This window comes from Orcinus orca, chromosome 4 (genome assembly GCF_937001465.1).
Source record: "Orcinus orca chromosome 4, mOrcOrc1.1, whole genome shotgun sequence".
NCBI classification, from domain to species: domain Eukaryota; kingdom Metazoa; phylum Chordata; class Mammalia; order Artiodactyla; family Delphinidae; genus Orcinus; species Orcinus orca.
The window spans coordinates 93,478,448-93,600,343 of NC_064562.1; the positions used below are offsets into that span (position 1 = coordinate 93,478,448).

Genomic DNA, 121,896 nt, shown 5'->3' on the forward strand with positions numbered 1-121,896 from the left:
CTATGTTGAATAAGAGTGGTGAGAGTGGACAACCTTGTCTTTTTCCTGATCTTAGAGGAAATGATTTCAGCTTCTCACCATTGCGAATGATGTTGGCTGTGGGTTTGTCATATATGGCCTTTATTATGCTGAGGTAAGTTCCCTCTACACCTACTTCCTAGAGGGTTTTTATCATAAATTGGTGCTGAATTTGTCAAAAGATTTTTCTGCATCTATTGAGATGATAATTTGGTTTTTATCCTTCAGTTTTTTAATATGGTGTATCACATTGATTGATTTGCATATATTGAATAATCCTTGCATTCCTGGGATAAACCCCACTTGATCATGGTGTATGATTCTTTTAATGTGCTGTTGGATTCTGTTTGCTAGTATTTTGTTGAGGATTTTTGCATCTATGTTCATCAGTGATATTGGCCTGTAGTTTTCTTTTCTGTGACATCTTTGTCTGCTTTTGGCATCAGGGTGATGGTGGCCTCGTAGAATGAGTTGGGAAGTGTTCCTCCCTCTGCTATATATTGGAAGAGTTTGAGAAAGATAGGTGTTAGCTCTTCTCTAAATGTTTGATAGAATTCACCTGCGAAGCCCAATCTGGTCCTGGGCTTTTGTTTGTTGGAAGATTTTTAATCACAGTTTCAATATCAGTGCTTGTGATTGGTCTGTTCATATTTTCTATTTCTTCCTGGTTCAGTCTCAGAAGGTTGTACTTTTCTAAGCATTTGTCCATTTCTTCCAGGTCATCCATTTTATTGGCATATAGTTGCTTTTAATAATCTCTCATGATCTTTTGTATTTCTGCAGTGTCAGTTGTTACTTCTCCTTTTTCATTTCTAATTCTATTGATTTGAGTCTTCTCCCTCTTTTTTTTGATGAGTCTGGCTAATGGTTTATCAATTTTGTTTATCTTCTCAAAGAACCAGCTTTTAGTTTTATTGAACTTTGCTATCATTTCCTTCATTTATTTTTCATTTATTTCTGATCTGATCTTTATGATTTCTTTCCTTCTGCTAACTTTGGGCTTTTTTAGTTCTTTCTCTAATTGCTTTAGGTGTAAAGTTAGGTTGTTTATTTGAGTTGTTTCTTATCTTGAGGTAGGATTGTATTGCTATGAACTTCCCTCTTAGAACTGCTTTTGCTGCATTCTATAGGTTTTGGGTCGTCGTGTTTTCATTGTTTTCATTTGTTTCTAGGTATTTTTTATTTGCCCTTTGATTTCTTCAGTCATCTCTTGGTTATTTATTAGTGTATTGCTTAGCCTCCATGTGTTTGTATTTTTACAGATTTTTTTCCTATAATTGATACCTAGTCTCATAGTGTTGTGGTTGGAAAAGATACTTGATATGGTTTGAATTTTCTTAAATTTACCAAGGCTTGATTTGTGACCCAAGATGTGATCTATCCTGGAGAATGTTCCTTGAGCACCTGAGAAGAAAGTGTATTCTGTTGCTTTTGGATGGAATGTCCTATCAGTATCAGTTAAGTCCATCTTGTTTAATGTGTCATTTAAAGCTTGTGTTTCATTTTGGATGATCTGTCCATTGGTGAAAATGGGGTGTTAAAATCCCCTGCTATGATTGTGTTATGGTCGATTTCCCCTTTTATGGGTGTTAGCATTTGCCTTATGTATTGAGTTGTTCCTATGTTGGGTGCATAAATATTTATTTACAATTGTTATATGTTCTTCTTGAATTGATCCCTTGACCATTATGTAGTGTCCTTCTTTGTCTCTTGTAGTAGTCTTTATTTTAAAGTCTATTTTATCTGATATGAGAATTGCTACTCCAGCTTTCTTTTGATTTCCATTTTCATGGAATGGAAATCATTCTTTTTCCATTCTTTTTCCACCTTTTTCCATCCTGCCCTCACTTTCAGTCTGTATGTGTCCCTAGGTCTAAAGTGGGTCTCTTGTAGACAGCATATATATGGGTCTTCTTTTTGTATCCATTCAGCCAGTCTATGTCTTTTGGTTTTAGCATTAATCCATTTACATTTAAGGTCATTATCGATATGTATGTTCCTGTTACCATTTTCTTAATTGTTTTCAATTTTTATTGTAGGTCTTTTCCTTCTCTTGTGTTTCCTGCCTAGAGTAGTACCTTTAGCATTTGTTGTAAAGCTGGTTTGGTGATGCTGAATTCTCTTAGTTTTTGCTTGTCTGTAAGGTTTTAATTTCTCCGTTGAATCTGAATGAGATCCTTGCTGGGTAGTATAATCTTGGTTGTAGGTTTTTCCCTTTCATCACCTTAAATATGTCCTGCCACTTCCTTCTGGCTTGCAGCGTTTCTGCTGAAGGATCAGCTGTTAACCTTATGGGGATACCCTTGTATGTTATTTGTTGTTTTTCCCTTGCTGCTTTTAATATTTTTTCTTTGTATTTAATTTTTGAAAGCTTGATTAATATGTGTCTTGGCATGTTTCTCCCTGGATTTATCCTGTATGGGCCTATGCACTTCCTGGACTTGACTATTTCCTTTCCCATATTAGGGATGTTTTCAACTATAATCAATTCAAATATTTTCTCAGTCCCTTTCTTTTTCTCTTCTTGTTCTGGGACCCCTATAATTCGAATGTTGGTGCATTTAGTGTTGTCCCAGAGTTGTCTGAGCCTGTCCTCCATTCTTTTCATTCTTTTTTCTTTGTTCTGCTCTGTGGTAGATTTTTCCACTATTTTATCATCCAGTTCACTTATGTGTTCTTCTGCCTCAGTTATTCTGCTATTGATTCCTTTTAGAGAATTTTAAATTTCATTTATTGTGTTGTTCATCATTGTTTGTTTGCTCTTTAGCTCTTCTAGGTCCTTGTTAAATGTTTCTTGTATTTTCTCCATTTTATTTCCAAGATTTTGGATCATCTTCACTATAATTACTCTGAATTTTTCTTCAGGTAGACTGCCTATTTCCTCTTCATTTGTTTGGTCTGGTGGGTTTTTACCTTGCTCCTTCATCTGCTTTGTGTTTCTCTGTCTTCTTATTTTGCTTAACTTACTGTTTTTGGGTCTTCTTGTCGTAGGCTGCTTGTTCGTAGTTTCCATTGTTTTTGGTGTCTTCCCCAAGTGGCTAAGTTTGGTTCAGTGGGTTGTGTAGGCTTCCTGGTGGAGGGGAATGGTCCCTCTCTTCTGGTGGATGAGGCTGGATTTTTTCTTTCTGCTGGGCAGGACCACATCCGGTGGTGTGTTTTGGGGTGTCTGTGAACTTATTATGATTTTAGGCAGCCTTTCTGATAATGTGTGGGGTTGTGTTCCTGTCTTGCTAGTTGTTTGGCATAGGGTGTCTAGCACTGTAGCTTGCTGCTCGTTGAGTGGAGCTGGGTCTTAACATTAAGATGGAGATCTCTGGGTGATATTTCGTTGTTTAACAGTACATGGGGGTGGGAGGTCTCTGATGGACCAATGTCCAGAACTCAGCTCTCCCACCTCAGAGGCACAGGCCTGATACCTGGCCAGAGCAATAAGACCCTGTCAGCCACAGGGCTCAGAAGAAAAGTGAGAAAAAAAGAAATAAATAAGAAAAAATAAAATTTAATAAATTTATTGAAATAATTTTTTAATTATTAAAAATAAAATATTTAAAAGTACTAAAAAAAAAGAAAGAAGGAAATAAGAGAGCATCCAAAGCAAAAAATAAATCTACCAATGATAACAAGTACTAAAAACTATACAAAAAATAAATAAATAAAATAACAGACAGACAGAACCCTAGGACAAATGGTGAAAGCAAAGCTATAGAGACAAAATCACACAAAGAAGCATACACATACACACTCACAAAAAGAAAGAAAGGCGAAAAAACATATATATCTTTTGGGACATCTGAGGTCTTCTGCCAGTGTTCAGTAGGTGTTCTGTAGGAGTTGTTCCAAATGTATATGTATTTCTGATGTATTTGTGGGGAGGAAGGTGATCTCCACGTCTTACACCTTCACTATCTTGAAGTTGTCTCAGGATATCTAATTCTAACTTCCTGCCCTGATATTTAGGGATGCCAAATGTCAAAGAACAAGACTGTCTGCTAGAGGGAAGTTTCCATGACAAGAAGTCCAGCTGTGTCACATTTCTATTCCTTTTAGGCTCTTTTTGTACTGTTTCAGTCATTTCAATGTGAAAAACAAAGTGTCCTGAAAACAATATACTGATAAAAAGGGACATATTTGTTACTGTTTCTCCACATTTTTATCAGTTTTATATCTATAACTCTACTTTTCAAAATTTATTTTGCAATGAACCTAATATACGTTTCAGCATAATATACTGATATGGTAAATATATATAAGATTAATCAGTTTATTTAACATCCTTCATTTCCAGTACTCCTCCATGTAGGAAACAAGCTTCTTCCTTCTTTGTCTCCCTGATTCTTTAGTTCTGAAAGAATAGGTTGCCCTGCTGGGAGCATTTAGCCTACAGCTCCACCTACAAGCCACAGAGAATCCATTAGATTTTATTAGTATTCTCGGCAAAGTATTAAAAGGAAAAGTCCAAAATAATGATGGCAGACACCTGGCCATGTCTGGTTTTGTTAACTTTTATTTATTTATTTATTTATTTATTTATTTTTGTGGTATGCGGGCCTCTCACTGTTGTGGCCTCTCCCGTTGCGGAGCACAGCCTCCGGACGCGCAGGCTCAGCGGCCATGGCTCACGGGCCCAGCCGCTCCGCGGCATGTGAGATCCTCCCGGACCGGGGCACGAACCCGTGTCCCCTGCATTGGCAGGCGGATTCTCAACCACTGTGCCACCAGGGAAGCCCTTGTTTACTTTTATATCCTCAGAACCTAGCATAGCATATGGCACATAGTAGACATTCAAATAATATATGCTGTATGAAAGAATTACTGAATGAAATCTTCTCTAGAAAAAAAAATGTTTTCAAGTTGTTGAAGTCACAGCATCTAACACTCTACCCAACTCTAGCTGATTGGTATTCAGTAATTAATTTGATGAGAAAACAATCATGAATGAATGAATGCAAGAAATGATCTTCTTTGAAAAATGCACAGGTGTTCAATAGGGGTGGATACTACCTCACATTTGCTTTTCTCTATTAGGAGAGATATTCAAAAATTGTAATCTGTCTGCTGACTCTATCATCCTAATATAGTCAAACGAATACAGTCCCTGTTTGTCTGGTGAGCAGAGTACTATGGAAGCCCCAAGACTGCAAACTGATTAATGGGGAAGTACTTTCGCATTGATCCTTCCAAGCTGTGCAGGGCAGCTTTGGCTCTGCATCTGTTTCTATTGCTCATGGTGCCAGTGTCACCACAGGTGTACTTGCTGACTTCTCAGCTGCCAAGAAAAGTATCTTTGCAGAGTCCAAGGAAAGATGGATGTGTTTTCAAGGATATTTCTGGTGTTCAGTTGTCAGATTAATGAATGGAATAGATATTTCTACTAAGGAAAAAAAAATGATAGAGTGGGTGTTTTCCTCCAAAGCAAGGACCACATCCATCAGTCTCATGCTTCTGCCAGAGCTCAGGAGTGAGATGCACTCCTATTCTTACCTACTTGGCCTCAGTGTTGATCCAGGTGCTTGCTATTCAATTGTAGAGCCCTTTATAGTCAGCCAGAAGTTCCCTCTACTTTGACTCCCAATTTACAGGAAAAACCATCCCAGAAGTAATGTTTCTTTTAAAAGGATGGACATTTAGGTATTTTATTATTCAAAAAAAAATTTCCTGAATGATGAGCAGACACTAATTGCACTTCTGATCTATCTACAGAAAATTGAAGTAGAGGTATTATATTATAATTCTTCCACACTAGAGTGGGATCTTCTTGAGGAAAAAAAACTGATGTATTCATCTCTGTATGCCGGATAGTATAGATGCTCAATAAATGTTTGCTGGTTAGTTTGATGAATGGATGGAGAGACAGATGGACAGATGGGACGGACCTGCATATACCAAAACCAAGCAGCCCTCAACATGGAAAGAGTGTGAGGAGGAATCATCTCATTTATTTGCCCTTGGTCCCAGACATGTAATGCTAAATAAAACATCTTCCCAGTGCTCAAAGAGCTTACAATCTATCTGATAAGTGATGCAAGTGATGGAGAGTTTGCTCACTAACTAGTCTTTTGCAAACAGTTCCTTTAAATGGAAATTCTAAAACACTTTTGGAGAAGTGGTATCAGGTAGGTGATCACAGCAGTATCTTTCTCAGTCAAGAATGAGCGGGGTGGCAGGTGAGGTACTCTAGGGAGGTAATTGACTGCCTTTGGCCTCAGTTGGGATGAATCATACTTAAATTAGAATATATGGTAAGTGAGAGGTGATTCAGAGCCTTCCCAGAAACCAGGGCTGAGATCATTGCCAGGCTAACTGGGAAACATTTTTTAAATTTGAGAGCATGCCATTTGGTCTCTCTTCTTCCAGTAGAAAATATTCTGTACTATTACATGGAACTTTTTACCTCTTTATGTTCGTGTGAATTTATTGTCTTTTTTCGTCAGTAATGATAATGATGGTAATATTTTTTACTTAAAATTTTTGTCTAAAAATTAAGTTTCATGTGTGTTTCATAAAAGATTTTGGTGGAAATGTATGAAAAATAATACCCCAAAAGAGCAGCCTCACAATTAGGCAAATTTAGTAACCTTCTTTGTGGCAAGAACTGAAGGAGGCCAAGAAAGCTCTCACCCACTCTACCACTGGCTGAAATGTCTGAATTTGCCCATTGAAATCTATATATATTACTATTTAAGTGTTTCAGGCTTTCAGAGGCCCCTTATGAGAGTGATAGCAGTTATTAGTATCAAATAGTCTTTAAGTTGAATTTGCCAGTTATGTGATACATGAGCCTTCATGACATAATCACTCTCTCCTTCACTTTTAAATTGGTCACAGCATTCATGGTGGTAGAATCCTCAGAACAGACTTCTAGTCAGCCATGCCAAGGGATTAGAACTGAACTACAAAATGATACATATTTGCTCTCCCAGCTCTAAACAGATCTACCGAGAGCTGGCAGAGATTAAGAGATTCACCTGCCTTGATCTCAGTATAAAGCACACAAGTGATCACAGAAAAAAATCCCTGTGACAATTTTGTGATTATCAATTATCAAAATGTTAGTCACTCCAAAGGAAAATATAGCAATAATCTGGGCTTCTCAACACTTGAGATAAATTAGCGATGTAAAATTAAAGAAAAGCACAAGGAAGCATTCATCTTCGTACAAATTGATTGTATGAATAAATGCTCCATATCCATTTTGAACATTGTCATAGAGGACCCCAAGGGAATTGAATAAGCATATATGTTTTGCCCTAATGAAGTTTCCAATCAGAAGGAAAGTTATATTGTTGAGCTGTGAAACCATAAAACACCATTAAGGAACTGAGTAAAAATATAAACCCAGGACTGAGAAATTCAGAATTTTAAAAAATAACTTGAAAAAGCAATCTACAGATTCAAAGCAATCCCTGTCAAACTACCAATGGCATTTTTCACAGAAGTAGAACAAAAAATTTCACAATTTGTATGGAAACACAAAAGACCCCGAATAGCCAGAGCAATCTTGAGAAAGAAAAACAGAGCTGGAGGAATCAGGCTCCCTGACTTCAGACTATACTACAAAGCTACAATAATCAAGAAAATATGGTACTGTCACAAAAACAGAAATATGGATCAATGGAATAGGATAGAAAGCCCAGAGATAAACCCACGTACAGATGGTCACCTTATTTTTGATAAAGGAGGCAAGAATATACAATGGAGAAAAGACAGCCTCTTCAATAAGTGGTGCTGGGAAAACTGGACAGCTACATGTAAAAGAATGAAATTAGAACAGTCCCTAACACCATACAGAAAAATAAATTCCAAATGGATTAAAGACCTAAATGTAAGGCTAGACACTATCAAACTCTTAGAGGAAAACATAGGCAGAACACTGTATGACATAAATCACAGCAAGATCTTTTTGACCCACCTCCTAGAGAAATGGGAATAAAAACAAACAAACAAAAAAAAACAAATGGGACCTAATGTAACTTAAAAGGTTTTGCACAGCAAAGGAAACCATAAACAAGACGAAAAGACAACCCTCAGAATGGGAGAAAATATTTGCAAATGAAGCAACGGACAAAGGATTAATCTCCAAAATATATAAGCAGCTCATGCAGCTCAATATCAAAAAAACAAACAACCCAATCCAATAATGGGCAGAAGACCTAAATAGACATTTGTCCAAAGAAGATATACAGATTGCCAACAAACACATGAAAGGATGCTCAACATCACTAATTATTGGAGAAATGCAAATCAAAACTACAATGAGGTATAACCTCACAGCAGTCAGAATGGCCATCATCAAAAAATCTACAAACAGTAAATGCTGGAGAGGGTGTGGAGAAATGGGAACCCTCTTGCACTGTTGGTGGGAATGTAAGTTGATACAGCCACTATAGAGAACATTATGGAGGTTCCTTAAAAAACTAAAAGTAAAACTACCATACAACCCAGCAATCCCACTATGGGGCATGTACCCTGAGAGAACCATAATTCAGAAAGAGTCATGTACCACAATGTTCATTGCAGCACTATTTTCAATAGCCAGGACTTGGAAGCAACCTAAGTGTCCATTGACAGATGAATGTATATATGTGTGGCACATATATACAATGGAATATTACTCAGCCATAAGAAGGAACAAAACTGAGTTATTTGTAGTGAGGTGGATGGACCTAGAGTCTGTCATACAGAGTGAAGTAAGTCATAAAGAGAAAACCAAATGCTGTATGCTAACACATATATGGAATCTAAAAAAAAAAAAAATTTGGTTCTGAAGAACCTAGGGGCAGAACAGGAATAAATACATAGATGTAGAGAATGTACTTGAGGACACGGGGAGGGGGAAGGGTAAGCTGGGATGAAGTGAGAGAATAGCACTGACATATATATACTACCAAATGTAAAATAAATAGCTAGTGGGAAGCAGCCGCATAGAACAGGGAGATCAGCTCGTGGTTTGTGACCACCTGCCACCTAGAGGGGTGGGGTAGGGAGGATGGGAAGGAGATGCAAGAGGGAGGGTATATGGGGATATATGTATACGTATAGCTGATTCACTTTGTTATACAGCAGCAACTAACACAACAATGTAAAACAATTATACCCCAGTAAAGATGTTAAAAAAAGCGAAAAAATAAAAATTAAGTAAATAAATAAATAAATTGACAAATAACATGGCATAGTATAGTCACTTAACTGTTTTAAATGCAGCATTTCCCAAACCTGTTATTTCCGTATGATCTTCAATTATTTTTAATCATTTCTGCATACTACTTGTATAATTATTTAAATGAGATTTAAAATTAAAATGTTTAAATATACATTTTATTTTAGAAGAGTTTTATATTTATAAGAAAATTGTGAAGATAGTACAAAGAGTTCCCATATAACCCACATCCAATTTCCCCTGTTTTTAACATCATACATTAGTATGATGTATTTGTTCCAATTAATGAACCAATACTGTTACATTAATATTAACTAAAGGCCATGGTTTATTTGGAATTCCTTAGTTTTAACTTAATTTCTCCTTCATGTTCCAGGATCCCATCCAGGTTACCACATTATGTTTAGTCATCATATCCCCTTAACTTCCACTGTTTTGATAACAGTGACATTTCAGAGGAATGTGGGTCAGATATTTTGTAGAGTGTATCTCAACTTAGATTCGTCTGATGTTTCTCTTATGAGAAGGAGTTATAGATTTTTGTGAGGAAGACCACAGTGGTAAAGTACCCATTCTGCTTGTTACTACATTGTTGCTAGTCTGATGGTAGAAGGAAGCAGGGTCCACCATTGCCTTGATTCAGATTCAGTCTTAGGTAGGCTCCGTATCACTGCATCTCAGGTCTTTTAGTGATCCTTCCCCTCCCTCAGTGGTAAAAGATATCTTATGGCCTGGGCCCTGGATATTTCCTGCCCCTACCAAGATGTAGAGAGTTTTTTCCTTTTCCATTTTCCAAGCCACAGTGGGTCTTGACCTGTGACCTGGATGTGGCAGGATTTGCTGCCTATCCCTCAGTAGCTCAAGGCTTTTTTTTTTTCCCATGGGGAGAAGCATCCAGGTGGACTTTCTGTCTTTCCCCTGGTCGTGGCCCTTCCCCTTTTCCACACCTGGACCATGAGGGAAGCTTCCTCTCTGTTTTTACCTCTTCCCAATCTTTCTGTGGGCATCCAGTGGAGAGCTGTGGAGAAGAGCCTCTGGGTGGGTGCAAATTGCCCTTGCATCTTCAGCTCGGAGAGGTTCTATACTCTCATACTTGCCCATACTACACTTTTAGCAGCTTTTCACTAAAATTTTTAGCTGAATTTCTCCTACCAACATGCATGGAAGCCCCACCTTCCACATGTGATCTTTCCTATGAGTCAGTGCATAAGGCCTGTATCTCCTTGAAAGTACCTGTCTTTCCTTTGCATTCAGGCTAGTTGGTGGACTTGCAACTTCGTCTCTGATGGATTCAAGAAAATGTAGTTAATCTTTCTGTTTCTGGTTGTTAGGGTATAAGCAATGCCTTTCTCAGACTTTTATGTCCTGAGCAGAAGCCAGAAGTTCCCAATGCATTTTAAAATGAATGCATAATAATTTTTAGTGTTCATCCAAATCCACCTGGAATCATCTAGTTTACTGCCAGCATTGTTAAGTATCAGAATTTGAAATATGCTACTATACTGATAGGTAAATGGACTGGATATCAAGAAACTTGGATTCTACTCCTGCTTTGCCAATAATTAGGTACATAGCCTATGGAAAGTTATTTCAATACCCTAAACTTTAATCTTGTCATTTGCAAAATGAAGGTGTCACGTAGATCCCTAAGAGCCTTTCCAATTCCAGCTTCTGTTATATTTCATATTTTTGTAAGTAAACTTATATTTTTCACTTGTTTTTAATTGTTGCACATTGTTTATTGAATAGAGAACTGAAATTAGAACTCAGAGAGACAAATTTTCCCTAGGAGCAAACTACTTCCTGGCAGCAAGTTGGATACTTGATAAATTACACCGAATGTTAATTGTTACTTTAATAAGTGAAGATATTAAATAGCCCACAAAACGTTCCTCTGCTTTACTAGCTGAGACCATTAATTTAAAAAATTGACTAATTATTGGCAAAATGTAGACAAAAATAACTCCACAAATTGAAAAATTATATAAAAGTGAGTTTTCTCTAAATAACTCCCATAGAATTGTACCCCAGATTTCTAAGAGCTTATAATTCACTTGAAAGATTAAATTATCAAGAATCTTAATATTTTCATAAAATGTTATATGTATTTGTGTTCACTTTAGTATTCATCATTTTATCCTAAATGAAGTATCCAAATAAATACTACTTCCAACTATCCAAAAAAAAAACTTGTGTTATGTTTATCTGTCAAGATTTCTATTTGTCTTGACTTAAGATATAAATAAGAATTACTTGTTGAATATTTACTACAGTAGAAAACCACAAGATTTAATATAATTTATAATAGAGGAAAATATATGCTAGCATATTTATTCTTTGGTTGTCTCCAGTAGCAATATTGAATTTTTTCTTTTTTTTAATTGAAATATAGTTGATTTACAACGTTGAGTTGGTTTCAGGTGTATAGCAAAGTGGTACAGATATATATATCTATATATCTAGATAGATATATATAGACATATATATATTAGTTTTTAGATTACTTTCCATTATAGGTTATTATAAGATGTTGAAGACACTTCCCTGTGCTATACAGTAGGTCCTTGTTGGTTATCTATTTTATATATAGTAGTGTATATATTTTAATCCCAAACTCCTAATTTATCGCTCCCCACCACTTTCCCCTTTGGTAACCATAAGTTTGCTTTCTATGTCTGTGAGTCTATTTCTATTTTGTAAAGTTCATTTTTATAATTTTTTTAGATTCCACATATAAGTGATATCATATTATATTTGTCTTTCTCTGACTTACTTCACTTAGTATGATAATCTCTATGTCCATCCATGTTGCTACAAATGGCATTATTTCATTCTTTATTTTTTATGGCTGAGTAGTATTCCATTGTATATGTGTGTGTGCGTGTGTGTGTGTGTGTGTGTGTGTGTATCTTCACATACACATCTTCTATCGATGGACAGTTAGGTTGCTTGCATGTCTTAGCTATTGTAAATAGTGCTGCTGTGAACATTGGGGTGCATGTATATTTTCAAATTATAGTTTTATGTGGATATGTGCCCATGAGTGGGATTGTGGTATCATATGGTAGCTCTATTTTTAGTTTTTTAAAGGAACCTCCATACTGTTCTCCATAGTGGCTGCACTAATTTACATTCCCACCAACAGTGTAGGAGGGTTCGCTTTTCTCCACACCCTCTCCAGCATTTATTATTTGTAGATTTGTTTAGTGATGGCTATTCTGATTGGTGTGAGGTGATACTTCACTGTTGTTTTGATTTGAAAATCAAAGCAATATTGAATTTTTAATCTACATCGAGTCTCTTCTTAGTCTCAAACTTTATCTGATAAATGTTGGCATAGAATTTATGTGAATGTCTAATAGTACATTAGAAATATTTTTATTATGTAGCTAAAATACAGGTTGTAATCTGACCATCCCACTGACCTATCATACTGAGTATTTCCTGATTCTTGTGAGAGAGCAGTGCTCCTGATTGACCTGCATGATGGTTTCCAGGTGAAATGTGAGGCACAGTTCGCTCAGTGTCTGAAAGCAAAACTCAGATTCTAGGTGAAACTCCCAGATGTGCTGGTCCCAAATCCCTACCATTCTCCGTTGCGGTGTCGTGTCAAACCCAGTCACATTTGTTGAGTGCACGCTATGCGCAAAATATCAAAAGTGATGATATAGTGAGCCTTAAATATAAGTGAGACAGTTTCTCCTTTTAATATGCTTACAGCGTCAAGGAAAACAAAGGAAGACGGTACCCAATACTGCAAGGATAAGTGTCAAACCCAATACAAGAAAGCTCTTTAGTTTCAAATATCATACCATATATTTTTACAGTGCTTCATAGCGATGATTCTAAAACCTAACTGATAGTCAGAATGACATAAGGGACAGAATCAGGACCACCAGCTTTGGTCCCAGGAATCTGAATTTTTAGAAAACTCAACAATGACTCTGATAGTCAGCCAGGATTGGCAGCCACTCTTTTAGAGTTCAGCAAAGTGAGGAACATTTTGTTTAACCAATTTTTTTCTTCTGGTAAAATAACCACATTGGTATTGAGTGAAATGCCTTAATTAATGCTTAAGTGTAGAAAGAAGGTAAGGCTCTCACCCAAGGCTGGGGCTGATGGTACCGGACTTTAAGGGAGAAGAGATGATGTTCAGCATAAAGATGGAGGGGTGTGTTGATCACTCTGTTCCTTGTCACCATGAGGGTTCCAGAACCTGGTACCCTGCTGGTCAGGACGCTATATTGAGGATGGTCCAAATACTATGAGGTGGAGGTTTTATCATTCATTTTGGGTGAGAATCCTTCTCTTCAGAAACATGTGAAAGAATCTAGGACAGTCAGCGCTCTGTATCCTCCAGTTCCACATTCATGAATTCAACTAACAGTGACTCAGAAATATTCAGAGAAAAATTCCAGAGAGTTTCAGAAAGCAAAACTTGAATTTACCATGCATGGGCAACTATTTATGCATGCACATTGTATTTACAACTATTTACATAACATTTACGTTGCATTCGGTATTATAAGTAATCTAGAGATAATTTGAAGTATATGGGAAGATGCTTATAGGTTATACGCAAATACTACACCATTTTATAAAAGGACCTCAGTGAGTTTTGGTATCCATGAACCAACTGGTATCCTGGAACCAATCCCTCAGGAACACTGAGGGATGACTCTATGCTGCAATCATGGGTGAAGCCAGCCTGTGTACAGGACAACTCATTGACAACAATGGGTTTGAGAGAATCACTGAGAATTAGTATAAAAGCTCCAAAGCCCTCCCTTTATAGGAGAGGATGCTCTAAATTTTTCCCAACTTGTACACTTATCAGTATGTGAACTGACATATTCATTCTATTATTTTAACTACTTTGAGTTAAATTTTGCCTTTCTTGTACCCTAAACCAACTTAACCAGTTTATTTAGTAAATATTTACTGAGCACCAATTTTGTGTTACATATTATTCTCAGCACTTGGGAAATATTAAAGAACAAAATAAAGAACCTGTCTGCATTTTGGTGACCAATTGCCCACGTGTACCACAAGTTACTATTAACTGGAAATAACTAGTTGCTTCTTTGGCAGTGGGGCTGCTATAGTGTTTGCACTTAGCCAATAAATCTAGTTCTTCGATTAATGTGATCATTCATTCAGTAATGATTTATGGAAGCCCTATGAATTAATCATAGTAATTAATCTATAACCATATTAATGTATTTTTTGGGTAGTGAGCTTTCTTTCCTAGATAATAGACTATTTTAACACAGTTCAAACGCCTCTGCTTCCAGGAGGAACTTAAAATGAGAATGAAGAGGTTTACATATTTCAACTTCCTACGGAAGATTGCCTGCTGTGTATAAGAGAACAGACATTATTTTCCCTCTCAGCCATGAGTTAGATTTGCTGATGTTTACCCAAAACATGATTTTGAACGGGATATATGTTATATTAAATGCTACTCTTTTCCCACTGGCTGGCATTTCCTTCAGGCCCCCATTAGGTCATCTTTCTCTCTACTTTCTATCAAAGCTCCCTCTAAGGGAAGGCTTATAAATACATGTTGCCCCGGGGGAAGACTGTAGCCAAGGCCTCTTTGGCTTGGTCAGCATCTCAATGAAGTCCAGGCTAGCTGACACTCTCATGTTCTCCGACACCATGAGAGCTTTGCACATCTACATTTTTAAAAAAATAAATTTATTTATTTTTGGCTGCGTTGGGTCTCCGTTGCTGCGCGTTGGCTTTCTCTAGTTGCGGCGAGTGGGGGCTACTCTTCGTTGCAATGCGCGGGCTTCTCATTGCGGTGACTTTTCTTGTGGTGGAGCACAGGCTCTAGTCACACGGGCTTCAGTAGTTGTGGCACTTAGGCTCAGTAGTTGTGGCTCGCAGGCTCTAGAGTGCAGGCTCAGTAGTTGTGGCGCCCGGGCTTAGTTGCTCTGCGGCATGTGGGATCTTCCCGGACCAGGGATCGAACCGGTGTCCTCTGCATTGGCAGGTGGATTCTTAACCACTGCACCACCAGGGAAGTCCCTGATATTTTAATAATTATATTCTATGGGCTATAAATTCTCTAAGACATAAAACCTTTTGGTTCATGATCCCATTCCACTTTTTAAAATGGAAGACATCAAAGTGTTTTTTTCTTGTTGGTTATATCTGGCTATAGTTACCATATTATAATTAAAACAAAATTCGTGAAATATTTATTAATTCATTTTAAAATAACAATTATAAGTCCATTATATGTTAACAGAAATAACATATTTTCTTTAAAAATACTATATTTTCCAAAACAGAAAAACAATAGAGAAGAGTGGCATGGTTTAAATTTTTGCAATTTAAACAATTTACATTATGTAGTCTCTGGGAAACTCCACTGTGTATTAATAAAAGACTAAGAATGAAAAGGGCAAATAACATGTTAGTTATATTGCTGAGAGTTTTGACCTCATCTTCTGAGATCCCCTGACAGAGTTTCAGGGACCCCACCACTACCACCACATTTTGAGAACTGTTGCCCTAAGCAATAGTTAAGATAAAAGAAATATCAGTGGCATCTCACTGTAGTGCCATCTACAAAAGTAAAAATAACGTGGGAAAGGTTAAATTTAATGTATAGTTTCACTTGTCCAATTATGTAGCTTGATGTTTACCTGCTCAGGTTCAAAGATGAGAGAGAGGCTTCCCCCAGCACCTTCTGTTCTGTTGCTACCAGATCTTTGAACGGTGTTGGTACAACCAGAATGGTCCTGGTCAGTGAAATATGACTTGATCTCAAAGTCTTTATTATACCCATCCTTTAGGAAGGGAGTTCACGTCTCCTGTCATGAAGCCTCAGGCAGATAGAGGAAGCCTATGACTTCTATTCAGACTGGTGTTTTCCAGTTCAAAATTAAATACATAAAATTACAAAGGAGAAATTATATTGAAGTAAAGGCATCAATATATTTTTAATTGAGATACAATAGTCTCTGGTCTTTTAATAACTCATAAAATAACAAAATCCAATGAAGTAAAAATAACCAATGTCATGTCAAAATAGCAATGTGTGTAAACCCTATCTTAAGAAACTGAAATCTGAAACAATTTGAAATAATTGGAAGGTGATAATAAAATATCCCTGATTTCTATTGTGACAAGGCCAGGTCCTACTACTATTTCTGTGATTTATTGCCTATATTCAGCATTGGTTAGTAAAAACACAAATATAATTTTTTTTCAAATATAATTTTTAACGCATCTTTTTTCATGAACTCTGAATTCTATCCATAGATACCTTTGAGATCTATGAACTCTAGGTTAATGAATATTCTTCTAGGGAGCAGTGTTTCTCAAAATGTGATCCTCAGACCAGCAAATCACAATTACCTGGAAACTTATTAGAAATACAGATTCATGTGTCCTACCCCAGACGTATTGAATCATTTACCAGGGTCGGGGCTCAACAATCTGTGTTTCAGCAGATGCTGATGCACACCAGTGTTTGGGAACCACTGTCCTAGCAGTCCATTCTACTCAGGAACAAAGTATGTCCTGCCTTAAGGAAAGGGCAGGCAAGCAAGGCACGTAGTCAAGAATTGGAGCGAAATGGGACCCTCTTTGAGGTCATGCAAACTTCCTTGCAACAGAAGGTGCAACAAGAAACATAGAACACTGGAAAAATAGAAGAAGATTTGGGAACCATCTATTCCAGGAGTGGTATATTGTTTCATGTTAAATGATAACTCAATGTTAGTAAGTATATTGAAAACCACTGAGTTTAAGAATGAGGATTTTGGTTGAACTAGAATGAATGATTGTATGAATTGTGTCACGATAAACTATGTGTTATGGATACATGTAGAGATGAGAGAATAACAACCCTCAAGTAGTAAATATGCTATCTCAAATATATCCAATCCTTTCAACTTTAAATGAAAAAAAATGAGACAAAGATATTAAGGGACTTGCCAAAAGTCAACAGTGAGTGAATTTCAGAGCCTGAACTAGAGATTCAGGACATCTGACCCATAATCTAATACTGTTACTTTCACATATGTCATAAGGCAGTAGATTGACAGCCCATACCGTGCAATTTTTACATACTCTAACCCAGACTGTTCTCCAAAAGGCAAGTTGCTCCTCTGCAAGATTTTATAAACTAGGTAAATATAGCTCCTTATTGTATTCTATTCAGTGACTAGAAGTGGCAATTTAACTTCTTTACACGTTATTCAAAACAGTGCAAGGCCTAAACAGACAAGACATGCATGAACTATTCTCTTCTAGAAAGACAACCTGAGACATTAATTGAAACAATGTTACTGAATCTAAAGGTAATTACATTCCCAAATACATAAGAAGAACGAAGAGGATGGGGATTGTTTTCTTGAATAGAGATACATAATTCAGTGTAATGAGTTAAAAATGAAAGAAAAGGAAATTGAACCTGGATGAAGGGCATCCTGACAGCAAATACTAATGAATAATGGAGCACACTTCAAGAGAGACACAAAGAAGATCCATTACTTAGGAAGCTTAGACTACTTTCTCATGGCAAGATCTCCTTTCATAAAACTGTAGGATGGAAAACCAGTTTGCTGCTTTTATGCCTTATTTTTGTATTTGGAGTAATATTTTACATAGATCTTGGAATGGGGAAGGGAGTCTCTTAAAATAAAGGTCATTTATTTTCCACATATTTTAGTTAAATGATATTTCATTATAGATACATATTATGAATAGGGAAAATTGAAACTATTCATGAAGCTTTTGTTACAGAAGAATAGTAAGGTTAAATAAGAAAGGATCTTGAACAAAAATTACAGGGATTTGTCCAAAAAATTTCAAATTGCCAGTGAATATTTAACCCATGCTAGATAAATAAGAAGAGAGGAAAAAACATAACTGAAGAGAAGTCAAGGTTATGGTAGAAAATACATACATTGACGTAAAAGACAATAGTAATGAAAGTGCCCTTATACTTGTTCATACTGTTCTCAGGGGAAAAGCTTTTGCTTATGTGAGACTCCTGAGTCTCACATAAGGAAATAATGAAGAATTCTAGTCCAGCTGCTGCAGAGACTTGTGTAGTCATAAGAAAGTTTTAAAAATGGAAATGTCTAAATTAAATTTTCACAGCCCTGAAAAATATCTCACATTCAAAGTTATATATTACAGGTGGACCAGTACTGCCACAAACTTTTACCAAAGTCAACGAATAACTCAGTGTATCTGGAAAAATTAATAAAATTCATAGAATAACTTTGAAAAGAAGGGACTTGAGAGGTCATGAAATCATAGAAAATAAAATCATAAGCTCTGATTTAGAGGACAGCTTAGAGATCCTCTATTATATTCATTTCTCATTGCTTTTTCTTTTTCCTTATTTTGCCTTGTTCTTTGTTGAACATATTTCTAAACCTACTGTCATACTTTCCTACCTTTTCAAGCAAATAATTCTGAACATAAATTATAGTTTGATTAATGATGACTCAAAGTTTTTAGCCTAAAGGAGAATTCATTAGTTTTCTCTTGCTGTGTAGCAAATTATCACAAACTTAATGACTTGAAAAATACCTATTTATATGTTTATAGTTTCCATGGGTCTGGCATAGTTTAGCTAGTCCTTCACTCAAGCTTGGTCTCAGAAGCCTGAATTCAAGATGTTGGGCAGCTGAGTCCTCATTTGGAGGTATGACTAGGGAAAGATACACTTCCAAGCTTCATCAGGCTGTTGATAGAATTCATTTCCTTGTGGTTATAGGACTGATGTCCCATTGTCTTGCTAGCTGTCATCAGGGACTGCTTTCTTCTCCTAGAAGCTACACTTAGATTTTGCCATGTGGCCCTCTATATCTCAGGAATTGAGAACCTTCCTTATCTTGAATTTCTTCCATGCTTCAATTCTCTCTGACTTCTTCTGAGATCAGCTCATATGATTAGGTCAGGCCCAATTGAATAATCTCCTTATTTTAAAGTCAACTGTGCCATGTAACATAACCTAATTCTTGAGTTAAATCCTTAATATTCATAATGCTGGGGATTATTCAGAGTATGTATGATAAGAGAGTGAGAAATCTTGGGGGTCAACTTAGAATTCCATCAACCACAGAATCAGATAGAGAGGGATTTAAAGCCTAACTTCACCACCCAGTAATATAATAGGTGCTTAACAAATACTTCTTGATTGGGAATTCCCTGGTGGTCTGGTGGTTAGGACTCTGCGCTTCCATTGCTGGAGCACTGGGTTCGATCCCTGGTCATGGAACTAAGATCCTGCAAGCTGCACAGCATAGACCAAAAACAACAACAACAACAACAAAACCAATACTTCTTCATTGAATGATGAGTTAGTAAATAAATGAACAAATGAAAAACGGAATGTGTAAATGAATTAACATTTCAAGACCTGTTTCATCATCTAGGAAAGAAAAATAATAGCATCGAATTGAAGGATACTTATGAGAATAAAATGAAATGACATGTAAAAAGCTCTTGGCACACAGTCAACATTCAATAAATTGGTATCTATTATTAGTCTTTCTTCAGTGCCATAGTATTTGGGCTTGTCATACCTATAATGACTTTCACTTCCCCCCATTTGCTAGAGCAGTCTGCTGTTAACGCCAACAATTCCAATCTTTGCATTTTTGCTGCACTTCTCGTCACTTTTTCTTCTTTATGCTTTCCTTATAAATCCCATGGCTCTGCTCCTTTTATTAAAGTCTGATAACATTGATAACCAACCATAGTTTTTTCTTCCTTATGCTTGGTAAATTAATTGCATCAATCAGGAAAACAGGGAGTTACAATGAAATATATTTTTCTCACATACTTTTTATGCTGTGTGTCACAAATAGGCTATGAATCTCTTCCATACTCCAGGATCCAGGCTGATAGAACATTCTTAATTGAGACATTGCTGATCTCAAAGCAGAGAGAAAAGAAACATGATGGAACCACTCGATGGCTCATGTAGCTTCTGCTCAAATATAATACTCATATTTCACTGGGTGCTCTAAATCACATGACCAAGAGTAACAACCACGGGGCAGGAATGCATTGCCTTCCCACAAAGAGAAGTGGCAAATATTTTAATACAATCAATCACATTTTAGTAGTTATCCTTGTATATTTACTGTTTTCAGCTCTGCTTATTTTTGCTTTATATTCAGGGGCTGCTCTATTGCCATCACACTGTTGTTGGTTTCTGTGTTTTGTGATGCTTTGTGGAGGGGTAATATTCACTTTTTTTTTTTAGAATTTAATCTCAGAAATACACTATTTTAAAGTCATAACTAAAAATATTCTGAAAAATATCATTTGATTACTTTAAAATAATAATCTTAATTCAGAAATCCACTTTGAATGTATGTAAGCCAATTTTACTTACTGGCAAACCATAACAACACTGTATTCAGAACATTTTAAAAGCTAGAAGGTAATTATTTAGAAATCAAATCAGTTAAATCAGTTTACTTTCTTAGAAAGTGAAGTGAGTCAAAAATACATTTATTCCATGATACATTCAATAGTTTATACTTTTAATTTTTATTTCGAGATAATTTCAGGGAAATTGTACACATCATTTCCTGTGGTCAGTAATAGACTGCAGTCTTATTTCCATTGCTTTGACTGAAGAAACATAAGATATCATGTAATATAAAGGCCTCTAAAAATGCAGGAGTTTCTGTATACTTCGTTTCTTTATATCAAATGAGAATTAGACATTTCAGAACATTAGAGCAGAATTTAGCCACAAAATGATGTACGATTACACTAACAATATATTGGCCATAAGTGAGGTTATGCCCCAAAATAACTTATAAAAAATTTGTAAGCATCATGCAAAACAATCCTTTGACAACATAAAGGGATTTCTCTGTAGTGTTGAATGTTTCCTTAATTTTATCTGAGACACAGAGGCCCTCTTGTGGTGGCATCTAGGCATTTGCAGTGACTATTTTTTTAAGTTTCAACTTGTCTGGCACAGACATGGCCTTTCAGGTGGAGCAAGGCCTGGGTCACTTTCAATTTTTGAGGCCCTCAACATATATAAAAATGGACAAAAAGATGTCTACAAAGAATATAATATAGTGCATTTAAAATTTTTAGCACACCTAATACAATGAAATATAAATTTGCTCTTTAAAATTAGACAAAAGTTCAAAAATACTAATTCACAGTGTACAGTTGGGTATGTAATCTATTAATGGGACCAAATTTAAAGGCATAGAATAATCAGCTTCCAGGGGAGTCAGTTCATCTCTGTGATTTTGGCACTACTGTTCTCATTAAGACAGATTACTAAAACTCTGTATTTAGCTCCTCTGGGTCAGATGTTCCTCCTTCCCAATTATCCCAGTTCCCTGCCTCAGCTCTTGATGCTGCCCTGCCTAGTCTTGTGAACAAATGAATTGTCTCAAAAGAAGACTATAAACTAAGAGAAAAAAAATCTTTTATATTCAGCACAGCACAGAACCTGCTCTGTTTTTTTTTGCTTTCCCCCCTGTGTTACTCTTGGGTCCATGCTAACCATGAAAAATAACAATAAAGTGCTTTGGGCAGGAAGTAAATAGAGTAGGCAACATCCTTCAATTTGTACGTATGTAAACATCACTTGAGGTGTTCACTGAGAATACAGATTCCTCAGGTCTACTGACAAAGTTGCTGACTTAAGGGGCTGAGCTGTGTCCTGTGAAACTGAATTTTAGCACCCATTCCAGATTTTTCTGGGTCCATTTGGCCAGAAGAATGATTCTTAGCCTTGGCTGCAGAATCAACTGTGGGGGATGGAGCGGTGGGGGGGCGTGCTGTAAGATTCTGATTTCTGGGCTTCCCTGGTGGTGCAGTGATTGACAGTCCGCCTGCCGATGCAGGGGACGCGGGTTCGTGCCCCGGTCTGGGAAGATCCCACATGCCGCAGAGCGGCTGGGCCTGTGAGCCATGGCCGCTAAGCCTGCGCATCCAGAGCCTGTACTCCGCAATGGGAGAGGCCACAACAGTGAGAGGCCCGCGTACCGCAAAAAAAAAAAAAAAAAAAGATTCTGATTTCCAGGACTCACTCAAGATTACTTCAATCAGGATTTCTCAGGATGGGTCCAGGAACCTCCTGCTGATTCTAACATGCAGACATTGAAAACTACTGGATTAGAGCACAGAAGCATGGACGTCGGAGCCCAAACAGCCTAGGACTACCAGGCACACACTTAAAGTTCAACAAAGTTGGGTTGATTGACTCATTGCAATGAAGGAGATTACACACCAAAGGAACAGTGGTGTCTCACTGAACAAAGGCAAAGACAGAGTTATTTTAGGTCATAGGCATAGAGTGGAGCTGAGTGTTTTGACCGGCTCAAAGCAAAGCAGAGCTTGTGTAAAGGGATCAACATCAGGTCTGCACTGCAAAGTGGGCCTAGTGTTGTGTTTCCTTGGAAACACTAACATTAAGACAGATGTGCAGTGTTGTATCCAGAAATCCTTTATTTGATGCTCTGCATCCAGGTTGTCGATCAAGACTGCTTTTCTTTGTCAAAGTGACTTAAATCCTCCAGCCAAGAGAGGGATATTTCTTTCTTATGGATATGATTTCAAACAGCAAAGTTTCTGATAGTCTGTGATTTTGGAGAACAAAGTTTCTCAGCATGTAAGAAAGCAGCAGTCGCTCAAAGAAAGGGACACTTTACAGCTGTGGTGTGTTTGGGGGAGAAAAATCAGATCCTGGTAACTTTGCAGCAGGTTTCATCTGTGTCTGTTATTCCAGCCTGATGAATGACAGAGCAGATGTTTAGAGTCCAAGCTAAATTTTACCTTTTCAGACAGAATATCTGCCCACACCGTGTTGCTTCCAGAAGGAAGATGGAACAGGAGAAGAGGGTCCAAGCATGTCAGTATAGAGATGTCATTCATGCATTAATTCAACAAAGACTCATTGAGTACTTACAATATGCTGTGACATGACAGGGTAATGGAAATTCAGTGATGAACAAAACTCAGTCTCTGCCATCAAGAAACTTACAGACTGGTTGGAGAAAAACACAGATAAATAGGCAACTACAACAGGGTAATAGAAGTGCTATAACTAGACTTAAGAATAGGGTGCCAAGGACAATTAACCGAGTCTTGGTTATTCAAGAAACTGGAAAAACGTTACCCGAGGTTATGGAAGAGAGAGGGCTATGGATGGGAGAGGGGCGAGGGAGCCAGGGGCAGAGTGTTGGAAGCAGAGGAAAAAGGACTTTGTAAACAGAATCATCTGGGCTCTGATCCAGGCTCTACCACTGACTGGGTATCACTGTAACTCTGAGCTGCAATTTTCTCATCTGTAAAATGAGAATAACAAAACAGAGAAACATTCAATGAGTGCCAGACAGAGTTCTAAGTAATAGGATTACATCAATGAACAAAAGGGACAAGCTCCTTGACCCTTGCATGACATACACTAAGGTGGTGATTTACAAAAATAAATAACTGTAATTGAAATATGTTATTATGTATGTTAGATAATAAGTGCAGAGTGATAAAAATTGAAAGTGCCAGTGGAGGACACCAGGGAGAAGGGGCGAGTTGAGTATAAAGGATGTGACGTCTGTCAAAACACCTTGACGTAGCACAGGGGCATTCTGATGAGGTTAGGGCCCAGAAGCCGGCTTAGCCAAGATACAGGGGAAACCCGAGACCTGCGTCAGCCGCTCTTTCGACCTCACTCAACATTTCCCTTTTCTTCTGACCTACTACTCTTACAAATTCTTCTAAATTCAGGGAGCCTGACTATGTACCTTAGATGAACTTCTCATTCTAAAGCACAGGTCTGGGCTATACCCCAGGGGGAACCCTCATTGGGGATATTTCTGGGCATGTCATCAGACAGCAGTTGACATTTCTTGCAAACACTGATAGCAGTGAGAGTTTAAGCTAGGACCCTCTTTTGCTCATAAATTTCTAAATTTCCTTTAACTTATTCTTCCCCCTTTCTTTTATGCCCTGCTTCAAGCCAAAAGTTGATTAAGACAGTGGTTCTCAGCACCCTCCTTCAAGGTTCATGACACCCTATTTTTAAGTCCAGTGACAGTACTTGTACTCTCCCGACCCCCCTCCCCCATGCCTGGATGTATGTGGAAGGAATTTTGTTTCTCATAGTTACTAGGGTCAGGCAGAGCTCTGTGTATTTGGTGGGCAGAGCTCAGGGTGCTGAATGGCTTACGATGCATGAGCCAGTTCAGGTCACTTAAAAAATATTCCATTCAAAATGCCAGTAACACCCCCACTGAGAAACACTGGGTTAGGAAAATAGAACTTTCCTTGCAAAATTTAGCTCTTTCAAAAGTTGCATCATGATGCCCTCAAAGTCTACCTCACTTGCTTATTAAGGTATTTCTATTTTACTCTAAAATACTTCAGAATATACAATGTGATATTGTGTATGCATTCATTTAGGTTATATTTTTTAGGAATAATCAATTGTTCTAGTCATGAATTTATACCCCAGATATGGCAAGCATCTGATCAATATAACTATGATGTAATATCACAGGTTTTGTTCCTTAGAATAATAAATGTTAGAAGTATTTTAATTTATAAAATATGGTACTTAATGATTAGCAAAATGATGGTTGTAATGGGTTTTCATTAGTGAAATTGATATTAATAGAGATATGTAGATCAGCTCTAAATGGTAGAAACATTCTTACCCCTTTATGGTATAAAACAGGCATGTCAGTAATGATGCCTAAGGCTTTATTGCTAAATGGTCCTGTTTTGCAGCCACTATTTTGAAGCGCTCTTGATGTGCCTGAATAGCCAAGTTGTGGTAATGTGGCTCTACTTATTGGTGATTACTGATATCTACTGCAAATAGCACAATATTTGTACATCACCAGTTTGTGTTAGGTCAATATGCAATATGATCCTAATCAGTCAGTCTCTTAAACAAGTCTAAGAGAGCATTTAACTAATGGAGTTGGGACAACTATCAATGATCACAACCCCTTCCCACCTCCTGACCCTTCCCCCATCCCCATCCTCAAAACTAATATCTATTTGTACTGCTGATATGAATTAGAAATACTGTTTTGCAAAATGAGAAGTAGGAATAAAGTTTAGGCAACATGATATGGTGGGAGCCAAGCCAACAACCTAACTTTGAATCCTGTGTCACTCACTTGTGACCTTAAACAACGCACTCAATCTTTCTAATCTCCAGTTTCCTGTCTTGTAAAACTGGGCTGTGTACCTGCCTCATAGGACACTGGGAGAATTAAATAAGTGAATCCTTGTAAAGGGCTAAGCCGAAAGAGCTTGGTTCATTACAGGCAATGAACAATATGATGATCTCATTCATTCGATCTCCCTTTACGCAGAAAGCGTAACCCAGGGGACTGTCTCTTACTCATTTTTGTACTTCTGGCATTGAACAGATTGCCGATTGCTTGACCCAGGCTTTGTGTTCAGTAAATATCTGTTGAATAAATGAATTTAACATTCCTTTTTTTGGAAATTAGCTATATTTGCTAAGTTCTCTGACATCCTGGAATCTGTCCATATGCTATATTACTCCTCCTTTTGATACTTTTTAAAGATGACAATGCCACTAGAATATGCTCTATTCATTAGTAGAAGAAATACTGTAAAAGATTTAAACCAATATCTTTTTTTCCAATAGAGCAATTGAAGACAATCCAGGCTTACCTAGGATGTAGAATTTCATGTTGTGTGCCTCAAGTTGATTAATTTATGTAATAAATGTACTTAAATATACTGCTTTCCTAAGAATCTGCATAACCTGATGATTAGAATATAAAATGGCAATTTGGCAATGTGTATCAGGAGCCTTAAAAATGTTCCTAGTAAGTAATCCCATTTCTAAAAATGTATCCTAATGAAATAATAATTTATATACATATGTAGAAAGATGATCATTGCATCGTTATTCTTATGAGAAGAAGGAAGTCATCTGAATATACAACAAGAGGGGAAAGGCTAAATGAACTATGGTAACCAATTGTAGTACTCTTTAAGTATATGTTTGGAAGAAATTAATATATATGTTCACTAAAATGTGTCTACAGAAAGTTCATATAAACCCCGTTTGTGATAGCTCCAAACTGGAGTCTACTGAAATACCTATTTACAGTGAAATGGATGTACAATATATAGTATCTACATATAATGGAATATTATTTATTAATGAGAAGGAGCAAACTATTGCCACATAAACAACATGGATGGATTTCAACAACATAAATTTGAATTCGAAAGCCAGACATAAAAGAATATATACTGCATTATTTCACTTCTTAAATATTCAAAAGTAGGTAATACTAAAATTAATTATGCTATGGCTATGAAGTGAGATATTATACAGCTATTAAAACATTTAAAGACATTGGAAAATGCCCATAATTTAATAAAATTTAAAATTTAATTTAAAATTTAAATTTAAAACTGTATATATAATATATGACCCCCATTCTGGAAAAAAAAAATATGTAAGTTGCTATTAGAAGTACCAGTCAGGGTCTCAATAGGAAACACATGATACACTCAAATTAGGATAATTAGAGGAGGCTTTGTCTTAAAAGGGGGGGCAGGGTATGGAGGACCACAGGGAACAGTGCAGCCATACGGCTGTCACTACCCCAGACCGGATGGGACGTGAACAGGAGTGGTTCCCAATCCCGGGAGAGAGCTGCCCATAGAGGAGAGGGGCAGTGGCCTTTGGGTGAGGGATGCATCCCGGCTTCAGTGAATTCAAGGGAGGAAGAAAGGGGATCATCTAACTCACTCTTCTCCCTCCTCCCAGCCTCCTGCTGGGGCTTCCCATTAACCAAGGCCACCCAGAAGCCAGAGCATTGCCAATGTGGTCCCTACAGTTCAGCCCACCAGACAGAGAGCAGGATGCACAAGGGTAGGGCATGGATGTGGCACACATGCCACATATGGGACTGATAATTCCTTTGGTTACCCAAGGGAGAGGAGGTGCTGCAGAGATGATCAATTTTTTTTCTTTATATACCTTTATATTATTTTACTGCTGCCATAATACATGCATTTTTTAAAATTCTGGGGAAAAATGTGTGTCAGCATGTGTGTGTGAAGGGATATGTGCCCGTGAGGGTATGGATGTAAATGAGTTTGTGTGTGTGTGTGTGAGAGAGAGAGAGAGTGCAGGTGCATGAGGATGTGTTTGTATGTGAAGGTGTACAGGTAACGTGAGAGAGCATGTGTGTGTGTGTGTGTGTGTGTGTGTGTGTTGAGGGGGTATGCATGTTGACGAGTATATGTGTGCATGTGCTGCAGGAGGGTGGTGTGTATGCATGGGTGAAGGCATATGTGAGAGTGTACACGTGAATCTGAGAGTGTATGTTGTGTAAGGGTGTCTGTGCAGGGGAGACGTATATGAAGAAGTGTGTCTGTGTGAGGCGGCAGGAGTGCGGTGTGTGTATGTGAGAGTGTATGAATGCAGGTGAGAAGGTACAGGTGGATGAGAGTCTGTCCCTGAAAGGGGCAGGAGTGTCTGTAACAGGTGTGTGGGAGGCTATGCGTGTGTCTATATGAGTGAGCGTGCTTGGGGGGTATGAGGACACGGAGAGGGGGTGTGAGGAGATGTGTGAGTGAGTGAGGTGGTACATCTGAAGAGATTTGCATGTATTTGTGTGTAAGTGTGTGTGTGTGCACATAGGTGTGTTTATATACATCTGCATACACAGAAGTAGAAACCTTTCCTTCCAGGAAAAAAGAAAAACTGGAAGAAAATATTTTCATAATAGTAGTCTCTAGTGGCGGAATAAAAGGCAAATTTTATTTTCGTGACTTCTTTTTTACTTCGTAGTCAGAAAGACAATGAACATTTCAGTCTGTTTGCTTCATTCCAAGAATATGTGACAAATATTGTACCTTTCTGGAAACATGTAAAACTGATAAAAATCTTGACTGCTGAAAGGTTTCTTGATAGGAACGTGTTTGAAAATTGGAATTCTCTTTTTTAACATATAACCAAATAGATCTCTAAGTCTCTGGTTAATTTAATAGAAGAAAATCCTGCCTTTAAATCTGAGAACCATATACATGTTTAATTTTTCATGTAACTAATGTAAGGCCCACTCATGTCATGCTGTTACAGGAAGCTAAAGTGCTTTAGGGTTTCCAAAGCCTCAAAACATAAACATTAACAGGAATTATCGATGATGGAGGGGCTTAGGTAATTATTGTCTTTTTCTTTTAGTTTTTGTTTTTTTACAGGTGGTTTTTTTAAAAAAATAATGCTCCTATAGGGCTTATGTAGTAAGGTTTCTGTCAAACTGATTTAGTAGCAGGTTGCTTTCCTAAGTCAGTGCAAAAGGCCCTGAGTTCTTTCACTTACGCTCCATGATCTCTGTGCTGCCCCATTTTACTAATAATAACATACGAGGTTTTCCCGATTCTAGGCTAAATCTTATTAATAGTTTGTGGGAGTAAATGGCTGAAGTGTTCTTCTATTTTTAATTTATTTCAACCTTAGATGTTTTCTTAAAGTGATTTGCTATCATCAACATCAGGCGTCTGCAGCCCAATTTATTTTGTACTGTTATCTGTGGGCTCCATGGTATACACATAATGTGAATCAGTTGCTTGGAGTCCTGGGTAACTAGTTTACTTTTATGTAGATGACAATAAAAAAAAAAGGGATTCTGTATACCATACCTTTCCTTTACACTTAAAAAGCAACCCCAGCTATTAAAATACACACAGGGCAAACTCTATTACAAATGCTATTAAGTTTGGCTGCAGAACATGTATCACTGAACCATGAGTGAGAATTCAGACCCACAGATGCTTTTTATTGTCTGATTAGTGCTTCTTCACTTGTCTCAATAACACATCTATCAAAGAGATTCACTTCAAACAACATTACTTGGAAACTGCTAGTAAAATGTTGACAGAAACGGTCTTCAAACCGACTGTGACACTTTTCCTAGGGCAAAAGAAAGAGCAACGGGGCTGAACTCCACCACATCAGACCACTGCTGGGGTTCAGTGAACACTATTTTCCCACTTGAATTTGAGCTCTTCTGCAAGGTCACTCCTGCCGATCTTGCGGAGATGGCGAGCCAGAAGACGAAGTTTGTCCGTGGAATTTGGGAGTGATCTTTTCCAAAAGCAAAGAAGTTCGTGGGTCTGTTCTGTGAGATCATCAGGGTTCTTCAGTTTGATGAGCTGAATGGTGCTGTGGCGAAGGGGGAGGGATGAGAAGAGACACAGGGCGTTTTCTTCTGAGAGCTCGTCTGCCAGCCAGTAGAGCAAGTTGTCCCACAGGGCTTCTGCCAGGCACACGTGGGACACTCAGTGTTAGGACCCTTTCATGGAGGGTGTGCTCATCTAACCCTCCAACTGTTCACAGGAAACTTAATCTCTGGTTTGGCCTCTGAGAAGCAGAAAGATTTGGGACCAGCCAGATGGACAGTTGAGAGTCTTTGAATCCCTGCCCTTTCTGGGGTCTTCTTCTGAGGGAACCACCTATTGCAAAGGGTTAGAAATGCTTCTCAAATTTTAACTTCCCTGAGATCCAGTAGGGCTCATTAAAATGGTGTTTAGGCCCCCACCCCAGATAGTCTAATTAAGTAAAACTAGGATAGGGGCAAATCTTGGCATTTTTAACAAGTTCCCAGATGATGCTGACGCTGAGGTCCTCAACCACACTTTGAGTAGCACTATATTAGAAGACATTTTTAGATTCAAAAACTACTTCCCTTAATTTGTACTAACCTGATGCATAAATTATAGCAGTAGCTAGGCAATCCTCATGCCCCAACCCCCCAACTACACACACACACACACACACACACACACACCCACACACACACACACAAACTCACCAAAATTCAATATCCAAAGAGCAATTCTGTAGAAGGTCCATTTCACCAACATTCCCCCTGGCTTCTGGACTATTTAGAACTACACACATCTCTGAATATATCCTGTAAGTTCAGCATACCCCTTCCCTTACCCTGTGACTCCTGGCTACCACCTAAACTCAAGATTCCAATTTTCTGTTGTTTGGTTGTTATTTATTTTATTGTGTAGCTCAAATCCATCGCTCTCAGGAAACCCCTCAAGCCCTTCTCTCTCCTTGCACACATCAGCCCTAACTTGCATCAGTGATTTTCTCCCACTCATGCAAAACTCTGCTCCAGTTTCCCTGGTTTGGTGTCAGAAAAGAATTCTATGTCTGCCACCTTTTACCCTGTTCTTTCCATCTACCTACTCACATAAATTGCATCTGCTTTTACACTATAAATCATGCCACTTTTCTGTGAAAGCTACTCAGGAAATGGAGCCAACACATCCTTCCCCTCCATTGCCATTTTCAAACCAACATTCTGCTTCCCCCTTGCAGTATATTCATTTTATTGTCCGTGCTACAAGGGTAGGCTTTCCTCTCTCCATCCACATCAACTGTCTCCTGCCATTGGCAGGCAGCAGCAACAGCAACCCTGTTGATAGTCAGTCATACCTCTGAACACATGATTTCTTAATCTTGTCAACATCACTGACCTGTGTGGTGTCTCCGTATTAAAAACTGACTTACATGGCCAATCCTTATGTTTCATCATTAGCTAGAACTATTCCACTTCCATGGCTTCAGCTGCTCAATATTACTGCTCACCACTACCCCCTAAACTTCCACAGCTTCTGTTCCTTTGTTCCTGCTTAATATGTTTCTTGCCCCATCACTAATACAGCAAGTCCTTTGACGCCCGCAGTCATTCCATCATCTCTGCCTCTGTACCCATACTGCCCTAATGATCAGCTGTGTAGGTCAATAATGGTCTTGCATCCACCTTAAAATCTGTTGTCCTCTTTAGCTTTCAATGTTCTCAATTTGTCAATCTCCAATTCTGTCTTACTCACATTGCAGTCAACTACAGGGATGCCCAGGGTTATGAAATGATACTGAATGTGATCAACAAGCTCTAAGCTTTGTACACAGTTTAAGCCTTTAGCAGCTTACAAATCCATTAAAAACTCTGTTTCTTGAATTCAATTTAAAATTTTCCAGAGCAATGACATAATATTTTCCTACCATCCTTAAGCCCCAATCTCACTCTTATTCTGTTTCACTAGGCCAGTGTCAGTCTCTCCTAACTTTCCCCAAAGCCATTTGACCAGAGTTCTCATAACCTCATTTTCATTTCAAAATCACTTTCTTACAGAATCTCACTCCTCCATGTTTTCTGGGTGCCATCCCCACAGTGTTTTTCATCTAATAATTTCCCTTCACACCTGTTCCTTAACCTCCTCATCAGGTTCTTTCCATTCTTCCCACAGGCACTCTCAAGCCTCCCCTTTCCTTGCTTCTGCTGCTGTTTCAAGCTCTCAGGCTATCTCTCCCCATCCTTTTACCATAAAATCTTTTCATGCCTATTGTAAATCTGATGCCTTAAGTCCATCACTACTATCAACTCACTCCTTAAGCCCTTGCTTTAGAGGTTATATAGCCTCTTTTTAAAAAAATTATTTTATTGAAGTATAGTTGATTTACAATGTTGTGTTCATTTCTACTGTACTGCAAAGTGATTAAGATATATATATATATATATATTCTTTTTCATATTCTTTTCCATTATGGTTCATCACAAGATATTGATATCCTCTTTTAAAACTCTATTAAAGCCTTATTTTCCAATCTTTCTAGAGCCCTCCTAAATACTACTTACAGCAACTGATTGTCAGTCTACATTTTCTCCGACTTCCACAGAGCATTTTACTCCTTCCCTTGGGTTCCATGGCCTGCCCTGCTCTTCCTCTTCCCTCTCTTTTCCCTTTGCTGACTGTCTTCCTCCTGATTGTGCTGAATTACTGCTTCCTATCTCAGGCCCTTTCTATTTCTGTCCCCTCCCCTCAGTGAATTCACCAACTGCCTTAATAAAGGGTTCTGCATAATTGCCATAAAGATGCTCACCAAACTTGGAAGAAGAATGGATGAACACAGTGAGAACTTCAACAGAGACAGAAAATATAATAAAATACTAAACATAAGTTATAATTGAACTTAAAAATACACTTAAGGGATTCAACAGCAGACTGGATAAGGTAGAAGAACAAATCACTGACCTGGAACACAAAACAATAGAAAACCAAGACTGAGCAGCAAAATGAAAAAAAAAAAGAAAAAAAAAAAGAAAGAAAAGGAATTTTAAAAAGTAAATATACCTTTAGGAAAACATTAAATGGAATAACTTTCATATTATCAGGGTCCCAGAAAGAGAAGGAAGAGAGAAAGAGCCAGAAGAATTCTTTAAAGAAACAGTGGCTGAAAACGTCCCTAATCTGAGTAAGAAAAGAGACATCAATGTCCAAGAAGCTCAGAGATTTACAAATAAGATGAACCCAAAGAGACATACACCAGAACACATTACAATTAAAATGGTAAAAGTTAAGGATAAAGAGAGAATCCTAAAAGTAGCAAGAGAAAAACAACTTGTTACATGCAAAATAACCCCCCATAAGTCTATCAGCAGAAATTTTACAGGTCTGAAGGGCAAAGGCATGATATATTCAAAGTGCTGAAAAAAAATTTTTTTCCAACCAATAATTCTCTATCCAGCAAGCTTAGCATTCAAAGTTGAAGGAAACATCAATAGTTTCCAGATAAGCAAAAGCTAAAGTCCATCACCAGTAAACCAGCCCTGCAACAAATATTAAAGGGACTTCCTTAAGCTGAAAAGAAATTGCACTAATTAATAGTAAGAAAACATACAAAAGTAAAAATCTCATTGGAAAATGTAAATATATAATGGAGGTAGTGGATCAATCACTTGTAAAGCAAGTATGAAGGGTAAAAGACAAAGGTAGAAAATTAAAATTACAATAATTAGTTAAGGAGTACATAAAATAAAAAGATGTAAAATGTGTCATCAAAAATAGAAAAGGGGGATGGGAAGTAAAAGATAAAGATTTGGAATGTGTTCAGATTTAAGTAGGTACCAACTTAAAACAGGGTACTATTTACATTGGATGTTCTATGTGAGCCTCACAATAACCACAGGAAAAAAAAATAATAGTGAATACACAAAAGAAAATGAGAAAGAAATCTAAACAAAACACTAAAGAAAACTACCAAAACACAAGGGAAGAGAGAAAGATAAGAACAACAACAAAAAAAAAAAACTATAAAAATAGCCAGAAAACAATTAACAAAATGGCAATAAGTACATACCTATCAATAATTACTTTAAATACAAATAGACCTAATGTTCCAATCAAAAGATATAGAGTGGCAGAATGGATTAAAAAAAAAAGACCCATCTATACATTGCCTATGAAAGACTCATTTCAGAAGAAAGGACACACAGACGGAAAATGAAGGAGCAGAAAAAGATATTCCATGCAAATTGAAATGAAAAGAAAGTGGAGTAGCTACAGCCATATCAGACAAAATAGACTTTAAAACAAAGACTGTAATAAAAGACAAAGAAGGGCATTACATAATGATAACAGGATCAATCCAGTAAGAAGATATAACATTTATAAATATATATGTACCCTACAGAGAAGCACCAAAATATATAAAACAAATAATAATGGACTTAAAGTGAGAAATTTAAGCAATACAACAATACTAGGGGATTTTAACACCTCACTTACAACAATGGATAAATCATCCAGATAGAAAATCAATAAGGAAATATTGGACTTAAATGACACATTAGACCAGATGAACTTACTAGATATACACAGAACATTCTATCCAAGAGCAGTGGCATACACATTCTTTTCAAGTGCACATGGAACAATCTCCAGGATAGATCATATGCTAGGCCACAAAACAAGTCTTGATAAATTCAAGAAGACTGAAATATTATCAAAGCATCTTCTCTGACCACAATGGCATAAAGCTGGAAATCAACTACAAGAAAGAAGCTGGAAAACCCACAAAAATGTAAAGATTAAACAACTTGCTACCAAACAAACAATGGATTATTAGGAAATCAAAGAAGAAATAAGACATACTAAAATCTATGGAAAACCACCAGCAAAAGTGGTTCTAAGAGGGAAATTCTTAGAAATGCAGTCCTACTTCCAGAACAAGAAAAATCCCAAATAAACAATTTAACTTTATACCTAAAGGAACTAGTAAAAGAAGAATAAACAAGTAGAAGGAAGGAAATTAGTAGAAGGAAGGAAATAATAAACATCAATGCAGAAAAAAATGAAATAGAGACAAAAAATAGAAACAATCAATGAAACTAAGAGCTGTTTTTTGAAAGATAAACAAAATGAACACATCTTTAACTAGACTAACCAAGAAAAAAAGAGAGAGCACTCAAATAAGTGAATTCAGTAATGAAAGATAAGTTACAACTGATACCACAGTAATAAAACAGATCACAAGAGACTATTCTAAACAAATATATGACCAAAAATGGGCAATCTGGAAGAAATGGATAAATTCCTAGAAACATGCAATCTCTCAGGGATGAATTATGAAGAAATAAATCTCAATAGACAAATTACAAGCAAGGAGATTGAAGCAATAATCAAAAAGTTCCCAACGAACAAAAGTCCAGGACCAGATGGCTGCACAGATGAATTCTACCAAATATTCAAGAAGATTTAATACCTATCCTTCTCAAGCTCTATCAAAAAATTGAAGAGTTGGGAACACTCCCAAACTTGTTTTACAAAGCCAGCATTACTCTGATATCAAAACCAGTCAAGGACACCACACTCACACACACACACACACACACACACACACACACACACACACACACAAAATCCAGACCAAATCCCTTGATGAATGTAGATGCAAAAATCCTCAACAAAATATTATCAAACTGAATCCAACAATTTATTAAAATAATCATATACCACAACCAAGTGGGATTTATTCCAGGAATGCAAGGATGATTCAATGAATTCATAGCCACAAATTAATTAATGTGAAGAATCACATTAACAAATGAAGGATAGAAATCATTTGATCATTTCAATAGATGTGGAAAAAGCATTTGACAAAATTCAGCATCCCTTTATGATAAAAAAAAATCTTAACAAAGTAGGTATTGAGGTAACATACCTCAACATAATAAAAGCCATATATAACAAACCCACAGCTAACATCATACTCACTGGTGAAAAGTTGAAAGCTTTTCCTTGAAGAACAGGAATAATACAAGAATGCTCATGATTACCACTGTTATTCAACATATTATTGTAGTCCTAACCATAGCAATTAGGCAAGAAAAAGAAATAAAAGACATCCAAACCAAAAAAGGAAGAACTAAAACTATCATATTTGAAGATGATATGATGCTATATATAGAAAACCCAAAAGATTCCACCAAAAAACCATGAGAACTAATAAATGAATTCAGAAAAGTTGCAGAATACTAAATCAATATACAGAAATGTGTGGCATTTCTGTACATTAATAACAAACTATCAGAAAGAGAAATTAGAAAAAAAAATCCTGTTTACAATTGCATCAAAAAGAATAAAATATCTAGGGATAAATTTAACCAAGGTGAAAGACCTGTATATTGAAAACTATTAAACACTGATGAAAGAAATTGAAGACACAAACAAAGGGAAAGATATTCCATGTCCATGGATTGGAACAATTAATATTATTAAAATGTCCATACAATTCAAAGCAATATACAGATTCAGTGCAATCTCTATCAAAATTCCAATGGCACATTTTACAGAACTGGAACAAATAATACCAAAAACTGTATGGAACCTCAGAAGATTTCAAATAGCCAAAACAATCTTGAAAAAAAAGAGCAAAGCTGGAGGTGTCATGCTCCCTGATTTCAAACTATACTACAAAGCTAATCAAAAGAGTATAGTATGGCCATAAAAACAGACACACAGATAAATGAAACAGAATTGAGAGCCTAGAAATAAACCCACATAAATATGGACAATTAATTTATGACAAAGGAGCAAAGAACATACAATGGTGAAAGGATAGTGTATTCAATAAATGGTGTTGATAAAACTGGACAGCCACATGCAAAAAAAAACAAGAAAGAAAGAAACTAGACCACTATCTTACATCATACACAAAATTGAGCTAAAAATAGATTAAAGACTTGAATGTAAGACCTGAAACCATAATAATCCTAGAGAAAAACATAGGCAGTAACCTCCCTGACATCATTCTTATTTATGTTTTTGTGGCTCTGACCCAAAGACAAAGGAAACAAAAGAAAAAATAAACAAATGGGACTATATAAACTAAAAAACTTCTGCAACGTGAAGGAAAGCATCATCAAAATGAAAAGGCAACCTACTGAATTGGAGAAGATATTTGCAAATCATATATCTAATAAGGTGTTAATATCTAACATACATTTAAAAAACTCATACAACTCAATAACAAGCAAACAAATGATTTAAAAAATGGGCAGAGAATCTGAACAGACAGTTTTACAAAGACAGAGATGGCTAACAGGTACATGAAAAGATGTTCAACATTTTTAGGGAAATGCAAATCAAAATGACAATGAGATATTACCTCACACCCATCAGAATGGCTATTATTGAAAAGAGAAGAAATAACAAATGTTAGAGAGGATACAGAGAAAAGAGAACCCTAATTGTTATGGGACTGTAAATTGGTGCAGCCATTATGGAAAACAGTATGGAGGTTCCTCAGAAAATTAAGAATAGAACTACCATATTTCCACTTCTTGATATTTATCCAAAGAACACAAAAACACTAAATTGAAAAGATGGATGCACCCCTATGTTTATTGCAGCATAGAAACAGCAAAAGTGTCTATTGATGGATGAATGGATAAAAAAGGTGTGGTATATATATATACACAATTAAATATTACTCAGCCATAAAAAAGAATGAAATCCTGCCATTTGTGACAACATGGATGGACCTTGAAGGTATTACGCTAAGTGAAATAATTCAGGCAGAGAAAGACAAACACCACATGATTTCATTCATATGTCTAATCTCAAAAAACAAAACAAAGGAACAAATAAAATAAACCCAAAACAAACTCATAGATACAGATATCAGAATTTTGGTTTCCATAGAAGAAGGGGGTTGGAGGGTTAGTGAAATGGGTGAACAGGGTAAACTGTATGGTGATGGATGGTAACAAGACTTGTAGTGGTGATCACTGTGTAGTGTATACACATGTTGAATTATAATGCTGTACACCTGAAATTTATATAATTTTTAAAAAACTTACATTAAGAAGTTTTAATGGGAGGAGGTTAAGAATCAACATAAGAACAATGTAAATTTAAGTATATTGATACTGTAGCACTGTAAAATAAGTGAATAGAATTTTTGAGATATGAACTATGTACTTAATCCTCTCAAAAAATTGAGAAATGCCAATTTAAATAGTGCAGCAGATTCTATCATTCCCATCAACAGGTATATGACCTGAACTGAGTCTAGGACAAGAGGTGCACATTGGATTTTTTCTTTTCTTTGTGTAAACAGTTTACCCCCTCAGTCATTCTTTCTTTGCAGATGTCTCATAGCACCTTGAGGCACTGAGAGTGATTCTAGTGTTTATGTATTTTTTCACATACGTGAAAATTCAAGCCACATTCTTTATCTGGTGCCCAACCACAGAAGCAGTGGATTGTGGATGCACAGGAAATCTTGGGCTCTTTTACACTTCCAGGCACTGTGCTGGTCTCCCATATAGCCTCATTATTCAGGGATTTTCAGTGCCCCCTTCCTATTCCTTCCCTTCCCTTTTCTTTTTTTCTTCCCCCATGGTTTTTTTCTGTGCACTATTTTTGCCTTGCATACCACCTTTTAAATTTCACTGATACTCAGGGTCAGCTCCAAGCCAAACAGGGAAGCCTCTGTTTGTCCTGGAGTGTCCCCTCCCACAGATTGTGTATCTACATGTGTTTCCTTGGATGCCTTCATTGGCAGGACTGGCTTTAACTTTTCCCTACTTTCCTCTCTTCCCTTCTTCCAATCAAAAAGTGCTATTCTGTTGCATCTTCTCAGGATCTACCATTTGCTAAAGGAATTTTTATTATTCCTCTCAGGTAACCTGATTTTATGTTAATATTGTATATTTTATTTTGCTTAATGCAGTTTCTAAAATGTCACTGTCAACGTGTTACTGCTCAGGAAGATTGTCTGGCAAATTTAAACCTGGCTCTCAAGTTCTCAGTAATATACATATACCTTGTAAAAGGGTGTAGTGGGGCTTATGTGGCAGTTTTTCTTTCACTATAAGTCTTTCAAGGGCATCAGTATAAAAGTATAAATAACTCGGATATGTACAGATATGTCTTATTTATGCTGCAAAGCACAACAGAGATCTCATTGACTTAGAAGTGTTTTTAAAAGATTGGAACCAAAGACAGCCACTCACACCTGGAAGGGGTATGTGTCTTGAAGTTTACAGGTCACTGTTTTTTAAGACTCCTTCAATTACTGACTATTCTTTCCATCCTTCTTAAGTACAACCCTGTTATTGAATTCTTAAAACTAAGCAAACCATTTTTTAGTTCAGATCATACATGTACCACCTTGATCTTTTGTGTGCAACCCAATAAATTGGACTTGGGCACAACCTTTATTTTACCCAACATTGTTTTCCATGGCACATCTTAAAGTTTCCTTTCATTGTATCTTTACACCACTCCAAGAACCAGCCATGATCAGTCTTGGCTGTACTTGTTAGACTGCCATCTCTTTGAGGGCCAATAAGGTATCTTGTTCGTATATTAATTCTTCACCATGCTTTACATGGTATTGACATATACACATAGGATAGTAAAAACTGTTTATATGATACCTTCTCTTGACTTGAATGATCTCCTCCTTCAAATCCTACCATATTTACAAAGCCATTGGTCAAATTCCACCTCTTTTATCAACTACACTAGTCCCTGGTTTCTTATTTGTGAATTTATGCACTGCCACTCAATTTATCTCTTAACTTAATGTTGTCTTGTGTTGTCATCAATGCCATTCATATATCCTTATTCGCATATGTTTGTTTTCCCTCCCCAATTAGACTTTCAGTAATTTTTATATCCTTTTATTTTCAATCAAATAAATAATTTTATTAACATCATAATTTTTTTTCCTCATCATAAAGTTTTGATCTCAAATAACTGTCAGGTCTGCTACTCAAATGAATTTATAGCTGGACAATTTATGGAACCCTGAAGATACCTGTTCCCAGTCCAGGTTAGTGTCCATTGCAGATAGTTCTCACTTTCCTTCTCCAGCCCCTCAAGGGCCTTTGCAATATCTCTTTCATTTTATGCCCAGAATCCCCTGAAATGTATCAGAGTATAACATCAACTTGTACAGAATACCAAGATCTCATCTCCTATTCTAGTTTCCTTGTCAAAAAAGCTAAGTTAGGCTATCCAAACAAACTGGCCAGACAGATTATATCAGATAGTGTGTCACACAAAATATAAATTTTCAACAAAATACATCTTTCCTTCTTTGGTCTCACACAGAAACTAAAGTCCCAAAATACAGACAATACCATCCTCCACCCCTTCTTCTGATTCATCAATCTTAGCCAAGTCAGCCCCATTCACACTCCCAGTAGGAGTCTGGTCCCCTGTTCAGCTTCTTTAGCAGTTGCTGCATGAAATCATCTTCTAATAATAATGCAGCTCCTTTGGCACCTCCAGAGCTAGAGAACTCCATCTGTGAGTCTCATGAGCCACACACACAGACCCAACATTCCAGGGAGCTATCTGGTCGCACAAGAAAGAGCAAAGTACCTCAAAATTTAGAAATAACCCAAAGCCCAGGAACAAATGTGATTACAAGATTCCTTACAAGAAGCTTGCAGCTTCTCTTACCACTGCAAGAGGCTTAGGCACTAATTCTCATATGTAAGGGCATTTCCCAAATAAAAGTTACTTCCCCAAACAAAAATTTTTGACACTTACAACTCATATTGAGGTCATTAACCACAGACCATAGCAGAACCTTAGTGTAAGTGAGGACAGTGTGTAAACAGAGAGAAAAAGAGAAAAAAGACTCTCTTGCTTCAGCTTCTTTAGGTTGTCAGCCAATCTCCATTGCTTGACCAGAATCCATTACCTATAAACGGCTGACCCTCTTTCAAGACAATTGCTTTTCTTTATCCACTGGACTAGGTCAGCCAACATCTATCTCTGCTATCTTTGCAGTTTCCTTCGCCTTCTCCTCCACCTTTTCACACCTTTCGGTCAATCTGCCCTCAATTTCATCATCTGGATTCTGAAGATGACTCAGAGTGCTTTTCTCCAAGGCTTCCACCTGGGTTTTTATTTGGATGAATATATGGTCCATCTCTTACAACTTGCTCCTATTCTGCCTATATGCTCTCCTGTGCACTCCGGTGCAAGACACAGTAGTCTCCTGCATCTTGCTGATGACTGGAAACAGGAACTGCTCAAAATATTCCTCAGACCCCAGCACTTTCACTTTCCCTGGTTCCACCAGTTCCACGATGTCCAAGAGCTGCATTTCCCCTGCTACTTTAGAATCACAGTGTGGACCTGAGCACAGAGCAGTGGACAAGCAGTTGACCTAGAGGTCAACCAGAGCTCTGAGTGTCATGGCCCCTTTCACCACAATGCTGTGCCTCTACTGAAACAAAGCTCCTTTCCAAGGTGCCACATCAGCAAACATTCATGTCCCTGTAAATGCTCTGCTTGACCAGAAAGACAGTGTATCCAGTCAGCCAGTTTTCAAAGGCCAAGCCAGCTCTGGGCCTTCTCACCCCCAACAAGAGTGACTATGTGACCCCAGCCAATCAGATATTTTCTATTTGTCTCATCCTTGTTCTTTTTCTTTATCTTATGAAAGTTTCTTGACTTCCGCCCCATTTTGTAGTTCTCTGAAAGGAGACTGTCCACTTCATGAAGTCTTAAATAAAGTTTATTTGTATGATGTAAATTGTCTTCTTTAATCATTTTAGCACCTCTTACAGTCATGCCACTGGTAGAACCTATTGTATCATTTTCTGTGTTTTCTTTTATATCAGCACTTCTATTTACCACAGGGTTACCACACCATACCCTCAATCAATTCCTGATAACTTCAAGGACTCTCTGTGGACAATTATGAAGATTATTATCACCACAAGTTTAAAGTCTGTAGTTTCAGCTGGGCACCAGGGCTGCTCAGCAATATTTTTATGTATCACTGGAGATTTCTTCCACCATTCCCTACAGAAGGCATTGCAACTCTTTACTACTCTTTTCAAGATCTCTACCTCACCCTTGGCTACCACTCCCACCAAGGAGTTTGGTCTTCTACTCACTGAGAAAATAAGGCAGTATTCTCAAAGCTTAGTATTCATAAAAATGAATCTTGAGAAAAAGGCAAAAAAGTAAGCCCACGCTTTGATAGAATTGGTCTCAGATAAGGCCACATTTATAACACAGGTGTTTCCGATAGCGAAGTATGGTAGATCCACTTAGAAAAGCACAATCAAGTAGGAATTACATCAATTATCAACTTGCATTCCAAAGGTATCCCAGCAAATGCATGGAAGAATGAAAGAAATATATTTATCCAAGAAGTTATGAAGATTTTCAATATCATGTCAGGACCAAAGTGAAATTCTGATTTCACTTTAGTCCTGATGCTATAGAGATACAGTAATAAAAATAATTTCTGATTTATAAATTGCCCCATAGGTGTCATACAGATGACCTAGTTCTGGTGCATTCCTCCTCACGCAGGAACTCCAACTCTGGCAAAGTCCTCTCCAGGTATTTCTGGCAGTCCTATGGGCTTTACTCTCTTGGTATCCACACGTTCTACCAGGTACACCACAATGCTCACCCAGGAAATGCAGCCATCCATGCTCTTTTTGTGGGCACAACAGTTTCCTTCCTGTGTCTATCATGGAGTCTATCATGTGCACTACCACGTAGTGCACCATGTTGGTTTCTACCCATACCACACTTTTGCTCCCAAGGTAGCACATAAGCACAGTTGTTCCACATCAGCGGTCACCACAGGTTTGTTCTGCTGCAGTCCCAGCACCGTTCTGCTGGATCCTTCCAGTAGTGATACCGTTCTGACCTACTCTATATGGAGCCCATGATCTCTCCTACTTTTCTCCCAAGCAAAGCAATTCTCCATTAGTGGCCACCCTAAGCCCTCTTGGTATGTAAGTTGTATCGTAAAGTGTGATAGAATGAAGGAAGTTTTTTTGTTTGGTTTTTTTTTTTTTTTAGTAAATTTATTTATTTATTTTTGGCTGCATTGAGTCTTCGTTGCTGTGTGCGGGCTTTTCTCTGTTTACCTTGAGCAGGGGCTACTTTTAGTTGCGGTGTGCGGGCTTCACATTGTGGTGACTTCTCTTGTTGTGGAGCACAGGCTCTAGGTATGTGGTCTTCAGTAGTTGTGGAACACAGGCTCAGTAGTTGTGGCTCACAGGCTCTAGAGTGCAGGCTTGGTAGCTGTGGCACATGGGCTTAGTTGCTCCATGGCATGTGGAATCTTCCTGGACCAGGGCTCAAACCCATGTCCCCCGCGTTGGCAGGCAGATTCTTAACCACTGCACCACTAGGGCAGTGGTTTCCCATTCTGCGCTTCATAATATGTGTGATATCATTGTTTCCCAATGGATAGTGGGAAACAATGATATTCTTGACACCTAGAGCAATATCCTACCTCTTTTTTTCTTTTACTGAAGTATAGTTGATTTACAATATGGTGTTAATTTCAGGTGTACAGCACCGTTATTCAGTTTTATATATATATATATATATATATATAGAGAGAGAGAGAGAGAGAGAGAGAGAGAGAGAGAGAGAGAGAGAGAGAGAGAGAGGAGTTCCCTGTGCTATACAATAGGTCCTTGTTGTTAATATATTTTATATGTAGTAATGTGTATATGTTAATCCCAACCTCCTAATTTATCCCTCCCCCCACCTTTCCCTTTGGTAACTATAAGTTTGTTTTTTATGTTTGTGGGTCTATTTCTGTTTTATAAAATAAGTTCATTTGTATTTTTTTTAATTCCACATATAAGCGATATCATATGATATTTGTCTTTCTCTGTCTGGCTTACTTCACTTAGTATGATAATCTCTAGGGCCATTCATGTTGCTGCAAATGGCATTATTTCATTCTTTTTTATGGCTAAGTAATATTCCATTTGGGCATATATTTGTAGAAAATTATAATTTAAAAAGATACATGCACCCCAATGTTCATTGCAGCACTATTTACAATAGCCAAGACATGCAAGCAACCTAAATGTCCATCAACAGATCAATGGCAATATCCTATTTTAAATTGTAACTTGGGTGGTCACTAATTTCAGGGGTACCTGCAAGAATATACTATTGCTATTTGATGGATATAGAAATAACAAGTGGTAGAGTTTTCTTCTTTAATTTCTACCTGCCTACTGGCTCTTGGAGTCTCTACTGAAGAACCAGTTTTTGTGTAAGGTAACATGCTAAGAACTTTCTGATACTTGAAGCACCACCTAACATGGATGCTTCCCAACCTTACAGCTAAATGTCATTGTAACACATCCAACAACAAAAAAATGTGATGCTGGCATTAGCATTTTTATCATCTGCCCTAAGGCACTTATCCGTGAAGAGATTTTCACAGGTGATTACTCTAATATCGTGTGGCAACAACTCTTCCATACAGCCTTAACCCCCATACTCCTCCCACCTCCACGCACTTATTGTAGGTTTTTCTGATAAATAGGTCATTTATTTTGTAGTTAGAAGATATAGAAGTGAGAGTGGTATGAATAATAAACCAAGGGAATGTGCATAATTAGTATATTTCCATGTATCTTTACCACAGATTTTACCAGACTTCACAATACCATAGCCAACCAAGTATCAGTTTTCACTGCTTACTCTGCTCTGTGTTTATTTCATAGAGAGACCTCTTCAACTAAGTAATAGTTGACATTTGCTTGAGTTCATTTATTGAGTCATAATAATAAATTGTAGAGTCTCAAATTTATAATGTATGACTCCTATAAGATTCTTAGTGGTTTTACATTGTAAATACATTAGAATATTGATCAAAGAAGTAATCTGATACAAAAGATTAATGTCAGCATAAAAACTCTGTGCTTCAGTTATGGGTCCAACATAATACAAATCAAATAAGAACTTATATCAGTGTTGGGTGAGGACATACTGGCATGAAGAAGTGGGCTAGACTTTCGGTTTCCAGACTAACATGTGAGAGGTTAAAAGTTGCCACTCTGTCCTAAAGAGTAAAAAAGCAGAACAAACTGAAAAATCAACAACTCTCTTTAAATCTGTCAGAGAAGTAAGGTCACAGGGCAAACCTCTGTGCCAAATTCGAAGAGACTGACAGGCAGATACAGAGAATCCCAACTTACCAGAGCGGAAACCCACAAGCACAAACCACCATGGGAGCTAGGGCCAGGGTAAGGAAACCTGAACCAAAATTGATAAATTGCTAGAGGCTCAGTACGGATAAGTCCAAGAGTTGTAAACTCCAGGGGGACCCTGTCATGGGGGGGAGTTTCCACACTTTTGTGAATTTTACCTCCAGGAGTTCAATCGGGTTCTCATAGTGAACACCTGAAAAAAATCCCGTTGTGCTTCCTGCAGGGAGAGGGGAGAGGAAGCATTCTGAAATATCCCCAAACACTCTGTTCTGAGCCAGGCCTGCCCTCTGAAGAAGCTATTTAACCAAAGCCTAACCTTTTGGTGTTTTATCAGAGCCTAACTGACCTGGGGAAGGGAAATACCCAACTTCAGGCCCCTCTAGCCATCCTGTCCCTCCAAAGCTGGGGGTGGGGAGGAGACTGAGACTGAGAATCAGGGAGACTGAAGTTCACAGGCTCACTGAAGACTGAGACCTAGTTACAGGCCTATAGAACACTTCCCTGCCTTCACACTTACCACCACATCACAGAAGGGCTATTTACAGCAGTTTCTTTTACCCGGTACATCACATTCAGCTATCAAGAAAAACAATTACAAGACATACCAAATGGCAAAAAACACAGTTTGAAGAGACAGAGCAAGTATCAAAACCAGTCTCAGATATAGCAAGGATGTTAGAATTATCAGATAAGAATTTTTTAAAACTATCATTAATATGCTAAGAGCTCTAGTGGAAAAAGTGGACAGCATACAAGAACAGGTGTGCAATGTAAGCAGAGAGATGGAAATTCTAAGAAAGAACCAAAGAGATATAGTAGAGATCAAAAGCACTGTAAGAGACATGAAGACTGTCTTTAAAAGGATTATTAGTACATGTACATAGCTGAGGAAAGAATTTGAGCTTGAGGATATCTCAACAGAAACCCCAAAACTGAAAAGCAAAGAGAAAAACACAACATACAAAAACTGTGAAACAACTATGAAAACATATGGATAATAGGAATTCCAGAAGAAGAGAAAGAAACGGAAGTATTTGAAGCAATAATGAGTGAGGGTTTCCCCCAAATTAATGTCAGACACCAAACCACAGAGCCAAGAAGCTCAGAGAATACCAGGCAGGGTGGATGCCAACAAATGAGCTAAATGTGTAACTGTATTATTTCATTCCAAACCCTTAACAGTAGTCTGAAGAATTGTCATCCCCATTTCACAGATGTAACTTCTTCAAGGTAACATGGAACTAATCCTGAAATCCAGGTCTGTCTAAAGCCCTGACTTAAATCATAAATATTATTGCCTCCAGATAATGATATCAGCTGCTATTTTAACTACTTACCATGTACCAGTAATTATTCTAATAACTGAAGATATATAATCTTGGTAGAGTCTAGTACATCTATAACCTTGTGAGGTAGTTGTTATACCTACTTTACAACTGAGGAAACTGAAGTTTATTTTTTTAAATTGAAGTATAGTTGATTTACAATGTTGTGTTAATTTCTGCTGTACAGCCAAGTGACTCAGTTATACATATATATATATATATATATATATAAATATATACATTCTTTTTTCATATTTTTTTCCATTATGGTTTATCATAGAATGTTAAATATAGTTCCCAGTGCTATATAGTAGGATCTTGTTGTTTATCCATTCTATATATAATAGTTTTCACCTGCTAATCCCAAACTCCCAATCCAACCCTCTCCCAACCCCATCCCCCTTGGCAACCACTGGTCTGTTCTCTATGTCCATAAGTCTGGTTCTGTTTTGTGTCATATTTTTGGTTCCACATATAAGTGATATCATATGGTATTTGTCTTTCTCTCTCTGAGTTACTTCACTTAGTATGATCACCTTTAGTTGCATCCATGTTGCTGCAAATGGCATTATTTCAATCTTTTTTATGGCTGAGTAGTATTCCAGTGTATACATGTACCATATCTACTTTATGCATTCATCTGTCGATGAACATTTAGATTGTTTCCATGTCTTTGCTATCGTGAATAGTGCTGCTATGAACAAAAGAGTGCATGTATCTTTTTGAATTATAGTTTTGTCTGGTTATATGCCCAGGAGTGGGATTGCTGGATCATATGGTAATTCTATTTTTAGTTTTCTGAGGAACCTCCATACTGTTTTTCATAGCGGCTGCACCAACTTACACTACCACCAACAGTGTAGGAAATTTCCCTAGAAAACTGAGGTTTAGAGAGATAAAATAGTTTGACTAAAAACATACACACTAAGTGGCAGATATAATATTTAAGCTAACATTTATAAGACTATGGATCCTTTATTTATAACCTATAAGTTAAAACATACATAAAGTGAAGGATGTGAGGTAAGTCTTTCCCTAGGCCATTCTAGTACCTCTTGCATTATGCTCACCATTCACAAATATCATCATCACTGCTCTGGACTTAGAAGCAGTATTAGATGGAGGGAAAGAGCTCAACTCCTAATCACATTACCTTTAACCTTGTGATTTTATAGGTTTGTGCCTTGCTTGCCTCATTCATAAAATGGCCGTGATAATAGTATCTGCTTCATAGTGCCATTAAAGGAAACCTTTAGCCATATCATGTAACTTAGAGCAGGGCACCATAGGTAATAAGTACTCAAAATAATAGCTGCTATTACTTAACATTTTTCTTTAGAATTACTTTTTTACCTACACAGCTATATTTTTAAAAGAAACCATATTTCAGTCATAGGCGGAAATACTATATAACATGTATAAACACACGGAAACCTTAAAAACACAGTTAAAGCAAAACTCTATTATATTCTCTTGCCAGTCAAGATCTCTGAGCCTGAGAGTTGTTCCCTGTTTGTTAACAGGGAAGTTTTGCAAGTGTTAGAGAGAGATAAAAACATGCAAAAACCAATCTGAGATCTACTCAGAAGATCATGGATTAAAAAGGATTAAAAATGAAATAACTGCCTTACATGTGAATCTATTTTATTCAAAGCTGGTATGTTATTGTCCTAAAAAAAAAAATCACTTACAATTCCAAAATTTAGGAAAAACATGACTGAGCATTGACTTTTATTTGCCAGGAATCATATCTTTTACTCTCTTTTACTGTAAACATGCATGGAAAGTATTTGTGTTCTTTTAAAACCATAGAGAACATTTTGAGGGCATCTGAGTGATAGATCATCAAAAAAAGCAAGGAATGTGAACTCACAACCTAAGCCAGAGAAAGCTGGAGCCTTCATCATGTTAAAGGGATGGCCATTATCTCTGCTCTGAAAATGAGGAGCTATGAGCTGATGTCACTATGTGGAAAGAACAGAGGAACTTATTGGGCTGTTTAGAAGTGACTATGCATTTAGAACCAAGATGATAGAGATCTGCCTCAATAGCTAAAAATTCCAGATAACAAAGGAAGCCACCATCTGAGGATATGTTGCTCTATTAGTTTCATCAAAAGGTACAAGCACTCTGGCTCTCTGGAAGATCTAGATTTGTCAAACACACTGAAGGGGGACAAACGATATGTGAGGCTATATGACATAGTGACAAAAGTGGCAGACATAAGGAAACAAAAGACCCAGCTTGCACAAGGAATGGGGGAAGTGGAAAAGCATGAGAGAAGAATGACTTTGAATACTGGGTCCTCACACAGCCTCTGTCCCTGTGAGGTTATACAAGTCGAGGCAAACCATCTAAATGCTCTTGCGAAAGTCTCAGACTGGTGAAACAAAGATGATGGTTCCTACCTCTGAAGTACGCTACGAGGCTAGATTAAGATGATGTCTGTAAAGGACGCCACCTACACTGAGAATTCAGCAAGTGGTGGAGGAGACCCACAAACCAAATGCAATGTGTGGACAATTTTTAGATGTTGTTTTTGAACAAATTAACTGTAAAAAGAGAAAAGTAAATCAGTAGGTGAATATAGGGCTGGGTAGTAGACGCTATTAAGTAATAACTACTAATTTTATTGGGTTTTGCAATGGTTTTGTGGTTGTTTGTTTGTTTTAAAAGTCCTTACCTTTTAAAGAAACTTATAGAATTATTTACAAATAAAGTTATAGAATAGCTGTGATTTGCTTTAAAATACTCAAACAAACAAAAAACCCTATTAGATGAAACAAGAATGGCAGAAAATGATGAGTGATGGGTCCACATAGGTTCATTGTATAGTTCCTCTATTTTTGTGTGCCTCTGAAAATTTACACACACACACACACACACACACACACACACACACACCTTTTAAAATAAATATATAGAGATTAAAAGACACCAGCATCAGTTAATAAATATCCTGTTATTGTTTTCATCACAGACATTATTTTAACTACACACTCAGTGCAGACTTCCTGTAGGTTTGGTCCACACAATAAAAGGAAGGGCTTCTACATAGAAAGATCTAAAGACCAGAATAAGCCCATGGAGAAGCAAGACTACTGTGGAAAAAAAGTAAAAACTGAGTTTAGAGCAAGAAGAACTGACCCAGAGTGGTCTCACTTGGAAATAAATCTAGGAATTAAGATTTTTGGAAGTGAAATCAGGCTGTTACCAATCCCAGAAGAAATGTCCATCCATATCTTTCTTTAGCTCAGATCTTTCTTAGTTTTAAAACTGTACACCTTTTTTTTTTTTTTTTTTTTTTTTGCTGTACACGGGCCTCTCACTGTTGTGGCCTCTCCAGTTGCGGAGCACAGGCTCCGGATGCGCAGGCTCAGCGGCCATGGCTCACGGGCCCAGCCACTCCGTGGCATGTGGGATCTTCCTGGACCGGGCCACAAACCTGTGTCCCCTGCATCGGCAGGCGGACTCTCAACCACTGCGCCACCAGGGAAGCTCTAAAACTGTACACCTTTTACTGCAGCCAAACTTACATTTTGTTTCTTCATTATTTTTTCAATTGCTCCTTAGAAAATGACTATTTTTAAGGCTTCAGTTTGATTATGACTTTGTCAAGAGGAAGGGATTAAGTATCTCTCAGCCTTTGAAGGAGTCAGTCACAGAAGAAGACAGCTTTAGGAAACCCAGGAAACCAGACAGACCAATTCAAGACACCCCAAATGATCTAAAGAGCTGGCAGAGATAGAAGGAAGGGGCCCTAGGGATGGGTGCAGGTATAAAGTAAGCAAGGTCTGGATAATTCAGGAAATATATATGTAATACACATGGAACCAGTAAAGGAAAGTTGTCAAAAGCAGTCTGGAATAGGTAAACCTAATTTCTAAATTAATGTCTCCATATTCATTTTTTAATCTACCAAAGGGTGAAGCAGTAGACATACCACGTGGGGTTGCAGTGAAGATTAAATGACATAATGCATAGAGAATACTTCAAACACGCCTGGCACTTAACAAGCACTCTGTCAGTGTTAACTATGGTGAATATGGTTAAAATTTTGCTCACTATTCCAAGCAGTTCTGGCCAAAGCAGATGCTTTTGATGCATAAATGCAGCTATGTGGGAGACCATATTGATTTTAAAAGCAATTCAACAAATCAAAGATACACAGCACTATTAGAACTTGCATAAGTTTCTACCTTCTCTCTTTATTGTTTCATTTATAAATTATAATCCCAACAAGTTTTTGTCAGTCATGAAGACCTGTCAAGTTTCCTGCTCAACTCTGAGCAAAATTCTTTCTAGAATATTCTAACAGATTTTTTTAAATTTCCTGATTTTTTTTTTTTTTTCTTCTAGATAGGAATAGCCTTTCTGACAGAAAGGGTGATGTGAATGTGCCAGGGAAGGCCTGGATAGCTACAAACATCTTCCTCCCGTATCTGGCCAGAGTATGTGAAACCCCCACATTAATCATTCCTTTGTAGGCATGAAAAGCTACTCCTAAATGTAACTGTTAGCTGGGAAAGGAAACACATAAAGCTTTTGTCAGCTATTAAGACTCCACCTTTAATTGTTTTATCAATTTCCCCAGCATGCATTCATTTATTCTTTAATAGTTCAACAAAACATCATTGAATGTGTACTAGAGATGGGATTACAAAATTTAATGAGCTATGCTTCCAGCCCTGAGGAACTCTATCACAAAAGAAGACACTGGGTATAGTGGCTGGGAGTGCCACCATTGGAATCAGACAAACTTGGGTTCAAACAGTAGCTTTGCCATTCTCTACTTATTTCCTCTGGAGCAAACCTCTCTGTACCTCAGTTTCTTCAACCACTGACCTTTTTAGTAAATGGCTTAATAGGCGTAAATGCTTTATCAAGTTACTATCAGGGAATAACAATAAATATTAATTATTATTATCATTACTTTCCTTTCATTACTTTTCTTATTACATGAATTAAAATTATAACAGACCATAAGTTAGTACATATTCAAAGTGCTTTGGTTGCAGATACAGTGTAGTTCCTTATTCTGCCTGGGAAATTTAAGGGCTTCTTCTAAAGAGATGATAATAGAGCTAAGTATGGAGGCAGTGCTGTCACAAGGGCAGCAGTGGGAGGAGCCACGAGGCAGTTAAGACCACAATATGTAAAAGAAATGAGACCTTAAGTGGAACTAGAGCAAAAGGTGTTAGTTGGGTAAATGTAATATGAAGGGTTTGTAAGGGTGAGTTGTGGGGCTTTGTGAAGGGCCTTATAGGCCAGGGTAAGTGGCTTGGACTTTGATCAAGAGATAGAAAATGCTAATTGAGAAGTTTTAGAAGAAGAGTGAAAATTATATTTGTTTTTGAGAAAAACGACTCTATCACTTGTATAGCCTAGAGTAGAAAAGGGAACTGGTGATAGGCCTTCAAGGAGAAAGTTGCAATCATCTACTGGATGGGGCAACATTAGGGGGAATAGAGATGAAATGCAAGTTTGAACATACTCCCAAACTAAAGTCAGTGAAACATGAAGTTGTATCATAGGACAGCAGCACAAACCAGTGTCCTGGGAGCCACCCTAGGAAGCACCCACTCCACAACTTCCTCCATCTCCCAGTGCCCTCTATGCACCAACCCGCATATGTGTTTACTCTATCACCAAGTCCATTTGATCCCAAGTCCTAAATCTCTCTCCAATTCTGCTCTCTACTTGCCATCCTTACTGCTATGGTCTGAACATCAGGCCATCACCACCTCTTCCAAAGACTACCTCATTAGCCCATTATTTCACTGTTGCTAAGCTTATCGCTTTCTAATTTATCCTTACAGGCATCACAGTGATATACTAACAAAATTTGATCATGTCACCCTCCTGGTTAAAATTTTCCAAACACTTACCTCTACCTATAGGACAAAATATGAGCTCAACGAAAACTAGATACCTACTTCTTCATCCTCAGTTATGGCCAGAGTCATTCCAAGAATACCAGTGGCTGAGAGATTTTGTTGTTTACTCATATGCTAAGGATCTCTGGTTTGAATCTCTTCTTTGCACATGATCTCTATGTCATGAAATCAATCACATTCTTTTGACAAATTTTGACTAAAGGATCCCCCTATAACAATTTCACAGAGACATTTGGATGACCTAAATAAGACATTCAAGGCCCTCCATAATCTTTACCCATCTTTTTTCCAATATGATTTTTCCAAATCTTTCACTCAAGCCACATAGGTCTATTCATTGTCCTTTCTTGAAACACACCTGGTGCTTTGCTACTTCTAAGTTTCAGCTCATGGCAGACCTCTTATGTGGAACCCACTGCCTCTTTCTCTCTTCCTCTCCAGAACGTAAATATTCTCTACATGTGTCTTGCTCTGTGAAGTGTCCCCAAGTCACCTCAGCCCACCGGAACCACTCTCTTTTCTGTACCTGCCATCTCGGCCACTTATTTGCAATTTATCATCAGTTCCTGTCTTGTAATATTACTGTATTGTTGTATTCAATTATTTATCTCTTGCATTGTTTTATAACTTTTAAAAAGTTTATGCTTTATTTCCTGCACCAGAGTGTAATTTCCTTGAAAGCTAAGACTTTAACATGTATTACTTTATATATATATATATATATAAAATATATATATTATATATAAAAGTGCCTTCTTTTTAGGAGGGCCTAAAAAGAAATAATACATGAGTAATATGTATATAGTTGGCCCTTAATTAGTAATTAACAATTAATTAGTAATTGTTCATTGACATGGCTGATATAGCTACAGGAGAAAAAAGATTTGTAGTTCATGAACTAGAAAATTGTTTGAATTAATGAACATCATTTTTTACTTATTAAATGTTACAATTTTAACAGAATATATCCAAATACATCAATTACCTATTTTTGTTACATTTTCCCAGACAGGAAAGAATGTATGTGCTTCCTTTATGAAAGAATTATTGAGGGCTTCCCTGGTGGCGCAGTGATTGAGAGTCTGCCTGCCGATGCAGGAGACGCAGGTTCGTGCCCCGGTCCGGGAAGATCCCACATGCCGCGGAGCGGCTGGGCCCGTGAGCCATGGCCGCTGAGCCTGCGCGTCCGGAGCCTGTGCTCCGAAACGCAAGAGGCCACAACAGTGAGACGCCCGCGTACCGCAAAAAAAAAAAAAAAAAAAAGAATTATTGAAAGTCATATGACAAAACAGTGCACAGTTCTTGGTTTAGTTATACTGCCCACTGAGCAGAGAAAACCTTCCCTTTTATGGACAGAGGATTAAGGAGGAGGGACAGAGATGGAGAAAGGGGAAGAGGGAGGGAAAGAGATGGGGGGAGAAGGACAAGGAAAGGGAGGGGGAAGCAGAAGAGGAAGGAGAAGGAAAAGAGAAGGGAAAGGTTCTCTTCTGATTAAATCAGTGGGCAAAGCACTTTCCAAAAAAGAATGCAGTATCCTCTTGCTGACTAAACCAGTTTTGCTCATTTTCTTCCTTTCACATGTCATGTACAATATAAAGTCTATTTTTCACTGACATGGTCAAAACTGTGTCTTTGAAGATCATTCTGATGGCTTAGAGGAAGTTTAGACTACAGGTAGGAAGGGCATGTCTAGGCAGCGCCAGGGGCGCCAGCATTGAAACACTGGGAAGAGTGAGGAGGCTTTTAAAACTTTCACAGGTTAAAGAAATTGACATGATAACTCTACTTACCAAGATTCTAGTGACTTTCTTCTATAATTGGTAGGGGGTGGAGTATGAAGCAACATAGTATTGTAATTAACTCTTGTATAGAAAGCATGAAACTAACTTATTAAAAAAATTTTAATTACTATTTTAAATTCACTATTGTTATTTTAAATTCATCATTCCCCCCAACACACACAACTCTGATTTCTCTTACAGGTTTTTTAAGATCCATGCTTTTCCTAATCTGCTTTCTTAATAGTTACCAATAGCGTTAAAAGTTCCATTTCATTGTTGAACCTTAATATAATTTCGTAAACTATTACAACTAAAAAGCCTGGGTAGAATTGAAGTGCCTGTGAGTGTAAAAATTTTCAGTAGTGGGAAACTTCTCATTTATTTAATCAAGGTTGTTCTCTAGTAGTTAATATCATTAGGGGAAAAAAAAATAATCAGATAGAAAAGAAAGTCAAGGGACTTCCCTGGAGGTCCAGTGGTTAAGGTTAAGACTTCATGCTTCCACTGCAGGGGGCGTGGGTTTAATTCCTGGTCGGGGAACTAAGATCCTGCATGCTGCGCAGTGCGGCCAAAAGAAAGAGAAAAAAGAAAGGAAAGTCAACCCTGGCAGGGCAGGGATATGGCAATGAAAGTCCAAAGTGGTAAGAAAGTGGTGATTCTGAAGAACTGCATGTCGCATCAGCCTCTGCATGCTTCCTCCCTTTGACACAGCAAGTTATTTAATGTGGTGAGAAAGTAAGTGTTGAAGCAGTATCATTCTTTACTAGAAATCACATGTCAGGAGTTCAGTTTTTTTAAAAAAAAAAAAGAGGAAGTTCAGGCTAAGCAAAACTTGGGTCAACAGCTGGCTTACGTAAATGTGAAGGTTATGTATGACTGGGATGCTGCAGCCTCAAACAGAGTCCACAGAAGCAGCCACCTGGAGCCCTTCTCTCCTTCAAAGCAAAGCCTCTGAGCAGACAGGAAGAGTCAGCATTCACACGCAGCCACAACGCAAGCTGGTGCAAATAACGGAACAGCACAGACAGTCACCTATGTGACTTGATTTCAAAAGCACACACGCATGCCACTTCCTGCCACCTAAAATAATCTTTGACAGTTCTCTGAAACTTGCCTTGTTTCTGCCAAAGCACAAATAGACATAATGTGAACTGAAGTGACTTGAATATTCTGTAAAATGAGGAAGTTTGAAGCATAACTTAGGAAAAATTTAGAGATAAATCATCCTTCTTTTCAGCCATACATTTTCACATGTATTGACTATGTGATCGTTTTCAGAAGATCATATTGAAATGTGAACTATCACCAGGACCCTCTTTGTCTCTCAAACCTCATCCCTTTTCTCTGTTCCTCATGTGTGCATTCACTATGATAGTCTTCCTTCGAGTCCTCGATGAGAAGCTTATGCCCATTGCAGTCTGGGTGCTTGCCATTTGCCTCCCTGGGTGCTCTCCTGGCTGCACGAGCACACAGGCCTCTTGTCACTGTAACTCCTCAGCCCAGAAGACACCTCCACAGTGCAGCCCTTACTGGCCATCCCGTCTGTAAGTGTCCACTGCGAATTCTGTCTATCCGCTGATGCTAATTTACTTTTCTTCTTGATGCGTCTTATGTCCCTCTTTAAACTTTTGGTATTTAACATGCAAGCTCTATTTATGAATTCACCCATGTAACAAACATGTGTTGAGCACCTAACGTATGCCAGACATTATTCTAGGTCCTTGTGATTCATCGCTGAACAAAACAGATAAAGGTCCCTGCCCTCAAGGAACTTATGTCCTGGTTGTGGAGTGGAGGTGCTCCTATGCTAAACATAATGAATGAGGAAATACATGTTCAAAGATAAAAATGCTTTCGAAGAAAGAAAAAAATCAGAGCAGGGGCTTCCCTGGTGGCGCAGTGGTTGAGAGTCCGCCTGCCGATGCAGGGGACACGGGTTCGTGCTCCGGTCCGGGAAGATCCCACATGCCGCGGAGCAGCTGGGCCCGTGAGCCATGGCCGCTGAGCCTGCGCGTCCGGAGCCTGTGCTCTGCCACGGGAGAGGCCACGACAGTGAGAGGCCCGCGTACCGCAAAAAAAAAAAAAAAAAAATCAGAGCAATTTAAGGAGGATAAGGAGTGTCAGGCTGTGTGTGTTGCAGCTGATTGCAATAAGAAATAGAATCAAGGTGGGCCTCAGAGAGAAGATGAAATTTGATCAAAGTGAAGGAGATGAAGGTGTTAGCCATGCAGATATCTGAAACCAAGTCATTGCAGGGTTTGGAGCAGAGGCAGGAGTTGGCTGATGGTTTAAAGGCTCACTCTGCCCTCTGAGTTGAGAGTAGTCTGTAGCGAGGCAAGGGAAGAATGAGACCATATACATAGGAACACCACTGTATGCCTGGCCCATGAAGACAAGAAGTGTTTGTTGAATGAATTAATATATGAATGAATGGAATATGGAGGCTGAAAAATAAGAGATCCTCACAAGCATGAAGTAATGGGCGATATCTTCACATCTTTGGGAAACAGACATAGTACATTAAGGTCACATCTTATAATTATTTGTATGTGAATATGTGCGTGTTTATATCTATATACATATATATGAATATGTACTGCTTGCCTTCTCTGTGGAAAACACTTTGAGTTTTGACAGATGCCTTCACCTAATTTATGCCACGTCCATAAATGTATGCATAATGTAGTTTTCATTAATGCCAAGCTCCATATAATGTGACTACTTCCATTTCCTGAAAAATAGCACATTCTAATACTGCCTAGCTGAGATGCCTTTTTTTTAATTATGAACTTTATGGAAGAAGTCTGTTCTCATAAAAACAGAGGTCATGGTTTCAATTGAAACCATGTTTCATGGTTTCATGGTTTCAATTCCCATTTAGGTATGTTAGTTTTAAATGAGGAAAAAAATTTCTCCAGCCACAGATTCTTTCTCAATGCCAAAATGTTACTTGTGAAAACTTACTTTAGGCATGAGAAAGGGCCAAAAGAGTGAATCTGGAAATCCCTATACAAACCAATTTGGAGAAAAAAAAAAAAACAAACAGGTGGCATACTGGCTATAGATTAATATATGAAAGGCAGCTTACATTTAAAATGTAATGTTTTTTAAAAATGCCAATATAGTTCCAAGATGATAAATTTCAAGGTTGGACAATTTTAAGGTTTGAAAACTTGTCTCATTTATCTAATCATTTACAAATAATTATCCAACGTGTACTATGCTTGGCACCGACAATACAAATTGAGTACAACAGTGGATGCATTTGTATGGTTGATTGCACTAATTCCCACCCAAGGTAACATCACTCTCAAGGAGAGAAAATTTGCTCTTGGGCAAGACAGAAAAGCTTAAACTTTTAACGTATAAAACATAGCTATACATACAATGCATAAACAGACATACAGTCTAAAGATCCCTTAGGAAGGCAAAAACAAACAAAAAAAGGTTGAGAAACACTTGTCTATTGGAAAGCTAGGGATTATGATAAAATAAGATAACTGCACTCATAGGAAAAGTGTAGAATGTTGTGGAAACACACACCAGGAACACCTAACTTGGTTTGAAGGGGAGGTCGGGAAAGGCTTCCAGGGAGAAGTCATACTTCAGCAGAGCTGTATGGGATGACCAGTAGGGACTGCTCAGGCAAGCAGGTGGAGAGTGTTGTTCTAGAATCAAAGCAGAGGAAGAGCTCATGCAAAAGATATGGACGATCACTAGCACAGACTTTCCTTGAGGAAAATCTATATAAACCCCTTAATTATATAGCTTGGCTAAGTTGGCTAATTAACTCACAATGTCAGATAGGCCACAGAGGAAACACTGTAAACTGAAAGTTGAATTTGGGTCACATTTTATACCTCAAGTGTGTCCTCTCTCACATAGGAGTCTTCCTTTCCATCATCCACCATCATCACAGTGAGACTTTCACCACTTCCTGCCAGAGAGTTCCAACAGCCTCCCTTACTTGTTTCCCTCTGCTCACCCCATACATCAGAACAACACAGCGATCTTAGGAAGTAAAGTGCTAAATCAAGCTACCAAGAGGTCACCCCTGATGTATCCTTTCTCTGCTCTCAAATATTCATGTTGATCCAAATCAGCTCCTTGGCCTGCCAGCTAAGTGTTTGAATAGCCAGGCTCTAAACCACTGATGTGAGAGAACTCAAGTATTCCTTTAAGTCAACAGTTCCTAAACTTTTAGAATCTAACGAACTCTATAGTCCTCCCTGCATTCATCCAGTCACAAATATTTAGAGTGCCTACAATATGCCCAACACTGTTCTAATTACTGATGCTAGAGCCGGAATAGGGTAGACAAGGTCCTTAGCTCATGGGACTTGCTCTCTCAAGGAGGAAAGTCAAGTCGAAATTAAATAAACAAATAAATAAATCTAATAGTTTCAATTGATGATAAGCATTATGAAGTTTTAAAAGGGTCAGGAGTTAAAGAGTGACTTAAAATAAGGAGATGGAGGAATAAGGATAAGGAGGTGATAGTTGAGCTGAGACCTGACTAATGAGAACCAGTTACATGACTATCTAAGGGAAGAGACCCCCAAACATAGGGAACAGCAAGGGCAAAGGCCCTAAGATGGAAGTGAAAACTCTCAGAGGAAAAACCGATAGTGGGTATACACTGCCCTAGCTATACCATTCTTAAAATATAATTTTCACTATCAGTGGTTTACTAGACTATGCTACCCTACACATGCCTCCCAAGAACTCCAGGATCTCCCCAAAACCAGCAAGTAAAGGGTTGATGTCTCTAGGACCCTGCTCAAATGGCTACTTTCAATGTGAATGACGAGAACCCATGTCCTATCATTTGTGAAATAGTTTTAATATCACCTCTACACTAAAGCATGGTATACATGAAATTGTCATACAACTTCCTGGGAGAACCCGAATGTCCTAAAATCCATCCTGTATCCTTGACTAAGAATCCTAGTGGTATCTGCTAAAGAGGAAATAGCACACAGTGGTTGCCTATGTGTGAAGCAGATTTTCTGGGTATGAATCCCACTTCTGACACTTACTTAGTTACGGGTCCATGGGCAAGTTGCCTAAAATTTCTATGCCTCAGTTTCCTATAAAATGAGAACAGTGATAATGCTTCATATGATTTTTGTGAGGATTTAATGATACAGTGCATGGAAAGCATTTGAAAGATCTTTGGCACATTAGAAATTATTTTAATGGTGGTTATACGAATTCTGAATTCCTGCCTACCATCCCTGGTCAAATTCATTCCATTTCCTCAGCCTAACATACATTTTTCTTCATTCCCAATGGCCAAATTTCTACAAACTTACAAAGCTCAGATAAAATGCCACAACCACCATGAAACTTCTATTGATTTTAGCTTCCAGAAAAACAATTTCCCTCCTCTGAATAACTGTTTGTACACTGTTTATACCATTAGTCTAATTATTCACAATCTTACAAGGTGATTTTATATACATGTTTTGCATACTCTGCTAGATTGTAAACACTTTTGAGCAATGATGTCCTATAGAAATATAGTTTGAAACACATAATTTCAACTATTCTAGTTAGCCACATAAAAACTTTTAAAGCATATGAGATTAATTTTAATAATATATTTTTGTTTAACTCCATAACCAAAATATTATAACTTACTATGAAATCATTATGAGCAAAATAATGAAATATTTTCTATCTTTTTGTACTAACTTTTTGAAATCCAATGTGTATTTGACACTTACGGTACATCTAAATTTGGACTAGCCATATTTCAAGTGCTCCATAGACACATGTGAATAGTGGCTGCATCCAGGACAACATAGCTTTAGGGCATGTATTATCCTATATATCTCTGTATTTATCAGAATGCTTAGCATAGCATATTTCAGAAGTTCAATTAATATTTGTCAAATTAATGACTTACTTTACTAATTTATTCAAAATCAGTACAAGATCTAATCCCATAGAAAACATGTTTCTGCTATTCATAACACAAGTAAAACCATGTAAAACTACTTCTGGCTTTCTTTAAATGATAAAAAGTTTGTTCTTCCTCTGGAGTGATAAATTTTTCAGTTATATTTCTCATTAGAATGTAGTTTAGAAATACAAGTCCTGGATCACTGAAAGAAATAGTACATACAACAATAAAATTATTTACTTTTTGTTTCACGTGTTGAGAGAATTGATTCCTACACTCCTGATAAGAATAAGAATTTTAGAAAAAAGTAATTAACTCTTTTTAAAAATTGAGGTAAAATTGGTATGTTATCAATACATTATATACGATTCAGGTGTACATTACAATTTGATATCTGTATACACTACAAAGTGAACAACACCAAAAACCTAGTTACCAATCATCACCATACAACTGACATCTTCAACCATTTTGTCCCCCAAACCCCCCTCCTCTCTGGTTGGTAATCACCAATCTGTTATCTGTATCTATGAGTTTGCTTTTGTTTTGGTTTGTTTGATCATTTTTTTGTATTTTAGATTCCACAGATGAGTGAAACCACATGGTGTTTGTCTTTCTCTGTCTGACTTATTTCACTTAGCATTGTACCATAAAAGTTCAGCCATGTTATTGCACATCGCAAGATTTCATTCTTTCTATTGCTGCGTAGTATGCCATTGTGTATATATACCATATCTTCCTTATCCATTCATCCATCAATGGACACTTAGGTTGTTTCCATAGCTTGGCTATTGTAAATAATACCACAATGAAGATAGGGCACATATATCTTTTCAAATTAGTATTTTTGTATTCTTTGGATAAATACCCAGAAGGGGAAGAGCTGAATCATATGGTAGTTGTATTTTTAATTTTTGAAGAATCTTCATACTGTTTTTAATAGTGGCTGGATCAATTTACCTTCCCACCAATTTACATTCCCACCAACCCCAAAGTGTATAAGGGTTCCCTTTTCTCCACATCCTCTCCAATACTTGCTATTTCTTATCTTTTTGATAATAGCTATTCTATACAAGAGGTTTGAGATGATATCTCATTTTGGTGCTGATTCTCATTTCCCTAATAACTAGTGATGTTGAATATCTTTTCATATGCCTATCAACCACCTGTATGTCTTTTTTGGAAAAGTGTCTATCTGGTTTCTCTGCCCACTGTCTAATTGAGTTGCTTCTGTATTTGTTGTGGTATTATATGCATTCTTTATATATTTTGGATATTAACCCCTTCTCAGATATATGATTTGTAAATATTTTTTCTCATTCAGTAGGTTCAACTTTTATTTGGATGATGATTTCATTCACTATGAAGAAGCATTTTAGTTTGAGGTGTTGAATTTGTTTATTTTCATTTTTGTGTCCTGTGCCTTTGGAGTCAGATCTACAAAGACATTGCTAAGACCAATGTCAAGGAGGTTATGCCTATGTTTTCCTCTAGGATTTTCTTGGTCTTACACACAAGCCTGTAATCCATTGTGAGTTAATTGTTATGCATTGTGTAAGATACTGGTCTAGTTTCAGTCTTTTGCATGTGTATGTCCAGTTTTCCCAACATGATTTATGGAGGAGACTATCCTTTCTTTGTAGTATGTTCTTGGCTCCAATGTCATAATTTAATTGTCTATATGTATGGGTTTATTTCTGGCTTCTCAGTTCTGTTCTATTGATCTGTGTGTCTGTCCTTATACCAATGCCATACTGTTTTGATTACTATAGCCTTGTAATATAGTTTGAATCACAGTGCTTGATCCCTCCAGCTTTGTTTTCATTCTCAAGATTGCTTTGGCTATTTGGGATCTTTTTTGTTTCCACACAAATTTTAAAATTATTTGTTCCAGGTCTGTGAAAAATGCCTTTGGAATTTTGATAGGGATTGCATTAAACCTGTAGATTGCTTTAGTTAGTATGAACATTTTGACTATATTAATTCTTCCAATCCATGAGCACAGGGTATTTTTCCATTTATTTGTATCTTCTCCAAATTCTTTTATCAATGTCTTACAATTTTTAGTGTATAGGCCTTTCACCTCCTTGGTTAAATTTATTACTGGCTTTTCTTTATACAATTGTAAATGGCATTGTTTTCTTAAATTCTCTTTCTGATAGTTCATTATTAGTGTATAGAAGTGCCACAGATTTATTTATATATTGATTTTGTATCCTGCAACTTTACTGAATTGATGAATTAGTTCCCACAGCTTTTGGTAGTGTCTTTAGGGTTTTCTATATATATTATTATACCATCTGCAAATAGTGACAATTTTAAAATTTGGATTCCTTTTACTTATGTTTCTTGTCTAACTACTGTAGATAGGACCTTTAGTACTAAGTTAAATAAAAGTGGCAAGAGTGGGCATCCTTGTCATGTTCCTGATCTTAGTGTAAATGCTTTCAGCTTTTCACCATTGAGTATGATGTTTGCTGTGGGTTTGTCATGTATGGCATTTATTATGTTGAGGTAACTTTTCTCTATACCTGCTTCGTTGATAATTTTTATTATAAATGGATGTTGAATTTTGTCAAAATTTTTTTCTGCTTCTATTGAGATGATCATATGATTCTTATCCTTTATTTTGTTAATGTGGTATAACACATTGATTGATTTGCAGATGTTGAACTATCCTTGCATCCTTGGGATAAATCCCACTTGATCCCGGTGTATGATTCTTTTCATGTATTGTTGGATTTGCTAACATCTTGTTGAGGATTTTTGCATCTACATTCATCAAGGATATTGGTCTGTAATTTTCTCTTTTTTGTGGCATCCTTGTTTGGTTTTGGTATCAGGGTAATATTGGCTTCATAAAAAATTTTGGAAGCACTCCCTCCTTTTCAATATGTTGGAAGAGTTTGAGAGGATAGATAGTAAATATTCTTTTGAATGTTTGTTAGAATTCATCCATGAAGCTGTCTGGTCCTGGACTTTTGTTTGCTGGGAAGTTTTTGATCATTGTTTCAATCTCCTAACAAGAAATCAGTCTATTCAGATTTTCTATTTCTTCATGACTGAATCTTAGAATATTTTTTTGTTTCTAGGAATTTATCCATTTCTTGTAGGTTGCCTAATTTGTTGGTATATAATTGTTTGTAGTAGTTTCTTATTATCTCTTTTTATTTTTGTGGTATCAGTTGTAACTTCTCCTCTAGATGTAACATTTAAAAATATATATGCAGACAGTATAGGAGCACCAAAATAAATAAAGCAAATATTAACTGACCTAAAGGGAGAAATTGACAACAATACAGTAATAATAAGGGACTTTAATATTCCACTAATTTCAATGATAGATCATCCATACAGAAAATTAATAAGCAAACATCAACTTTAAACAACACATTAAACCAAATGAACCTAATAGATACATATATAGAGAAACAACATTCCATCTAAAAGCAGCAGAATACACATTTTTCTCAAGTGCATGTGGACCATTCTCCAAATAGGTCACATGTTAGGTCACAAAATAAGTCTCCATAAACTCAAGGAGATTGTAATCCTCTCAAGCATCTTCTCCAAACAACAGTGACATGAAACTAGTAATCAACTAAAAGAAGAAACTGAGAAATTCACAAAAATGTGGAGATTAATCAACATGCTACTGAATAACCAATGAGTCATTAGGAATTTGAAGACAAAATCAAAAACTACATACACAAATGAAAACAGAAACAGGACATACCAACATCTATGCTAAAGCAGTTCTAAGAGGAAAGTTCATGACGATACAGGCTTACTTCAAGAAACAAGAAAAATTGCAAATAAGCTAACTTTACACCTGAAAGAACTAGAAAAAGAAGAACAAAAAAGTCCAAATTTAATCGAGGAAGGAAATAATAAAGATTAGAATGGAAATAAATGAAATAGAGTCTGAAAAGACAGTATAAATGATCAATGAAACTAACAGTTGGTTCTTTGAAAAGATAAACAAAATTAACAAAACTTTAACTAGACTAACCAAAAAGAAAAAAAAAAGAACTCAAATAAACAAAATCAGAAATGAAAGAGTAATTAACTCTTAAAACAAACGTGCAGGATTTGGTAAGTCTCACTGAAAATATTTTTATGTCATTTTCCTTGTCACCACATGATTTTTCAAAAATTGTTGTGTTCTGAAAGGTATTCTATGTTTTTATAAATGATTTTTTTTAGTTACTCAGAATCAGTTACAGAAAATGAATGACATATTTTCAATAGTCATTAACAATATACTGTCAGGACCAGACCAATTTGAATTGTTCCTATTACAAAGTTGATATGGAAGAAAGTAGAAATCCTGACATGCATTCTATCACTCTTGTAGCTTATCCTTCTTTATCAACATTATTCCTATCTTTCCTTTCAACCATAAGTATCCGTATTTATGCAGTATTGAATTTGGTAGAGAATTATAGAGAATTAAAAAAATACAGTAATTAGGGAAGTAAAATGACTCACCTTTGGCAATTTCAATGGTAATTTGCAAATTGGCAACTGATAATTGTTTTCGTTAAGTATAAGAGATTGATCCAAGTTGTGGACTATCTTTTCTTTAGGTACTTTATAAACTACAATGGTACCCTTATAATGAGGGCAGCTATAGTTTCCAAATTCATCCACCTCTTTGATTTGGAGTTCCAGTCTAGGTTTCCTTTGTAAATGAAAAATAAGCTTGTAGTCTTTTCCATAATCCTTCCCATTGCCTAAATAGAAGTAAAATGCATTTGTTACTATTAATATATACCACTTTTTTTACTTATTTTTTAAAACTCCAAATAATCATTCATTTTAAAAAATTTGTCTTTTTTGTGTCAATACCTCTTGTCAAAACATAACCTAATAAACCAGCACTAGGCTGAGACTGTATAAATTACTAAAATGATTCTCATCTATACTTGGACCAGGTGCTCTCTGGCTGCTTCTAGGTCTAATAATCTTTGATTTTCTTTTTCTTTTTTTATGCATTTGTGGGAGTCATCATTGATCTGATTTTCTTTTTCTATTCCATTTTGCTACAACAAGAAACCATTGGAAATACTCATCTCTTTCTCTACTTAGAAAATTATTTTCACTTTTTAAGAATGATATTTTTCCTTTCACTTAACTATTCATATCACGTTGCACACTATCACGACCTCACAACAGACATTCTAGAACTGTGCTCTCCTATACGGTAGCCACTAGCAAAATGTGGCTTTTAAAATTAAAGTTAAAACTAATTAAGATCAAAAATTCAATTCCTTAGGTGCTCTAGCCACATTTCGAATGTTCAATAACCACGTCTGTCTAGTAGCTACCATATGGGAGAGTACACATATAAAACATTTTCACCATGCAGAAATACAGTGCTGTTCTAGAACTTCCAAATGGAATAGTTTCTAGATTTAATAGTTACTGAAATTTCTATTAAAACCTGGTGAATTCTCCCCAAACAAGCATATGTAAAAGTCTTCTCAACTGTCCACTGAAAATAATGGAGCTTTAGTGAACATAACATTTCACTCTTGGGGGTTTTACCATGACAGTCAGGATATTTCACCTTCTCATTGCAACAGTAAAACAGACACTGCGGTATTCGTAAGGCAAGTGTGCATTACCCTTAGCAAAATTTAAAAGTAAGCTGTAACGTAGCAGTTATAATATGTTTCTGACATAAAGATCTAGATCCATGTTCAGCCTCTAATATTTACCTACGCTGTAATATTTAGCCAGTTCTTGCACATCTCTGAACTTCTTGGAGCCTTAACTTCCTTACCTTTAAAACGAGAAATAAAACTAACGTCCTAGGATTGTTCTGGGAATTAAATGAGGGAGTATGGATAGAATGATTGGCACAGGGCCTGGCACATAATAAAGGCTCAGTAAATAATAGCAATGACAGCAAATGAGAAGAACGAAGACGGATTCTTACATTGTTTTGAATTTGTATGACAAAAACCAACCCACTTAAATTTTTTAAAAGACTGTCAATATGAAGCTTTTATATCTAAGTTGCAATTTTCTGCTGCTCTCAGAGGCCTGAAAGTTGACTGTCCAGAGCTTTCTCTTTCTCTCTCTTTCTCTTATGGGAAGCTTTCCCTCTTGCATTCTGTGAGAGATGTAAATGACACTGATACTTTTCTCCTTGTTTTGACTGCTAGACGTCATTTTGGTGAATTTCTAAAGCACAATTAAATCTAGAATTAGAATAACTCCAGGTTATGGAAGGTATAGGAGTATGTCCCTTTGCTTAAGTCTACATTTTAGAGGCAACCTGGCTCCTTGAACAAAACAGATTCCTAGGACATCCTAGGACAGGCATGACTAGCCAGGGTTTGCTTTAAAAGTTTCATTCTGGTAAGAAAGAAAGGGAAAAAGAAAAAAAAGATAAATTATTTGGAGTCACTGAAATATCATCTAGTAAATTAGAGTTTCTAGATCACTGTGGGAATACTTAGCAAACTTCTACTTCCATGCCACTAGAGTACTACCAAGAAAAATGTTGCTACTTTTGTCCCAACAGAATATAATTTAGTAAATTTCTCCTTCCACCCCTTGAATGATACTCCCTGCCAGGTATACAATTACTCATAAAGGATAATGTATATAAGTATATAAAGATTGGAGGATGAGGCGTAGTCACATTGGTTCTACCTATTTCTAAAACTTACCTACCTTGAATTGCCAGTTAATTTAAAAAAATAAAGATTTGTAATGTAAATCTCTAAGAATCACATTTATATATGAAATAAGGATGAAATTATTGAGGATTTACTAGTAATAAATAGCATGATCTTAGTGTTATCAAAGAAAGTATTATGTAGACTTAAGTTGGAGTTTCATTGTTGCTAAGATGTAACACTATATTTTGAAGACCCTTTGTCACAGAAAAAAACAGAACCAAAAAAAGAACAAATAGCACAAAGAAGTTGCATTATTTTATTTTTTTCTCCCACTCTGGCATATTTAGAGAAGTAAAACCAAAAGTCACTCATTAAATACCAAAATTACGAAAGCAATCATTAGTTGACATTTTGAGAACCTCTTTCTTGTCAATGTATTATGTACATAGTTCCTAGCAGGGATAGTAGGATAGGAGCTATACAATAAATATTTGTCATTTAAAGAACTAAATAATTTATTTATATTTTGTGAGTTACTAGATATTTTTTATAGCAATGTATTTTCTTCTCAACAATGCATATTGGAATATTTTTCATTGAAGACATAGGAAGTACAAACATAGACATATATGCTTTTGCTTAGAAAAGTCACATGAAGAAGTGACATGCTACCAACACAGAGAACCAGAATACTCTCATGAGAACCACTGGCTCAGGATGTTTCTGTGTCCTAACACATCTCCACCAGTTCTAGGTACTTTCACCATAAGCATCTTTGCTGTAGACATCTTTGCCGCAAGCCTTTTTTCCACCACATTTTTGCCATATAACTATCTGGCCATAAGGCAATTTTGCTGTAAAAGATAAAATAACTGGTTAACAGTTTGGTTTGACATATACAACAAAAAAATCATGACAGATGACGATGTTTTACCCCACGAATTGGTTTCTTATTTCGAAACACACTACACTGGGGGAGAAAGAGGCTGAGACTGAGAGCCTGGCAGGCCCAGAGTTGAACCCACATTTTCCATAGAACTTTGGAACATCTGTCAAGAGACATGTGACAATATGCAAAGGACAAACAGTGTGGAAGGTTTTGCAATGCAACACAAAGCTCAGTTACAAATATGCATCCTAGTATATGGAAACTGATACCTCTCTCAGTGAAGGATGAAGTTTTAGTGAATAAGAAAAAGTGCGATGCCAAACAGAAAGATGAATAAACAAGTTTAAAAAAATGTATAAAATACTATGAACAAAAGACTTGGAAGACAAGTGCTTAGGTACAACCCACAAAATAAAATCAGTTATCTGTGCAGCATTGTCATGAATCTACACACATTTTAACTGTATTTAAATATTTTGTGTCGCAGTAAAGTCTTTATAATTTTGTTATTCAGTTTTCATGTTTCATTATGTGCTTTTAAATGTCCCTCTTTTATTTTTTGCCATTATACCTTTTATGGCAAAATTGCCTTATGGCTAATTAGTTATGCAGTAAAAATACTTGCAGCAAAGATGTCTATGGCAAAGATGCTTATGGCGAAAATACCAGAAACAATTTCTAATACCTTTGCCTCTATGCCTCCATCAACCCTTGCTTGATTCATTGCAATGGCTCGTTAACCTGTCTCCCTGCTGCTACACTTGCCTTATACCATCTAATCTCAACACAGATATAATCTGACCCAGATCATGTGATGGCCCTGTTGAAAACCCTTCTTGGCTTCCCACTTCATTTAGAATAAAAGGCAAAGTCCTTGAAATGGCCTTCAAGGCATGACCAGTACCTACCTCATCTCCTCCAACTCTCCTCTCCCTCCCTCTCATCCAGCCATCCCAGCCTCCTTGTCCTGCCCGGGACAAATTCTCCTGGGATAGGATTATGGCTTGCTCTCTCATCTTCAAGTCTCTGCTGAAATGGCACTTTCTCTGACGAGTCTATTTAAAATTGCAAATCTGCCACTCTCTCTGAGACTTTCTATTCCCTTTCCTTTATTCTTCTGTAAGGAATTTTCCACCTCATTAAGCTGTACATTTTATTATTTATTTGCTTCTTCTCTGTGTCTCTCCAGTAAAATATAATGTACATAAGGACAGGGAATCTTTGTTAAATGAGTAAAAGGAAGGTCATTCTAACATTCTAACACATGTGTCTGGGAAAATTATTTCTCTGGGCCAAAGGGCATTTGGGGCAACTTGGACACACACAGACCTCTTTGGGGCATTACTCGATGTTATGAGTGGTGCTAAGGTGTCATTATATAAAATTCTGTCTGCCCGTTTCCTAGCACTTTATGAATTTTCTGAGCACTGGGGGCTTAGATGTGATGCAATAGAAAGCTTAAGTGCTGAATCAACAGCTCTAACCTAGAGAGAGAAAGAAGATTCTAGCTGTGTCCAGAAGAATGCCAAAGGCCAATATAAAAACCAAAGGAACACCTATCTTATTTTCTCTTAGAAGTAGAAATTATCTCTATGTCCCAAGGTCCTCAGTCAAAAGAACCATCTGTATTCTATATAAGGAATATAGAGATTTTGATATTTCTCAGAGGGCAGTCATCTAAATTTATTAATTAAAGTTTTAAATACTTTTAATCACATAATACTATAATGTTAAGGTTGTTCCAAAGCTTTTGTCTTCATTCTTCAAACAAATACTTCTTCTAGCTTTTAGGCACCTCCCTAAAATAAAGCAGGCCCACCAATAAAACAGGCCCTCCTTTCATGGCACTGTAGTCAGAGACACTGACATTGATCAAACAATTAAAAAATAAATAGAAGATTATATCTATGACCATGTCCACTAAGAGAATTACATAAGGATCTGAATAAGTAAAATAAGAACAGAGGTAATCAGGAAAGATAGGAAAAGCTTCTCCAAACGTGATCATTATAAGTGACATAGGAAAATACAGTAGGAGATGACTAGAGAAGACGGTGGGGATGGATTGAGGGGAGGACCTCCAGGCAGACAACCTCTGGCAGTTTGTATCTGAGATTCACAGAGGCTACCACAGGCCCTGATGGAAGGATCAGGTATCAATTCTTTACTGAGGGTCTTGCTCCTCTTAGATGGAGAAAATCCAGTGAAGCTCCAGATCTGGCCATAAGTCTCTAGAAAAGGCAAAGGAGAAAGGATCCTGGCATCCTGACTGACTCATTTTCTTTGAGTGAAGAGGAGTTCTTCATTCCTATATGGAGGGACCGCACACATGCTGCCTGTCTCCAGGCACTCTTATTTTAGCATATACTCCCTATTCCCCATTATAGACAATAGTACACTCAACCGTTGCCTATGAGAAGCACAGTAACTCTCTCCTGTTTGGAGCAGGAGGTAAACACAGCTGCTGTCCCAAGTACTACAGGAAGTCATTTGCATCACTAGTTTGGGTGGGACACTTCCAGGTTTTGACTCTCTCTTCTTAGAGGGATTATCCTAGCATAGTTTCTATTCCAGAAGCCAAGTAGGAAAGGATATCTTCCACCCTTCCTTCCTCTCCTCCCCCTTCCCCTTTTTGTGACATTCTGTCACTCACTCCATAGGTCCCATCAGCTGGCTCAGATGGCTGAGACTCTGCATGCGAAAGTGGAAGACATACTTCAAATTGGGACATTTTGAATCTCACTTATTTCTGAGATACCAAAAACAGGGCAGCCTCAGCTTTAAGCCACATCGTTTTTGAAGCCACAGAGAGCAAAGAGCCAGCGGAGCTTAGAGTAATTTCCAGAATTAGAGAGAAAATAGGCACCATTTAAAAATCAATGAGATCTATATTAATTTATAAGTAAACAGAGACTCTTACTTCAAGTCAAGTCTATCACAGGACTCCGGGGCCAGAAATTCCCACAGAACCCATTCCTGAATTTCCCCCACACCTCATCTTTACATGCATGCTGTTTGATATTATTCTGCCTCAAGGAAAGGAGTTAGAAAGGAAAAGGGGTTGAATCAATAAAAAAGAAATGGCTGTGAGGGCAACCCCCCCAAAGCTCTTTTTCTCTCTTCTCTCACACAGCTGTTTTCTCTCTGTTCTTCTTTTTCTTCCTTTTCTCTTTCCCTCCTTTTATCTCTTCTGTCTCACCCATTCCCTCACTTCTCCCACATCTCCTGCCACCTCTCATAGTCACTCACCCTGTTTGTCTTCCTCAGCATCATCATATATTCATTCATTCACTACATGTTTATTGAAAGCCCTTGATATACCAGGTACTATTCTAGGCTCAAGGGTACACAGCAAGAAAGACACAGTCACTGCCCTAATGGAATTTACATTCCAGTGAAGAACATAAATATAAGAATGAAAAGTATATAAACAAATAAATAAGTAAAGTAATTTCAAGTTGTGGTAAGATTTATAATGGAAATAAAAGATCACTAGATAAATATAAAGATAAGAGGTAAGCAGGAGCATGTCATCTGGATCTGAGGTTCTTAACCACTTTTGTGCCATGGTCCCTTTTGGACTTTGGTGAAGCTTATTGATTCCTTCCCGGCATAGTCTTTTAAATATATAAAATACAATAACTGGAATTATAAATAGTACAGTTATGCTGGAATATAGTCTATCCACACGTCTCTTGGGAGTCCACTGACCTCACGTTAGATTCTTTGTAGGACAACATAGAGTTTGGGCATTATTTAAAGTGGAATAGGAGGTAATTACAAAGTTTTAATCAGGGAAGTAATAAAGTATGACTCATTTTTAAAAGATCACTGTTATTACTCTATGGAAATATTGATACATTCCATTTCACATGGCTAATAGTGAAAACAGAGGAATATTTACGAGGCAACGACACTGGTGTAGGAAATAGATGATCCTAGCTTGAACGCAGCTATACAAATTATGGAGAAGATTATTTCTAAAAGTGTCACTTAGGGTCTTCCCATTAAGGAATGTGCATGCTCTAAAAAGAGAAGAAGCAGACTGGAAAGAAAGAAGTAAATAAGTCCTTTTTCTCTTCCTACTTTTCCAAAGCTTCCCCTCAGTTCTTTGAAGATTTCCTTAGTAAAACATGTTTAGTGGACTCCTTCTGAAGCTTGTGGCTGATAGCCCATAGAACATGCAAAAAGATTTCTTGATACTTACTTGAAGCAAATATGTTTCCAGTAAACCTTAAAAGGAGTTGTTCTCCTTCTTTCACTTGGAAATGGCGAGATGGCTCTGGAGGACCACTAGACGCTTCCAAGCGCAAGTTCCTAAGCACCTGATGTAAATCTTTAGAAGGCACCACTAAAATGACAGTTCTATGTGGGTTGTCTTTCTGGTGATAAAGTACAATGCAAACAGTGATGCTGAGCATGGCTTCCTCCAAAGACTTCACAAAAGAAACCAAATGGCTATTGTCCACAATGGAAGACGGGTGAAGCACTATAAACCTGCATGGAAGAAAGAAGGAGTAACCTGAGGGAAACAGCCAGTTTCAAAAATATCAAGAATAACTAATAACACCCCCAAAAAGCCATTATTAACCAAACCTCCTTTAAAAATCAAGCATTCTGATGACTAATTGATTAAATTCATGAATGACTTGAATGAAACTCTTGGCAGTCAGGAAACCAGCTTAAATCAAGTTCTAAAACAGATGCCCATAAACAAAGAAGTCATCCAGCCTCAGCTTAGCTCTAAATATGGCAGCATATTTTAAATTATATTTTAACTAACATTACCAAAGAGTATTACTTCAAAAAGAGAAAGATGATCCAGATAATCTGTTTACTATCAATAGGACACAAAATATATGTCATTATTAAGTGGAGATTGAAATATTCATCTCTGTCACTGTGTGATAAGAGTTGTTATGGTGGACCCTGTATGAGTTGAATTGTGTCCCCTCCACCCAAATCCTGTGTTGGAGGCCAAATTCCCAGTACCTCAGAATGCAACCTTATTTGAAGATATGGTCTTTACAGAGGTAATCAAATCAGTGTGAGGTCATTAGAGTACACTCTAATCCAGTATGACTGGTGTCATAAAAAATAAATTTGGACACAAATATGCATACAGAGAGAATGCCATGTGAACATGAAATGAGCCATCTACAAGCCAAGGAAAGAGGCCTGGGACAGATCCCTCAGAGGCCTCAGAAGGAATAAACCTTGCCAACACCTTGATTTTGGACTTCTAGCATCCAGAAATGTAAGACAATACATTTCTGTTGTTTAAGCCACTGAGTTTGTGATACTTTATGATGGCAGCCTAGCAAACTAATTCAAATCCCTCTTCCTGGTCTGGCCCACCTGTTGCCCAACTGTTCTCCAGAAAATTGCTCTATAAGAGCCCCCTCCCCCAGAACAGCATCACATCCACAGACAAAGACTAACTGATGCAAGAGTGTAAAGCCAGCCTCCTTGGAACTCACACTTCAGAGCTCCCCTGAGGTATCAGGCTGAGGTAAAACTTCAGCTCAAGCCATAATTTCTCCCATTTCTTCCCTTATCCTCCCTGCTTTCTTTCATCACTCTACAGGAGTCTCCTGAGAGCCCTCTCTCAGAGAATCACTTGCATTCTCATCGTAGACTCTTTTTCTAGGGAACTGACCCAAGACAATTATAGATGTAAGTTCTTCCTTTATGAGATAAAGGCTATCTTTGGACATGTGATTGCCCTCTCTTTATGAGTGTCTACTTCTCAGGAACCTTAACACGTCTAACTCTTCTCATAATGAGCTGTCTAGAAAACATGGAAATGAGAAAGCAAAATGAGGACACTGGAATAACAAATTCAGTTTATATATACATAGTAGATAAGCATAATATGAATGGTTAATTACTATCTCCATGAAATTTCAGAAATGAAGGTGCTATTTTAAAACTATTTTGGAGTTAGAAGAAAGCTGTAAAAATAAATTTAAGTTAAGAGTGGTTTCCAACAGCACCTATTAAACTATAGTGAATGAAATTACTGATAGTATATTCATGTCAGGCCTAGTTTGCATTTTAAGCACCCCCTAAAGGACTATTCATATTTCTATTTGAGGAATAAAAGGTCTAATCCTATGATTCTACTTCTGTAAACATCAATTACGAACCATCAGGATATAATATCATCAATATTTTTTGTTTACTGTTGTATTACCTCTCTAAATGTTCACACAATTCAAATGATATCAAGCCACTTTGCACGGTTCTCACCACGAAACCATCAAGCACAAACCAACCACTGTCTTGGCTTCTGAATCCCAATAATTTCAAAGATTCACAAGCATTGTTCCCAGGTTTTCTTATGGAAGTGCTTTTTGTCCTATAATCCGGAAGCAGAAGAGAAACTGGTAAAATTTGTGTAGCATAAATCATATTTAATGCATTCATTCTTTCATTAAGTGAATAATCCAATAACAATTCATTAAGTATATGTTATGTGCCAGGAATTATGCTGTGCACCAGGAACATAAAGATAAGGTATATATTGCCCTTGCTCGACAGAAGCTCACAGTATTACAATATTAAACAATCACAGGACAAGGTGATCTGTGTGGTAATGAAGAGAATGTACAGGGTGGTTTAACAGCAGAAGGAAGGTGTTCAGGAAAGCTTGCAAAGTGAAAATGCTAGTATTGAAGATGAGCTTTGGAGAATGAGAAACATTTTACTACTCGCAAAAGAGTTAAGGGAATATCCCAAGTCAATAAATTCACTGATGTAAACTGATGCTTTAGGATAGCCAAGTCTTGTGGTATAGCAACCATAGACTCTGGAGCAATACTGCCTACTTGCAAATTCTGAGTGGCTCTGCCTCTTATTAACTGTATGACCATGAACAAGTTATTTGACCTCCCTATATTTCAGTCTTCTTATCTGTAATATGAGTGTAATAATACTATCCACCTCATGGGATTAAATGAGTTAAAATTTGTAAAGCACTTAAAATTGTAGTAAGAATAAATGGTATTGATATTCTCACCCTAATTCCTACAGCAGACATGGCCAATTAGCTTTCTTGTACAATTCTCTTTGCTAACTTGCCCCACCCCAAAACCTTAAAAGAGACAGCTGTATATACTATGTGATACCTTCTCGCAACCAGAGCTGATTTCGCTAGCACTAGATCAACTTCCAATACCCAGCCAATTTGATTTCTTTCTTTGAAATTTGACTAAGAAAAAGGCCCAGAGATTGTAACTTATTGTCCTTTGGCTGTAGTGCCCTGGGCTATGAATATGAATAAGCAGAGAGATTATTAAGAAAGGAAAAACAGAGCAGATGCTAAGAGAGAAAAGGAAAAAAACAAGGTGAAAGAATTAGGGTAATTTTAGAGATGGAGAAAGCAGAGAGTACCTATTGTAGCCTTACAATAAACTCTTCTTAAATTCACTTAAATGGGTATCTTAAATGGGTATTCACTTAAAAGCTACAGAAAGAAAAATACTTGATACTGAACATCTTGCTGGAAAAAGGAAAACAAAACCTGGTCTAATGCTGCTAAAACCCACAAGGGGGACAGAACCGTTCTAGGTAGGTACTAAAGTATGAAGATGTAAGTGTGAATCCCACATCTTTATTTGTGAATAGAATTAGTTACGGGTTTAAAACCACTTTAGTTTCACAGGTTTAGCTGTCCTATAAATCATAAATTAGGAACTGAACTAGATTTAAAATGTCTACTTTGAAAACTTTAGACTCTGTTGATCAACCAGATTAAAATCAAGAGGATAGGGGAAAATATAACCGTTTTTGGCTTATACAAATATGGTAAAATTTTTAACACTTGGAAGGTAATAATCTATTAACACAGGAAGATATACTCATACTGAATCCAGAACTTTGGTCATTTACTAGAAATTGACTTAATTATATGTAATATATATTTTTTTCTGATAATAACTCCTACTTTTTTCCTAATAATAGTCTGTTTTCTGTGAAAACCTACATGTTTTCAGCTGCAGTGGAGCTGACCCTACTCCCAGGTCTAGGTGGGTATATGACCTGAGCCAATTAGTACATTTGGCGTTCATCAGTGTTGTCTTCAAAATACCCAATTTCCCCCTACCATTCTGAGCTCATGATAGAGTTTCACTTCCTTGTCCCCTATGGTTGAGTGGGGCCATGTGACTTGTTCTGGTTAATGAATAGTGAACAATGTCATTCTGTCATTTCCAGGCTAAGCATTTAATTACGAGTGTGGGTCTATCCAAAGGTCTTTCTTCTGCCACCATGACAGCAACCAAACAGTGGCTGCCCTTCAGCTTAAGTCTAGGAGTGAGGCGACCAAGCTTGTCTTTGATGAATCAGGTGTTACCATGCCATAAACTAGGCTAGCCTGCCTTGTACAGCACATCTTCCTTTTGGTTTTAGTGATTTGTTCAGTGATGGGTTTGTGACAGATTTGGAGTAAGAATAAGAGCCAGGGCTTTTATGTGTACTCATGGGGAAAAGAAGTTTCCTCTTTTCTGCTGAACTTGGAGTTTTGAAGACATAGCAATATTACCAGCATGAGAAATAAGCATGTTGGAGGATGGAAGTGACACAGAGGAAGCAGAAAGAGAAGAGAGACTGGGTTTTTCCTGGTCCAAGAGAAATATTAAAATAAAAATATCCCCAGATTTGTAATTTATGTGGACCAAAGAATTCCTTTTTTCTTAAGCACTTTGGATTTGTTTTTCTGTCACTTAAAATCAAAAAAGTCCTTAATGATATTAAGGTCAAATTTAAACTATTTTTTTTCCAGTTGAGATATAATTGACATGTAACTTTGTGCAAGTTTAATATGTACAATGTGATGATTTGATACTTGTATATACAATGTGATGATTTGATCCTTGTATATATTGAAAATTATTACCACAGTTAGGTGAGTTAGCACATCTATCACCTAAAACTTAGACTTTAATATGATAATAGATACAACTTATATTGAAATGAAATAATTTGGTGGCATCCTTATTTATCCCAGCTGTTCTTAACAGCACTGCAACTAAACACTTTTTTTTTAATACATACTATTAGCAAACTTTGACAACTAGTATTGCCAGGCAGTGAATAGCCCTTGATTATACTCCACAAAAGATGACAGTTTGATATACTAATAGTTTCATAAAACATAATCAACCTTTATTAAATCAACTTGTTTATTCAAGAATAACTGACTTTGCTATTTCTTGAGTTCAAGGCTCTTTCAATGTCCAAAATTCCAGGCATTAAGGGAATTATGATTGGCCCATTTGGGGTCAAATATTCAAATATAATGAACAGGAACATTGAAGAACATGGAAGCTCCTTTAGATACACTAGGATAGAAAATATAATTTCCAGAATTTCTGGTATAATTACCCAGAAATAAAATAGTAGTGTAGACAAACCATCAAGTGTCTTCCCCAGGCTGCCTTTTTCAAGTCTAAGAGTGTCCTGATGCATCATTCCCAGGTACAGGCCATAGTGCCACACAATTAAGATTTTTCCCTGAGATAAAAAAGGTTGTTCCAAGGTACCTCAATATTTTGTCTCTGCAAGTAGAAATAGACATTACAGGGAACTTTTCAAGGGTAGTTTCTTTTCTTGTTTTTTAGACTATATATTATTAAAATTTTTATTGGAGTATAGTTGCTTTATAATGTTATGTTATTTTCTACTGTACAGCAAAGTGAATCAGCTGTACATATACATATATCCCCTCTTTTTTGGATTTCCTTCCCATTTAGGTCACCACAGAGCACTCAGTAGAGTTCCCTGTGCTATAGAGTAGGCTCTCATTAGTTATCTATTTTATACATGGTATCAGTAGTGTATACATGTCAATCCAAATCTCCCATTTCATCCCACACCCCCTTCCCCCTTGGTATCCATACATTTGTGCTCTACATCTGTGTCTATTTCTGCTTTGTAAATAGGATCTCTGTACCTTCCTCTCAATTTTGCTGTGAACCTAAAACTGCACTAAAAATAGCCTAAACCACTAATCCATCTCACTGATGACGTATGATGTGGATCATCTTTTCAAATGCTTATCTGCCAACTGTACATCTTCTTTGGTGAGGTATCTGTTAAGGTTTTTGGCCTATTTTTGAATCAGGTCTTTGTTTTTTTATTGTCAAGTCTTAGGAGTTCTTTGTAAAGTTTGGATAAGAGTCCTTTATCAGATGTGTCTTTTGCAAATATTTTCTCCCAGTTTGTGGCTCACCTTCTCATTCTCTTGACATTGTCTTCCCCGGAGCAGAAGTTTCTAATTTTATGAAGTCCAGCATATCAATCATTTATTTCATGGACTACACCTTTGATGTTGTATCTAAAAAGTCATTGCCATACCCAAGATCATTTAGATTTTCACCTATGTTATCTTCTAGGAGTTTTATAATTTTCTGTTTTACATTTATGTCTACATTCTACTTTGAGTTAACTTTTGTGAAGGGTATAAGATTTGTGTATAGATTCTTTTTTTTTTTTTGCATGTGGATGTTCACTTGTTCCACTGTCTTTGCTCCATTGTATTGCCTTTTCTCCTTTGTCAAAGATCAGTTGACTATATTATGTGGATCTATTTATGGACTATTTATTCTGTTCCATTGATCTATGTGTCTATTCTTTTGTCATCAATACCACACTGTCTTGATTACCGTAGCTTTATAGTAAGTCTTAAAGTCAGGTAGTCCTCCAATGTTGGTCTTCTCCTTCAATATTCTGTTGGCTATTCTGAGTAATAGTTTCTTTTTGATTTGGAAATTAAATTAAATTCTTCCTCACTTGGCTTTCCAATCCACAGGTAACATTATACATTCTTAAGTATAAAAGTATATAATAAAGTAAAAATATTTCTAGTATACTACCTCCAAATTTAATAAATGTGAAAAATCATATTTGGTCAGTAAGCACTTACCTCAAAATTTTGCTGAAATAATTTCATTCTATTAAGTGAGACTAACCTGTGTCAACAACATTGTACTGACTGATCAGTACAAAGAAAAATATGGCATGTGTGGTTTTACTTTTTATAAAATTACCATTTCTTAATGTAAAACATGGTGATTATAGTTGATAACACTGTTATATAGTTGAAATTTGCTAAGAGAAGAGAGTAGAATTTAAATGTTCTCACCAAAAATTTTTTTAAAAGGTTGATATGTGAGGTGATGAATGTGTAAATTAGCTAGATGGGAGGAATCTTCACAGTGTATCCATATATAAAATCTCCATGATGTATGCTTTAAATATTTTACAATTTTCTTTGTTAATTATACCTCAGTAAAACTAAAAAGTAAATAAATAAAATGACTTTTTTACGTGGAATCTTTTAACTAGTATAAATTAAATATACAAGACACAAGATTATAAATAACAAATTGACAGTAAGTAATCTAAATTCTCTATCTCCCTAAGGCTAAACAACTAAATCCTGATAAATATGCTTTCTAATGTGTGTGTGTTTTTTTTTTTTTTTTTTTTGGCTTGCAATAAGCAGAAGGAATCTTAAAGGAATGTCCCAAATTCCCCTCCAAAACATCTGTGAAGCCAGGGTCAAATCAGGGGGCAAACAGCCAGGAATTATGGGATTACTATGAGGACAAATTCCTTTCCAATAACTTAGATACAGGAGACTAAAGCTTTAAGTGATAATCAAGTGAGCAAAACAAGGAGCTGTGATCCTTGAGATCTTCACCATAAAAGGTGAACTTGAGAACTTGACCAAGACTCTCAAAGCGGTTGAAGTAGTCCCAGGTAAGTAGCACCTGGTTCTCAGCATAGACAGAAATATATGCCATCTGGAGGAAAGCAGCTCCATTTACAACTGCAGAAATCTCGTATATACATAATCACAAACAAAAGTCCCCAAACATATAAAGAGATAAATACCATGAATGACAGCCAGCAGAAATAACAGGCAACACCCTCAAAAACTGCAGGTATCAGAATTAGTAGTTACAGTATGAAAAAACAACTATATATGAAAAGTTTAATAAGATAAAGGACAGTATCATAAAAATAAGCAGTCAGCAAGAGACTATCGAGAATGATGAGGGAAATCTGAATATGAGCTAAATAGAACCTTAAGATATAAAAAATATAATTGCTGGAAACAAAAAGTCGATGATAGATTAAAAGTATATTTTAAAGTATACAATATTTGTGGCAATTGAACTGAAATGTGAAAAAATTACACAGAATATAGCATACAGAGACAGGAAGTTGGAAAATGTAAAAGAGAAGAAAAGAAATATGGAATTTAGAAAGATATGGCCTAATATATATCTCATTGGAAATCCAGAAGTATGGAGTACATAAAATGGAGGTGAGGCAATATTTGATTAGAAAACATATAAGAATTTTTCAGAAATGTGAAAATGCTGTATGATAGCATTTATATGTGGAATCTAAACAATACAACAAACTAGTGAATAAAACAAAAAAGAAGCAGACTAACAGATATAGAGAAGAAACCAGTGGGGAGAGGGAAGTGGGGAGGGACAAAGTAGGGGTAGGGGAAGAAAGGGTAATTATGGGATTATATGAAATCATGTGTGTGAAACTTTTTAAAATTGTAAAGCACTATAGAATTTTTAAAAATCTTTCATTTAAATAAGTAAATAAAGTCCTTCAAAAACACAGATGAATAAGTAGTTACAAGAAGGTCTAAAAGCAATAAAATTTATTTTTTAAATCTAAAAAAATGTAAATCCACTTATTCAGAAAGCATAATGTATTGTATTCAGAAAAAGTGTTTAAAATTTACATCTAGATACATCATAGAAAAATTCAGAAATGCAAGTACAAAGAAAAGATATTAAAAGCAGCCAGCAAGATAAAGCAGATCACCCAAAAAGTTATGAAAATAAAATTCACTGAGATCTTCACAGCATTGATAATTAAGTCCATGAACAGTGGCATAATATCCCCAAAGAAATGAGGAAATGAGGAAAAATATAAATCAAGGATCTTAAGCCAGATCAGTAGCTGGTCTCCAGAGACACTAACCATACCTCTCAATATTCATGTCACTGTGTTGCACTCTCCCACAATGGACTAGAGACAGTTCCGAGACTGGCTTCAATCAATAGAATATTTCAGAAATGGTGATCTGATAACTCCAGGCTTAAAAAATTAAGAAAGCCTGGCAATGTCTGCTTTTGTACTTTTGAAAACCCTGATCCTCCATGTCATTAGTCCAGCTATTCTTCTGGAAAGAGCCCATGACAGAAAGAGGCCATAAGGAGAAGTCAGGTGGAAAGAAAGAGACCTTGAGACTACCTGGAGAGAGAACAAGGCCCAGCCATTTCAGCATACCAGCGGAGTCCAGGCTTGCAGCTACCACTGCCAGGGCTCCAGACATGTGAATAAACCCATCTTGGACTTTCCAGACTCAGCACCATCTTACTGCAATGCATAACAGACCCTAGGCAAGACAAACCAAAGAACAGTCCAACTGAGACTCCAAACAACCCACAGAATCAGGAGAACTAGTAAAATGGCTGTTGTTTGGAATAGTTTGATATGAAGAAATAGATAACTGAAACACACAGCAAAATTCTATTTCAAGAAAAACAATATACAAACAAACGCTCATGGATTGGAAGAATTAATATTCCATACTACCCAAGGTGATCTATAGATTCAATACAATCCCTATCAAAATCCCAATGGTACTCTTTATAGAAATAGAAAAAATTTTTCTAAAATTCATATAGAACCAAAAAAGACCCTGAGTAAGCAATCTTGAGTAAGAACAAAGCTGGGGGCATCACATGTCCTGATTTCAAAATATATCACAAAGCTACAGTAACAACAGTATGGTACTGGCATAAAAACAAACATAAAGACCAATGGAACAGAGTAGAAAGCCTAGAAATAAATCCACACATCTATAGCCAACTGATCTTCTACAAGAATACCAAGAACACACAATGGGGAAAGGCTACCTTATTCAATAAATGGTTTGGGGAAAACTGGATATTCATATGCAGAATGAAATTGGACTTATCTCACACCACATGCAAAAATTAACTCAAAATGGATTAAATACATAAACATGCTGACTGGAAGGAAAAACAAAGCTTTCATTGCTTAAAGTTGATGTAAGAGTTTACATAGAAAACTTGAAGGAATTCTAGAAAACAAATATTAGAAATAATGAGAAGGTTTAGAAAGGCGGCTGGCTTCAATACCACTGCAGAAAAATCTAATGCATTCATATATATATATATATTTTTTTATGAGAAAACAAAAATTTTGCATACCATTTATAATAGCAGTTAAAACTATAAGGTGTCTAGGAATAAGCCTAGCAAAGCGTGTGTAGTACATATGTGGGACTTCGATAACACTTCATTGAAAGACATTATAAAACTACACAAATTGAAGCATATATTGTAGGTAACAGATTTAAAGGCTTAATATGCTAAAGATGTCATTTTTCTCCAAATTGACCCATACGTCAGAGGAAATTACTAGCAAAATCCTAACAGGGTTCGTTCTTGCGGACCTTAACAAACTGATTCTATTTTATATGAATGGGAAAGTTTCAAGATAAACAGAAACAAAAATTCTCCTGAATAAAAAGAATATGATATGGCTTACCTATCAGATATCGACTTTTTAATTATAAAGCCTTAATAACTATGACGGTGTTAGATTGGCTCAGAACTATGTAAAAAGACTGACCAATGGGACAGCTCAGAAGAAGAAAACTTGTTATGTGACAGAGGAGGCTTTGCAGATTGTTAGGGAAAGAAAGAATCGTTCAGTAAATCATGCTGGTAAAATGTTATCCACATGGAAAAAAAGAATTCCTACCTCACACTGTATATAAAATTCAATATCAGATGGATCAAAGACTTCCTTGAAATTCAAACCTTTAAAATTATAAGATAAAAAAAGGACCATTTTTATAATTTAGGAGATATAAGTATTTTAGGACTGGGCAAAAAGCACTGATCATAAAAGAAAAACATGATAAATCTGTCACATAAATATAAAAATACAGGCCACAAACTGGCAAAGGATTAACACTGAGACCATAAACAATCCTACAAATCAATGTAAAAAGTTCAAAAATGAGCAAAGAAATTAAGATACCTCACATATAAGAAAACACAATGTCTAACAAAAGCCATTATGAAAGATGCCACCTTCATTGTAATCAGAGCATTGCAGATTAAAACCACACGAGATCAATTTTACATCTATTAAATTTTCCAAATTACAAAATCTGACAATATGCAAGGCTAGAAAAGATAAAAAGCAATAGTGGGAGCATGAAATTTAGTTCTACCAGTTCGTAAAACTTGTAAAATTGTACATGTGCATACCCTATGACTGAACATGACTTCTAGGTAGATACTCTAAAGAAATGCTTACACAAATACACTTTGAGTGAAGAATAATCATAATAGTACTATTCGTTTTAGCAAAAAAGTTGAAATTACCCAAATGTCCATCAGTAAGAACACTGGTAAATAAAATACAAAGTTATTCAATAGAATATTATATAGAAGTGAAAATGAACTTTTTTATAAATGGAAAAGCAAGACTATAAGACTATACACAGTAGGGTACCACTTTTACAAACAGTAAGCACAAACAAAACCAAACAAGGTATTGTATAGTGATGAATAAAAATATATTGGGGCTTCCCTGGTGGCGCAGTGGTTGAGAGTCCGCCTGCCGATGCAGGGGACATGGGTTCGTGCTCCGGTCTGGGAAGATCCCACATGCCGCAGAGCGGCTGGGCCCGTGAGCCATGGCCGCTGAGCCTGTGCGTCCGGAGCCTGTGCTCCGCAACGGGAGAGGCCACAACAGTGAGAGGCCCACGTACCACAAAAAAAAAAAATAGATAGATATATTGATAAAACTAAAAAGTAAAAGCAAAGGAATGATTCATAATTTCCTAGTAGTGGTTAACTTTGGTGAAGATGAAGAGCAATTAGGGTAGCGAGGTAAGGGATGGGATGGAGAGAGATAAGTAAGGAGATGTAATTGTATTGATAATATCTAATTTCTTAAGTTATGTGGTAGCTTAACCAATTTCTCCATTTTATTATTTTTTGTGATATGATGCATATATTGTACAAATATTCTTGTGTATGACTCACATATTACATTTTAATAAGATGATCTTAAAACCAATAGCATTATATAGAAATGGCATTTTTCATGCAAAAAATTTCCCATCTAACTCTCTAAAATATTTCTTGCATAATATGGAATAAGTTTCCATTTAAGAAATTAATTTCTTTCATTACTGTCAAGAAATCTTTTCTGGCTGATAATTAAATAACTCTCATCTTTTCCCCAGAAATCATTTACACATGAAAGAATGAACTGCAACAAAGACCTTTTATTCTTTATATTCAAACTATGTTTTGGCCTCAAATCGTTTTTATCTTTTTTATCTTCTGAGGTATGGATTGCTTCATTGTGTTTCTATTTCCACAGAAAATGTTCAACTGGCTTTCACTCTTTGATGAAAGAATGTTAAATAAATAGTTCATATAGGTTCTCATTTAATTGTTTTATGCTACACTGGATGGGGAAAATGCACCACCCATGTCTAGCTCTAATAGCAACAGAGCATATTATAACTTATCAATTTAGTATTGTCAGAAAGTATAGAAAATTAATGACACAATTTACTTTTCCACAAATTTACTCATTAATTTATTTAATTCACCTAATTCAACATAGCACTGACTATGTTATAATTATGCTGAGGGATGATAAATGGAAAAGGGAATTTAATAACACTATGGTGTGATTTAGGATGTACAAAAGAATAGGGCTGGCACAAAGAGAGGAGTGTTCAATCTCTCCTGGAGATCAGAGACTGTCTTGACAGACAAGGAAAGAGCTGAGCTTCAGCTTATAGCATAAATGAGAGTTCTTCAGCTAAACATGGTAGAAAAAGCGAAGAGATCATGTACTAAGGCAAAGAAATGGAGAAGAAAAAAGAAATTGACACTGGCTAGTTGAATTGGTGACAAATGGCAATCTTAGAATGCTGGATGAAATGTCACACACACACACACACACACACACAAGTTGGAGGAACTCAAAAGCTGGAAAGAAAAATCTCCTAGATTTGGGAAAAAAAAATCTCAAAAAGCTAGAATCCTCTTTCCTCTCTTGGGAACATGAGGGACTGAATCTATGAATCCTCCCACCCTCATCATCCTGCTCCCCGCCACCACCCATGCACACACACCAGATGTGTGCAGTCTAGAGTCTAACATGTACTCAGGCACATTAGATACAGCCTCCAGCTGTCAGCTGGAACTAACTCAGTCAAAAAACTGGAATCCCCAAAGGGCAGCACTGGCTATGAAATGAGAAACAACAAAAACAACCAAAATCCCTTTGAACACTAGCTCAAGAAAGCAACAAAGAAGCACACAGAAGCTGCTCTGGGTGGAAGGGAAGGGGAGAAGAAAAGCTGATCTGATCAAAAATTATAATCAATACTCAGAAATGAATTTCTAAGGCTAAGAGTCATAGAATGGAATTAGTATGATAGTCTACTAGATTAACCATGGTAATAGATAACATAGTTAACATCATGCTCATAGATGATAGAATAATCTGAATGAAACTTAAAAAAAAAGTGTTTACAATGATTAAAGGAATAAAAGAAGAAATAGGAAGCATAATGTAAAAACAGAGTACCTTGGGAAAAGTTTTCTTAAGACCTTTAAAATATAGCAATAGCCTTTTAGAAATGAGAATTTTAATTAATAAAATGAATAGCTTAAACAATTGACAGTAAAATTGGTAAAATATATAATAAATCTAAGGAAACCTCTGCAAATACAGCATATAAAGTATTAAAAAATATTTAACATTAAGGTGGACAACAGAATAAATTGTTTAACCCATTTATATTTATTTAATATAACTGATGATTTTATTTATATGATATTTTCTCTTTGATGTCACCATGCTGTTTTCTTGTTTACTTTCTGTTGCCACTTTGCCGTATGAATTTTTACTTTTTCTTTTGCTTTTATATTATTTATATTCAATACCAGATATTTGAAAATAAGAATTACTCTCCTATTCTTGATTTCTTAAATTTTATTTTATCCTTAGCTCATTAATTTTATCTATTTATTTATTTTGTTAAGAACAAGTGAGTAGTACATTTTGTAAGCCCTTGTATTAAAAAACAAAAAAACTTGTTTGTTAGGTGAAAACCCTAATTCCACAACATCTTCCCTTCAAATCTTTGAAGGCTTTAGTCCATTTTTCCTTGATATTTCGTGCTGCAAAGAATGAGCCTAGGTCTAGACTGATTTTATTCCTTCTTAATCTGTTTGTGCTGAATGGATGCTTATAGAATTACGTTTTATTTAAATGTACATTTCAATTTGCCATGTTTTATCTAAGTATAGGGTTTTTTTCCTAAATTTTGAAATCAACACTTTCTAACTCAAGGTTTTAATCAACATCAGAAAATCACATTTTCATGCCTTTGATCGTTGCTTCTTGTATGATTGTTTTGGTCTCTTTCAATGGTGCTTATAATTATTAGGTTACATCACTTCAGATGAGTCCTTATCATACCTTGGTGACTTTTCATCTGAGCTTTTTATCTTTGTATCTCATCCTGTTGTTCTTCATTCTTTTCCTGGTCTATCCTGATGGCTTTCTGTTTCTTAGAAATTTTGCTTATTGAATACTACTTAAACTTACAAAATACATTTCTATAAAATCCTCCAGGTAGCTGTAATTCTCATTATTCAAATTACTGTGAAATGTCAGGATGACATTCTCTTTCCTTATTTCTATAGTTTGTTTTTTGTTATTTTTGTTCTTCTTTTGAAGTCTTGGTACTGATTGGTATTGATTTTTTTTTTTCCTTAAGACATCATGGAGGACTTGGGTTTTTTCTTATCCTTGAAAATATTTTTCTGCCCACTTTCAATTTGGTTGCTGTTTGAATCTCTTTCTTAGATCTAGAGGGCAGATCCATGTGCATAATTTCTAAACCAATTTTCAGTGTCTAGTCATTTTTACTGAGTATAATTTCTCTGGATGAAGGTGTAACCTTCTCCTATCTGTGCTGATTGGATTTACAATGCTTTGAGTCGACTAAGTGTATGAAAATGTGCCACACTCAGCATGCATATCTTTTAGAGATCTTATTGCCTCTATCATTATCCCTATACTTTTGGCAATTTCATTTTTGACAATGCAATACACTGCCTCTAATTTCTTTCCACATTCTGCCCTGTTGTTTCTGAGGGATATGGAAATACAGCAAAGGAGAGGCAAAGAAACACTGATCTAGTCACTTCCACAAATGATATCTGTGTATTACAGGGATACATTTTTATTCTCATTGGTATATATAGACTATGGGATCAACAATCAGGGATAGGCAAATTGGTTTTCTATTATCTTTCTGTGAAATAGAACTGCTTTGTTTTATGATGTAAAGTACATGTCAGGCACAAATTATTTTTATTAATCCTTTGCAATCTACTCTATAGACAGTAGAAATACTAGATTCTAGCAATAGGTGACCAGTCAGAATAAATTTTTAGAGTAAAGCTCTCATCTTTAATATATATATGTATATATACATATAAAATGTATGTGTATATGAAGTACATATTTCTATATATTTTAGGGGCTTTTGAAAGAGAATGTCTTAATTTGTTAGACTAATACATTTAAATAGGAAGCTCCAGGATATTTCCGGTTTTAAATCTTACCTTACCATGATATACAGGAACATGGATTAACTCAGTGCCAATTGGGAGATATATATATATCCCAAGTAGCAAAAGCAGGTACAAATGGATCATGTCTATATTTCTATGTTCTCTCTCACTTACCTAATACTAGGGAAAGTTTAACTTCATCTCCTAGCCACAACCCAATGTTCTACTATTGTCAGCTTCCTAAATTAGAAACAGCGGTAAAGAGCAAATAATCCACTTCTCTATTTCTAGTCTTGCAGCCTCAAACTAAATAGATGATGGCTACATAGAGTCATGATTAGGAATAGAGATATGTTGAGTCCAGACCAAGCTTGCACACTTCTCACGTACAGTCCTTCCCTGGTATCCAGATGCAAGAGATTGATTCTAGGACCCCCAGAGGTACCAAAATCTGTGGATGCTCAAGTCTCTTATGTAAAATGGTGTAGTCTTTGCATATAACCTACACACATCTTCCCATATACTTTAATCATCTCAAGATTACTTACAATACTTAATACAATGTAAATGGTATGTAAATAGTTGCCAGTGCATGGCAAATTCAAGTTTTGCTGTCAGGAACTTGCTAGAATTTTTAAAAAATATTATCAACCCACAGTAGGTTGAATCCTCAGATGTGGAACCTGGGGATAACTGTACAAGTTCTTAATCTCATTGAGTTTCAGACTTCTCACTGATAAAATGAAGGTAGAGTGGTGGGGAGATTGGATGAGATAATGTACATAAGGAACCAGGCAAATAGTAACTTCTCAATTAATAATATTTTTTATTTCTTTCTGAACTTGTTTCTCCCTCTGATATTTATTCAAAGAAAAAAAAATTCCCTTCAGTACCAAAGAATAGAAAGGTCCCCTTCTACATTTCTTATTAGGAAAACAAAGTAAGTATTAAATGAAAGGGCAGAAAATAAGATCAGGGTTACTATTATTCAGTGTATCCTATTTGTTGTTAACATCTCATTTCTGATTTCATTTCTGGCTGGTAACTCAATATGTATATTAGTCTTATTTGTGGGGATTTTTTTGAATTATAAAAATTAGGAGAGAAAGGAAACTGCCTATATGGCAAATATAGACTCAAATTTACTGCCTGCCGATGCAGGGGACACGGGTTCATGCCCCGGTCTGGGAAAATCCCACATGCCGTGGAGCGGCTGGGCCCATGAGCCATGGCCCCTGAGCCTGAGCGTCCGGAGCCTGTGCTCCACAACGGGAGAGGCCACAACAGTGAGAGGCCTGTGTACCGCAAAAAAAAAAAAAAAAAAAAAAAATATATATATATATATAGAGAGAGAGAGAGAGAGAGAGAGAGAGAGAGAGAGACTCAAATTTAATTTATTTTTTAAAAGATCAGGTTAATCTTTTCCCACATCAACGGAATGCTCTTAAACATAGAAATTACAATCATCATATCACATCTTTGTAATTAACCATATCATAAATTTTTTGAAAATAAGGATTGATTTTATCTCTTTTGTGTCAATCTTTTCACATAGCATACTTGTGAACCTGTTACAGCTAAAATCATTACCCTTCTGGATACACAACATTTTATTTCCATATTAAAAATATTTCATCATATTTCAATACTGATATTTAAATACATCTGATTATACTTTAAATCATTTAAGTTTCTTTGTTTACCATCAAGTCAACTAGAGACATTAGGGTCTAACTCACCAGTTGAGGTATAAAGGTATGATTCTGTTTGTTGTGGCACTAGCTGTTCTTTTATGATCTATCTCAGACCCAAGATTTTTTTTATCAGGGTGTGTAGAGCAAGGTAGGAGTACAGTGATTGGCTTCTGGAAAAGATGTGTTGATGGGTGCTGAACATGAATCAGAGGGCTTGTGGATAGTACTGAGTAGGAAGTATCTTGCTGAGTTTTTAAATATGCCACCAGAGATGGGTCAATTGGTTGGACCTATACAAAGAAAAAATAGATATATATTCCTATATTTTAACAGCAGAAGATACAAAGTATCAGCACATTTCTAAGTCAATTTCCTGAAAATTTAATAGAACATAGTTTTATACATTTTTCTCTACATTGTTAGCTGGAATCTACACTATATTAATTTATAAAAGATCACAGGATTTGGTCTTCTTTTTGCAAAGTCTTTCTGAAATCTAGGTTCCTTGCTCTATGTTATAAATAACTGAGAAACACTCTTAACTGTAGGCAAAAAAATGACCTAGAAAACAAAATAGACATTTTATATAATTTCTAATTAGAACTATTGTTAGATCAAGTGATCTTCAGAAACTAGAAAAACAAGACTATATTTATTTGTTTCCTCTCACATAAGAATGGCTGATAAAAATAGCTAACATGATTCCAAAATTTCAAAGTTTATGGAAAATATTCTTGAATAAATTGTACATAATATGATTTCTTCCTAACTTTTCTTCTTTGCTTACCACTTATGGTAACAACTGGGAGAAACTAGGAGAGCATGAGGGAGAGTTAGGCTAGAAGGAAATATTGAGGAAATATGTCTTCTAAAATGTACATTGATATGTCATTGTACACCTTGTAAATAATGTTTGTATGTATTAAATTCTCATCCCAGAAAAGTACTGTTTAATAATTAAATATAACCAAATATTTACAATCATAAGTATTTTAATTGATTAACCTTTCTTTTAACCATCCTCTCAGGTGGAAAGCTTGAATCATACGAAAGTCCCAATGTCTGGCATTAATTCTATCATAGATACTCAACATTTGTTTTTGTCAACAAATATCATAAATAAAACAACACAAAAAATTAGCAAGAAAAAGCTTTAAAATAAGGCAGGGATTTATTTTGGAATGAGATTTAATATGCTCCAAATCATCACTATATCAATGATGACACTGTAAGTTAGGTTATTAAAAGTATAAGAATTCATTTACTGTTATATTAAATATTTGTATCTTCTCAATCCTTTTCGGATGATGTTTGATGACCCACAAAATCTAGGAGAAGAAACTCACCAGTTTTTAATATTTACCTTTAATTGTACAAGTACTGGTGAGCTGAAAACTCCTGGAGGGTGATTTAAGGATATTTGAGAATCCATGCTTGGCTTAAGAGTAAGGCCTTTCTTTGTTACTGTCAAGGACTCTTTCTTTAAACAAGACACAACAGAAAAGATACCCAACTTATAAACTTTCACTTCAGCACAGGTCACCTGTGTGGATTTAAGGACATTAAGACAATGACATTAAAGGACATTAATAGTGCATTGCTCTGGAAGTACATGCTGTACATATTCTCTGGCTATGGGAAAAAACAACAACTATATGCTGTCCCTGTAATCTCCCACAATTGAGAATTACTTCATTAACCCCAAATGGATGGCCCTTTCATGAGATCAAGTAGAAGTAGATACTAGGAGTTTCTCAAATTTGAACTACATGATAGAAAAGAGAGAAATAAATGTATTTTTAAATTTAAATTATTCCCCACAAAAGGTAAACGGATAATGGGCAATCACATTTAGTGTTTTCACAAATATTAATTATATTTGGAATCCTATCCTGGACTTGGACTTTAAATATTGCCCTTTATCCAGAAGATTTAACAATGTTTTAGGAATTCCAAGGACTGAAAAATTTCATCATTTGGGTAGTTTACACAAATCCTACAGCACTTATACTATCAGCAAATTCTTCCTGCTGACAATTCACAATCTCTTGATAAAGTCATTTTCTCTATTTCTCTCTTCCATGCAGGGGGAGCAGATGATTGCAAAGAGACACATTTGTGTTTCTTTTTTATATAGTGACATTTAAATTTGGAATGCATATATGCAGGGACATATTCAGGCTTTTTTATCACAAAAAAGGAACTGAGTACATAAATGAAAACAAAATTATCTACTCATATAATCACCAAAGCTTAAAATGAAGAGGAAGACTTAGAAGTAATCTGGTCTATTCATGCTTCCCTAAATATCAGCTGGGCTCCACCCAGGCATGAGAGGATATTCATGAAGACACACACACAAACATTTCAGGGACAGTAACAATGGAAAATAATCTATCATTTGAAAACTGATTAAGGAAGAGATTTCACAATATCTTGTCATGAATCCCTTGTTGGGAAAATTCAGGGCATGATGGATGTTCTTAATTGGCCAGAGGGAAAATGGTGAGAGGTAAGAAAGAAAGGTTTTCTGGGAACTCATTATGGTTGCCATGCAGTTAGAGTACATTTGGTAGGTTCTGGGGAAATGGAAGGGTTTTTAAGCAGGGGAGTGTCAAGAGCAGAACTCTGATGATGGTTTGTCTGACTCCAGAATTAGAATTCTTAAATGTTGTATGAACCACATAAAAATTTGGAAGGAACCTAGAGTTTAAATTTTCTTGAGCTAAATATAGGGATAACAACCATTAGAAAACTATGAAAGAAAAATATATGCTTTTATTTTTTTCAGTAGACAATGGCTCTCTTATTTTTTTCTTTTGCATTTTCTATTTACTAATCATCTTGTATACCCATTTGGTGAAAAGCATATGTGCTATGAACTGTTTTTGTTTTTATTATGATAGTCACACAGATGGGTCAAGATTAAAAAGCCACATGTAAGGGCAATGATAACTAGACTATTATACTTACAGACTTCCTAGACTAAATATAAAATGTTTTCTTTGCATGAATTGGCATAATTAGAACAGGCTTAGTTTTCATATTCAACTGTATAACTTTGTTTGTAACTCAGAAAAGACCCAAATCAGAAGAGATAAATTAAAAAGAATTGTTTGCATGTGTGGCTTTTTTTTAACATTTATTCCCTGCCCTCTTCTTCAAATAATGATATAAAGATGAAAACTTATATAAAGCTGAAAAGACAAATATTTTAATTATTTAAAAATAAGTTCAGTGATCCACAGAAGAACCTTAAACTTTAACTCCCATCAACTCTATGCTAAGTTTGATAATTATGTATATATTCTTTCTTCAAAACATATGAACTTGTCACCATGGATGGCTTGAGAGTTATTATAAGAAAGTTTACCATGAAAAAGATAATTTATTAACTACTAACATGTGTTTATAGACATCCTTTTATCTTCTTAAGTGTTTTTTCTCATTTAATCCTTATTACCCTATCAGGTAGACACTATTATTGTATTCATTTTTTAGATGAAAATAATTGAGTCATATCAAGGTTACATAATTTACTCAAGTTCACATAGCAGGAAAGTGTAGGAACCAAACTTCAGACCCAGCCAATCTTCCGCGACAACCCACATCCTAACTACCACATATACTGTTTTCCATGTACAGACTAATAACTAGACTTAATAACTATCTCAAGGCATACACACACACACACACACACACACACACACAAATTGTTGTTTTTACATATTTTTCCAACCCATGAATGATAAAAATAAAGCTAACGTCATCTGGGGATCCTAGAATTCTTAAATTTAGACAGAGGTCCATCCCATTAGAAATGTTAGTCTAAAGCTAGTCTAAGGTGTGAAGCTAATTAAACCATGATGTTGGCTTTGTTTCCCAGGCAAAAATATAACACTTGCTGGGTCCTAGACTCAAGTTCTTCACTCCCAAATTTGACCAATAAGCTCTGCTCTTTTATCTTTATGGATAGCAAAACAAAACAAAACAAAACAAAACAAAAACACATGAATTCACCGGCATAAATCTTATCAACCCTTCCATTTTATACCAATGGAGTAATTGTATCTGTACTATGATCTGGTAGTCTGAGTAATAGTTAGAAGTCAAACAGCAAATGTATGTGTAGTCCAGGATTTACCAACCTTGTAACTTCCTCTCATTCCTTCCAGTGAATTTGGAGTCAGGTAACTTGATTGAAGGTCTACATCAGACACTTTCACCATGATGTCTCTGTAATTTCCCCTGTAACGTTCAGTAAATGGAATTGCAATGCATATTGGAAATGGAATTCTCTTTTCCATATCTGAGCACTCTACAGTGATAACATTGCTGACCAATTCTTCATTATCACTCACTATTAAAGAACTCATGTTATTAATATCCGTCATTCTAGATGTTGTAGAACATAGGATGGTGCTGTAATATAACAAGACACTTGGGTGACAGTATCATCACTCAGCACATCAAGATACCTGCAGGGGAAAAAAAGGACATCATTTTTTCAAATATTTGATTTATAGACTGTATAGTGAAATGCCTAAGAGCACAAGCTCTAGAGACACGTTGTCATGGTATGAATCCCTGCTCTCCCACTTAGTAACTCTGTGACCTTGGGCAAGATACTTAACCTCTCTATGCCTCAGTTTCCTCAACTGTAAAATAATGATAAAATAATACCTATCTCATAGGAAGACTGAGAATTAAATGAACTATTATACAGTAAGTAATTAAAAAGCTGTGCCTGGCACTTAGAAAGTACTATATATATATTAAGCTATTGTTACTATTGTTATTACTATTATTATTTAAGCAGACGATTCATTCCTGTTTTGTTCACTTCAAATATAAATCTGAAGATTGCTGAAGCTTCTTGATAAACCAAGTACTAGTGCCTGAATAGTTTTCTAAATTTTGAGGAAAGGTATAGATATGGTACTGGAATTATTTATTACATTTTTAAGAAAAATAGAGAAAGGTACAAAAGTACTGTGAATGTATGTTTAATCAAAGTAAATAGAAACAGAATATTTACAGTCCTCAAAGAATCAATCCAAAAACTGATTTTGACAATTGGTTTTACTCTTGCTTTTTGTACCATCACCTTTGCCTAAGATTTTAGAGTCTTACAGATTTGAATTCAGTTTTGAGATCAGTCACTTACTATTTGTTTGACCTTTAACATCAACTATTATTATTAAAATAGCTAATATTTTAGCTCTTTCTATGTACCAGGTTTTAGGCTATACATTATTTCATTCAAATCCTCACACCATGGGTATGAGGTACTACTCACCCATGGGCAGGTACTACTGTCATTACTATTTTACAGATAAAGAAACTGAAGTTTAGAAATTTTAACTTGCTGAGGATCACACAGATGGTAAGTTGTAGAATCAATAAATGAGTCCATCTATCTTTAACACAAAAGCCCAAACTTTCTAATATAATATCATACTTCCTCAAATCATTCCAAAACACTGGTTTCTTTATCCATTACAAACTGAAATGAATACCAGATTCACAATAATGTGAGGATTGAATGAGATAAAATATTTCAACCTCTTATAATAGTGGGTTAACATAAATGAGTGTTCAATAAATGTTAGCTCTCTATATTAAAACTACCAACTTGCATTTCCTCTCTTCTCACTATTTCTCATTTCATACCAGTGAAATGATTGAAATATAAACAATGTCAAAGAGAAATAAGAGGATCTTTATAAAATGCAGCATTAATATCAAGTTCTAGAATAATCAGCTTTTAATTATTTTTCAATTAGTAAATTGAATGCTATAGTGCCCCTTAACACAGAAATCTAGAAAATATGTTGAAATTTCAGGGAGGGTTATTTATTTATATTTACAATTCTGAACCCATAAAGTTAAAAGGAATAGAAAATTATCCAGCACATGGGTCTGTTTGAGTCTTCTCTGATCATGGTGATAAAGGTATTTCAGAAAATTAGATACATTGTTTAATATAGGATACAATGATCCAGTCTTTTTCTAAATCATCATAGCATTACTTTATTCATAAATTAATTTAAATCTTTAATATCATAAAATAGACAGTGTTCAAATTTCCCGTTGTTGTTTTTAATTAGTTTCTTTTATCTGAATCCAAATAAAAGCCACAAATTGCAGTCAGTAGAATGTGTGTTTACGTCTTTTGCATTATATATGTTTCCCCTCAATTTCTTCTGTCCTTCCTTCCTCCCTCCTTTCCTCCTTCCTCCCTCCCTCTCTCCCTCCCTTCCTTCCTTCCTTTTGGTCTTACTCTCACTCTCTTGGTCTCTTGCTCTCATGCTGGGGGAATACTACAGATCCAGTCTTGTATAACTTCAAAAACGACTCTCTTTTGTGCCCTGGAAACCCAACTCAATACACTCTTCTTGCAAAAGACTGACAGATGAAGTAGGGCAAGGGGCCCTGTAAATGCTTCCATTTCCCCTAGACCTAATCAAATAGATCTAATCCAACCACTAAAATAATCACATTGGTTTATTCTAGTGTCGTTTCCCTTTGTATACACTAAGACAACTACCCTGGAAGAGATAGGCTTTTTTCAAAACACTCTCCAGGGAGGAATCACAACAGATTGTGAGCTAGGTTTTATTTATGACTCTCATCTTTCTTGTGGCATGGTGGCTTCCTAGCCTGAGGAAGTGCAATGAGTAGTCATCTTCTGAAACATGCAAGCCAAGCAAAATTGGTTTTCATGCCACAAAGAGGAAATCACTAACTAGGAAACACCTAAAGGAGGTGTTAGAGGGAGTGGTTCAGCAATGACTCATTAGTTGATGCTTTGAGTCATTTCTGAATGTGAGGATATGAAGTGTTAATGTTTTTCTCAAGCGAAATGGGCAACCGCATATTGACTACTTTCATAGTTGTTTTGCAGGGGCAGTAAGCCTTTCACACCAGGGGGGGTCTTTTACGGGTTAAATATTACTCCTGTGACACCTATAGAATTCATTAGATTTTCAGACATGCAGGAAACCTTACAGCTAAACCAGCTCAACCTCTTCATTTTATAGATGAGACAACTAAGGTCAAAGCGCGCAAAATGACGTGCCTGAGATCATAGACTCATTCATTCTGTTGTCCTGGAAATGGTATTGTATTCTGAAAGAGCAGACACGGGATAAGTGAAGTTTGGCGGTGTGTGGGAGTGGAGAACGTGAGGGTTGTTGGGGGTGAAATAAATCAACATACTAATATTTAGCTGAGAGTGAACATCTGCCAAACAACAAGGCGCTAGGCCCTTCAGGTGATTTTCTCATTTGACCTTACCAAATAATCCCAGCAATAATTTCTATAAATAAGAAAATGGGGCTAAGAAATGAAACAAGTTGCCCAGGGTCACAGAACTAGTAAGTAATAAAACAGGAGATAAATTTAAGTCTGTCTCCCAAACCAATGATTTTTTTTTTTATTCCCCATTACCTTCTAAGGGTCTTAATTTTACTGTGAAAATATGGCTTGTGAATATTTTATTTTATTTGGACAATTATGAATTATTATCCCCTTGTATAGGGGAGATAATTCACAAAATAGATCAGTCAGTTTCAACATATTTTTTCGAAGTCATGGGCTCTTTGAGAATCTGGTGAAAGCTCTGGACCATCTCCAAGGAGATAAAATAGGTGTGAAAATATACATTCAATTTTAAGAACCTCCCAAAGCTTATCCATGAGCCCTCCCAGAGTTCTTAACCCACGGGTTAAGAATTTATGATGATTTATAAATATGATAAATGTGAGAATTCATTTGAAGATATAAATAAAATAAATCTGAGGCTTGGAAATTCTCTTCTAATATTTGAACTCTGCAGTCTCCTAGTTTTTTCTTATGATAATCTAAAGAGTAGTGATTTAGGAATGTGTCCATCTTCTCGACAATTGTCCATTTTAACTACTTTCTTATACAGTCAATTCTTTCTTCCTTTAAAGAAACCTTTAATATTTTTCCTGAAACTATAAGAAACAAACAATATTATTAATAGCAGCCATAAACATTTTTATGGGAGTAATTTAAACTGAATTATTGATTTGTAATATCTTTTGGTGATCTGAAATGTATATATAAAATTTTATTCATGTATAAATATTGTTTTATATACAAGTAGAAACACACATATAAGCAGGAATATACAAGCACCTCTCACATTGTATTTACTCACTCCTTTTCCATGATGTTATGCTTTTGCTTTAGACTCTCTGAATCACTGGGAAGAGGACTATTCACATATTTACTGGAGATATCACATGTTGTTGAGGATGTGGTAATCTCTTCACTTTGGCTTTCTGAGGTCTCTTGAATTTCTCTTTCTCTTGTCTGGATTATGTCATGCATCTCTTCCCTGTTGCTATTTATGTTCTCAACAGTCATGTGTTCTATTTGTTTATCATCTTCATTTTCTGCATTATCTGGGAACATTTTGTTCTGTGACTCTTCTTGCCCTGTTACATCTCCCTTCAATGATGTATTGTTTTATTTTCCCACTAGTTCTGAACTCCTATGTATTTTATTTTTTTTTATCTGAACCTGGTTTGTGTAATGACTTTCCTCTCATTTGTGGGAGAAACAGTAGCTGTTTCTATGACATTTTGTTCCCCTCTTGCAGCAATGTCTGTTGCTTTGATATCTTGAATGGTGGACATTGTCTGCAGTGGAGTACATTCATCATGCATGCCGCATAAATTACACATCTCCTTTTCTTCTTTCTTTAGAAATGTAGCAGTGCTCCCCAAATATTACTTCTTTTCATGAGGCAATCTATGAATGCAATGATTTCTACACACACAGAGACACATTAAAAAGAGTAAATACAAAACTAAACCAAATTATGTTTCTCCACTGACATGTAATGAAATATGGAGAAATTACCCTAGAAATCTACAAAGACCCTTACTAGGCTTTTAAGCCTACCTCCCTTCTGAAGAAGTCATTTGCACAACTGTAATTCTTTTAACACATCTAGAAGTTGGGGATAAATTGCTTTTTAACATAGTAGAAAAGACTAAATCTAATCCCTCTTGCTTGTGAAAATGCTTTGCGTATTTGCAGAAAGGTATCATGACCCCCATCCATAAGATGCCATTCAACTGAAGCCAATATCTCCCTCAGTCATTCCTCATTTGGTATGATTCTGAGAATTGTTTTACTTCTTTGGATGTACTATGCAGTTTATCAATGATCCACATATAATTATTCACCTAAAGTTTAGCAGAGCTCTCCAGATGAGACTTGGGTAGCAGGCATACCAAAGCTACATTATTTCTGCTGATGCAGATGCTGTATTTTATTGGGTACTTTGTTTGCTATTATGATTGGATTAGGTTTATACTACTTCTCCTGCTGGACTTGTGATGACTGGAAATTTTCAAATGAATCTTTCAAAAATAGCTCTAATTGTATCAATTCTCTGATTAGAACCTGGCTACTCAAGGACTAATAAACCAAGTGAAGCCTCTTTGCTCTGGTGTAAACCATCACCATGATCTGATCTGATATAATCTCTCACTCCATCCCCATTTCTTATTATTTTCCTGTTTGTTCATTCCTCCTCTCCTCACAGCTGGGGTCACCTGATGGCTTCTTACAGGCTTAGCAACTCTGCAATCTTTAGAATTCAATTCTGAACTCAAGAATATGTAATTTAAGGCCCTATAGCTCAGTGTTTTCAAAATCATCAGTAAATCATCCTTTAACTAGTCTAGCCTTATCATTGGGCTCCAGTTCTGACAACTTGTTTTTTTGTCTTGTATCTGAGACTCTGTCTTTATTTTGAACTCCTATTCCGGTAGCTGAGTCATCATCATTTTCCATGAATGATCATTTGTGTTGCCTAGGACCACATTCAGTTCTCTCCAGAGATTCCATTCCTGGCTATGAGATCCAGCTGATGGTCTCTAGGTCATGCTGCCTTTGGACAGATTTCCCTCATGTCCACAGTGTGCCCTCTAGACTGAATTTCTTAACGTTATCTGCATTCCTGATTGATGAGACCTGCCTGCTTGCCTTGACACTACATTATTTAGAGTTAGATTTGATGATGCCACCTATCTTCTTATCTAGAGTAACTTCTTGTTGTCTGAGGTCATAGACGTCAGATACCATGTTCTTCCTGCCATGCTGTATTTCGCATCCATAACTGGCCCTATTCCCAAGAACCTGCACCCCACTTCGTGTGGGGGGGGGTCTAATTTCATATCCCATCCCATCCCATTCTTCCCAGTGTTTTTTCAATTAACAGGTTCAAGTTCAAATAAGTCTAAAACTAGAGTATCATACTCCAATATGAAAAAAACTGCTTGTCCTGCCTCACACTAATCCTATATTTTCCTACTTCTAAGTGTTGTGTCCTACTAATAACATCTCTGCTGGAATGCTCTTTAAGGCACCCAGTTTCTGGCTGCATAAATCCAATTCATTCCTTAAGCTTCAGATTAGTTACTGCATTTACTCCCTTCAATGGGGAGTTGAAATTCCCCACTCTAAAATGAAATTCCCCACTCTAAAAATGGAATCTCACCTATTTCTGAAGACTTAACGCATTTTATTTTTATGTCTCTAATGGAATTAGCTTCAATGTCCCTTGCATTATTGTGCAATTGCCTTAACTGATTTCCCATGTTAAATTGTTAGTCCCTTGTGGACAGAGACTCTATCCTGGTTTTTGTACGCTCCTTAGCGCTCTCACAGTGGCTACTCAATCAATATTTCTTAGAGAAAGAATAAAGGAAATACTTGCCTTGTCTCCAGGTACAATAATTCTCTTTGTCAAGCAGTACATACAGCTGCTGTTAGGTGGAGCACAGAGTCCCTGCAGTATGTTCCAAGAGTTGGTGAAGGGCCTCACTGAGTTCTTGACCCAGAAAGACCACTGTGGCTATCCAAGTGGCCCTGCCAGCCCCTTCACAATGGTCTTCACCCAGGAGCTCCTGCTTTAGCATCAGGTTTTGTCTCCAAATCTGCTTCAATATTTGGCCTAGTTTACCTGAGCCTATGTCTTCTGTATCCATTTTATGCTCCACAGGTGGGATGTTTTCTAACAGCAAAGCCTAAAGGTTTAGCAAATTCAAGCTTGGCTGTGGTTTTTTTCTTCTAAAATCTAGGAGATGATCCAAGTCAGCTAGCCAAGCACTTTCCTGCAACATAATAGTTTATTCAGCTTCTTGTTGACCAGTGAAAAGTTACTAGGTGACCAAAGGAGGGGCGTTCCTGCACCATGGGTGCCACTGTGTACAGAATAGATTAACCACAGGGATGGAGTTACCTCACACAATCCCACTTTCCATGTAAGTTTTACACTTTCGATGTATTATGGAAGCCTCATATACTTTTCAAGTTTTGAGACAACAAAATATGGATTCTGTGGTAGGATGAGGAGTATATTAATCAAAGGTGAACTCTTTTAATAATACTGCTAATAACTATATGAAACTCAAAAATACTTATGGGGCTTCCCTGGTGGCGCAGTGGTTGAGAGTCCGCCTGCTGAGGCAGGGGACACGGGTTCATGCCCCGATCCGGGAAGATCCCACATGCCGCGGAGCGGCTGGGCCCATGAGCCATGGCTACTGAGCCGGCGCATCCAGAGCCTGTGCTCTGCAACGGGAGAAGCCACAACAGTGAGAGGCCCGTGTACTGTAAAAAAAAAAAAAAAAAAAAATACTTATGAATGAACTAATATGTTGTCTGAATTGCTTCAAAAGAAGCTGGGAGTGTGGGAGCAGTGTATAGATGAAATAAGGTTGGCTGTAAGTTAATAATTGTTGAAGCTGGATATGGTTACATGTGGGGGTCTTTACAATTCTCTCTAGTTAGCATAGAACATTTTTATAATAAAGAATTTTAAAAATATTACTCTGCTGGAGCAGAGTCTATTACCACTCTGCTCTGTTAGGTTAATCAGTACCTTCTTCTATGGCAGGTCTGCAGTGAGATCGAGATAGGTACTTGGCCTCTTTCCTCTCTGATCATTTCTCTCTAATTGGGTAAAATGCTCCTCCACGAACAGAAAGCAAATCTGGAGAGTGGCTTTCTCTGAACTAGCAAGGAATCTTCACCACGTGTAATTAAAATATAGTCACAGCACGTTCTCACGGCTGCTGGCCCCTTCGTCGGCACATTTTATATGACACCATGGCGTCACAGGACCTGATACCGGGCGGAGCCCCGGAGTCCGCAGAGGAACCCAGAGCAGCCTGCTTCTTCCTCTGCAATCCCCTCCTCTCATAAGGGAGAACACGGCACCGGAGGGAGAGGGCCGTGCATTCCGGACGGGCTCATGTTCTCTCGGGGGCACTGAAATGAAATGAAAGCTCCCAAAGCACAGCCCGAATCCCTCCTGCCCACAGCCATCACCTTATCTCATCTTAAGCACTGGGCCTCTTAGAGCCACACTCAAGACACCTGAAAGAGGAGACGGGGAAACACAAACCCAGTGAATAAGGAATAGAAAACGAATGCCACCACAGGCGTAAAATACTGCCCAAGCTGCTTTTGGTCTGCAGAGGCTGAAGGAAAAGGAAAGGAGCGGCGGTACGAAGAGGGGTGGTGAGGGTGAGGTTCGGGGTGCGGCCTCATTCTCTAGTGGAAATCTTATTTTTCAGTGACCTCTGTTCCTTTAGTGCCTGAAATATATGTGTAATTCGCATTATAATGCATACGTGGCTTTAATTTGATGCCGATTCTGAAAATTTTCTGTAGCATGTGCTGTGGGCCAGGCACTCTCTACATGCTGGGAACTTCAGAGAGACTTCGGAGAGAAGCAGGCACCTGAAAAGATGACTAAAATCAGCTCAGACTGTGTTGAGAGCTAGAACAGAAGTATGAATGAAGAGTATCACCAAAGCTTTGAGGAGTAAAAATTTCATTCGGATTGGAGGCCTGGGAGATGTTTAAATTAGGAGCTAAATGATGAGCAGGATTTGAGCAGGCTTGACAACAGAGGGAAGGAACATTCCAGATAGGAAATAATATCATCAAAGGCAGGGAGGCAGGAAATGGCACCGTGTGAACAAAAAGGGAAAAGGATGGCTCTAGAAGAGGGTTTATAAGTCTGGGAAGTGGCAAGAGAAATAATTATGGAGAGTCAGGAGGAGAAGCTGGAATTTTGTTTTGCAGACGAAAGAGAGAAATTACATATTTTTGAACCAAGTAAATATATAGCCAAATCTATGCTGTAGGAATGCAGATGGTTTAAATGGTAGAGACACAAGAATTAAGTGACTTGAGGGCCCATATTAGAGCAACAACAGTGCAGGCAGGGGAAGGGGATGCTTTGAGAGGGGATTCAAAGTAGAGTAACCAGAACTTGCTAAATCATCAGTTAGAGGAAAAGGAATAGAAGGTACTGAAAAGCCATTCATTTATTTATTTGAGAAATATTTATTGGCTGCTGGTATAGAACTGTGCTTGTTCTATATGGAGTATAACTAAAAATTTTGGTTTAGGTGACTGAACAGATGGTAAACCAACTGAGTTGAGGAATTTAGAAAAAAAAACATTCAGCTTGATTGATAGGTAATTTGACTAATTTTGGATTTGTTGTGTTTTAGATACACAGGGCAATTCTTTGGAATATGTTAGAAATTTAGAAGTCAGAATAATATTGGCACATTTGAATGTCATCAGTCAATAGATAGTGAATGTATCCCTATCTGGAAATAGAAGGGATTGATGGGGAATTTACACCATGTACATTTTAAGTATTGAATGAAACTGATAATGAAATGCTAAATCACTGGACCAATATACATTTATTCCCTTCTATTCTACAGATGTGGGAAAATTCTTTCTCAGGTCAGGGGGAAAAAAAAACCCAAACATTTTTCCTCAGCCTCACTGACATTTGCTATCCTCAAGTCTAAACTTGTTCTCTGTCTGGCTTCCCCAAAATATGTAATATTTGCAAAGTGAGACCTACCACAGGTCATGCTGTGTTTACTCATTAAAACAAGCATCTGCATGTTCCTGCATCTTGTTTTCAGTTAATTGATGTCACTAACCATGGAAAGAACTGACATTTGCAATCAAGATTTGTGACACCCAGAAAAGTGTAACCCACAGAAGTTAACTACAAAAAAATTCATCCCGATGGGTTTAACATTGGATTAGCATCTTCATTGTGGCTACTCGTTATTATGACTACTAATACTCTCTTTTACTTTCTTTACTGAGAATTCTCTGCTTCCACTGACATTAAAGGAATTAGTATGCAGTCTTGAATTCACACAAAACATTATGTGGTTGAAAAGACAGCAGTTCTTCATAGTAAAGCATCAAAGTGAGTAGAAAGAAAATTCCAGTAAGTAGGATAATCACTCATTTACCAGCTGAAGAAATAAAACTTTGCAATAGACTGAACAACCTATTGATGCGAGTCAGGAGGGAAGGACAATAAAGTTTTTAAGTAAGGAACTGGGCTACTTTCCATGGAGTTTATGGTGGGGAACAGTGGATAAGTCAGATGTTAGCAACATTATTAGTTCTGTTACCTGATCTTGTTATTTTCTCCGAGTTCCTGTGTAGTGTCCGACACCAGACTTTGGTGCAGTTAGCCCAGATTAATTTTTCTCCGTTTGGTAACTCTATTATTGAATGTCTTTTATCTGTTTAGAGCAAGCTCACACAACTGGATGATGAGTAGACAGAGAATACAAAATAGTTGTTTTGTTTTTGTTTTCCCCAATAACTTATCGCACTGGGAAAATACAAGTTAAATATCAGAATTCTCAATATGCATATCAATTTAAAAATGTTTTTACATTTAACTAGACAGTATAAATAAAAGTTTGTAACAGATGAATAAAAAATTAAAATGTTTTTAAAAAGCAGGTGGTCAAAATCAAAGTTAAGACTTTTGGTTAAACAATGTAGATTAAATACATATTCTATTTCTGCTTCCTCCTAAAACACCACTGAAGAAGATAAAACAATATATAAACCACAAAGGACAAAGAAAATGGGTAATAATATGATGGAGAAAAGATGTCAACAAACTTTTAGTAGATCAAAAGCAGATGGACAAGTTGTAAATGACCTGAGTAAAGAGGGTCCCTCTATGGTGGAAAATAGGCTGGTTCTTGCCATGGAATTTCAGGAGGACCTAGGAATTAGAGACAACCAGTAGCTCTGGAAGTGAGAATGAAGTTGGCGCTGTAAACAAGTTTTGTTCCAATTCAGTTTTGGGAGCAGATAGATACCAAAATCCCTCTCCTCTGCCCCAAATAGCCAGGCAACAGTCTCTTTCCCACCCATTGGAAGCTAGAGATGTTCTCTATGAAAAATCTGCAGCAGAGGCAGGAGGTCTGGGCTGAGCAGAAAACCAGAAGGAAGTGCCGCTGTACACATAAGGGTTAAGTGAAATTCTACAATTTTAAAAAGTGAGGTCCCACTCTATTCTTCTGCTCAGCCCCAGGAACAGGGGTAAGCAAGTGTAACCTCTCAGGCAGAAGATTAGAAGTTTGTTCTCTAGAGTAACTGAATACCACAAGAAAAAAAAAAATTCAGAGTGAAACTTTTAGGGTCCCTCCCCCTTCTCCCCACCCTCAATGGATTACCCTGCTCTTGTCAGATCATCAATAATGAAGCACCCAATCAGAAGCCCTATCTATGTATGTGAAGCTTCCAAAAAATGCCCCTAATGCTTCATTTTTCAGTATCAAATAATAGTCAAGGGGGTTAGGCATTTGAAATAAGCCTCATATAATGCTGAAGACTAAAGCAGACGTAAATAAAGAACTTGAAAAACATAGAGCCAATACAGGAAAGAGAAGAAAATATCAAATAAGTCTATAATTAGCACTCTTAAAGTCTAGGATATGAGAAGATAATGAGCCCACACAATAAGAAAAGATTTTCCTAAAAAAAGGAGCATTCAGAAAATGAGAAAGACCTCATAGAAAATAAAATATAACAGGAAATTTTTAAGCTTGTGTATGGGTAGAATGAAGCAGTTGAGGAAGTATCCCAGAGTTAAACAAAAAACAAAGAGACAACAGGGGGAAGAAAAAAGGAGGTTAAGAAATTTAATAGTTCAATCTAGGTGGTTCAATTAATATGAGTTCTAGAAAAAGAAAACAGAAAGAAATTATCAAAGAAATAATATAAGAATATTTCCTAAATGAAGGACTTCATATTCCAGACTGAAAAAGATCAAAACTATAGATTAAAAAAAGAAGAAATCATAACTGGTCATATTATCATGAACAGTCAAAACATCAAGGACAAAGATCCTAATAGCCTCCAAAGAAGGAAAAAAGTTCACATTTAAATCAGAAGGCATTGGAATTTTTTTTTTAAACATCTTTATTGGAGTATAATTGCTTTACATTGTTCTGTTAGTTGCTGCTATATAACAAAGTGAATCAACTATACTTATACATATATCCCCATATCCCCTCCCTCTTGTGTCTCCTTCCCACCCTCCCTATCCCATCCCTCTAGGTGGTCACAAAGCACCGAGCTGATCTCCCTGTGCTATGCAGCTGCTTCCCACTAGCTATCTATTTTACACTTGGTGCTATATATATGTCAGTTCCACTCTCTCACTTCATCTCAGCTTACCCTTCTCCCTCCCCGTGTCCTCAACTCCATTCTCTATGTCTGCATCTTTATTCCTGTCCTGCCCCTAGGTTCATCAGAAACTTTTTTTTTTTTTAGATTCCATATATATGTGTTACCATACGGTATTTGTTTTTCTCTTTCTGACTTACGTCACTCTGTATGACAGACTCTAGGTCTATCCAGCTCACTACAAATAATGCATTTTTTTTCTTTTTATGGCTGAGTAATATACCATTGTATATATGTGCCACACCTTCTTTATCCATTCATCTGTCAGTGGAAACTTAGGTTGCTTCCAAGTCCTGACTATTGAAAATAGTGCTGCAATGAACATTGTGGTACATGACTCTTTTTGAATTATGGTTTTCTCATAGTTTACGCCCAGTAATGGGATTGGTGGGTCATATGGTAGCTGTATTTTTAGCTTTTTAAGGAACCTCCCTACTGTTCTCCATAGTGGCTGCATCAGTGTACATTCCCACCAACAGTGCAAGAGGGTTCCCTTTTCTCCACACCCTCTCCAGCATTTATTGTTTGTAGATTTTTTTATTATTATTATTATTTTGCAGTATGCGGGCCTCTCACTGTTGTGGCCTCTCCCGTTGCGGAGCACAGGCTCCGGACGCGCAGGCTCAGCGGCCATGGCTCACGGGCCCAGCCGCTCCGCGGCATGCGGGATCTTCCCGGACCGGGGCACGAACCCGCGTCCCCTGCATCGGCAGGCGGACTCTCAACCACTGCGCCACCAGGGAAGCCCTGCAACCCTTCTCTATTGAGTCACTGTTGTGTTTATGAAAACTATGACTCTTTATACAGTCATGGGCCTATGACATGAAACCAGTGAAGTAAATTTTCGTGTGAAATGAAAACTAGACAGTTGTCTTCTCTGCCAAAATTTTCAGAGACAGATTTTCAAATGAGGGTGTGCCAGATGCATTGCTACTGTGTACTGCATGGTATCCCAGCATTGAGAATGTGTTTCTCTACCTTCCTCATGGCTTGACCTCTACCAGGGTGTGATTAGAAATTTGAAGCATAGTTCTGGCAAAGAGAAAGAAGAAATATAGGTGAAAGAAGAAAAATATTATTTTTAAAAAAAAAGGAGAAAGAAAAAAGTAAAAGGGTCTGATAATGTTTTGACACTACATGTACCTTTAAGTTCACCTCCAGTTTCCCTCCTTTCCTCTGGACAGTCACAAGGAAATCCACCAAAGGAATAGGACTGTGCTATTCTAGACCTCACCTCCACAGAATGTCCTTCTACCCACACTCTGATATCTCTTAGAGACCTTATTCCCGGACATATCATACCAAGACTCATCTCTTTGAAAGTTGAATTATGATCAGAAGTCTTATTCCTCACGCTGCAAAAATAAATCTGCAAGAAAAAAAATTCTTCAGCATGAACTGTACCCTGAGCATGATGGACGCTCTTTTATAAAGTGGGGAAAGGATGCTGAGTGGTGCCCAATCTGCTGCTTTTCAGAAGTAACTGAACTCTTCTAACTAAATATGGATGAGCTGAGACCACCTCAGGATCTCCCCCCACCAGTGTCCATCATTACTCAGAGAAAGATATTGTACACATTGAATCCTCATGTGTCTTTGTTGCTCAGAAGTAAAATTCATTACAAATGGAAAGTATCGAGTTCCTTAGAACCACAACTTTCTCTCCTCTTAGACCATTGTTATCTTGACACATTTGATCTTACGCTATCAGCTGCTGTGTTAAATTATTTGTATCCACTACAGATATTAACCAGGTCTGATATCTGAAAACTGTTATCAACCTTTCTTTTTTGCTTCACTTCCCCTCCTCATTGCTCTCATCAGCAGGTTCAGGGCACCCTAGCATCTCAGTGAGTGGCAGATGGTGGGAGGAACAACCATAGCTGGCCCTAGGCAAGCATTTCTATTATGAAATAATCACTGGCATCTCCTTTCTGGCCCTGCTTCCCACCCACCCCTCCCTTTAAGCATATCTTCCATGTTGTTTTTCGTTTGCTGCCTTGAATCGTCTGCCAAAAATCACTTGGATAAACCCATTTATGCTAGAGTCTTGGCAGGTGTGTATTTCCTCACCAGGATTACTTGAATTTTTAAAGAATGAATCTGTGATGGTAAAGTTGAAGCTTCTATGGAATGCCTTTCCAGGTACCTCTCAGCCTATGCATTAGGTCTACACAGTGAAGTGCTATCATCGGGAACAGTTTTATCTGTTTTTCTGAGCACTGTCAGAAATGCATCATTTTGCTTTTTATTGGTTCATTTCTTAATTTATAACTAGCTTTAAAATGTTAAGGACACTTCATTTGATTTAAAAAAAAATGAGAACAAAAATGAATTCATTTCTATTCCCAAGAAGGGCTGAGTCTTTGTTAGGGCACAGACGATCCAGGATTGTGTCACCTTTTAAAGATGCTGTTACAGTTGCTGGTAGACCCAGATAATGGCCCCAATGTAATTAATCCCAGGCTCCCATATTGAATTAAATCTGCTTTGGGTTATTTAGGTCACATACTGCATAAATGCCCTCTCTGTGTCATTTCTCTGTAAAGAGTGAGTGTGTTTCAGTTTTCTCTATAATATACATTTATTTTTGGAGCTCATTAAACAGGTTAGGAAATTTAAATAGGTCTAACCAGTAGACAGAAGCTAAAGCTGATGTTAGAAATACTCTCTGTGGTATTATCTAACACAAGATGAGGGTCGTTTTTTAACTCTTGGCTGCTACATACGAAGACACTAAAAGTGCTGTTTGAAAAGCAGGTCTTAAAATCAGGTCTATACTTTTTAATATATTTAGATATTGCTTCAGAATATTAGTTTTGGTTTAAAAGCAAAACTCGTAATAGGTAGTGAATGCTATATACCATTTTGTCCAGGTGGAGATGGGGGTAAGAAAACTCTAATTTATATAATATAGTCCAATTTGTCCACCCCACCACCTCTCTCAAACTCCCTTTTGCTGCAAATACATGGTTGTGATCTCTCCTTAGTCTTAAATTGGTTTGCACTTTTCGAAAGTCTAAGTTTGCTCCTAGAAAATAAACCAGGTGCTTGGGGGTTAATGATTTAATTGTGTTTCAGTAAAGATGCTATATGAATTCATTTGATTATACAGAATGATGCAGTAAATCAGTGCCTCTGTATGGGAAGTGGCTTCCTTGTGTTTTGAAGAAGTTAATCCCTCAGTGCCTTATTCATGTCCTAAGAGGGACTGGTGGTACTAGGAGAAATATGCCAGAATGATCAAGACCAGAGGACTTCTTTTATTTCATTGTACAAGAGAAGTAATGTATTCATCCATTGAAGAACTGAGTCCTCTGTATGGGTGCTTTTAAAAACCACAATTTCATCTGTTAAAACTTCAAAATGTTAATGATAGCTTAAAATAGTAAAAATGGAGCAATTTCTAAAGAATTGAAAATTACTAATCCAGTAACTGGAAGTACAGGGGCCCTCAGAGTTTAGCTTGTTGAGATAAGCTGGAAGATTTTAAATATGCATTTTCTACATATTCAAAATATTCTCATTAAGAAATTCTAGTTTTTTTTTTTTTAAAGTACTAGACTCCCTAAATATTTTATTGTACTTCACTTACTCTCATTTCAGCAACAAGCTGTAATCTTAAAACCTGGAAAACAACCTTATTCTTAAGAACCCAGAAAGTGGAGCGCTTCAAGGAGAGAGAGCAGGGGACATGCTAGGAATTAAAAAAAAAAGATAGAAACTATCTTTAATATGCTTTTTTGAGAGGAAGAGGTGATCCATGGTAGGGCTATTTTTGAGTATACAGGGGATTTTTGCAGAAGTTGAAAACTTTATCCTTGTCCAAAGGAAGAAACAGTAGTGTATTTGCATGACCTTGAAGACTGATGTTTTGAGTCATTACTTATTCCAGCAGCTGTGGCAATGCCCTTTTGTATGATACAAAATAAAGAAGCAGAATATACTAGGGAAAGTGAATTCTTGAGAAAGTTTGCTATGTGGATACAGCTTCAGCTTCCCTATAATGTTAACTATTTCAGTGTGGTAGTGGTGATACCCTCACTACAATTTGGCTGTGAAATTTGGGCCAATAATAGATATTGTGGCCCATTTGGGGACAACCTTAATCAACATCACTTGTGAACCATGACTAGCACAGGCAGCAAGACAAGATCAGTGATAATCTACTGGATAGAAACCAGGTATTTATGACCAAATCTCTGTTGAATAAATATAAGGACAATTGACCTGTACATCTACATATTACAGAGAAAGGAACACTGATGTGAGACATTTGCCCACCCATCAATTAATATTATGGGTTTATGATATGCTAAGCATTGTCCTAATCCTCTGGGTGGCTTAAAAGACAGCTCTTCTTCCTGTGGATCTTAAAAATCTAGGAGGAGTGACTAAACATTGCATTTGATAAGGATCAAAGGAAACCACAAATTTAAAGAGCAAACTAGCCATGTATTAAACAGGGTTTTAAAAGAGTGTGTGCTATGGATTAGACAAGGAAAGCAAAGGGAAGACACAGCAAATAGCACAGGCAGGCAAGTGGAATGGTGGATGTTAAATATAAATAACTTGAGACATCCTCAGATGCAACGTCAAAACTGTTGCAAAGTCCCCAACTTGTAGAAAGAACAGTGGAACCACAGGTGAACCAAGAGTGCAGAAGTCAGGAGAACTTCCTGGTAAAACCATCCCCAGGGATGCAGCTGCAGCAACAGGGGGGTTGTTGTTTCACTCACCATCTAGTGAGACCAAGCACATCCTGTTTCCGTGGGGATAAGAAATGTGAAGCAGCCGTCTTGAACTTAAAAAAAAAAATCCTCTAAGTTATATATCAACTTATTTTTAGCAATGACGTTTTTCTGCTCAATTCTTGAAACTTTCAGGCTGGTGGATAATTGAATTTGGTTGGCCCAGAGAAAATTTTGTGGATGTGAGTTTGAATGAAAACTTAAGCATTCTGACCTACAACATGCAAGGCACTGAAAGAAATAGTTTTTCTCAGACGGGCTTCTTCTCTTAGGGATCCTGGGATTTCTACTACTCTATATTAATGGCCAACATGACAGTTTTCCCCTGTTTACTCTCAAATGATTTTCTTGGACACAAAAATGGTATACAATATCAGGTAATTACTTCTAGCCCCTTTCAGCTGAATTTTCAGATGCAAAGCCTTTGGAGCTCTCATAAATATTCAGAGAAACGCTGCTTTTGTGCTGTGACTGATTGTGTCTGCTATGTAAAATATTGTTTCCTTTTGAGGTTTTGAGAGGTATGTTCTTTGGAGAGCCTCAATATCAAGATTAAGTAGAGCTTATAGCACTTTGTAAGCTCACACCCAAGGGATTTCTGAGAGTTCATTTTTAGTATTTTAGAAGAAAACAACAGCAACCACCCTGACTGTGTACTAGACCAGAAATATCACTGACATCTAAATATACATATATAATAACACACACGTTCTAAAATGTGTTCCATGCATTGTGGATAAATAAAATCCATGCATTTTTGTGAGTGCTAATTACTTCAATTCTAAACCTTAAATTGAGCAAGATAACTTACAAAGATATTCATTCATTTAACAAATGTTTACTAAGCATCTATTGTGTGTCGGGTCTTCTTTTTAGGCACTGGGAGACACAAGTCCCATCCCTCATGTAGCTGATGTTAAAGTGTGTGACTTGTATCCTGTTCATGTAGCTTAGATTACTAGGAGAGGCTAGCTGGCAAACTTTTTAAGATAAACTTAAATAAATAATTTCTAATACTATATAATCTGCCTTTATTATGTATTTTTGTTTGGAGTTTATCTTCATGCTACAGGTAAAAGACCAGTTCCCCACCTGTTGCAGCATGTAAAGACTATCTGATATTTCACAATAAAGTTAATACCAAATTCTTTCAGATCTGATAGCTTTGGTTATCTTGACTGCTAGAATAAAATAATTGCTAACAGTTATGCTTGAAACAAAACAGATTCCTCTAGTTCCAAATAATAACTAAGAGTATTCTCCATTGTTGATAGTATCTGTTTTATATAATATATTAAAAAAGTGTTTTTTAAACTGGTTATAGTTTCACAAAACTACTATAATGACTAAGACATTTGTAGGTCTTTTTAGCATCATTTTTTTTTTCCCATAATGAATTAGCTCTTTTTGACTGGTGAAGGATTCATTTTCATGATGTCAGACCACAGGATGGAATTTTGAGTTCTGGAAACTTTAAAAGGCTCATTATGTGATATATAACATTCAAATCTAATTTGAGAGAAAATGCTTGACTAGGGTCCATTTCCTGAGCGTGTTTTTGTAAATAGATGCACATATGGAATATATACGGTATTTAAAATTTTATAGCCTATGTATTTCCCTCCCCACCAAAATCCAAATATTTTAGGGTACTTAAAATAAACTCATGAATATATGATCATTACAAATAAAACCAGAAAATTAGAAATCATTCAAGGAAAAAAAGAAAATAAATTACTATCAAAGAGATAAGATCATTCCTAAGCATTGAACTTAACATTGAGCTTCCTGGCCACCAAGGCCATGGCAGGATGAAGTCTACTGTTCTCATTTTTAGAGGAAAGAAGGTAAAAAACACTTCTAATACTGAATCCTAGATGATTTTAGCATATAGATATTTATGTAAAGAGGAATAAAATAATGAACAAGTTCTCCAAAAGAGGCTTTGAAAAGTATCAAAATTTCTTCATGGTTCTTGTATCAAATTTAGTGGAAGTATTGGAACATTATATTATGGGAAAAGAATTGACTTTAGGACAATTAAGTACTTACTTAGATATGCATATTACTGATAACCTCTGTTGAAGCAGGAATACAGGTTAAAGCAGTTGAAGAAATGAGGATTAGCTTATCTCTGTTAAATTAAAGGAGGCCAATAGATTGAGGGACCTCTAATGCCATGGCGGCTACATAAGCCAACCCAAATCTAAGCCTGTAAATGCATCAAGTTTATGAAATCAAAAATCTAAGGACAACCAATCACAAATAGCCAACTAAGTTTTAAACTATAGCCAATCGAATAATTTCCTTTCTTTGCTTCTGCACTTTCTTTACATAGGTCTTTCCCTGGCTCTTGTTTATGCAGTGCTCCTAACCACTTGTGATTTGACACTCCCTGACTTGAGTCAACTTTTGCCCACATAAACTCTTAAAATTTTTAATATGCCTCAGTTTATCTTTTAACATCCCCTACAGTTTTATTCAAATATTATATCAGCTGTGCTTTGGACTAGAATAGATGCCTGTCCATTCAACGCTACATTGTAAACAGCAGGAGCAAATGTCTCACTACCTACTTGGATTCCTGGGACCTGGGAAAGGCTGATACCCTTCACAGGATACTCTCCAAGCAATAGCTTCATTCCAGCCAAAAGCCCAGTGAATGTGAACAAGAAGGTAGGGAGATATGAAATGGGAGTGGCTTCTCTGGGTCTTCATCCGTGTGGTCTCAGGAAAAGAGAATTTTTCCCTTCTAATTAGAGGACTCCCCTTCACAGCCTGGCTTCTGTGAGGAAGGGCATAGTATATGAACTACATAAACTCTGTGTAAAAAAAAAACAAAACAACTTTTATCTTGAAACTCTGTAAACAAGGAAGTCTAGAATTAATACACAGGCAGCTTTTTTTTTTTTTTTTGGTGGTGTAATAAAATTATGAAGGTCAGCTTTTCTAAATTAATCATCTGTTTATTAATTTTTCCTTTTTTTCACTTTTTGGTGCTAGATCTTATTTTCTTAGGGTACTGACCTTTTTCTTTTGCACTCATGTTACTCCATGTCCTCCAAGAAGCAAATACCAGTACCAGATTAAACATGCTAGAAATGTATTCAGGGGAACTTCCAATGAGACAAAAGGAGAGGGAGCTGGGAGAGGCTTGGTCTGACCTTGGGTGAAGAAGAAAGGAAGGAAGGAAGGAAGGATGGGAGCGAGGGAGGGAGGGAGAGAAGAGAGGAGTATTGATTCTAGATGGGCCTTGCAGTTCTAAAGAAAGTTCATCATCATCATCTGGTAGGTCTTGAGCCAAAGTCTCTACTGCGAGAGGAATTTCTGGTCTCCCAGGAGCAGACCTGCCTTAGTATTGCTGCCACACCCAGTCACTGGCTAGAGGCCAGTGGGAAGGCATGGCCCTAAGAGAATTCAGCAAAGCTTAGCATCTGGGTCCATTAGTTAGTTATACTCTAAGTAGTCAGAGATCTAAGGGACTTTGGAGATCTCATGGCCACCAAAACGATGTACATATAATGGCCTTAATTTACCTTGAGCAGAGTTAATCATCCTACTTTCTATATTTGTTTATCTATTTAATATATAATAATAACAGTCACTTTTTGAATGTTCATCATGTGGCAGATACTATTAGAATCTTTACATGCATTATGTTATTTCACCGTCACAAACACCCTGTTATTATTCCCATTTTACAAAAGATTGCCTAATGAGTTTCTTGCATGGACCAGCTGTGATGGATTATTACATCATCTTCATTAAACTGAGAACGATGTTTCCCAGAATCCCCTCACCTATCTGATCCCCCTTCCTATAGAGTTAGCCAAAAGAATAACCTGCAAGAGGTTTGAAACTTGGAAGTGATGCAGCAGACATTACTTTGAAAGTTATTCTGCAGCCAGATGAGATGATGGACAGATGAAGCTGTGATCAGTGGGTTCCAACGTGTCTTAGTTCTCTGTTCTGCCAGCTGTTCTCCTTGCAGCTTACTGGCCCTGAAGATCAACAGTGACCTCCTGTATACCCCAAAACACTTGGCTGTGGACCCACAGAGTTGGTTGTCCTCCACAGAAAGAACAACTCTCCATAAAGCTCCCCATGGAATCCCCTTTTATGGTTCTAATTTAGGAATGGGATGTACTTGGCTTCTCAGACTGACTGCTTGCTAACTCCTCTGATCTTCTAAACCCTCCCTTCCAGACTTTTACTTCCCCAGCCCCTCCCACAATTGTAAAGTCTATTTCTCATAATAAATTCCTTTTCCCAGAACACATAGCGACTCTCCTCCCCTGCCTAAACAATGACTGGTAGAGTAATGGTGCAATAAACATCTATTGAAAGAATGGGCAAGTTAAGCCTAGCCTAGGGATTGAGGTCTACACAGACAGCCTTCAGAGTCCAATGTCCTGTGTTTTGGATTAAAGCAAGCATGCTCCATCTGTTTCAAATATGCAAGAAGAAAATTTGACCAGAAGTTATTGAGATTAAAGTAACTCACTTATAGTTTTCCAAGTGTTTTAACAGTATCTGCCACATGGTGAATATTCAAAAAGTTATTATTATTATTATATTTTAAGTAGATAAACATCCTACAGTGTGTGATATGTGGGGCAAAAATTTTGTCCAAAAAATTAAATAAATATGTACACCTACAAATGTACCTCGTTGGGATCGCAGATTTTTGTGTCCTAAAAAGCAGAGGATAACACTTTAGTCAAGAAAATTTAAGAGCAGGCATTATCTACCAGTTAAGCCCCTAATATTAAATAATTTCTAATGTGTCTAAAATTCCCTGCAAAATACATCTTCAAGATACTGAATGGTGCTAATTTAATATTACTTTCTCAATATATAAAATTGAATGTTGAAAAATATCTTCCAAAAATTATGGCTTTGTCATAATTTATAACTTTTTTCTGAGAGTAATTTTATGAGACACTTTATCTCTTTTATGCTTTTCAGCTTTAATTTTGAACAACAGAGAATCAAATATGGAAAAAATATGTCACCAATGGTGCTGTCACACCAACCTGGGGAAAAAAATATAGGTCCATAATTATAGTCGTACACAGTTCTTTTCTGTGCTTGCTCTGTTTGTCCATTTTGGTTTTGCCACAAATGTATCCTTCCATATGCTTCTGTATGGTAGTTGTGCCAGCTGATGTTCTATTCGGTTCAGGGGATGGGGGGATGGGGCAGAAAGAGCAGAGAGGACCTCCCTCCTCTTTCTTCCTTTTTCTCTCAGCACTGTCTGTCCGCAGTAATCTACCCGCAAAGTGACTCTTTATTCCCACCCTTTTGGCACTTCCAAAATAAGTTTCATCACATGCCTTAGAGAAACCAGCACCAAACAAGGGGGACTCCCGATCAGAGGTCTGAGCCTCCACTCTGTGAGGCCCCACCTCTAAGCTGCTACTCTGGTAACTTCTATCTTTTCCCTTCTGTTCCCAGAGCCCTTGGGGTAGTAGTTGCTTATCCTTATTAACTCTAGGTTCACCCCAGTGTTCCCTCTTTGCTCTGAAGGCCCCCAAAGCCTATGTCATCATTCCCTGCATTAAATCTTCCTTGTTGAAACTCTTGATGTGAACTCTGTTTTACTCACTGGACTCTGTTACCATCACTATTACATGACTTCTAGCAAGTAAAGGGGGGCTTATATTTTCTTCCTTGCCTTTTTCTTCCCCTCAAGTATTTATGAGTGTTTCTAAAGTATGTTGTAAATGTCCTCAAGAAACATCCTATCAGCCACTCTGGGGCATCTGCAGTGTTTTTCTTCTTCCCAGTTCCATATGATGTCTACTGCTAAGCACTTGAAAGCTATGAAACTTAGGTCCTGCTGATAGGCATTGAAGGTGAGGTTCTCCCTGCAGATCCAAATATGGCAAGCCATTCTACTCATTCTGCCCCTCAATCTACTGTGCCCACCCCTTGCTCCAAAAATATCCATCATAATATAACCTCCACTCTCTAGGGCTGCTTTCTTTGATGTACATTACAAGTTACTTTTGTGTTGGGCTCTCAGTATCTTTTAGACATTTAGGGAATAGCTTCCACTTTTACAGTCCATTTCATGGGGCTGAGCTGCAAGGTAATCTGTGTCACTGATAGAGGGAATTGCTTAGAATTACCCACGTCCCCGCAGAGGCAAAGAGGCCCCACCCCCATGCCTGCCCAACTTCAATCAGAGTATCATCTGTTTTATCTGTTTTATTTTCCTTTCCTCTGAAGATTTCATTTGTACAAAGGAGTCTTCTGCTACAAAAAACTTTTCAAAACTGCTAGCATAGAACCTCCTGGTATGTCCAGACTTACCTAAATCCAATGGTGAAAATACCTAAGTTTTAATCTAGGACCACCGCTACAAATGTAAAAAATATTTGCGTGGCCTGTGATTCTTAGGATTCAACATAAAAATTTCTCCCAAATTTTAGAACATGTAAAAAGAATGAATTTCTCCCTTATTTGTTGAAAAATATTGCTGTGTGTACATGACCTTCAAGAAAACTCAAGGCCTACATTCCTTGAAATTGTATTCGTGGATGCAAAGAACTTACTAGAAAAACTGTAGTAGTTACACTTACTGCTTTGTAGGCACTAAGTACAAGAACTTCCATCAATGAAAAAGATCATAAATCAGAACCCCTGGATTTCACTAAACAAGAGAAAATTAAGAAATGTGTTGAGCTTCAGAGATTTCTAATAAAACATTATACTTTGTATTAATATACATTAGTTCCAAGGAGTAAATGAAAATTGCATATGAAAGGGATTTGAAAGTTAAAAAGTACTAACAAAAGTAAGGTATACCTATCAATAAAAGTGAATACCTGGGAAAATATTTGAAAAGGTAAAAAACAAAAGAAAGGTTAATGAAAATACAAAATTTAAAAGAAATCAGAACTCTATATAGGAGGAAGCCATATGAAAAGAGGATTTTTTAAGACTGGTTTATTTCTGTCAAAGTGATAAATTCACTATATGCTAGTGTTTATTAGTTAAAACAAGCAAAATGTGGGAAAATATTAGTCTTTAAAAACTGAGCCATTTACTTGCGATAGTTGCAGTAATTTCTCTGTGGTTCCGTAGATTTCTCAGATTTTTTTTTCCAAAGGAAAATGGTTCTTAATAAGCATTTCTTTAGAATTTTTGGATGTGTTGTATCCTGATGTAGTTTGGAATGGATTGCTCTAATGTAGATTTTTCTCTCACATGGTGTCCAAGTTAATCTCAAAGGTAGCTTGATGGTTTTCACATATATATTCAGTTAGGCTAAATATTCTTTATTTCTTATGATATGACTTTTAATTGGTAAATAACACTTTACTCATACTCATATTTAGTTTTCTTATTTATGACCCATTTAATCCAGTAGGAATAAATGAGACTATTATTAGCCTTAGTGACTATTCCTTGACCCTTGTAGAAAGACATGTATTATTTGGGGATTTTCTGCATGAGTTCAATGTTGACCCTTTATGCTTTATCACAATCTATATCTTAACAGCACCATAGAGACATGATGAGTATTTTTGATCTCTTGATTGATAGGACAATAATTTCAATGACTTTATAATACTTTTGAAGAAGTTGTACATATCTTCCATCGTGATAACAGAAAGATCAACTCTCTCCCATCCTTGTGAACAAAGAAGTTTTATTTGACTCAGACTCCACACCATTCCAGTCAACTGGCCCTGTTATTCAATTACTAGCAGAAAAGATTGCCTAATATTAACTATCCTAAAGCCAAAACAAAATTTTTGAAGGATCTCTAATTAACTATCTGTAGCTAATGACTCTGTGGCAAAAAGTGCTAGTTTTCCCCAAAATAGGCATTCTCCCCTATTCTTTTAATAATAGCAACTGGAATTTTAGGTGATCACATGGATGCCCAGAATAAAGATTTCATTTCTCATCCTCCCTTGGAGCTAAGTATAAATATTTAATTAAGCTCTAGTCCAGAGGATATGAGTAAAGTAATGGGCAACTTCTAGGTCTGGCCTATAAAACAGTACATTGTACATTTTCTTCTTCTTCCCTTCCCACTAGCTGGGATGTGGATCTGATGGTGAGTGCTACAGCAGCCATGTTCAGCCGTGAGGTATATGCCACATGTTAATAAAGACGGAAAGTGCTTTATCCAGTTCTGAACTACTTTTATGTGAACTAAGAGAGGAATAAGCTTCAATCTCATTTAGGTAACTGTTATTTTGGCCTTTGTTACCATATTCAAACAATTATCCTAACTCACAAAACCCCAAGTACATAAAAATCTTATACTAGGCTATTGAATAGAGTGTCTAGTTCTAGCTCAACTACCTATTACCAATATGAATTTGAGCAAATGACTGAAAGTCTCTTATCCTCAGGTTCCCTTCACTTCTATAAAATGTAGGTTGCTATGAGGATTAATATAGTTAATCCATGTAAGCCTTCAAAAATATTAGCTAGTATATTAGAGCAGTACGTCAACCCATTAAGTTATATATATGTATTTTTTGGCAAATAACTATTTCAACAGTTTCTTTGGAAGTTACATCACTAGTTAAACTAAATTAGTTATATGTCATAAGGGCATGTCAGTGAGATCTTTCAAAGTTCGTATGGGTATTTGTTACCATCCACAAGTTTCCTAGGTTAAATTTTTCTATGGTATAGTACTTAGTGATCTTTATTACTTTTTGGTTGTCAGTTGGATAGGATTCTAGAATTGATTTTTAAGTAAAAACCCTAACTTTATCCATAGGGACATCTTATTTCATTTCCATTAAAAGGTAGGTAGACCTTATATTGAAGCCTGTGTCCTGGAGGCTTTATAATTTTCATTCAAGTTTGTCAACCCTCTTTCCAGCTTGAATTCTATGGACCTGGAACAGATGTCTAGAATGTATGCATGCTAGTGACATTTTAAAGATTATTTCTTTAAACCATGCCCACCAAAAAATTCTCAATAGTTTTGCTACAAGAAGTAATAGTTAGTAATCTTTGAGCATACCTATCAGATACAGGGCTCTCGGTGTTCCCTAATTACACTGGATTAGCTTTTCTAAAAGTTCTGAATGTGGGTCCAAAAACTAAAGGTGTTACACAAAAGGATGTTTTCCTGATCAAATAAATTTAGGAAATGCTAAGTTAAACACGGTGAAGCAGGTTTCTTTTCTGCAGGAGTCCCGTGAAGACTTTAATATGATAACGTGTGTCATAAGTCTCTAGAAGAGAGCATTGATTGAAGCATTTTCCAAACTTACTTGGTAAAGTAGCTCTTGTTTTCATAAAGCATTATATAGACCTTGTATGAAACCCTAGTCTGGAAATGTTAATTCTGTGATTGACTTAAGCAGGGCCTTGGAGAGCTAAATGGGTTCTCTGTTGGCATAACCATCCCATCAGATTAAATCATTAGTCAAATGCTTTCTTGCCCCTCTACCTTCCTCCTTTAACCGCTTTAGACACTATGCATTAAAATAATGACTATTTCTAGGGCCTGTCCTCAGGCCCGACTTAAGCTTTCTCTTTCTCTGCTGAATCTTGCCACTGAGGTCCCTCTAGGCCTAATAGCCAAGAACCTTAATTTTTTTCAGGGCTTATCCACTTGCTCTGAATTCATCATCTTACTAATGTGGCTTGTGGATGACCTGCCTGGTGATTTTATTGACTGAACCCATTTTTTTCCTCACAAGTTATCATGAGTATTCAGATTCTCTTCAATGTTCAAAGTTGCCACAAGGAACCTGAAAACTAGGATTTGAAATGCATGCGTCCTAGATATTATAACTAAATAAACTACAAATTTCATTAACAGAAGAAATTTGAATCAGGACATTGATGGCTGTATTATTGATACAATATGCAAGATGTGTGAGGGAGTGGGTGGACTACTTTGAAGACTTGGGTTGTTATTGTTTTGTATTGTTTCATGGGATGATTACAGTCCTGTACAGGCCTGTACCCAAGACACACCTCGCTCAGTGAAAGATTTCCATCAATAACACAGAGATGAAAGCTGTTGTTAAGGTCTGTTATCTGGGCAAACCTTTGGCTAAAGATGCATGAATCCATTTTAATAGTCTAGTTCCAGTCACTACTTAATAATAATCTAGGCCCAAGGGGAGGTGGCCCGATGTAGTAATTACAGTGAGCTAGGCCTATACATCCGACAGTGATACTAAGCTTGCACTTCAGCTGTAACTTTTTCAAAGTGTGTGACTTTGAGTAAGTTACTTAAACTCTTAAACCCCTAAGTACCTCATCTATAAAATGAGGCTAATAGTGGAATCTGATTCATAGAGTTGGTGTGAGGATTGAGAGGGTTTTTATACTGAGCTTGCCTGTGGGTTGATAAATATGACTCCAATATTAATACATATAGGTAATATTTAATAAATATGACCACCCACACATGCTCACATGCATGCACTCCTGCAAAAATGCAAGACCCCAGCCTTGTTGATGTGGTAGCATGTTCCTTTTGTCATTGTTCTACCAAATGATATAATTGGCCATAGGCTCTTATCCACTATTCTCGTCATGTTAATTGTAGTACATAATGTAGTTTGAGTTTCAGCTTTGAAGAAGGTAGAACAACAGTCCACACATCTGCAGTAAATGTCAGCTATCTATGAACCTTGCTGAAGGCTGTGGAGTGTCTGAGAGAAGTTTGAGGTGGATACTCAGTGTTTTGAAAGAGAAATTTAATTACCCAAAAGGGACTGAGGAGGGGGTGTCAAAAGCCGTTGGCTGAGAGGAAGAATTTCCAACATCTCAGGAGCAGCAGGTAGAGTCCAGACTCCAGCAGTGGTTGAGGGGCAAGGAGTGAAGTGGGGACAGAGTTGGCAAGAGCTAGGAGAGAGAGAGAGAGCCAGAAAATTACAGCTGCACCTATCATTTAAGAGATAACCTTTCCTCTCCATCTCCTTTTCCCATTGATGTGAACCTTGAGGGGTCTGATGCAGCAGCTAGTGAAGTAAGGGAAAAAAGTCTACCCTTCCGATCCTATCCACAACCCCAAGGAAGGCTTCCAAACCTGAAGCAAACTTGTGGGAAAGGGAGTGTTGACCGAGGACAGTACATTTTTTTTTTTTTTCTGCAGTACGCGGGCCTCTCACTGTTGTGGCGTCTCCCGTTGCGGAGCACAGGCTCCGGACGCGTAGGCTCAGCGGCCATGGCTCACGGGCCCAGCCGCTCCGCGGCATGTGGGATTTTCCCAGACCGGGGCACGAACCCGTGTCCCCTACATTGGCAGGCGGACTCTCAACCACTGCGCCACCAGGGAAGCCTGACAGTACATTTTATATTGAATGAATAATACTGGAATTAGTCTGTTATGTTAGATGAGACTGGACTCTTTTATTACATACACTAGACTGTTCTTGTCATAGACACAGTTAATAAAATCTAAGGATTTTCATATTTCATTCAGGGGCAGTAGAAGAGTAAGTCCAAAAGCACAGTTTGAAAGGGACAATGGAAGAAAGACTAAAGTTCTTTGTATTTAGTGTTCCCTGTTGAATTCAGCTGGTTCGATAAAATATTTACCTATCTGAGGATTGTATAAATGTTTTGTTTTTTTTATTTAAAAGTGCACTCTGCACTTATGAAGCTAATCTAATGAATTAACTTGGTGTCTTTTTTTTTATATTACTTTAGTAAAAAATTGTCCCTACCCAGGGCAAAAAATTGTCCCTACCCAAGGCAAGTGACTGCATCCAGTGCTGTTTTATTTTCTTGTTTTTCTGAAGATGAATAAAAAACCAAGAAACCTTCCTTTTATAGTGTCCTAGTAACTGTAATGAAAAAGCCAAGCATTCGTGGCTGAATGAATGCATGAGCAGTAGTTCCTTTACAAGTGAAAGAAAGCAAAGGTTATTCAAGCATGACTGCCACAGTCTCCTTTATAGGCTTGCAAAATGTACTGGGTAGACACAATGTATTCTGATTGCTAAACCAGGCTGAAGTTGCAGTAGTGTGCGTATGAGTGTTTCCACAGGAAAAAATATAAAACCATTACACAGGATGCTACAGAAACCATGTGGAGTGAAGGAAATGCAAACTTCAGAGTTGTGTCTTTGAAGGTCTGTGCACCTGCTGTGGCACAGAAGTGAGATGGTATGTCATATTTCACACATAGAAAATGATCAAATGGCAGATAGCTATCTTTTCTAAAAATGTGTTTTAAAGAAACTGAGAACACTACCTTTTCAGAC

General features: G+C 36.7%; 1 protein-coding gene across 1 annotated transcript; it reads right to left on the reverse strand.

Moving 5' to 3' along the window:
- Positions 1–29,088: 29,088 nt before the first annotated feature.
- DTHD1 (death domain containing 1) lies at positions 29,089–99,421 on the reverse strand. Its single transcript, XM_049708911.1, is given in 17 exon segments — positions 29,089–29,182; positions 29,184–29,457; positions 40,466–40,691; positions 44,295–44,366; positions 44,503–44,632; positions 45,032–45,090; positions 63,890–64,161; positions 71,157–71,446; positions 73,146–73,310; positions 88,389–88,633; positions 89,707–89,886; positions 92,492–92,730; positions 92,733–92,821; positions 96,532–96,922; positions 96,925–97,107; positions 97,110–97,145; positions 99,106–99,421. Coding segments are annotated over 17 exon segments (3,216 nt in total). The 5' UTR covers positions 99,377–99,421.
- Positions 99,422–121,896: the final 22,475 nt, after the last annotated feature.